Source organism: Choloepus didactylus, chromosome 19 (assembly GCF_015220235.1).
Source record: "Choloepus didactylus isolate mChoDid1 chromosome 19, mChoDid1.pri, whole genome shotgun sequence".
NCBI lineage: Eukaryota > Metazoa > Chordata > Mammalia > Pilosa > Megalonychidae > Choloepus > Choloepus didactylus.
Genome location: NC_051325.1, coordinates 28,931,799 through 29,075,977, shown reverse-complemented (window position 1 = coordinate 29,075,977; position 144,179 = coordinate 28,931,799). Strand labels below are relative to the sequence as shown.

Genomic DNA, 144,179 nt, shown 5'->3' with positions numbered 1-144,179 from the left:
ATAAAGATAGATATATTGACCAATGGAATCAAATTGAGAATTCAGAAAGAAACCCCTACATCTATGGCCAATTGATATTTGACAAGGCTGCCAAGTCCACTCCAAGAAAGTCCCAGAATTGGGATGTGAACTCTCTAACTCCAGAACAGACACCCTCAACCACTAAGATAGTAATTCTAAAGGGTCTTCCACTGGCTGCCTGTATTAGAATCCCATCCTGAAAGTGCAAGTACTGAGGCACTTCTCCAGACCAAGTGAATCAGGCTTTCTAGGGATGGTGCCTGGGAACCTGTATTTTTAAGCCTCTCCCCACTCCATGTGGAGATTTGCTACACAGCTGTATTTTCCATAAATAGCTACATCTACATATTTATCCCATGCCACATGCTCTTCTTATGATGTGACTGATATTCCTTCCCCTAAGAGGTGGGGTCTAGGTTCTCTCCCCTTAAATCTGGATGGGGGCTTGTGATTGCTCCAAGCAATAGAGTGCAGTGGAAGTGATGCTATGCGACTTCCAAGGTTAGATCATCAAAAGGATATGGGGAGAACCTAAGATGGCGGCTAGGTGAGACAGGGCAAAAAAACACCTCCGTGAAAAATACTAGATAAAAACCAGAAGGTGACCCAGAATACTGGTTTCAGTGATGCACCAGCTGGACAAGGTCTGCTAGAACCACAGGGGCCATACACTTGGTGAAACCAGGAGTCTGCATTCTGAAATGAGTGAGTAAGCCGGCTGAAAGACCCGCGGCTGCGCTGTGGTGTGGGGAAGCCACGGGTTGGCATTTGGAGACAGACTGGTTCTTTTGAAAAAAAAAGGCGGGGGTGGGGAACCCAGGAGCAGCTGCGGTTGCGATGTTGGGAACCGTGCAGTGAAGCACGACAGGAACGGGCTGAGCCGGCCGGCCTCTCAGCATCTGGTGTGGAGGATAGCCTACTGCAGATTCCCTCAGGGCCAGGGGAGTGGAGGGGAGAGCCAAAAGGAGAAAGAAACCCCGCTGCTTGCAGCTGGCTCCCTGGCGGGCTAGAGACACTCCTGCCCGGGGCTGTGCCCACAGTCCAGAGCCACGCCACTTGTCCCAGAGCTGGGAAGGAGGAACTGTGCGAGGAGACAGGGGGGTTGAGGCGCCCCATTCAGCCAGCTTTGCATCAGGCTGAGAGTGCCCCTGCACGGCCCGGTGGCCCAGGGCTTTCCTTGAGGGACGGCATGCACTTGTGTTGTAGCACAGCCTTCCCTCAGCAGAGGTCCTGGAAGATCACAGCTGAGAAGGGGGGCCTGCTCAGAAAACCCAGGGACGCTATGTCAATGCCGGTGGTTTGTGGGTCAGCAACAAAGAGGGTCTGGGACAGAACTGAAACGAAGTCTTAGACTCTTGCAGCAGCCTTGAATCTTCGGGAACACTTGGGGGTTTGAATATTAAAACTGCCCTGCCTCCCTAGCCACTTGGACACATGCCCACATTCAGGGTGGATGGCTCCAGCAACACACCCAAGCTGAGTTCACCAACTGAACCCCACAAGAATCATTTCCCCACACACCACAAGGACAAAGTTGAGGAGAACTGACTTGAGGGGTATAGGTGACTCGCAGACACTATCTGCTGGTTAGTTAGAGAAAGTGTATGCCACCAACTTGTATTTCTGAAAAATTAGATAGGTATTTTTTTTTTTTTTACAACTTGAAAGAACCCTATCAAGCAAAGCAAATGCCAAGAGGCCAAAAACAACAGAAAATCTTAATGCTTATGATAAAACCAGATGATATGGAGAACTCAATCCCAAACACCCAAATCAAAATATCAGAAGAGACACAGTACTTGGCACAATTAATCAAAGAACTACAATCAAGGAATGAAAACATGGCAAAGGATATAAAGGACATGAAGAAGACCATGGCACAGGATATAAGAGACATAAAGAAGACCCTAGAAGAGCATAAAGAAGACATTGCAAGAGTAAATTAAAAAAATAGAAGATCTTATGGAAATAAAAGAAACTGTTGGCCAAATTAAAAAGACTCTGGATACTCATAATACAAGATTAGAGGAAGTTGAACAATGATTCAGTGTCCTAGAAGTCCACAGAACAGAAAATGAAAGAACAAAAGAAAGAATGGAGAAAAAAATTGAAATGGTCTCAGGGATATGATAGATAAAATAAAATGTCCAAACTTAAGACTCATTGGTGTCCCAGAAGGGGAAGAGAAGGGTAAAGGTCTAGAAAGAGCATTCAAAGAAATTGTTGGGGAAAACTTCCCAAACCTTCTACACAATATAAATACACAAAGCATAAATGCCCAGCAAACTCCAAATAGAATAAATCCAAATAAACCCACTCCAAGACATATTCTGATCAGACTGTCAAATACTGAAGAGAAGGAGCAAGTTCTGAAAGCAGCAAGAGAAAAGCAATTCACCACATACAAAGGAAACAACATAAGACTAAGTAATGACTACTCAGCAGCCACCATGGAGGCGAGAAGGCAGTGGCATGACATATTTAAAATTCTGAGAGAGAAAAATTTCCAACCAAGAATACTTTATCCAGCAAAACTCTCCTTCAAATTTGAGGGAGAGCTTAAATTTTTCACAGACAAACAAATGCTGAGAGATTTTGCTAATAAAAGACCTGCCCTACTTCAGATGCTAAAGGGAGCCCTACTGACAGAGAAACAAAGAAAGGAGAAAGAGATATAGAGAATTTTAACAGACATATATAGAACCTTACATCCCAAATCACCAGGACACTCATTTTTCTCTAGTGATCACGGATCTTTCTCCAGAATGGACCATATGCTGGGACATAAAACAAGCCTCAATAAATAAAAAAAAAAAAAAAAATTGAATATATTCAAAGCACATTCTCTGACCACAGTGGAATACAAATAGAAATCAATAATTTTTTAATTGTAACCCCACTGTTTACTTCCTACATGATATAAAATACACAAACTCTAATGACAAATCTTGTAAAATATGTAATTTTTGACAAGAACTATATAAAGGTGGGGGAATGGAGGAGTATAGGAACATAGTTTATGTGTCCTATTGAAGTTAAGTTGGTATCAATGAAAAACAAGATTGTTATGGATTTAAGAGGTTAATTTTAAGCCCCACAGTAAACACAAAGAAATTATCAGAGAATATGACCATAGAGATGAAAAGTAGAGTATGGGTTAAGAGAAATGGGGGAAGGGGCAATGGGGAGTTAAGAAATGAGTGTAGGGTTGCTGTTTGAGGTGAAGGGAAATTTCTAGTAATGGATGGTGGGAAAGAGATAGCATTACAACATTCTAAATGTTAGATTAATCCCATTAATGGAATGCTAGGGAGGGGGTGGAATGGGAAGATTTAGGCTGTATATATGTTTCCACAATTGAGGAAAAAAAAAAAAAAGACAGTCTAAATAGATGACAATTGAATGCCAAAGATGATCCTGGCTGGGATCTGAGGATGGAGGACAGGAGACTCAAAGGGACACAGTTGAGACATAAGGAAAAAAAAAAAAAAAAAGGAAATATAGAATGCAAGCTTTTTATCAATGTTGAATCTCTTGCACATCTTAGCTGCATTTAATGGGATTGCATAAAAGAATGTTCTTGTTCATGGGAATTGTATATGTGAATTATAGTGTTTGTTCAAGGATGTGTGCAGCTAGCTCTCATATGTTCAGAAGACAGAGCAATAGATGATGGATGATAGGGAGGGAGGGAGGAAGGGAAGAAATGGTGGTGTGACAGGATGTTAAAGTTGGTGGATTGGGGTATCAGGGGAGGGGGGTCAGGGTATGCTGGAGTTCTGTGTATGGGGTTTGTATTGTTTTTGCAACTGCTCCTATAACTTTGAATTTATTTCAAAATAAAATAAAAAATAAAAAAAAGGAGATGGCTTCTGCCTGGCTCTCTCCGTCTCTTGAGATGTTCACCTTTGGATACCAGCCATCATGTTGTGAGAAGGCCACATGTGAATACTCCAACCAACAGCCCTGGCTATGGTTTCAGCTGACAGCCAGCATCAACCACCAGGCATGTGAGTGAACAAGCCTTCAGATAATCTCAAATCTTATTGAGGCTCCAGACTTTGGAATACAGACAACTGCCACTTCACCTTTCTGGGGCTTGTTTAACTCGTCTGTTAGCTGGGTATAATATGTAAAGATCAAATGAGATAATCCCTGCTAAATCCTTGACACAGGATCTCAGTAAATGAGGCCTTCTCCAGCAAATCTTTGAACTGCTCCCACCTGCAACTCTTCCCAGGTGTCTTAGTTTCTGCCATAACAAAGTACCACAAACAGTGTCTTTAAACAACAGAAATTTATTGTCTTACAGTTCTGGAGGCTGGAAGTCTGAAATTAAGGTGCTGGCAGGGCCCTGCTTCCTCTGAAGTCTGTCAGGAAGAATCTGTTCCCCGTCTCTCTCCTAACTTCTGGTGTTGACTTGATGGCCATCTGTGGCGTTCTCCCCTCTTCTGTCTGTTGCCAAATTTCCTCTTCTTATATCAACACCACTTGTAAGGATTAAGGGTCCACCCTACTCCAGCATGACCCATTCTAACTTGCCTAATTCCATCTGTAATGGCACGATTTCCAAATAAGGTCACATTCTGAGATACTGGGGATTAAAGTATTAACACATCTTTTAGGGGAATACAATTCAATCCATAGCACTAGGCATCTTTGCTGTTCATTTGTGCTCCTTAAACGAAGCCCTTTCCTTTTTCTTTGTAGGTGAATTTACTTTCTAGGGACTAAGACTTTTCTTAATCCCTTATAGCAGGAGTTCAAGAAATATGTTCATCCTGTTGATTCATAAAGTGTTTAAATCATACGTAAGCAAACAGAGGATTCAGAATTGCACCTTTTCGCCTGCTGTCTTGGGAGTGTTGGGGTTGGGCAGGTGGGAAGGACTACAGCAGACTCAGAAGTGGGCAGAAGAGCCAGGGGCACCAGCCATGGCATTCTTTCTGTAAGGAGGCATTTTGAGCATCGTGATTTGGAGAGTTGCTGGACTACGCAGAGCAAGGAGAGAGCTAAGAAGGGAAGGGCTGCAGGGAGGATGAGGCCCAGGGAGGAGGGCCATTCATGAGGTCCCTCTGCCTGGACACCTTTCCCTCCACCCCCTTCAGGAGTCCCATTTGTCTCCCAAAGCTCAGCTCACTTCTCTCTCCCCAGGAGGGCTGCCCTGGTCTCAATGGCCAGCATTCAGTCCCCCTGCTCTGGACTCCTCACCTCTGTGCTCACATCACTGCCCCATCTTTGCCACATTCTGTCTCCTGTCAGAGTCAGTTTCTTTCTTCTGTCTCATCCAATCAACTTAAGAAACAGAATACATACTCCCCTTTGTCTTATTCTCAGTGATTAAATCACAGTGTTGAACACATAGAAAGCCACTCACAGCAGACAAGTTGACTTTTAAATGCCGGGTAGTGAATGGTTTCAGAGGTACAGAAAGGGGGCAAAATGCCCTTGCAGAATGCGCCCCTGGTTGCACTTTTCCAGGATCAGTTCTCGGGAACTTCCCAGGTGGACCCCATTGATGGAGGCAAAGCTCTCCAGGCAGAAGAATTCCACAAACCAGCCATCCTGCTCGCAGTGTTAGCACCGCATTCCTAGAAGTGATGGTGCGATCCCTGAAGGCCGTCGGTGCACAGCCTGGGTTCCCGGGGGTATTCCCCGGGTAAACCGTGTAGGAGACAGGGTCATGCTTTTGCGGACCCTGTCCCAATCCACTATAACCTCTCTGCTAGAATTTACCAAGTTATGGTCTTGCGGCGCCCTGGTGGCCTGGCCTTACGGGACATATGTCCCCTGAGTCCCATTTTCAAAATGACCCTGCGATGAGACTGTTCCTCCTTGCTCTGGGAGGTCCAACTTCTCACCCGGACTGTGGTCCAGCCCCACCACGGCCATCCGGGCTTCAAAGCGCCCTAGTGGCACAAGGCAGGGACGGACTTGCAGAGACCCATCAGCAGGTAAGTCAGAAGGGGAGCCTGGCGGCAGGAGAGTTTTCAAAGAAATCCAAGAGCAGCACCAAAACGAGGAGAGAAACTGGAGGTGGGCGGGCAACTGGAGACCCGAGGTTGGGGCGGAGACCTGGGAGAGGCTGCGGGCTGAGCGGGGGTCCTCGGCAGAGCCGGGTGTCGGGAGACCCCCGCATCTTCGTTCTGCGCCTGCGCCGGGGTCTCCGCTCGCGGCGCAGCCACCTGCAGCCGGCACACCTGGACCCGCGGCGAGAGCGGCAGGTGCGTCCGCGGGGCGGGGACCGGGGGCCGGCGGGCGCCGTCCCTGAGCCGGACGGAGGCGACCGAGAGGGCGGGGAGGCCAGAGCCCAAGTCCTTGTTAGGGGGAGTGGAGGGATCGGGATGAAAGGGGCGGGAGAGCCATCTCTCCACACCCGGTCCGCGTGGGGCTCCGGCCTGGCGAGCAGCCCGACGTGTCCCCTTGCCGCCCTGCGCTCGCTGAGACAATCACAGTGGGACCCTCGTGACTTCACTGCAGCCCCGGCCCCCAATCCTTCCCCTGAAATCTCTCCAGAGCTGTCCCGGCCCCACTCCCTCCCGGTCCCACCATCCAGCGGCAGCCCTTCCTTTCTTCTAACTCCTGCCTCCCAATCAGCCCATCCCACTTCCATCTGTGCAGCGGCAGGATCGGTCCCCAGCTTGCAGGAGAAAAAAAATGGGGGCTCAGAAAGGATGCTGTTCTCACTTCACGCCCTCAGGTCGAAACCCGGCAGGCCCTTGAATCCGGAGCTCTCTGGGAGTCACGCTGCCTTCCGGGCCGGCTGCTTCAGGGGCCTCCGGGCAGCAGGGATGAGCCGGGGGCTGCGGGACCCCGCGGAGGGGAGGTGTTTGGGGGAGGGATGAAGGGCTGGCCCCACCCCCGGGCCCGGCCCTGTTGAAAAGCCTCCCAGCCCCGGACGCCTGGGGTTTCTGGCCGGTCCTGGGCTTCCTGCCACCAAAGGTACAGAAAACCAGCCGCTACTGCCTGGCCCAGGAATGCCATGACCCCATTTGCCCCATATCTAAGTTTGTCATCAAGAGTGGCAGTCCAGAGGTGCGAGAGTGGTGAGCGGGAACGCGGAGAAATGCAGCCGCAGGTGAGGGGCAGGCCTTGGGGAGGGGCGGCCGGGGGGTTGGGCCGAGGACAGGTGTGGCCCTGTGGTCGGTGGCTGTCAGCCTGGCCACCACAGCGGCTGTGGCTCTGGCCTCCAGCTCCTCAGAGAAGCAGACGCCAAGACCAGATTGAACTTGGCAGGGATTGCATTGCACATGGGATACGCCTGTGCAAAAAGAAAACCAGGAGGGAGCTAAGAAAGGCAGGGAGAGCCGTCCAAGCCGTCCAAAGAGGAAAGGTGGGTGTGTCCTAGAGTGCGGTTCAGTCTATGGAAAGCTCGGCAGGGCTTGTAGGGAGACTTTGGAACAAAGGCAGCCGAGGAAGAAGTTGCCGTCTCCCCGCAATAAGGCAGCCTTAGCGCCCCCACCGCGCTCAGTCACTGGAGCTGCAGCCAGGGTTGCATCGCCTGGGCGGGTGCAGTTCAGAGCGCAGTAGCCCGATCTCGGCCAGCTGCTCTCTCTGTAGTAGGGGGTTGGCCACGGGGTCTAGGGGGTTCAGACTGGGGACTAGAAAGGCAGTGCAGCTGAGAGCACAGAGGTTCCTATGTCCCCAGGGCCCAAAGCTAGGGCCAGCAGGGGGAACACATGGGAAGAACTAGAGGACCTTTTTGCTGATGGGGTTGTTCTAGAAAGGAGCAAGGCAGCTGGGGGGTGGGTGGGGGTGGGTTAGGAGTGGTTAGGGGACTGTCTCCCTGGCCCTGGCCCTGTGTGAGCTGAGGCCTGAGCATCCTGCAAAGAATATATGCTTTGAGGCTCGGGGTTGGGTGACAGTCAGGAAAGAGGGTCCTTTTCATTATTTATCTTTTTAAAATCTAAGTTATACATTCACATGGACTGGGTGGTCAGATAGCACTTAGAGGCTTGATTTCAGAATATAGCAAGGCTGTGCCCATTTCTATATTGCCTGCTTCCTAAATCACTTTCTCCTCTTTGAGTGGAGTCACAAAGATCTTCTCTGTTATCTCCCTCCCAAGACATGCTGGTGACCCCTTTATGATCTATGTATGATATGATCGCTGCGTGGGTAGTTTGTTTCAGCAATTTAGTGGTCATAATTTGACACTTAACCCAGTTTTCTATGGATATAGCATCTCATAGCTGATGAACCGAGATTAATTTTCTTAAAATTGATATTCCTAATGCTAAAACTCCAATAAAATAACATCTGGGCCTTTTTGGAAGTTGGAATGGTTGAATAGCTTAATTACTTTATTGAAAAGTACAAAACTCTCCTTCCTTTAGAAAAAAAGAGGGACTCAAACCGTCTTCATGTTTCTACTCTCTGCAAGGTCTGCCCTGTAGCCATGTCACTTCTCTATGTCACTGACTAGACTAGTACTAGAAGGCTTGGGACAATTTTCTCACTTCTCAATATGGGAAAGACCCATGTTGTTTCTGAATAAGTTTTAATTCATTTCATGGCATTTCATTTGTTTAAAATGGAGAAAATACATCCTTTCAATACATAAAAAGCCATTAATAAAATTGCATATAAGTGTACTGAGGTTTGCTCTGAACATACTTTGTAACACTATGAATTTAATTAAAGGGATTGTTTTACACTGAAACCATTATGTTTCAACTCTTAAGCTACGATAGAAAATTGTTACAAGGCCCTATCATTTGTGAATAATTCAGGAACTTTAATCTCAAGGACAGCACAGTAAAGAAGTGCTAAGAGGTCTTCTCTCTTGGATTTCCCTCTAGAAAACACTTGGTTAGGGTTGACTTCTCTCTACAGTTCTCCTTATGGTGGAGAGCATATGCCTGATCCTCAGTGTACATTTGTTGAATGATTTCGGAAATAGATGAACTTGAATTGTGGTCATGTTTTTGATGACATTTTATATTTCCTTCCTTTGTGACATCATCCATCTTTTCTAGTCTCAGATGAAGTAGATTTTTGGTTTTGGTTTTTATAATTACATGTGACTGCTGAGAAATTATTCTCTTTTCCTGACAGTGTGTTACATCTCTCTTGCCTTCTCAGGGTGGTTCTGAGTCCTTAAAGACAAGAACAGAATAACGTTACTCTCTCTTTCCCTCTACCAGCAAGCATGGAGTTTTGCACAAGGTAAGTCCTTGATCAGTATTTGCTGATGGGTAAATGGTAGTTTGTTCTCTTTTGTGTGCATGTTGTTTTTTAAGTGAAAGAAGCCAGTTCTGTTTGTAGAGGGGAAATGTCTTTGCTGGTCCTAGATATCAAGGGAAAGCCTTGCCTATGCCTGAGCTATTGCCGGACCCACACCTCCTAGCACGTGACCTTACAGGTGACAGATACTCAAATATTTACTAACTGAATATGTAACTAAATAAGAGCTAATATTTTAAATAAAAAGCAATAAAAGTGAATAAATGATTACACATATAAATCCTAAATGAAGAAGTCTTGTTACAGTTAATAAAATATTTTGAATGTCATTTTCTCTGCAATCACGAGGGAGCTCTAATTGGGTCAATGCCCCATCTGTCCACCTAAGGCCCCACGGGAGTAGGTGGAGGAGACGGCTCACAGACCATAACTTGGAATGTGCAGGAAGCTCTGGGTTCGTAGACCTCTCCTGGCCTTGTGACCTTCTTGCTTCGTGCCTGTGCCTCCTCCGGACTCTTCAGTCCTCAGGTGTGTCGTCGGGGGTTTCTGGCTCTCCCACACATTGTTGCTGTCAATCATAGTGGTCTTGGGCTCCATCCCTGTTGGTGCTCAACTAGCAGATTCCCGGGTACCTGGCAGCTTGGATCCGGTGCTGAGTTGTGAGCCAGCAGGGGGGGGTGATATGAAGGCCGTAATTCATTGCCCTTTGCCTTAGAATTAAAAAGCTACCTCAGAAAGAGACTTTTTATGGAGCATTGTGCCCGTTATGAATTTATTGCCTGTCTTTCCTCCTTTACTCTTCAGTGCCTGCTGATACAATGCACAGGATTCCTTTAAGCCATTCTCCCTTTCAGTGATCACAATGTTAGATTTGCTAGTAGAGGATGCTGGGAGCACATTGCAGGAGGAAGGGGCTTCTCTGGCTGGTTCTGGTGAAAGCAGAATTGGTGGGTGTTGTGGGCGTGTCTGTCATTGGGTACCATCCCTCAGCGCTAGGCTATAGAGTGTTCTTTGCATCTTATCATTAGCCTTTTATCAAAGTGTGTTGCTTATGTTAATTTTCTCCTCTTTAAATCACTGTGTGATACAAGCTATTTACTATGTGCTTAACCCCTTTGTAAGTATGTTACATTTTATTTGTCCTAACGACTCTATCACGTGGGGGCTCTGTGGGTCCTGTTTTCAGATGAGAAAACTGAGGCACACTGATGTCCAGGAACTTGATGCAGAAGCAGAAAAGTGTGAGCTGTCTTAGAGACAATGAGTAGGTGGTTGGCTGGATAAATCTGAGGATCCGGAGAGTAGTCAGGGCTGGCAATAGGAATCCAGGAGTCACCACTGTGTAGATGGCGTGTAAAACCAACGATCATACGTTCCATCCTCAGAAATCTGTACATTAATCCGCAGTACTTTAATGCCATGTTGAGCAGCCAAGATAGAGGAAACTCCTGCTTCATTTTTCTGATGCTTTTTAAAAAGGTATATGTATCTTCCTAAAGATATTTGGATAAATTTAATATTAACGGGCAAACCTGAGTGCTAGCTGTAAGAGAGGAGTGATTCCTGGATATGCGCTGTGTGACCAAAAACCAAGCTGGTATTTCCTACAGTTTCAATAAGGAAAGGAATGAGAACTGGTTCATAGAACTTTCTTTGCTTACTGACACAATGCCAGTTCCATTTTCAGCACAAGCCCATGGGTAAGAAATGGCATAATGTTCAATGTACAGAGAGCCGGTACAACCACAATGGTGGAAGGGGTTAAGGGCAGAAGGATTCGTGATCAGGTGGAGACTGGGAATCATGATCTGACTAAAATCTTCACTTCAAGCCTTCTCTTTGTCAACATGAGAACTTTAGAGCTGGTTTATACTCTAATAAAGGCACAGGGGCCGCAGATATTGTGTGAGCTGGCAAGGGTACGAGTGGAACCGAGCCTGAGGGCAGGCTGAGTGTGAGGCTGATTTGGAGGTGCTTGGAGGCATGGGGAGGAGGACTGGGCTGCACCCCACTCCCCATCCCCCAGGAATTGGGAGGCCACTGAGGGCAGACCATGGGGTCACTTGCTGCTGGTGCTTTACCAATATTTGCTGATACGTCTTGGATAGAATTGAGTGGGAAAGAATGGGAGACAGGATGGGATTGAACTGGACTGAAAATTCAAGGAAGGAAAGGACTTTTCACATGACTTGGGGCCAGTGGGGGAGCACATGGATGGAGAGAATCGAAGTGTGCAGTTTGGGGATTTTCAGAGGCAGGAAGGACATAGAGTGAATCAAAATCCTCTTCCATCCCCCTATCCACTGAAAAATAGGCAGCCTACAAGCGTAGCTGTCTGTGCCACTTTGTCCTCCCCACTCCCCAGCCCAGATGCCAGTTGAGGGCTCTGACCCATCTACCCACCCATTTTCAAATAATCCAGAATAAAAAGTGAAATGCTGAATCACAAAATAGGTGGAAGGGTGGCCTACACTGAAGAGACAGAGCACAGAAGATGCTCAAGGCTGTAGATTGCAGAAGGTGCCCTCAGGATGCTCTCCTCAAGGAAGAAAGAGGTATCTTGAGTAACAAAACCCAACCCTTCCTTGCAAGGGTGAGGCATGGGGTACACAAATCTGGTGGGAACTTCCCTAGACCTGGCTCCATCCTAACAGGTTGAGAAGGGAGTGAATCCCACTGAGGCTCCATAGGCAAGCCATGTTTGCAGGAAGCAGTTTGTTTGATGGAGGGAAAAGGGGAGAGCTTATTCTTGTGAACAGGCCTGTCACTGTTGGCAAGGTCTTTTACTCTGGAATCGAGGGTTGTATACTGGTTCATTCACTTTGGAAAACAGTTTGATCTTACCAAGTAAAGTTAATTTTGGAACTCTCCTGTGAACCAACAATTCTGCTAGGAATATAAAAGTATCATTCTCAAATTGCTAAAAAAAAACCTTAATTCACATATAAATTCATGACAAGCATATGTCATATTTTTACTTAACTCATCAATGAAGGAAACAGCATAATGACAAAATTCATTGTGTACCTGAGAAGCTAGTAATCTGTGGAAAAAGAAATGCTGAAACAAAATTGCTAACGTTGATACAAAACTGGTTACTTCTGTACAGGGCAATAACACTAACTCTTGGTGTTATCTGCCTTCACTGAAAAATTAAAAAAAAATCAACATATCTAACCAGTTTTCTGCAAGTTAACCTTTAACTTTAGAGAGTTATAAAACATTATGACCCTGATCTACCACAAGCAGTAAATCAAAGTTTCAGTCCCTGAGAGTGAGATGACCAGCAAGCAGATGTAATTAAAAGCACTCTTAGAATATTTAAATGTCACACAATCATTTTTCCTGCTTTGTTCCAAATTTTTAAAAATTATGCTATATAGTTATATAATCTATAGCAATTCTTGCATACCTGCCCCAGGACTCATTTGCAAGGTTATTCAAAGCTGTTTTGTTTTCATTAAGCAAAATCTAGAAACCACTCAAATGTCTATTAAGAGAATGTCGGAAAAACTGAATTGTAGTGTGGTCTTTACAATGAAATACTATACATTGATGAGAAATAAACTGTGGCTACATATTTCAACATGGGACAATTCCACCTTATAATTTTGTGACATTGTAGTAGATTGTGTTAACTCAATTTTTACTCCTCTCTGATAACAGTATTTTATATCCACATCCTTGCCAAGGCCTCACCTACCGTTTGACTTTTGGCTAGGAAACATGACTTGTGTTGGCAAATAGAATGCTAGTGGATATGATGCAAGCTAAAGCTAAAATGTGCTTGTGTGTTTGGTCTTGTTCTTTTGTGCTCCTGCCTTTTGCCACTCAGAGAGCATGCTTCTGGGTGCCGCAGGTTTAAGAGAGGATCAGAGACATGTGGACTGGATCTGGATCCCAGCCCAGATCAGTCAAACCCAACAAACCCACAGTTGCACAACCATGAAATAAATGCTTATTGTGGCATCTCACTGAGTCTTGGGATGGTTTGTTATGTAGCATTGTTGAACCTACATAAGATAGACATACAGAATAAATCATTTATCTGTAATGTTCAAGGGCATGCACAAGTAGTAATGAATTCTGTGACTATACACAAAAAAATGTAGTAAAACTATAAAGAAGCAAGTGATTAATAAGCATACAATTCACAAACCACTATCATGGTTCTTTTATTTCTTAAGTACACTGGTCTTTATCTTATTAGTACTCACTGTGGCTTACATGTGTATTTTATAAATTCTCTCAAATATACCATAAATTTCATTTTCTTTCAGTTGGGTCAAAATAACCACACACAAAAACCCTGAATCAGAATAGATTTGAGCCTGGACATAGCTTTGTAAGCCAGCCCTCACACACTTTGTACAAAACTCAGTACAGGTAAACTCTATGCATTCAAATATGAGTTAACAAAAAAGAATGAGACCTGATCTAACCAAACTACCACCAGAAAAATAAGGTCAGGACTGACTGTAGCTGCCAATCCCATCTGTGAAATACCTCCATAGCTACATCAAGGCCAGTGTTTGACCAAATAACCAGACACCAAGGCCTCGCCAAGTTGATACAAGGTCAACCATCACGATGGCTGTTTCTGAGACATTCAAGTCACCCTGTGAAAATCAAAAAGGGATGCCATCTCCAGAGGTCCTGTTTAAATTGGTCTGGGGTGCAGCCTGGGCTGGGATTTTATGAAGCTCCCCAGAAGACTCTGGGGTGCCACCAAGGTTGAGGACCACCAGCCTCAGGGAAAAAATTAACCTTTCAAACACCTGCTGCATGCCAGGCACCCTACGAGGCACTTTGTGTGCATTAACGCCTTTATTCCTCCCAATTATCCTGTCTGATAAGCTTATCTATCCATATTTTACAGATAAAACTTAGGTTTTAAGGCCTTAATTTGTTCAGGTGGAATTTGATTCCTGGTCCATTTACCTCCAAAGCCTATTCCTTTCCCCCCCAACAGACTCATCAGAGAACCCAGAATGTGGCAAAATCAACACTTGAGCAATGACTCTGGAATCCTGCATTGGAGGATAGCCCATTCATTTATTTATCTGAGTGGGGACCTCTCCTGTTGTGTGTGCAAGAAGGATCAGGAACTATTTAATTAAAGACTTAGGAAGGTGCTGTGGTGGCAGTGCCCAGTCTCCAAAGCACCCGGGTGCCATCTGTCATGACTATCCCCATAATAAAAAACAAGTGTTAATAACTGCTTCCACTTTTACAAGGTGATCTCAAAGCACAACATAATAAAATCACCTGTGTCCTGTCTAAAAAAATAAAATAAGGTCAGGAAAAGAAAAAGAAAAAAAAAAAAAGGTTGCCACAAGGCAAAGAAAAGTAGGACCCAAATTTTCAATCATGTAACAAAAAGTTGTTGAAGCAATTGCCTCTAAAAGCAAGAGGCAGATGTAGAGATACAAGAGAAGAAGGAAGAGATACCAGGGGTAAAGGATGAGATGGAAAGAGAGCTTAAGGAAATTTAAAAAAGGAAAAGGTCAAATTATTAATGATGCTTTTGTCTGAGAGCAGATGGGGGAAGGACGAGGAAATTCTTCTTTGTGAGCCACGTGGAGCTATCTGCCTCTTAAAGGCATGTGAATATGTAACTTGGATTTCGAAAAGTGATAAAAAGCATCTTTTTCTGTCCCTACCCAGTGTTTGAGAGCCTTTTGCACTGGTCCCCATAGGCATGTCTGAGCCTCTGCTCAAAACCGGCCTGGGAGCCTGCACATTTATTTATCCAGACATCTGCTCCTTTCCTGGACAACTTTCTGGCATCTCATCTGCCCCCAGCTGGTCCTAGCTCTGCCCGTTGGGGCCATGAACACATCTGGACTCCCTCGGCCAGGCCTATAACCTTGTTTCCTGGTCTAAGCTCCTTGCTCCCCAAACCTCTGCTCTCTGCTCCATGAGTTTATATCCCTGAACTCAAAGCCTCAGAGCCCCCCCTTCCCATGAAGGTTCCCCAGGCCACTCCTCCCAAGAGCCACCCCCTCTTTGGGGCTCCATTTCCCCTTTGTTCTATTTATTATAGCATGGACTAGGGTGGGAAAGGACATAGCAGTAATAGAAGAGGCAGTAGGTGAGGTTTGTTTACCATCACCATGGAAACCTCATGTCTTATGCACTGGACTGGGATTTGGAGGTGGCAGGATCAGGCAGCCCTACTCAGACCCCTGTTTATCCCAGCTCACTGTTACTCTTGGAAATCTGGAATCCCTGGGAAGCAGCACAGTGTTGTTGAGCCCAGTTTTATGGGCTTACCACACTACTGACTGTAATTTTGTGAAGATCACCCTCTCGGAGCCCCAGTTTCTTTTACCTCTAAAATGTGAGACATTTCCTGATTCCATAGGGAATACCAGGCAGGCAGGAGAGAGTGAGAGACAGGCCAGAGCTGGAGGAAGGCAAGGAATATGTTGGGATTTGTTCCTTCTACAGCATGGAGCTGGAGAACAAGCAGATCAAGGGAGGGGTCCATGGATGAGGGATGAGGGGCAGAGGTCTCCCAGACATCAGATCAGAGTGGGAGCCGGGTACAGTGGCAACAAATGTGACTCTATTGTTGAATCCACCCGGGTGGCCAGGATGTTGGGAGCTCAGATAACCAGGTGGGAATGGCTGGTTCAAGATGAGGAGCTCTGGGGACGGGGTATGTGTCAGCCAGCCTCATTCCAATGCCCAGCCAATCAGGTAGCGACCCCATCGGGGGAGTTCAGGACCCCCTGGCCACTTCTTGGACCTTGGATGACAACTACTTAGTGACACTGCCTAAACAACACAGTGCTGAGAAGAAAGGAATTGAGACATCAGTAAGTGAAATAAATGCTCTCCATTGCTCTTGAGGAAATCGAGAGGGCTGCAGAGAATGAGAAGTCTTCAAATGAAAGTGCCTTAAGAGCGTTTAGACACATTTTGACCCCTTTAGAGCTAAGAGATTCTAGAGCTTCACAGTCACTTAGATGACCTCTTATGCCTCAAAGCTGTAGAAAGAGTGGATGAGATTTGATTGGCTGGGGCTACACTGCCTGAAGATTTAAAACCCAGGCCAGAATTGTTTGAAGGTCAGGGGAGCCTATAATCATTTTTGCTTTGGTACAGAGTTCCATATCAAAGGATTCAAAAATGGAATGAGAAGATGTTAAAAAATATCTCCACAAAAATTCAAAAGTGGGTTAAAATATTATCAGATTCTGGAAAGAGGACAAAATCAGAAACCGTTTGAAAAAATCAGCCAGGCTCCTCCAGAGAAGCAGATTCCAGGGGAAAAAAAGGGGGGTGGGGAGGAATAGTGAGAGGCACTCAGGGAGGTAAAACTCTGGAAGGAAGTAATCCTTTAAGACCCTTTCAACAACAAGTGACTGAGCCCAAAAGACAACTGGAATTGAAGGGAACAGAGAATAAAGGAAACGAAGGTTAGCCACCTCCAGGATGATGTGGTCCTGAAACCCTTCCAGAGAGAGGACCTCCCACCCAACTTCACTCTTTGGGCCAAACACTGAAATTGGCTAATCTCCCTACATCCCCCAGTGAAGTTCCTACCTGAAAACTTTTCCCCCTTTGCAATGGGCAAGGTGGGCTTAGAAACAAAGTTGGGTTTGAAGATGGAACTCCCCTCATCTCCAGACAACTGTAACATGATTGTAACTTTAGGTTAAATGTAATATTTTTACATACGTTTGTGTAATTAAAAAAAAAAACAAACACCAGTAACTACATCAAGTGAGTCTCCCTTGAGGCTTGGACCCGCCGGCCATATTAAATGTCTGTTGAGTTGTAGAGTCTGGAGTGAATTAAAATATGCCGAGCTGGCGGCTCTTGAAGAAAGCACTTGACATCTACGTCATTTGACACTCAGGACAGAGCTAGACGAGGAACACAACGGCTCTGAGAAGTTAGTTATCTTACTCAAAGTCTCAACTGGCAGCAAATTGTAATGGTGAGTAACCCTTGTCGAGCCCAAAATGCCTGCCCTTGGGTCTTTACACAGAGAAACTCATTAGAACTCCCCAACACGTCTGTGGAGTGGGTTCTCTTGTTGCCATTTTAAAAAGAACAAAGGCACAAAGAGGTTAATTAAACTTGCCCCAGATCATATAGCCAGCTTGTGACTCAGCTGCCTTTGAATTCTGGCAGTTGACCCAATACTATCCATAAATTCTGGTTCCTTTTGACTCCTTCCCACCCCCAGCTATCTGCTTAGCTTGCAGGCTCTTCCTCTGCCTCTGCTGAGAATCGAGCCTGGGTTTGAAGGTGATCTCCAGGTGAGCATCTTGAGCATGAAACAGAAGGCTGAGGGCTTTGGGACACTGGCAGGGACTGTGTCAAAATTCCAGGTTTCTCTTTGAGTCCAGGGCCTTTCCTGGTAGGGTCAAGACCGGAGTTGAACAGAGGGGAGCACTGCTGGGCAGAGGTTTCCTGGGAAGCCAGAAGTTTCCATCACAGTCTTTCCAAGAGTTGGCCGAGTCTTTGCCCTGCTCCAGGGCGCTCACAGCCTCACTCAAAGCAGAAGGAACAGGAGAAGCTGAATGTGGCACCAGTCCCCCGGGAGAAGAGTAGCCTGATCAGAGCTGTTGAAGCAGCCACATCCTTCTGCCTCCCTCAGCATCCAAGTAGCATTTCAATATCTGAGAGTTCACTAAGGGAGAGAGTGAAGGACTCTGAGGATTCACATGTAAGAGGCAGGGCAGATCTCACTGCCAGGTGTGCAGGTCCTCCTTTTCCCAGGCAGAGTGGGCCGGTGCAGGCAGCTCTGGCTCGGGCAGGAGCCACATGAGTTCCAGCCTCCAGACACCTTCCCTGCCAGTCCCTCTGCGAGTCTGACCTTGGAGCTCGTGCTGCCTCAGCATAGTAGAGCACTGGGTGGAGGAGAATCAGCAAAAAGATCAAGCAGGACTCAGACAGCTGTCCTTGCAATTAACTTTTTTTCTTAGAATTCCAAGGCTTTTCAAACTTAGGATTATAAAAGAAATAAGATAACCACCAATGGGTTTAACAGAATTATCATTTTGGTTCCATGACTGTTTCTATAAGAGGCAGAAAACAAGTGACCATATCCCCCTTATCTAAAGTGCATGGCCTGAGCTCGGGTGGGCTGGGTGGGAGGCTGTGCTTCCTACGACAGCCTCGAATGGAGGGAATCAGGTATTTTATATGGGAAAGATTGGTCCGTAGAGTGGGAGTGGCTTGTCCATCTGTCCATGGGAAGCCCAGGTGTGTGCTTCGGGCCTTACCTGTCCAATGAAGACCCCCAGAGGAGCACACAGTGGAGGAGGAGGGGCAGGGAAGGTGCTGGGGCACCTGCAGGACTGGCTGAGTTTGGGAGCCTCTGCCGTCCCTGTGACTGGATCATGTCCTTCAGCCCCCCCATTGCTTCCTCTGTGCTCTCACTCCAGATACAGGGGGTATTTCTGGCTTTTCCATGTTGCCAGGGTCATCTTCAGCAGTTGTGGAGCTGGGCCTCCGTCCTTGTCTGAGCTGGCAGGTGTCGGGGGAGGATGCTGGTCCACAGGGGGACGTGTCAGCCGTTCCAGTGGCACTGCTCTTGGACGGGTGGCCGCTGGTGAGGAGGTGGAGGTTAGGACTCAATGCATAAGGAGTCATGGCTCATTGCTAGAGAAAAAGATAAGACATTACCCTTTAACCTGTGCAGCTCAGCTAGGAACTGGCTGTTATTTGTTAGGCACATGTGTGAGGCCCATTCTCAGTACTTGGCATGCGTTTCCTTTTTAATACTGCCCACGGCACTCTGATGGAGGAGGACTGTGAGCCCCGTTTTCAAATGCAAGTCCTCGCTCTCCCTCCCTTGCTCTCTCCTTTCCCCATCTGTGCTCTCAGAGCCCTGTCTCCCAGGTGCATTAGCATCCTAAGTCTTTCCAGGGCATTGGGGAAGATGGCAGGGTGAGGTTGCTGTTACTTGAACTTGAGCTCAGCACAAAGTCATGTTCCCTCCCCATCCAGGCCACGGCTCCCAGGGCTCCTTCACCTGAACCCCCCCCCCCCAGAAGGAATTTGGTAGAACCAAATCGAGGTCAGGGCATGATCTCCAAACATCAACCACAGCAGGTGACAGACTCCTTCTCCAGAGGACAGGCAGCACCTGGCAGCTCAGATCCCAGGATCCTGCACTAACTCCTGTGTCCAGAGCTGCTCCTCCTCTCTCCTCCCAAAGCCCCGGTCTGTTCCCAGCTTTCTCCGAGGTTATAGGTGGGCATCAAGCCCGGGAGAGAGGGTCTGACCCTGTAGGAGGCGCCCATCCTGCACCAATCCTGCTGTGTAGTGTCACCTCTCTGTGACTTCCCCACAAATGGAAGCCCTTCTGCAGACCCACAGGCTGCCAGGTTTTCTACCCTCCTTCCCCGGGACCCACACACTTGCCTCCCTGGGTGGCCTAACCCTCCTCCTGACCATCTGATCACGAGCATCCCACCAACCGCTTTCCTGATTGACCGAGACAGATGACTCTGAGTCCCGACCAACCTTGGAAGAACAAACAGTAGTAAGGGACCGGGAAACTGGACCGTCTGGGTGAGGCTTTGTCAGTTTAACTGCTTCTGTCCCCAACGAACAACTGCCGATGACTGTGATTGGCTGGCAGCGGGGCCAGCGGAATAACCAGCTGCCTGTCTGATGGACAGAACGGAGGAGCCTGGAGGCCTGCGGATGAGCTGTCAGAGACTAGGACAGAGGGCGGGGGCTGGATGGGGTCAGTGCCTGGTGGCTTCGTCCACAGGCTCAGCCACTTCTGCTCCTCCTCCTCCTTTCTTCCTTTAGTAGCAGCCTCACCAAGATAGGATTCATATACCACGCAACTCCCCTATGTAAAATGTACAATTCAGTGGTTTTTAATGTGTTCACAGAGTTGTACAGCATCACCTCAGTCTAATTTTAGAACATTTTCATAAATCCCAAGAAAAATCTCTTCTGTATCCATTAGCAGTCACTTCCATTCTCCACCACCCTTCTAGCCATAGACACTATTATCCTACTTTCTATCCATACGTTTGCCCATCTGGACAGTTCATATAAATGGAATCATACATATAAATGGAATATATGGTCACTGCTCTCCATATCCTTCCTTTAGTATAATATTTTCAAGGTTCATCCATGTAGTAGTCGTCATTCCTTTTTATCGCTAAGTATTACATTGTATGCATATGCCACATTTTATTTATTCATCAATTGACATTTGGGTGGTTTCTACTTTTTGGTTATAATGAATAGAACTGCTATGAAAATTTGTGTAAAATCTTTCTGTGGACCTGTGTTTTCATTTATCTGCCTGTAAACCTAGAGTGGAATTGCTGGGTCACAGGCTAAGTCTGCGCTCACCATTTTGAGGAAGTTCCAAACTGTTTTCCAAAGTGATATTTTACATTTCCATCAGCAATGTAAGACGGTTCCATTTTCTCCCTATCCTCACTATTGTTTGTCTTTTTTATTATAGCCACACTGACGGGTGTGAAGTGGTATCTCGTGCTTTCAATTTGCATTCCCCTAAGAGCTTATGATATTGTGCATATTTTCATTTACTGACTGGCCTTTTGCATAACTGTCTTCTTTGGAGAAAGGTCTTTTCAGATCCTTTGCCCATTTTTAAATTGGGTTACTGTGTTTTTATTGTTGAGTTTTAAGAACTCTTTATGTATTTTTGATACAAGTGCTTTATAAGATATATAACTTGCAAATCATCTCCCATTTTGTAGGTTGTCTCTTCACTTCACTTGTGTTCTTTGAAGCATTAAAGTTTCTAATTTTTATGCAATCAGGTTTATTTATTCTTTTTGTTGCTTGTACTTTGGGTTTCATATCTAAGAACCATCGCCCAATCCATGATCACAAAGATTCACACATGTCTTTTCTTCTAAGAATTTTGTAGTTTTAGCTCTTACATTTAAGTCTTTGATCCATTTTAAATTAATTTTTGTATATGGTGTGAAATAGGGATCCAACATTGTTCTTTTCCTTGTGGATATCCAGTTGTCACAGCACCTTTGTTGAAAGGACTATTCTTTCTCCATAAAAATTGTTTTGTTACCCTTCTCAAAATCAGTTCACTGTAAATCTGAGGGTTTATTTCTGGAGTCTCAGTTGTATTCTATTGATGCATATGTCTATCCATTGGTTCTACCAAACTATCTTCATTACTGTACCTTTACAGTAGGTTTTGAAATGGGGAAGTAAATCCTCCAGCTATTCTTTTTAAAGACTATTTTGGCCATTCTGGGTCCCTTGAATTCCCATATGAATTTTTAAGGTCATCTTGTCAATTTCTCCAAAGAAGCCAGCTGAGCTTCTATTGTAGGGATTGTGTTGGATCTGTAGATCCATTTGGGGAGTATTGCCATCTTAACTCTATTGTCTTCCCATCTATGAGCATGAGATATCTTTCCATTTGTTTAGATCTTCTTTAATTTCTTTTTGTAGTATTCAGAACATGTTTTGTTAAATGTATTCTTAAGTATTTTCTTCTCTTTGATGTTATAAATGGAATTTGTTCTTTCATTTTTGAATTGTTCATTGCAGGTGTATAAAAATACAATTGATTTTTGTATATTGATCTTGAATCCTTCAATCTAGCTGAACTCATTTATTAATTCTAATGGTTTTTTAGTGACTTTCTTAGGATTTTCTATGTAAAATGTCATGTCATCTGTGAAAAGAAATAGTTTTACTTCTTCGTTTCCAATCGGGATGCCTTTTATTTCTTTTGCTTACTAATTGCCTTGGCTAAAATGTTAAGTAGAAGTGGTGAGAGTGGACATCATTGTTTTGTTGTGCTGACCTTAGGGGAAATGTTTTCAGTCTTTCATCAAGTGTGATTTCAACTGTGGGATTTTCATAGCTATCCTTTATCAGATTGAGGAAGTTTCCTTCTATTCCTAGTTTGTTGAGTATTTTTATACGGAGGTGTGTTGGATTTTGTCAGTTGCTCTGTGTATTGAGTTGATCATGTGGTTTTTTACCTTTATTCTATTGATACGGTGTATTTCATTCATTGATTTCTAGATACTAAACCAATCTTGCACACCTGGGATATATTCCACTTGGTCATCTTGCATCAATCCTTTTTATATGTTGTTAGATTCAGTTTACTAGTATTTTGTTGAGGATTTTTGCATCTGTATTCATCAGAGGTACTGGCCTGTAATTTTCCTTTTTTTTTTTTTTTTTTTTTTTTTTTTTGTCTTTGTCTGGTTTGGGTATCAGGCTGAGCCCTTCCTGGGACTTGGGGCCCCATCCACTTCTCTTCCCAGGGCCGTTCAGGCTTTCAAATCAGAGCTGCCTGCAGAAGACTTCTTGATTTGGAGCCCATAGATGAGCTTCAGAAAGACCACCAGGTCCCTGGAAATTTATTCAACATTGTGTGCATGTGATGGCAATGGGCAGTTTTTTGAGTTGAGAACATGTAGCCAATTATCTAGTTCTCAGAGATGACCATCTTGAACCTCAAAGATGTTAGGAAGCACCTCCCAGGAGATCCTCAGAAAGGAAGGTGCCAGAATAAACCAGTGAAATCCTATTTCACTCCTGTTCCCAGAAACCCAAGGAGACATGGAGGCATCTCAAGGGGATGCCAAGGCCTGGGCTGAGGATTAGAGTGTCAAGGAGGAAGGACGGGACATGGGGTGAAGGGCAGGGACAAAAGCTGGGGTCCCTTGCCTGGAGGCAGGACAGACTCTGCCGTACAGTTTGTACTCCACAGCTCCCCAGGACCAGGCTGAGGTGAGACTTCACCTGAACCCACAGGCTCCAAAACCCCTTGCCGTACCCTGTATTGTTTCCCTTGCTCTCCCTACAGGTTTCTCCAGGGAGCGCGCCCTCATTGAGTCAAGTGCTCCTCAATCCCATAGTCAGCCTCTGTTTCTAGGGTCCCAATCCAGACATCTGGGGAAAAGAAACAATTGGGGAAAATGTGATCTGATTCGAGTTGAGGGAATGTGGTACTACTGAGCCCGGGGAGGAGAGGAGCCAAGGAGGATGGGGTGGTCGATACTGGGGCATCCTGCTGAGAGGCGAAGGGTCTGATGAGGCTGGGAGAATGGCGCTCGTGACCTTGGGGACGGGGTGAGATGGCCTTGGATGAGTGTAGGCTCTGAGCTCAGATAGGATTAGGTTAAAACTGGTCAGGATTTGTTGTCATTGTCTCAACTGGAAGAGGGGATGGAAAGTGGATAGAAAGGATGAGAAAATCAGACGATCACAAGAACTGTTCCATGGCAAGAAAGGAGTTCGTGAAACAGCAACCTTAACCCCTGTGGCAGAAAGTGAAATGGAGCCCTTTCTAGGCAACTCTGCAGATTCCTTTTTGGCACTGGGCCTCTGGACAGGTGTTTCAGTAATTTTAAGGTTGTATGTATTTTAGTGTATTTACCTTAATAATTGAGATTTATTTAGTGTTTTTCATTCAGTCAGTCATTTGTAGTATTTGAGTACCTGCTTTGTGCCTGTCACCCTTTGCACCTAGACACTGGGGAACAACTTTGAAAAGGCAGATGAAATGCCTACCTTCTAGAGCTTGCATTCAAGAGGGAAAGAAAGCAGCAGAAAATAAATATATAGAGTGACTTTGGGTGGTAAAAATTGCTATGACTAATAACAGACATTTTGATGGAGGAGGAAGGGAAGGCTTCTTCTGGTGAACAGGCTTCTTGTTCCGTTGGCAGAGTGAAAAGTGGAGGCTTGATATAAATACAAAGATCCAAAGTATTTGCAAGGGCATAGCACAGTGGGAACCCGTTTACACTGGGGTTTGGGGTCTAAATTGGTACAACCACTTAAGAAAAGAGTTTGACTTCTCCAATGAGAGTTGAATGTGGGCATCCCCTATCACCCTGCAATTCCACTGCTAGGGAAAACTTTGCATGTTTGTCCCTCAGGACAGATGAAATCTTGTTCAAAGCGGCAGTCCACATGCACGTTAACAGAAGAATGGGAGAAATAAATCATGGCCTCCTCTGCAGTAGGAACAACCTGCAGGTCACTGCCTAGTGCTCCATCTTGCAAGAAAGTCACTATCCAGGTATGGAGCAATAGAAGGAGATCCAAGAGGATATGGTATAAAAGGACATGCATAATAATCATACTGTCCTAGTCCATGTGAATGTATAAGTTTGATAAAAACAAATAAATAAAAAATAAAAAGAGCCTCTTTCCCGACCATCACCCAATGCCTGAGCTCATACACAGTGAACCCTGCAGGAGGCTCAGGCCTCGACTCACACAGCACCAGAGCCTGGGAATCCCCCCTTGCTGCTGCCTGCTTCATTCTAGAACAACCCACCAGCAAGATCTTCCATAGACAGAGCTCTTGTGAGTCTTCCTTGGGCTGGTGTTAGCACTGGCTGCCAAGGAAGTAGGAACATTGGGTCTCTCAACCAACCTCCACCTGTGCTCTGCAATTTAAACTGCTTAGATCCCTGTCTCCTGCCCTGACGTCCAGGTTCAGAGCCCAGTCCTCCGTGCCTCACCTCTCCTTGTCTAAACCCCCAGACTCTCCCTTCCCAGGGCCTGACCACTCTCTTTGGGGCTCGTTTCTCTGTGTATGTGGGCTGGCAACTCTTGAACACATGGCAGAACTGGAGGTGGGAGGGACACTGCAGGAGTGGCCGACAGGGTGGAGCTGTTTATCTCTGGGGTACCCCAGGCTGAGTGCATTGGTGGGGCTTTAGAGGGGTGGAGTTGATGTTGAGAGGTGGGGTCAAAGGGCTAGGGGTGGGGCCCACGTCCCCAGTTCATCCCACACCCCTTATTTCTGCTTGGCCTTTCACCATTGAGTATGATGTTAACTGTGGGTTTTTTTCATATATGCCCTTTATCATATTGAGGAAGTTTCCTTCTATTCTTACCTTTTGATGTGTTTTTATCAAGAAAGGATGCTGGATTTTGTAAAATGCCTTTTCTGCATCAATTGAGATGATCGTGTGGTTTTTCCCTATTGATTTGTTAGTGTGGTATATTACATTAATTGATTTTCTTGTGTTGAACCACTCTTGCATACCTGGGATAAAACCTCCTTGGTCATGGTGTATAATTGTTTCAGTGTGCTGTTGGATTCGATTTGCAAGTATGTTTTTGAAGATTTTTGCATCTGTGTTCATTAGAGAAATTGGTCTGTAGTTTTCTTTTCTTGTAGTATCTTTATCAGGCTTTGGTATTAGGGTGATTTTGGTTTCATAGAATGAGTTAGGTAGTGTTCCCTCCTCTTCAATATTTTGGAAGAGTTTGAGCAGGATTGGTATTCTTGGAATGAAGGGTAAAATTTACCTGTGAAGCCATCTGTTCCTGGGCTTTTCTTTGTAGAGAGGTTTTGATAACTGATTCAATCTTGTGATTGGTTTGTTAAGGTCTTTTATTCTTCTAGAGTCAGTGTATGTTGTTTGTGTGTTTCTAGGAAGTTGTCCATTTCATCTAAGTTCTAGATTGTTTACATACAGTTTTTCATAGTATCCTCTTATAGTTTTTTTATTTCTTCAATCTGTGGTAATGAGCCACCTCTCATTTCTGATTTTATTTATTTGCATCTTCTCTATTTTTGTCTTTGTTAGTCTAGCAAAGGCTTTGTCAATTTTATTGATATTCTCAAAGAACCAACTTTTGGTTTTATTGATTCTATTATGTTTTTGTTCCCAATTTCATTATTTCCTTTCTTATCTTTGTCATTTCTTTCCTTCTGCTTGCTTTGGGATTAGTTAGCTGCTCTTTCTCTAGTTTTTCTAGGTGTTCAGTTAGGACTTTGGTTTTAGCTCTTTCTTCCTTTTTAATGTAGGCATTTAGGACTATAAATTTCCCTCTCAGCCTTTTCATTTTCATTTGTCTGAAGATATTTACTGATTTCTCTTGCAATTTCTTCTTTGACCCACTGATTGTTTAAGAGTGTGTTGTTTAACCTGCATATATTTGTGAATTTTCCAGTTCTCAAGCTGTTTTTGATTTCCAGCTTCATTCCATTATGATCAGAGAAAGTGTTTTATATAATTGCAGTCTTTTCAAATTTATTGAGACATGTTTTGTGCCCTAGCATATGGTCTATAGTGGAAAATGTTCCATGAGCACTTTCGATGAAGGTACATCCTGCTGTTTTGGGGTGCAGTGTTCCAAATACGGCTGTTAGGTCTAGTTCATTTATCACATGATTTATGTTTGCTGTTTCCTTATTGATCCTCTGTCTAGATATTCTATTGAAGAGAGTGGTGTGTTAAAACCTCCCACATTATTGTAGAGATATCTATTTACTCCCTTCAGTTTTGCCTGTATTTGCCTCATGTACTTTGGCGCTTCATGATTAGGTGCATAGACATTTATGATTGTTATTTCTTCTTGGTGAATTGCCCCTTTTATTAATATATAGTGTCCTTCTTTGTCTCTTATAACATTTTTGCATTTAAAGTCTATTTTGTCTGATGTTGGTATAGCTACCCTAGCTCTTTTTTTGGTTACTGCTTGCATGAAATAATCTTTTTCTATCCTTTCATTTTCAACCTATTTGTATCTTTGGGTCTAAAATGAGTCTTGTAAATAACATATAGATGGATCATATTTTTTTAATCCATTCTGCCAACATGTTTGTTTTGATTGGGGAGTTTAACCTGTTGACTTTCAATTTTATTACTGTAAAAGTATTAGTTACTTCTGAACCATTTTATCCTTTGGCTTTTATTTGTCAGATCTATTTTTTCCCTCTCTTTTTATTGTTTTAGTTACCCTTACTGATAATTTTCATTCCTATACTTTCCTCTAAGCCTCTCTCTCCTTCTCAGCTAGCAGAACTCCCTTTAGTATTTCTTGTAGGGCAGGTCTATTTTTAACGAACCGTCTCAGCTTCTGTTTATTTGTGAATATTTTAAACTCTCCCTCATTTTTGAAGGACGGTTTTGCTGGATAAAGAATTCTTGGGTGGCAATTTTTCTCTTTCACTATCTTAAGTATATTATACCAGTGCCTTCTTGCTTCCATGAGTTGCTTAGTCTTATTTGGCTTCCCAAGTTTGTGGTGAATTGCTTTTCTCTTACTGCCTTCAGAATTCTTTCTCTTTGGCATCTGACAGTGACACACTAGTAGAGATGAATAGTTCAGTATAGAGTTGGGTCAGTCTTGAACTGCAGCTCTAAGGCTTTATGTTTCCCAGGTCTGCTTCCATTTGAAGCACTTGGAAAACACAGCCTAATGGGGCAGCCTCCTGGGCCAGAGTTTTGTGCCCCCTCCATCAATGGGCAGGTGTTTTTTCCTTCTTTGGCAGGGATGTGTCTTGTCATCTGTCTCCTGTGCCTAGAGAACCCGTGAGCAGCTTCATGGGTGAAGTGACCCATGATGTGGAACATGATTTTCTGTGTGGAGCTGTGGGTGCCTATGGAACGGGATATGCAGTCTTACCCAGAAAGGTTAGAATTCGCTGAGTCCACTAATGGCTCCAGAATACATCAGAGACATGGTCCTCAAAACATACCACAAGATGGCAGTATGTGCACACAGCATTTAAAACTCCTTCAGAATGAGGGAATATTGCAATTAGACTGTCTTCCAGTAATAACCCTGCCATCCTTAAAATCTGGTGAAGGATACTATACTTAAGGGTTAATGTTGAAGCATCTTTTAATGATTTTGTTTTTTGTTTTTTGTTTTCCCAGTTCAGTTGCAGTTTGAGATCTATTTCTTAGTATGACACGTGGTTTTCAATCAAATCTTAGACACTGGGTATCGTGTTGTAAGACTCTGGATCTGTGTTTTACTGGGACTCCTTTGCCACTGCTCTGGTGGGTGAGGGGTTATTGCCTCATTGCTGCCAGGGAGCTGGGGGGCCCAGATTCTCCACGTGGCCTCTGTTGACACCAGAGGTGAGAAGGGGCTCCTTGTTAGGGCTTAGAGGGGTTGGGAGTTCAGGCTCCATTAGACCTTCTCTGACACCACCCCAGTGGGAAGGAGGAGAGGGACCTTGTGGCTGCTGTGTAGTGTAAAAGGTCCCAGCCCTCCCCTGGACTTCCTCCAACCCAACCCCAGCGAGGAGAGGGGGCCTCCTGACTGCTGGGGTTGGGGCGGGGAGGGCAAAGAGCCCACCCTCCCCACTCAGCTCCTACTGGTGGGTGGGGATGAGCCACAGGTTTCCCTGTGGTGTTTGGGTGGAGTAGAGTATTCTTGTCTAAAAGTTTTCCGTCTTGCTCACTGGGCTGCCCCAAGGCTCATTTGTTTCTGCTCATTGGTATTTCTGGGTTGCCAGCTTCTCCAGTATCCAGACTGGAATATATAAGGCAAAAAGAAAACAGTTGCATTCTTTGAGTCCTGAGGTCCCTACTCAGTCTATTTTCTTCTCTCCATCTTTCAGTCTTATGCTTTACGTATAATGTTTTATATATAATGGCTGGAGTTTTTAGTTTTACTAGCAGGAGAACTATGGAAAGTATGTCTACTCTGTCTTTCCAGAAGCAGAAGTCAATTTTAAATTATTTTTAAAGTATAAAAAGAAAAAGAAAACTAGCATGGTCCATCATTAAAAATAAAAAATACTATAAATATATATAATATGTCAAATGTTAATGGTAATATTTGGGTAGCAAGGTTCTCAGTAGCATTTACATTTTTTTCATTTACCACCACTTTCCATTTTTTCTATGATGAAAACGTATTGCTTTGGAACAGGAATAAAAGAGTTGTATTTGTTTTCTCGCAAGTTGATTTCTACTAGGGCCTTGCTTATGAAACCTCCAAGGTTATTTTAGTTTTGCTACATGAGTACAGGTTCCAAACTGCTGAGGCCAACTTTTTTTTTGGATCTTTAGTGAGTTCCCCCTTCTCTCCCCATATTTCACTTCCAATGCTCTTTTTATTTTTCTCAGATACAGAATAATGAGAATTTCTTCTATTAAAGTTGTTTATTCATTTAAAAAATTGTTTTTTAAAACTCCCAATATGCTAGTGTTTTCAGACAGATTTATGGCCTGGTCCCTGGAACAGATCCTCTGGGCTCTTTCTTCCCAAGGGAATCAATAGAGCCAGGGAGGAGAAAATCTTGGAGATTAGGTATTCATTCCATCGAAGCAATATCTCATGGTTCCTTATATCCTGGATGCAAGGACAAATAAGTAATGAGGCAAGCAGCTGTCAAGGGTCATCACTACTCTGGGACTTCAAGGAAAGGAAGGGCACTGCTTTGTAGTCTGGGGTGTTCATAGAAGGCTTCAAGGCCATTGAGCTGGTCTTGTGGGAAGGAGGGGGAATAATAGAAAAGTGGTGAGAGTAAAGACACCAAGATAGAGAGCACAAGTGCCTTCTGAGGCAGTGAGCAAAAGAGTGTGACAAGAAAGGAGGGCTCACGTTGAAGGTGAGGGGAGACGAGCCTGGAAGGCAACAAGGGGAAGTAGAACATTCATGAGGATGGGCAGAGCCATCCTAAGCACACTGTTCCTAAGGCAGAAAAGCTGGCTGGTCTCCTAAGACACTGGCTCAGTAACTGAGATACAGGCTACAAGTTGCTAACATCCCTATACAAAGTCAGAATAGAACCTACTTGATTTATCTAATAAGTGCTTCTTATTAATGCTAAGTACATGACATATTTGTAGTGTGAAGAAAATGCAAATTGAACTGTAATTATATTTGAGCACTTACTGCTTGTAGATTCATAGACGATGTCTGAAAGTGTACATATTATGTTTTCTTTGGTGTGAGCAATAGCATCTGCCTCTACGTAATACTTAGAAGAAAAGAATTTTACTAGAAGTATGCGGAGAAATCTCTTGGAATTGAAAGGAAAAGATCTTCCAAGAGCCAGGTCAAGAATCAGATGATTCTATGGGCTTTACAGCAGGAACCACTTACACTGCCTCTGTAATGGAAAGAGAAAAAGTACCTAGACTATTTTCTGGTTACTCTGATTAAGATGCAGTAATCCAGGGGTCCAGTTGGTCTGGCTTTGTTGATGTGCCTAGCCCTTGGCTGGGGGAAGGGAGAGCACTGTGTTTTACAGGCCCCCAAAGAATGCACCCAACAGTGGGGAGAGAATTCAACTGTGGAGAGAGGAGATGCTGCTACCACAAGAAAGGGATGGTTGCTGGGCAGCTGGAGAACAACAAACCTCTAGTACACACACCACATGCTTAATTCTGGTTCTCTTTTGGGAGGAGGAGCCTATGTAACACTCCTCTGGGATGTTGGGGATTTTGTTGTTGCTGAATTTTTTTGTGGTTAACAAATATATAACATAACGTTTGCCATTTTAATCGTTTTTAAGTGTACAATTCAGAGGAATTAATTGCATTTACAATGCTGTGCTACCATCTCCACTGCCTATTACTAAAACTTTTTCATTACCCCAAACAAAAACTGTATACCCATTAAGCAGTAACTAGCCCCTAGCCCCTGGTAACCTCTAATCTACTTTCTGCCTCTACAGATTTGGTTTGTACAGATATTTCATATGGGTGGACTCATACAGTATTTGTCCTTCTGTGTCTGGCTTATTTCACTGAGCATAATGTTTTGAAGGTTCATCCATGTTGTAACATGTATCAGAACCTCATTCCTTTTCATGGCTGAAGAGTATTCCATTTTATGGGTATGCCACATTTCGTTTATCCATTCATCTGACACTTGAGTTGTTTTTACTTTTTGGCTACTGTGAATAATGCTGCTATTAACATTACTGCACAAGTGTCTGAGTCCCTGTTTACAATTCTTTTGGATGTATTCCTAGGAATTCTGGTTAATATGGTAATTCTATGCTTAACTTTTTGAGGAACTGCCAAACTGTTTTTCACAGCAGCTGCACTGCCTTTACCTTCCCACCAGCAATGCTCAAGGGCTCAAATTTCTCCATATTCTCATCAACAATTGTGGGATTTTTAACACAGTACTATAATTAAATGAGTTCACGCCAAAATAACAAAAATTTGCTTTAAACAAACAGGAAAAATGAACAAACTACAAAAAGAAACAAGAGATTAAAATAGAGTATAAAAATCTTTGTCAAGAAATCCTGTCGAATCACCTGGTGACTCTGGGGTGGGGTGCAGTGTCCCCAGTGTTTTTCTGAGCATTAACTACCAGGTGTCATCACATACCTGGCTTCAGATTGGGTTCTCAGAGCTTCTCAGGGAGGCAAGCACAAGTCCACCAGAGAGGTGGGGTGAGGACAGCAGGAGGGAAGGAGGAAAACAAAAACATGATCTTGCATACCAGAATTCCAAAACATATGAGGAAAGATAATGCTAAGAAAGATAACCAATAAAATCAGCAATCTGAAGAGGATTTCAGTCCAGTACAGCCTGAAATGGATTTTAAAATAAAGTAGGTTGAGAATGTTCAAATAGATAAATGATGTATAACTTCCATTAAAGAAGAACTGAAAATTATTTAATAAAAATGAAAAGGAATGAAATAAAATCAGATGGACATGAAAAAGAATCAATTAGAAATCTGGGAAATAAAAATATGGTTATTAATATTTTAAATGCAATAAACTGAGTAAGCCTGGATATAGTAAAACGTCATCATGGAGGAAAAACATGAAATACAAGAAGCAGAATATCTGACAACTGAGCAAATAGGAGACTTTTTAAATCTATTTCTCAGAGGGAAACATTGGGGCCATCCATACCAGAAGAGGTTGTGAAAATGAATCAGAAGTCTTAGAAATTAAAAATCACTGTAAAGGAAGCTAGATGGGCTGAGTAGGCGAGCAGACACAGCTGAAGAACAAATTAGCAACTGGAGTTCTAGATTGAGAGATTCTCCCAGAGGCAATGCAGAACATAGGTAGAAATGCAGGAAAGAAAAATTGAGAGATGTAGAGGATGAATCCAGAAGTTCCAATAACCATTTAACAAAAGTTCCAAAAGGAGAGAACAAAAATGAAGTGTGAGGGAAGTAAATTTCCCAGAGATGAAGATACTAGTTCTCTAGGCTACCAAGTACGAAACAAGATGAATTTTAAAGACTTGCTCTGAAGCACTTTTAAAAAAAAAATTAGAATATCTAGGTGAGTGGTCCTCAGAGTATGGTCAGCAGAACCCTGGGTGTCCTGAAGATTAAGAAGTCTGCAAAGACAAAACTATTAATAATAATACTAAGACATTGTTTTCTGTTTACACTGTAGACATTTGCACTGATGATACAAAAGCGGTGGTGTGTTAAACTATTGCTGTCCCTGCCACCCCACTCCAACAAAGATGCGGTGTAGGGGGTTCTAGAATTCAGTCCATCCTCCAGGGAAGTTAGTAAATAGCCAGGAACTGTCTGAAGCAACTGTTTGGGGGGAGGGGGGGTTCTGTAGGCCAGAACATGGTACACCATCTAGGGATGAGTGGAAGGGACTGGTAAACTGTGAAGAGCTGTGAGTAGGTCTCTCCATGCTATGGAGGCTGGGGCCCATCCCCCACTGGCACAGCAGGCTGCCTTGGGAGCCACTCTCTGACTGGAAATAGAAGCCCTCTCTCCTAGGAATGGGGTGAGATGGTGGGTGGGACACAGCTAGGCACCAACTGCTGCTTCTGATTAGTGAATTTGGACTGCTGGGTAGCAGCTCCAAGTACAGCTAAATTTTTTACAACTCATCCAGGTCGGAGAGAACCTAGCAAGTACTGTTTCAACCCCACTCCCAGCAGGGGAGGAAACAGAAGTGGCTTCTTGGGGAGGTGGAGATCAGTTTGCTGGACAGCTCTTCCCCAAGAACAGGGAGAGTCAGAGCCAGGCACTGACTCTGGCTCGTGATTGGCAAAATTGGGGTGCTGGACTCCAGCTCCAAGAACAGATACATTTTTAAGCGGCCCATTACAGAAAGCAGCTGGCAGCCTGTTTTGGCCCTGCCCCTGTCATGGGCGGAAGTGGGGCTGATTGAGAGACATGGTAACCTCTTGGGGCAGTGGAGAACAAGCTGCTGAAGGGCAGTTTTCCCCCAAGAGGAGGAGGGGGCAAGGCCCAGCACTCTTTAAGGTTCTTGTTTAGAGAATTCAGATTCCAGGATCTGGGATCTAAGCAACAGTTTCAACCCACAATGGCAAAAGCAGCTGGCAGCCTCTGTCTCAACCACATACCTGGCAGGTGCAGAATTGGGGCTGACTGAAAGACACTAACTTCTCAGGGCAGCAGGGAACAAACAGGGTGCAGAAAGGCAGCTCTTCCCCAAGAAAGGGGGGGTGGGGTAGGACAAGGCCCAGTGCAGTTTGTGACTGTTGACTGCAGACTTCAAATTTCCAGGGTCTGGGAGCTGAGCAACAGTTTCAACACAGATGGGCACGCGCGCGCGCGCACACACACACACACACACACACACACACAAAGCGGCTGGCAACTCTGTCTCAACCATGTACCAGGTGGAATCAGCTGAGACTTTAAAGGCAAGGCACACCACCTTAGGGCTCTGGGGAACAGTTGGCTGAAGCAGGACAGGACAGCACAGAATCAAGAGATGTCATAGAGAAGACTGGCATCCTTCCAGTTCTCCTTCCCAGGGCACTTTGGAACTGATCTACCTCCCCAGACCCCTTTTATGCATCCTGGACCTGTTTTGACTGGGAAAAACCGACTTGGATAGGTCATTTCTGGGGTCCCCCCTCCCAGAATTAGCCCTCCAGGTTAAAGTAGAGATAATGAAAGGAGTGTTAAAAACATATAGAGGCAGGAGAACCTAAGATGGCGGCTAGGTGAGACAGGGCAAAAAAACACCTCCATGAAAAATACTAGATAAAAACCAGAAGGTGACCCAGAACACCACTTCCAGCAATGCACCAGCTGGACAAGGGCTGCTAAATCCACAAGGAACGTGCATTTGGTGAAACCAGGAGCCTGCATTCTGAAACGAGTGAGTGAGCCGGCTGAAAGTCCCACGGCTGTGCTGAGGTGTGGGGAAATGGTGGGCTGGCGTTTGGAGCTGGACTAGTTCTTTAAAAAAAAAAAAGCCCCAGAGTGGCTGCAGATATGACAGGGAGAGCCGCACAGTGAAGCATGGTGGGAGTGGGCTGGGCCAACACCTCGGTATCTGGCATGGAGGATACCCCTTCCCACACCCACTGCTGATTGTCTCGAGACCAGAGGAGCAGAGGAGAGCCAAAAGGGGAAAAAAAACCGCATTCCTTGCAGCCCTCTCCCGAGCGGGCGGGGGATGCTCCTGCCCAGGGCCAGACCCACAGCACAGAGCCGCACCAAGAAACCCAGTGTGACGGGGAATCTTCCCCGCAGCACTACACACAAGCCACAATATCGGCCGTGGACAGTGGCCTTTAATACACCCACGGCTGATTGTCCCGGAGCCAGGAGGGCGGAGCTGTGTGAAAAGGGGGAAGTTAACGCGTCCCATTCAACCATCTTTGAAGCAGGCTGAGAGCGCCCCTGCATGGCCCAGCGATCCAGGGCTTCCCTGGTGGGCCGGTGCCCACTAGTGACGTGGTGTGGCCCTCCCTCAGCAGAGGTCCTGGAAGAGCACAGCTGGAAGGGGGGAACCGCTTGGAAATCCCAGGGACCCTCAGCAAATACCAAGGACTTGTGGGTCAGTGGCAGAGACAATCAGTGGAAAGACTGAAATGAAGGCCTAGGCTCCTGCAACAGCCTTAAATCTCCGGGAACACCTGGGAGGTTTCATTATTAAAGCTGTCCTGCCTGCCCAACCACCCAGATACACACCCCACATTCAGGGCGGACAGCACCAGCAACACATCCAAACTTGGTGCACCAATTGGACCCCACAAGAATCAGACCCCCACACACCACAAAGACAAAGTAGGAGAGAACTGACTTGAGGGGAACAGGTAACTCACGGACGCCATCTGTTGGTTAGTTAGAGAAAGTGTATGCCACCAAGCTGCAGTTCTGTCAAATTAGGGATCAAGTAAAGCAAATGCCAAGAGGCCAAAAACAACAGAAAATCTTAAAGCATATGATAAAACCAGACGATATGGAGAACCCAAACCAAAACACCCAAATCAAAAGATCAGAAGACACACAGTACTTGGCACAATTAATCAAAGAATTACAGACAGGCAACAAGAGCATGGCTCAGGATATAAAGGACATGAAGAAGAGCATGGCACAGGATATAAAGGACATAAAGAAGACCCTAGAAGAGCATGAAGAAGAAATTGCAAGAGTAAATAAAAAAATAGAAGATCTTATGGAAATAAAAGAAACTGTTGGCCAAATTAAGAAGACTCTGGATACTCATAATACAAGATTAGAGGAAGCTGAACCACAACTCAGCCTCCTCGAGAACCACAGAATAGAAAATGAAAGAACAAAAGAAAGAATGGGGAAAAAAATTGAAATGGATCTCAGGGATATGATAGATAAAATAAAACATCCAAATTTAAGACTCATTGGTATCCCAGAAGGGGAAGAGAAGGGTAAAGGTCTAGAAAGAGTATTCAAAGAAATTGCTGGGGAAAATTCCCAAACCTTCTGCACAATATAAATACACAAAGCATAAATGCCCAGTGAACTCCAAATAGAGTAAATCCAAATAAACCCACTCCAAGACATATTCTGATCAGACTGTCAAATACTGAAGAAAAGGAGCAAGTTCTGAAAGCAGCAAGAGAAAAGCAATTCACCACATACAAAGGAAACAACATAAGACTAAGTAGCAACTACTCAGCGGCCACCATGGAGGTGAGAAGGCAGCGGCCATGACGTATTTAAAACTCTGAAAGAGAAAAATTTCCAACCAAGAATACTTTATCCAGCAAAACTCTCCTTCAAATTTGAGGGAGAGCTTAAATTTTTCACAGACAAACAAATGCTGAGAGATTTTGCTAATAAAAGACCTACCCTACTTCAAATACTAAGGGGAGCCCTACCGACAGAGAAAAAAGCTGAGGGACTTCACCACCAGTAGGTTGGTCCCATAAGAAATGCTAAAGGGAGTTGAGCAGGCTGAAAGGAAAGGACACTAAACAATTGACTGAAACTACATGAAGAAATAAAGACTTCCAGTAAAGATCACATGGTAAATATAAATACCAATACTACTGTATTTTTGATTTGTAACTCCACTATTTACTTCCTACAGGATATAAAATACATAAATGGTAATGATAAATCAGTGGTTTGGGACTCAATGTAAAATATGTAATTTTTGACAAGAACTACATAAAAGTGGGGGAATGAGGGAGTATAGGAACATAGTTTATGTGTCCTATTGAAGTTAAGTTGGTATCAAAGAAAAACAAGATTGTTATAGATTTAAGATATTAAATTTAAGCCCCACAGTAAACACAAAGAAAGTATCAGAGAATATGACCATAGAGATGAAAAGTAGAGTAGGGGTTCCGAGAAGAGGGGGAAGGGGCAATGGGGAGTTAAGAAATGAGTGTAGGGTTTCTGTTTGAGGTGAAGGGAAACTTCTAGAAAGCGATGGTGGGAAGGTGATAGCATTGCAACATTCTAAATGTGATTAATCTCACTAATGGAATGCTAGGGAGGGAGTGGAATGGGAAGATTTAGGCTGTATGTATGTTTCCACAACTGAAAAAAAAAAAAAAAAAAAAAAAGACTGTCTAAATAGATGAGAATTAAATGCCAAGGATGATCCTGGATGGGATCTGAGGATGGAGGAGAGGAGGCTCAAAGGGACACAGATGGGACATAAGGAAAAAAAAAAAAAAAAGGAAATATAGAATGTAAGCTTTGTATCAAGGTTGAATTTCTTCAACTTAGCTGCGTTTAATGGGATTGCATAAAAGAATGTTCTTGTTCTTGTTCATGGGAAATGTATATGTGAATTATTGTTTTTTCAAGGAAAAAAAAACATATAGAGGCAAATAAAAAACAAACAGAACAGATCAACATTCCTGGAGAAGGAGGAAGGAAAAGGAAGCTTTTTCCCCAGGGGTGAAACAATTTGAGCTATTCTAAAGGTCTAGAATAAGTTGAACCAAGTGTCAAAGAAGAGTTATAGCACAAAGCCATCAACAAGAAAACTCCAGACAAGAGAAACTGACCTCCAGAATAAACTCATCAAGAAAATCAGATGCCTAGACTACAGCAAAAAAAAAATCACAAGCCACACTAAGAAACAGGAAGATAGGGCCTAGTCAAAGGAACAAACTAACATAGACAAGATACAGGAGTTGAAACAACTAATTAATGATGTTCAAAAAATCACCCAAATCTATTTAAGGAGATGAAGGAAATGTGGCAAAAGAGATAAAGGATATAAAGAAGACACTGGGTGAATATAAAGAAGAATTTGAAAGCATGCAAAAAAGAAAGAAAAATATATGGGAATGAAAGCCACAATAGAAGAGATTAAAAAATACAATGGAGACATACAACAGCAGATTTGAAGAGGCAGAAGAAAGATCAGAGAACTAGAGGATAGAACTTCTGAAAATGCATGTCACTAGAAAGAAAGCTAGAGGATGTATCATGGGACTGTATAACATAGTGAAACCTGTTCTGGACTATGACTGTGGTTAATTGTACAAGAAAATTCTTACATGAACTAGAGCAAATGTATGTCACGATTACAAGGTATTATTAATAGGGTAGTATATGGGAAAAGTACAGTTAATGCCAACTAAGGACTATAGTTAACAGTAACACTGTAATATTCTTTCATCAATTGTAACAAAGGTACTATACCAAAGCTAAGCATCAAAAATAGGGAGGTACAAGGGTATGGGGATTTTTTTTTTTTCCCAGCGCAACGAGAATGTTCTCAAATTGTGGTGGTGAATGCACAACTCTGTGATTATACCAAGAGCCAATGACTGTACACTTTGGATGGACTGTGTGGTGTGTGAATAAACTTTTTTAAAAAGAAAACAAAAAAACAACCACTGATATATCAACATGAATCAAGGCAGTGCTGCCAGATTGTACTAGTCACTGTGTTCCTCACCACCACGTACTCACAGTAAAAAAAAAAAAAAGCAAACAAAAAAAGCCACCAGTTTCACTTAAGACTGGCAGTAAAAATTAACTATTAACATTTATATTCATAATAAATTATTATAGTTACATTAACATTAAAATTCTGAAACAGAGACACAGTGTGTTCTGGAGAGAAACACTTTTAAAATGTAAATCCTTCTCACACATTAATCCAACACCAATCAAAATCTTATGAAGACTTTTTCTGGTACTTGATAAGGAGATTATGTTATTAAACAAGAAAAATGTGGATGAAAGAATATTTTTGAAAACAACTGGTCAACTGCCCTCATATATAAAGGTCTAGTAATCACATGGTTTGAATTAAGAGAAAAGTCATGGGAAGCTCCTGGGTGCCACTTACTGGGGGTGAGGTGGGAGCAGATTTGGTGGTAGAGGGAGGAACAACTTTTATTACTTTCTTCTGGCAAAATTACACAGTTTGGCTTTACAAGAAAGTTTCAGAAGTTCACCAGTCTCTTCCACATTTCAGTTTTCCTTCTAAGGAAATAGGTGGTGGTATATTTGCATATATTTAATAGAGGATAGACAGATGAATTCTAGTACTACTACTTTTATTATTCCTATACTAATACCACTTTTACCTTATTTTTAAATACGTGCCTTTCTTGTCATTTCTCTTCTTTAATAACCCTTTATCCCTAACAAGTTTGCAGAAGCCTCTATCTGCATTTATAATATTCAGTTCCATTTTGCTTTTCCAATCTCCTCTCCATTGTCAGGATGGCTCCTTCATTTCCACCGAACATACCACAATACTACAGGTTGTGCCCCGAACTGGCTTCACAGGTACCCTGACCTGTACCCTATTCACAAGGACTTGAAAGCTCTGAAGCCTCTGTTCCATGAGCTCTCCTTCTTAACCCCCACAACACATACTCACATGGTCTTAATCATATGCTCTCTGGCATCAGTAAGCATTTCAAATCTATTTCTCAAACTACATACACCCACTAAAAGGTATTTCTAACTGTGAATACCAAAATAATGCAATATTTCTAAGTGATATGCAAATTTTGCTTTTCATACAAAAAATACCTGGCCCATACCTAAAATACAAAGAGTAAACCAAATGTATCTAAGGACTCCATTATTCAATCTATTGTATCAAACCACTACCAATGTGACTGACAAAATTCAATCAGCTTGAAGAGAAAGAGCCAAGATGAAGGGGCAATGACCGTCCGCAGGATTTAAAGAGGCAGCCTCCCCCACGGGTCATACAACACAAGGCAGCACCTTAGTCACTACCAACTCACTAGCTACAAGACTTAAGCATGTTGCCCAGGAAGGGGCAACCCTTCCTGTGGGAAATCTGTACCACATCATCCTCCTGAATCAATTCACTGTTCTGTAATTCTCATTCAGCAAGCAGTAGAAAATTGATTAGGGTAACCCATTAAATATGTGACCCCAAACAACCAGGATGAGTGACATCTCCATGTACAAACATGTATACACACACATGCACACACTCCAGACAATATGGTCAGGCATGCCATACAAAATTGTATATATATAACATGAAACAATCTGAGTTAGGAAACTAGGATTGTTGCCACCACCATTTATTCATCTAATTCATAACTAAGTATAGAACACTATAGTAGTGCTAGAAATGCAAAGAACTCCCTGCCCCTAAGGGGCTTACAATCTTGTTAGGGAAATTTAACAGGCACATAAAAAGTTGGACTATAAGAAAGCATATGCTAACAAATGCCACAAGAATTTAGAAGGCAGCATAGTTTAAGCACATTGGATTAGGAGTCACAAAACCCAGACTCTAGACCCAACTTGGTAAGTCATTTAACCTCTCTGGGTGGATTTATTAGCCCAGATGCAAAACGCAGAGTTTTCTGCATTTGTTTCCAGCTTAAAATGTCATGATTCTAATCAAAAGCTGAGGAAAGTTTTATGAAGGAGATAGTACCTGAGCTGGACACTGAAGGAAGGCAGAGGAAGGTGTTTCAGCAGAGCAAGGCAGTACTGAGGTAGGCATAAGCACGGAATTTGGAGGGGAGAAAGACAAGTGTCACGTGAAACAATGTGAGTGAGGTAAACAGGGTGGCAGAAAGCCAGCTGTGGTAGCTCTCAGGCACTAATGACACAGGAGTGGGCTGTGGTCCTCACATTTACATCCAGTCAGTTACAGTACACAATTCCAGAAATAGAAAATGTCAGAGAACAATGGTGGCATTTTATCAAACAATTCACTCAATTTCCAGAAAACATAATTTAACACTATACCTCTGCATTTCAAAATTGACATCAATAAGCTGCCCTGTCAAAATGTAAACTGATTCAAAGTTTACATTCTTAGTAAACATAACTAAATCTTTTAATTCAAAAGGACATTTGATACAAGTTACATTATCCCAATCATTCCAACATTTATTTTCTACTATGTCACAGGTACTGTAGAAATAAAAATGAGTAAGACAAGGTCCCTGCCCTTGCAGAGCCCACAGCCTGGTAGGCAAGACAAATATCAACATCTTTCCAGAGTACTATGCTGCAAGGTGTGAACATAATGCTATGAAGTAAAAAGGACTGATTTATCCCTTCTGAAAGAGACTCGGCAAGCGCTCAGAGAGATTGCTAGCTGAAGGAAAATGAATTTGGCAGGTAGAAAGTGTCTGTGGGGAGGAGAGGACTTCTGGCCAGAGGGTGGCATGGATACCGGCAGAGAGTAGTGCAGGAGTATGGCGTGTCCAGGGTCTATCAGCAGGTGCGGTGAGGCTGCAGCAGAGTGTTTAGTGCAATGGCTAGTGATACGGAGCCTGGACTTGTCCTATAAAAATGGCGAGCCACTGCTTGTTGTGTTTTAATCATCTAATAACACTGGCTTTTAAGGTCAGGAAGATTGAGGTTCTGTGAATTGTCAGCAGTTATTGTAAGTACTTCTCAGAAAATGTAAGCTGTCTAGGAGAAGCCACAGCCCTACCAACATCCTTTCCTCATCCTCTCTCTTCTCTTTTTTTCCTTTATGATCTGCCTTCCCTCTGTCCTCAATTCTTTACAATGGAGCTGGAACTGGAAAGGCAGAATGAGGATGAAAGAACAGGACTAGACACATACACATATGGCTAATGAGATTACCATGAGGTAATGGTAATTGAATTGAACAAAGTTCTGCGGATGAGGAAAAACTATTCTCTTTCAAGAGTTTTCTAGAAGTACCTAACTTACAGCACAATGTTGGAAAATGTGGAGAAAAGCAAATAGAACCCTTGCAAAATACTATTTCCTACACTATTTTCCATTAAATATCAATGTTACAAATACCATTGGATTTCAAAGTCTGTCTTCACACAAGTAAGATCTAACCAAAATTGCACTACTTAGCTTAAAAAAACAAAAAGATATAACCTGTAATTTCAAGTCTTAGGTTTTCAGTTACTACCAAAATATGTTGATACATTTAGACATTGGCTAGTGAAAATAATGCAGTAAAAGGTAGATGCAAACAAGCTATTCCTTTAGGGTAGAAACTCAATTTCAATTTTTCATAATAAGATTGTAAAACTGACTATAAAATTAACAACTTCTTGGAATTTCACTTTATAATGAAGAAAATAAATGTGTCATTTTATTTAACATTAATTCTTAAATTACAATTATGTCAAAACAATCTGCTTCTAATGAAAGAAACCTTAGCAATATAATTCTAAAAACATGAACATACATTTAGTAGGAGCTTCTACATTTCTGAATAAATTACATGCATGATATACATTAACCAATAAAGAATACCACTATGAGCATTCAGGACATTTATTTTTCTGCGTGGAGATTAACTACTATACAACACATACACAATACAAACCCTCAAAGCAACGATGTGTAATAGGTAGTGAGAGACACTTACAATAAGCAAATTAAAAATGCCTACAAACAGGCTTTTTTTTTAGGCAACAAAATATTTTCAGTCCTTGACACCTTCTCACACTCACCTAGCACCACAGATGCAAGAACTTTAACAGTAAACATGTACAACCTCATGCTTAAAACCTAAAGCATGCACTGAGTAGAAATTATATGTTGTGATCTATTCTACTTAAATATGCAATACATACATCCTCTTACTGATATTTTATACATTAAACACCCTGCAGCATTTTGAAATTTTAACGTTTATGCAAAACAACTTTTGAAAGACTTATGAATCATGTTGTCAAGGTTTACCTCCAGACTGTTTACACAGGCATTGGTTTGGTTAAGTGGTAAAATGGCAGCAGCCTCAAGATTCATACTGAATGAAAATGGTACATGTGCATGTCAATCTGTGTAAAAATACATATATACACAGATGGCACGAAGATTTGTGCAGTTGGAATCACCAGTGCAAATGCATGCATTTGAGGTACTTATTTTTCCCATGGTCAGGTATAATTATGCATAGTCATTTTCCTCAAGTGCTAAAGATTTCAGACCTGATCAAATGAAAAGCCGCAACAAGTATAAATATGAGAAATTTATATAATATATTTTAATTTCAACATGCTATGCTTTTAATGTACATCTGTTTAACATTATAGGTTTACATATTTAGTTTAAAATATTTACCAAGCAATAAATCTTTTTATTGTAAAGAGACTAACTGGTAATTATACCTGGCCAAGTGATTTAAATAGTATACTTGAAATTCTAGCAAGATGTAGTAAAATACTTCATTATTGCTTCAGTGGACTGAGAAACACAAAAGGCATAGATAAACAATGCTCGGGAATGAAAAGTGAACACCCAAAACAGTGGTGCATGCCCTGAAATGGCCTCACACAATAAAAACTAAGCATTCTCCACGTTATTGATGCCGTTGGCATCCACGTGGATATTGGGCTCCCCACACAAAGATGAGGGACCAAATCGGTTAACAGTGGGACACAAACAGCTCTTAAGCTCTGGCAATTCTTTCTTCAGGCGTTCCAACTGCTCCACTTGGAATATATTTGGCTGTTCTGGCATCCAATCATATATCCTATGATGAAACAAACACAAAACACATAAAATAGTGTAATTTCATGGTTTACTTCAGACTTGCTTGACTTTCAAGAAAATTTATTTATAAGAATGCTTGGAACATCTATATTAGAAAGTCTTTTTTTAAAAGATGCAAGCACTGGTTCTCTCCTCCCCAGTCTTTCCAATACCCCAGAACAACAGCACCACCTTTTGTATTCCTGATGCAAAAGAACTGATGATAAAGTAATTGAATGGGAAAATGAAAAATGTAGCATACTAGTGATTCTTAAAGTGTCCTCTTTCCAAGTCAAAGTCCACAATGCCTTATTTTATATACGGGGAAACTGAGAGGATAGGAATCCTAGAGGTTAAGTAGCCTGCCTCAAGTCATAAAGCTATTAAGAAGCAGGGCTGGAATTCACACCCCATAAGACTTCAAAGTCACTGAAGATCAAGATGGAAAGTGTAATTACCCTAAAGCTGGGGGGTACTGTCAGATGTACCCAGAGCCTAGAGCACAGAAGGAGACTCCCATAGGGCAGCACTGGCACTGTGCATGGCAGAGGAAGGATGGTCTTTCAGACTCAAATGTGAAAGCCAGACAACTTACTGCAGGCACTATGAGAAAACCTGACATCACAGTAGGGAAGAATTTCTTAAGAGTCAATTAAATATTTGACTCCATTAAATATTTGACAATATTAAAGGTTTTTTGTTAATTAAAAACATCTATAAGAGAAAGAAAAGAGCATCTAATTTCACCCTTTCCCTATATCACAATATAAATAAAATAAATAAATCTGTGAATATGAGAAAAACAGAAGACAGACAGTCAACAAATTTTGGAAGCTGGAAAACAGATAGAAAAGTAACAAAGTGTTCCAGTTAGCAGAACTGAAAAATCCAAATTGCAAGCCAGTAGTGGGGAAAACTGGGAAACTATCCTACTCATACAACAAAATTCCCAAAAGACTGAGTAGAAGCAGTATCAAATTCCTCTTTAAACAGGAATGAAGAGGAGAGGGGCTAAAATGAAGATGAGGTGCTGCTTTGAGCAGCATAAGCATTTCCCTTCTTCTGTTCCCTGTTGCTGGGGCAGCCCCTGCTGAACCTGACAGAGGGCTGGAGGTTTATTTCTGTATCAGAATTAAACAGGATGTCTCCTGGAATGGAGGGCAACAGGACCAGGTGAGCATTTGGGCATTTTACAAAAACACTGCTGGTAGCCAGACCCCAAATACCACAGTCTTTGGGGAGAAAGCATTGCCATGATGATGCTTGATTTGAACATTTTCTCAGCTTCAAAACCCATTTATTTAACCCAGAAACAAAACAAAACAAAACAAAACAAAAACACTACACATCTGGTCAGCACCACCAGGGAAACAGACAGATATTATATGCATACAAATGGTAAATAGAAGCACCCCTCACCCCGTCAGCTCTCTTCCCTCATTGACTCCAGCCAGATCTGGATCCTCTAGCTAGAACATATGGATTGTTCTATGAGTTATCTGATCAGTCCAAAAGTAAAGTTCTCCATCTACAAACATCAGAGGTATACCAAACAGCCCACCCAGATCACCCTAGGTCCCAACTCCTTTATCTTAAGAGGCAGCCAAAGATTTCCAGACAACGGAAGAAACTTCTAACATGGAAGATAGTGAGGAAAACAGGAAAACAACAACAACGAAACCCTTAATGCCTTCAGAGAAATAAAAATATTTCCCCCAAATTCAAGGACATGTATTGACAGATTAAAATGGTTACCATGTGCCCAGCACAATGGGTACAACCAGACCCACGACAAGACCCACCTCTATGGAATTTTAGAATACCAGTCCCAAAGAAAAGACTCAGGCTTTCAGAGGAGAAACAAATCACATGTGAGGGACCAGGAATCAAAATGGCTTCAGATTCTCAGCAGCATCACCTTGCAACGTGAAGGCAATGGTAAAATACTTTTAAAATTCTAAGGAAAAATTATTTTCCAACATAGAATTCTATGCCCAGCCAAGACATTTTCAGACAACAGACCTCAAAAACATTTACTTTACATAACCCCTCTTTCTCAAAAAAATACTGGAGGAAGTGTTACTATCATAAAAACGATAGTAAACCAAAAGAGATAAAGATATGGGATTTAGGAAAGAAGAAATCTAACACAGGAAATGGGACAGAGTTGTCATCTGTCAGGACAACAGATGTGCCCAAAGAGGTCAACTAAGAAAATAGTGTTGCCCTATTTTCTTAAATCAGTTTAGTGAAAACGAAGGTGTTGAGGGGCCTTCACTCCAAGAAGGCACTGCCATGCTACTAACTTTGTAACCTAAGGACAGTGCCCTCATGAGTCTGAACTGAAGTCCTAGTTATACTTAGCTTTTCTTTACCAAGTGTTGATGAGGTTGATGCTTTTCCTGGAAGGATTATTACAGTTTGGTTTCTGCCTAAGAAGGAGGAAAGCTACAACAAGCCTAGAACCAGGAAATACAGAATAGCCCACTCCATGTGACCATATCCCTGCTGTATGTCCAATGCCTGATCCACAGGCAGATGCCTGATTGTGCTGCGCCAGAAACCTACTGGATCACAAAATCAGTTAAAACAATTAGCATTAAAAAACACATACACAGAGACATGAGGGGACAGGTGTTATATGATTATATTTATATAAAATAACTTGAACATGCAAATTCACAGAGACGAAAGTAGACTACAGGTTACCTGGGGATGGGAGGCAGGGGGAGGGGAATGGGAAGTTAATGCATAATAGGTGCAGGGTGTCTGTTTGAGGTACTGGGAAACTTCTGGTAATGGATGGTGGTAAGGGTAGCATAAGAGTATGAATGTGATTAATCCCACTGAATTGTATGTTTGGCAGGGGTGGAGATGGGGATTTTTATGCTGTATGTATGTTTCCACAATTGAAAAAAAGAGAGAATAAAGAGACAATAATAGATACAATACATGATCCTGGACTGGGTCTAATAATGGAGGTGAAAAAGCCCATAAGAACATGGGGACATATGTTTAGAAAATAAATACATGAATGGACAGATAGAATGATACAGCAAATGTGGCAAAATATTAAAAGTTGGTGCATCTGGATGTCTGAGTCAGGAAATATGTTAGAGTTCTCTGTACAGGTCTTGTATTTTTGCAACTGTCTTGTCCTGGACATATATTCCAGGAAACACAGTATTACTGTCTTTTATACCAAAACCCTGGCAACTACTCAAATGACCAAATTGTGGTATAGCTATACAATGGGATATTATGCAGCCATGAAAATGAATAAATTATAGCTGTATTCAACAACATAGATAAATCTCAGGAATATAATGACAAGTGAAAAAAAGTACAAATAAAATTCTAAAGCATGTAAAATAAATGGTACTTTGTTTAGGGATATACAAAAAATTTGAAGAAAAAAGAATAATAAGAGATATGTCTGAGGGAGGAAAGAAGAGAATGGGATTCAGGAGGGCACACCAGAGGACTTCAAATCTAAGGCTCTTTACACATGGTGTGCCATTGTATTGTTACCCTATTTTCTTAAATCATTTGAGTGTATATAAGTAATTTTTTTTTTTAATAAAGAGGGAGCATAGTCCAATTTATTCTATGAGGCCAGTATTATCACTGAAACCAACATTAGACAAGAAACACCTGAGAAAGATAAATTAAAGTTTGATCTTACTTATATTATAAATGCAAAAAGTACAAACAAATAATAGCAAATAAAATGTTATGGTTTAAGGTGTTAATATTAGGGTGGTATATGGGAACTCTATTTTATGCATGATTTTTCTGTAAACCTATAACTTTTCTAACAAAAAAGTAATGCTTTATAAAAGAGCTGATATATCACACAACCTGATTAAGTGTGAAATCTGCTGTATTAATGCCTTCATAGGGGAAAAGAATAACATAGTTTTGAAAATCTAAAATACCTATTCACACGACACTCTTCCCCAATCAGAATCACTAATTGAAATTTAAATTCGATAATGAAAAGCTAGCATATTTAGAAATATGGAGTAAATACTTGAAGAAACCTTTTTAAAAATTAGGGAGCAAAGACTCAGCCAGAAGCAATGGGAGGGAGAGGTACAAGGGGACTGCTATTTTTTATAGTAAGCCTTACAGAACTATTTGACTTTTTAAGCTATAGTATGTAAGAAGAAAAAAATCTTAAGGAGTGAAAACCTACCCTCTGACATAATCCACCTTAGCTCTCAGCAGACCCTAACCAGAGCCCAGTGCCAGCCGTCTCAATGTCCTCCACGCCTGCCACACACTGTCCTGCCCGGATTCATGCTCTTACCTCTGCCTAATAGGCAAACCCTGTCAAAGCAGATTTAAACATCCCTAAAAACCGAGCTTAATGCTTCCTCTTTATTCTTACTGACCCCAGGCCAGGAAGATCTCTTTAGCACACATAACACATAATTTCTTCCTTTTCTCCATTCCATGTTAACATTTGGCTCCAACTAAGTCAATTCCTTGAGATGAAGGATCTGTCTGCAATTTTGCACACCACACAAAGCCCAGATAATCACATGGTATATTCGTAATATAGTCTTCTTGACTGAAAATATTTGCCATCATTCCTTCCTTAAGCCAGCATTTCTTTCAAATTATTAATTTAAAATTTCATTTAATTAGTTGGAAATGTCTATTAAAAAGAGCTATATGAATCATGTTGTTTAATGAAAAATTAACCAAATAGATAGGAAGGAGGGAAAGAATGATGAGAGGGAGGGAGAGGGGGGAAAAAGGAGGGGAAAGGGGAAAGGAAGACATGTGGGCTGTAATTTTAAAACCCAACTAAATCAGACAAAATATTGAAAAAAAAGTTTTATTACCAAAACAAAACTTTATAGGATAAACAGTTATATGAACTAAATCTACAAGGAAAGCATCTTTTAAAGCAGGAATGCTGAGAATTTTACTCTAATAAATATGACAATTCAGATCAGTACACTTTTTCTATTAAGGTGCTGAAGTATTTTAGAAAGCCCTTAGCTCTCTCAGCAGAGTAACATCTCTTCTAATCCAAAATTTCTTTATTCTAAGCAACCCTTTTTTTCCTCCCAGATTAGTGGTGTTCAAACTTATATCACAACTCACCTGAGAAGCCTATGAAAAAAATCCAATAAATAGGGGATCAGCAAGAAAAGCAAATAAATAAAATACAATATGCCTATGTTGCATGTCTGATGGTGATAAATGCTATGGAGAAAAATAAAGAAGTAGAAGTTGTTGAGTAGAAGTTGTTAAGTGAAATAAGGTAATCAGGGCAGGACTCACTGAGAAGGTGACATTTCAGCCTTTACTGTAGTCTTTCTCTGAAGAAAAGAAACTGCAAGGCCAGTGTGGAAGTACATGGGGGAAAGGTCAGAGGAGGATGAGGGTTGGGATGGTGGTGATGGGGGAGGTTAAAGGGCGAACGCAGATCAGATCCTGTTGGGCCTTGAAGGCTACTCTAAGGACTTCGGTTTTTACTCTGTGACACAAAAAAGCTTGGGAGAGTTTTAAACAGTAACATGATCTGACTTAGGTTTTAAAAGATCCCTCTGGCTGCTGTGCTGAGAATAGAAAAGATGATGGAGGCAAGGGTGGAGGCAGTGTCAAGTGAGTGGGCTACTTGGATAATCCACATGAGAGATTACGTGGCTTAGTTGTGGGTGACAAGAGTAAACATGATGGACAGATGCAGGATATATTTGAAGGTAAAGTCAACAAGATTTTCTGTCAGATTAAATTTGGGTTGTGAGATAAAGAACCGAGTCATGGAAGATCCCAAGGATTTGGCCTGAGAAACAGTTGTCATGTATAATGAAATCAGGAAAACTGGGAGGAATAGGTGTCAGTAGCTGGATATAAAAGCCTAGAGGTCAGAGGAAAAGTATGAGTTGGAGATACTTAAATTTGTGAATTGTCAGTATAAAAATGTATTAAAAGCCACAGAATTGGATGACATTACCAAGAGAGAGCAGTGCAAATAGAGAAGTCGGGACAGAGAGCCACTCCCATCCCTAAGATGAGAGTACTTCTGGGTTAGGACCCAGTCATCTAATTTGTAACACTTCCCAACTGATTCTGGTATACTCCAAAGTATAGGAAAAAAAAAAAAAAAACACTGACAAACAAATGTCAAGATAAACCTCAGGCTGAACTACAGAATTTTAATCTAACTAAGTTTAATTTTATTTATAATTTTATAAGGTGAAAACTACTTTTTTTCTAATATTTCATGTAAATTTTTGAGGAAAAACAAATACCTATCATAAATTAGACCATTAACTCCAAATTCCTTCAGTTTCCTTCTGTTTTCAGGATCATTGGTGTCATCACCCCAGCAGAATATGACTAGTCCCTTAGCTTTTGCCTCTTGAATATAGGCTGGGTTTCTGAGCAGGTCTTCAGTATGTGCATTTATTCCCTAAAAGAAGAAAAATTAGTTGTTCATGAAAAAGTGACTAATGAACCACAGATGTGCAATGGTCATACTTACATCAGTGCTCACCACCGTAGGGTGGGCAGGAAAAGAAGATGTTAAGAATCTTCCTACTTATTTTATATCATTCTTTAAAACTTTATTTTTAATGTGTATTTCATATATACATATACACATATTTGTATATGTATATTTCATATATACATATAAACATGCAGATATTAGAAGTGTGGGATAAAAAATTTTTACCAATGGAGTGTTCAGTCAAAGAAGTTTACAGTCTAACCATTAGAGATGATTCATAAAATGCATTCGGAAAACAAAACTACAAAACTTAAGCTAGGTCTGAAAGACATGTTTACTTTTGCTCATTTAACCATTTTTCATTCTGAAGATATAACATCTTCCTTTTAAGTAGGTGTACTTGTTACTTAAGAAAATGTAAAATAATATGAAAACCATATTCACTGATGTTCTAAAAGAAACAACTGTATATATATGTGTAATGTTTCAAATATAACTCACCAGTAGATTTTCAAACTGTGCAAAGCTCATTGCAATGGGGGTTGTCCGAGATCTGAGGTCCATAAGTTCAGGGTAAATATCAGATTTTCCTTGAGTCAAAAATAATATAGGATACTTGTTCTGCTTTTGTCGAACCCTAAAAAAGACAATGTAAAAAACACCTTTCACTGTGGGGCTAATTGTAATATATTCTGTTTGGAAATTTTAGAAAATAATGAAAAATATAAAGAAAACCAACCACCAACAACAAAAACATATTCCCATTGCTCAGATATAACCACCATTAACATGTTTCCTTTCAATAAAAAAAATTTTTTTTAAATTATTCTATACAAGAGCTAAGATATTCTAGAAATGGGCAATAAGAAAGCCTTCAAGGGACATGATGTGCCTGTAAAATGAAACTCAGGGCAGAATGTTTTAGGATCCACCCAGTGGGTATGGAATTCATAGGAGTGGAGGGCATCCCAGCAAGTAGTTAGTAGGGATATGAGAATATATATAAGCTGACACAGAGGACAAATCAAGGGTAGTAAAGCCTAGGCAACCTTCCCAGCTACAACCACCATCTTTATACCCTAAGTCCTGCCTACATTCTAAGAGTATAGGAGAAAAATTATAAATTACTCACATTGTGCAAATATCTGCATCAAATGAAGAAAAAACTATTCTCCTTTTTCCAGAATTTTCTAAAACAGTTTTTAAAATTATATCCAAAAACAGGTTCATGTCAAAATATGTTGACAAGTTACCATCCCACATGCCATCCTATGTGGAAAAAATATATTAAAAAAATGAAAGTTACTACACATGCTAGAATCAGTGCTAGAAAAAAAAAGAAGAAAACCTAACAAAACACTATTACCACTCTTATTTTACAGATGAGGAAACCAAAACCTGAAGATTGTCCTTGCCCAACACCACACAGCTATTTAGTGATGGAGCAGGAATCATAATTCAGGTCTAGAGACTCTTTATATACCAAGTAACTAACTAGAGCACTGACAGATTTTTACTTTAAGAAGTATAACAACATAAATACTGAAACTCAAAATTTGGAGTCCACTGAGACTTTAAAATATTTTTATATAAATTTCATAAACTATAGTACAAAAGAACGCCACTTCATTTTTGCTAATTCATTATAGCAAAACCCTATTAAAACAAAGTACTTGAATTACCAGTTTAATAATCTCATTCTTTGGGTATTATGCATATAAAATACTCTCCACAAATAATTAAAATAATTCAATAAGTATAATCCAAGAGTCCTGCTGAAATCCAAATATTTTAAATATTAAAGTCATTAAATTAACACTAGAAGCTCAGAAAACTTAAATCCACTTAGGAAAACCTTGGTTGTCCAATCATGATACTTGAATTAACTACTTCTATCCCAATCTTCCCACCCCAACCAACTCTCCTATCATACCTCCTATTTACACTAATCACCACCTGACAAATTCAGGTTACCTAATTGCTGTTTCCTGCCTTTCTCCCTTGCACTGCAATATAATTTCTAGGAAAGCAGTGCCTTGTGCTGTTTTGTTTACTACTTGCCCCCAGCATCCAGGAAAGAGCCTGGCTTATATAATAAATAAACTTATAATAAATACTTATTTAACAAAGAATGACTCAATCTGGAAGTGATTTAAAACACATCTGCAGAAACTTCTTTTCCTGGGTAGCTACTGGCATCCAACAGAAAACTGCTTAGGAAATTATTTAAAAGATAAGTTTGATAGGGGATAAGGAAACAAAACTAAACCAGGGAGTGCTGACTGTCCACTTGAGGAGTATGTCCAGAAACCATCCACGATATTAATGGGCAAATGAAACACTTGCAAGCTGAAATTTCTAAAATGATATACTCATTAGTTTTAAGAAAGTACTTACATATTAGAAAAGTATATATGTTTTATTAAAAAGGTCCAACAAGCACTGTGTATGCTGGAAGAAGCCACAATAAGATTTCAATTTCACTTATTTCATTGAAACAAAGTAACAGAAATGAAAGAATTAAACAAAAAAAACAGGGAGGGATAAAAGAATGCACTACATGCATAATTACTTACCCTTTGTTGGCAAATCCACTTTATTTCTATGTTAAACCCTACGTCTTCTGGCAAAGATTCTAAAACCTAGAGGTTTGTTTGGTGGTGACAGATTTTTGGAGGGGGGGAGGTACGGTGAACAGTGAATAAAGAAGAGAAAAAAAGGAAAATTGTTTTTTTAGAATAATTCTATCAATAGTCATACATATCTTTAATAAAGATAAAATGTTTGTCTCAAGCATAAACCACTATCCTTTCTCATAACCAAAATGACAACTTGGCGGTTAAGTACCATGTTAAATAAGAAAATTAAGAGGAATTAAACAGCAAAAGCAGTAGCCTCAGCCAATATTTGTGATAACTGATCACCACCACCAAAAAGATCGATCTGTTAATCTGAAATCATGTAAACCATTAATACTGAACATCCAAAGTGAAGTGTAATAAAATAGGCAACCTCAAGAATTCAACAAGACATTTCTCATTTAATTGCATTCAAATATGTCAGCTTTTACTAAGATATGGTTATATGAAAAACCATGATTTTTACCTTGCTGATATCTCCCCTGAAAAGACATTATTCCCAAATGCTAAATAAATAATTAAGTCTCTTATCTATAAAGTAATATGTGGTCAATTTAACTAAAATTATCTAAAAACTTTGCTATCTGGCTATCTGGGCAGTCATAACTACAAAATCTGATTGAAAATATGAAGCATGGTTATTAAGCTATAAAGAGCTTATTTGTCTAGTTTTAAAACAAACATAAAGGCCAGGCAAATACATAAACATGCTAAGGGCAAAATAAATTGGGTATACATGATATTTTTACTTCAATTAATTTCAAAAGTTTAAAAAAATCATTTAACATGTATAATATATATAGTATTTAGAACAGCAAATAAAAGCATACTAACAGAATAATAAAGTAGTAAGAACACAGCCTGGGAGCCTGGTAACCTAGGATCTAGCCCTGGGTTTACATTAACTACCTATATGAAAAGTTCAGTACCTGAAACAGGTTATACTCAATTACATGTGGCTTTTGACTTTCTCCCCCATGTATGTAGCCTTATTTATTTAATGTAGCTGTCACATTTTCAATAGGCTAACACAAAATAAGAATAAGGATAATAGTGTGCTTTAGAGTTACAACTGTTAAGTACAGAATCTGCAGAAAGGCTGTCCTTTTTATTGAGATTTTATTTGGCCTACATTTTTTGGTGTTAAAATGTCTGATTAAATGATGGTGATGATAAAGTGAGTGAGTGAATGGGTGTGAGTTCAACTTATTTGGCTAAGTAAAAGTTGCTAAAACTTTTACAGACATTTTTTTCCTATTCTATGAAATAAAAGTCTGGAAATCTATTTCTGGGAACCAAATGATTTTAGAATTTTGACCTGCAAGGAATGATCTTACATAGCTGGGTTTCATATCTACCTGAAAAATTATACAAATCCTATTTTAAATGCACTATAACAGTGTTCTATGTTAGAGGCTTTCTTGTAGCATCCTTCTTGCAGAATGAATAATCAACCCTTTACCTTTAAGCAGTAGAGGTTTTCTTTAATGATTCAGATCATTTTATGAACTACTTCTCAGGTAATACACAAATATTTTAACAAAATGTCTTTGTTTTATACTGTCACTTCTTTCTAAAGTGTGTGTGTATACACACATACATCATACATAAATGTACATATATACATACATATACAAACATACATACTTTAGGAACCATACAATCCAGTAAATAAAACCCAAGTTAATCATCCTCATTCCCAAAACATACATTTCCATATAATGATAAACTGGAGTTACCTATTTTTGCCTAAGAAATCTACTGTACTTAACATTATCAGAAAAAGACACTGAAGAAGACTAGAAGCTAGGAAAACGGGCTAGTTGGACAAAAGCAGACCCCTATTGCCTAGGAGAGTATCTGATATCTATGTAGGCTTTCTTGATGTTGTCAAAGGCATTTGTGCATGAATTGTGTCTAGATTTTAAATATTCATGCTATTTTTATTTATACTTTTTCAGAGTGAATTCTTGAAACCTATGGCACTGTTTTGAGTAACCAAGGTATGTGGGGGAGGGGGAGGGGCTGGCTTCTTGAATCTCATTTGAACCAAAAGCTAAGGAATAGTTTTGAGTATTGGAAAAACCCCTGTCTCACCATCACATCTCCCTCCCACAACCTTTTCTGTGTCCTCTCCTATCTGCTTATACAAAGAAACACGTGAATTTGCTATTCTTACCAAATTAACATGTTGAGATTGTAACTTTTATTCATTTAAGCAGCTAAATTACTCTTTTAAAAAATTAGCACAGGAACACCACACAAGAATGTATCTTCTCTAAAAAGCACCAACAGTGATAAATTTATATTAAAGTTGTCTTTGACAGTCTTTTTAGTGCCATTTGCTGCCCCAAATAAAATTTTGAGACATAACAGAATTAATGAGATAGCCTCGCCGTAATTTTCCACAAGGAGCTTACCATTTTAAGAGAAGGAAATGGCTGATTTTCAGAGAAGGTATTTTCTTCCTCAATCACAGATTCTGAAATTTTAAATTGTAAAAACTCAGTAAATAAATAATGACATTTTATTATTAAGATCTTTCCTAAATTCTTAACACAAAAAAGATGCTGAATTATGAAATCCTTTCATGTGTAGTATTTTTAAGTCCATTATATTATTTTTTGCCATTCAAAACTCCATTAAGCATCATTTATGAAGATTAGTTTACAACATTTGCTACAAACACCAAAGTTTGTGGTTCCAAGAGCAATTATTTCCTCATAAAACTTTAATAGTACTTTTTAGAAAAGTAGTCACAAGCAGTGATTGTAATTTCTCAATGGAACTAAAATCTGAGTCACCTGAAGATTCCTTTTTGATATATCAAAATCAGCTCAGAAATTAGAAATTAAGAGAATCTATAACTACTACTGTGTATTTGTTACCATTAACATTAAATACAAAATAGATTATTATTTTTCAGAGACATAAGACTTTTTTTCTGAAGAGCAAAAAATTAAAATATCAAGTTTTTCAGAAAAAAACAATTGTGTTTACAACTTCAAAGACTAAAATCATATAAAATTTCCACTTGAATAAATTAAAGGTAAAATTCATTTAAACACTGATTATTATTATTAAGTCATGAAATATCTATAACCCTGCCTTGTTAAAGTAGGACATGTCTGGGATGAATCTTTCGAGTATTTTGAAATTCTTCAGAAAGGCATTCAAACTACTATTATCACAACTGCGGACAAACATCTGTGGAGTACCTACTAGATACAGAGCACTGTAAAAGGTCTCTGGAAATAGAAAAACATTTTCCCTTCCCTTGTGAAGCAAAATTACAAAGGGATATGATATCAGGGCAAGATTTGAGGAAAATGAGGCATAGAGAGGTTGAGTAATCTGTCCAAGGTCACAGCTGATAAAGTGTAGAGGTGGATTCAAACTCCAGGCAGCCCTTGAGCCAGAATCTATACTTGATGTATCCTCTACTTTATAATGACTAAGGATATCTGGAACAATTGGTAGGCATGAAATTTTCAAGAAATTTGATCATCAAGCTAAGTCATAAAAGTAAAAAATTATCAATGTGGGGAGAACTCAAAATGGCAGCTAGGTAAGACAGGGCAAAAAAACACCTCTGTGAAAAATACTAGATAAAAGCCAGAAAGTGACCCAGAAAACCAGTTCCAGCGATGCACAAGCCAGACAAGGTCTGCTAAATCCACAGGGACTGTGCATGTGGTGAAACAGGGAGTCTGCATTCTGAAACGAGTGAGCGAGCCGGCTGAAAGTCCGGCAGCCGCGCTGTGGTGTGGGGAAACCATGTGCTGGCGTTTGGAGATGGACTAGTTCTTTAAAAAAAAAAAACCTAGGACAAACTGCGGGTACAAAAGTGAGAATTGTGTAGTGAAGCATGGCAGGAGCGGGCTCTCCCAACGCCTCGGTGTCTGGCATGAAGGATAGCCCTACCCACACCTGCTGCTGATTGTCTTGGGGCCAGGGGAGCAGAGGGGAGCCAAAAGGAGAAAGAAACCGCGCCCCTTGCAACCATCTCCCCGGCGGGCTGGGGACACTTCCGCCTGGGGCCAGACCCACAGCCCAGAGCTGCCAAGGAACCCAGTGTGACAGGGAGTGATTCCTGCAGTACCGCACACACACCACAATATCAGCCATGGACAGTGGCCTTCAGGGCACCCACAGCTAATTGTCCCGGAGCTGGGAAGGCAGAGCTGTGCGAAGAGGGGGAAATTAACACGCCCCATTCAACCATCTTTACAGCAGGCTGGGAACGCCCCTGCACAGCCCGGCGGCCCAGGGCTTCCCTGGAGGGCCGGCGCACACTTGTGACGTGGCACAGCCTTCCCTCGGCAGGGGTCCTGGAAGAGCATGGCTGAGAAGGGGGCCCGCTCAGAAATCCCAGGGACCCTATGCTAGTGCCAGGGACTTGTGGGTCAGCGGCAGAGACAATCTGTGGCGGGACTGAGGTGAAGGCTTGGACTCTTGCAACAGCCTTAAATCTCTGGGAACACCTGGGAGGTTTGATTATTAAAGCTGCCCTGCCTCCCTAACCACCCAGACATACGCCCCATGTTCAGGGCGGACAGCACCAACAACACACCCAAACTTGGTACACCAATTGAACCCCAAAAGAATCAGACCCCCACACACCACAAAGACAAAGCTGGGGAGAACAGACTTGAGGGGAATAGGTGACTCACGGACACCATCTGCTGGTTAATTAGAGAAAGTGTATGCCACCAAGCTGCAAATCTGACAAATTTGAGATCGGTATTTTTTTATATTCAGAAAGAATCCTATCAAGTAAAGCAAATGCCAAGAGGCCAAAATCTTAAAGCATATGATAAAACCAGACAATATGGAGAACCCAAACCCAAACATCCAAATCAAAAGATCAGAAGAGACACAGTACTTGGCGCAATTAATCAAAGAACTAAAGTCAAACAACAAGAACATGGCACAAGATATAAAGAACATGAAGAAGAGCATGGCACAGGATATAAAGGACATAAAGAATACCCTAAAAGAGTATAAAGAACAAATTTCAAGAGTAAATAGAAGACCTTATGGAAATAAAAGAAACTTAGCCAAATTAAAAAGACTCTGGATACTCATAATACAAGATTAGAGAAGCTGAACAACAACTTGGCATCCTTGAGGACCACAGAACGGAAAATGAAAGAACAAAAGAAAGAATGGGGAAAACATAAAAAAAAATCAAAATGGATCCCAGGGATACAATAAATAAAATAAAACATCCAAATTTGAGACTCATTGGTGTCCCAGAAAGGGAACAGAAGAGTAAAGGTCTACAAAGAGTATTCAAAGAAATTGTTGGGGAAAACTTCCCAAACCTTCTACACAATATAAATACACAAAGCATAAATGCCCAGCAAACTCCAAATAGAATAAATCCAAATAAACCCACTCCAAGACATATTCTGATCAGACTGTCAAATACTGAAGAGAAGGAGCAAGTTCTGAAAGCAGCAGGAGAAAAGCAATTCATATACAAAGAAAACAACATAAGACTAAGTAGAGACTACTCAGCGGCCACCATGGAGGCGAGAAGGCAGTGGCAGAACATATTTAAAATTCTGAGAGAGAAAAATTTCCACCAAGAATATTTTATGCAGCAAAACTCTCCTTCAAATTTGAGGGCGAGCTTAAATTTTTCACAAACAAATGCTGAGAGATTTTGCTAATAAAAAACCTGCCCTACTTCAGATACTAAAGGGAGCCCTACTGACAGAGAAACAAAGAAAGGAGAGAGAGATACAGAGAAATTTAACAGACATACATAGAACATTACATCCCAAATCACCAGGACACACATTCTTCTCTAGTGATCACAGATCCTTCTCCAGAATAGACCATATGCTGGGACATAAAACAAGCCTCAATAAGTTTAAAAAACAAAATTGAATTAATTCAAAGCACATTCTCTGACCACAATGGAATACAAATAGAAGTCAGTAACCATCAGAGACAGAAAATTCACAAACACCTGGAGGGAGGGTAAAAATGAGGCGGAGATGAAAACATTCCCGGATAATTGAAAGCTGAGGGACTTCATCACCAGTACATCAGTCCTATAAGAAATGCTAAAGGGAGTCGAGCAGGCTGAAAGGAAAGGAAACTAAACAGTTGACTGAAACCACATGAAGAAATAAAGACTTCCAGTAAAGATCACATGGTAACTATAAATACCAATACTACCTGTATTTTTGATTTTTAACTCCACTATTTACTTCTTACAGGATCTAAAATACATAAACTGTAATGATAAATTAGTGGTTTTGGACTCAATGTAAAATATGTAATTTCTGACAAGAACTACATAAAGGTGGGGGAATGGAGGAGTATAGGAATGTAGTTTATGTGTCCTATTGAAGTTAAGTTGCTATCAAAGGAAAACAAGATTGTTATAGACTTAAGAGGTTAAATTTAAGCCCCATGGTAAACACAAAGAAAGTATCAGAGAATATGACCATCTAGATGAAAAGTGGAGTATGGGTTCCGAGAAGTGGGGGAAGGGGCAATGGGGAGTTAAGAAATGAGTGTAGGGTTTCCGTTTGGGGTGAAGGGAAATTTCTAGTAATGGATGGTGGGAAGGTGATAGCATTGCAACATTCTAAATGTGATTAATCCCACTAATGGAATGCTAGGGAGGGGTTGGAATGGGAAGATTTAGGCTGTATATATGTTTCCACAAGTGAACAACAACAACAAAAGTCTAAACAGACAATGACAATTAAATGCCAAGGATGATCCTGGATGTGATCTGAGGATGGAGGAGAGGAGGCTCAAAGGGACACAGTTGGGACATAAGAAAAAAAAAAAAAGAAATATAGAATGTAAGCTTTGTATCAATGTTGAATTTCTTGAACTTCTTAGCTGCACTTAATGGGATTGCATAAAAAAAGGTTCTTGTTCATGGGAAATGTATATGTGAATTTTATTGTTTGTTCAAGGATGTGTGCAGCCTGCTCTCATATGTTCAGAAGACAGAGCAAGAGACGATGGATGATAGGGAGGGAGGGAGGGAGGGAAAGAAAGAAATGGTGGTGTGACAGGATGTTCAAGTTGGTGGCTTGGGGTATCAGCGGAGGGGGGTCAGGGTATGCTGGAGTTCTGTGGGGATTTGTATTGTTTTTGCAACTGTTCCTGTAAGTTTGAATTTATTTCAAAATAAAATTTAAAAAAAAAATTATCAGTGACTGCTATACACATGACAATATTCTTTGTGCTTTCCTGTATATATTAGGGGAGTCTGGTTACCTGATTGTTAATTATCAACTCTGTGTGTCTAACTATTTTTGCATAGGTAAGAAACTAAAGTCCACAAATTTTACTAGTTTGATGATGAAATATATGTATTTGAAAATAAATATATGTAAGGCCTTCAATTCTACAAAGTTACATTTAGATATTCCAATCCTATATTCATTAAAAGGGTCAAGGGGATGTTAAAATGGATAAGGAAATAACAAATTAATGCTAACTACAAAATGAAAACAGTGATTTGATTCTGGCACTTACCTTTCCGATCTTTAGATTTTAATGCAGTCACGTGAGCAAGCTAGAAAACACACACACAAAATGGAATCAGACTCTCTCTAGCTAAGCCAACTTGGCAGGTGAAATCACTGCCCTTCCCACTATGTGGGATCTGACACCCACATAGGCAATGTGGAATATGACTCTTGGGGAGGAATCTAGACCCAGCATTGTGGGATGGAGAAGATCTTCTTGACCAAAGAGGGGATGTGAAAGGAAATAAAATAAGCTTCAGTGGCAGAGAAATTCCAAAAGGAGCTGAGAGATCACTCTGGTGGGCACTCTTACGCACAATATAGACAACCCTTTTTAGGTTCTAATGAATTGGAATAGCTAGCAGTAAACACCTGAAGCTATCAAACTACAACCCAGAACCCAGGAATCTTGAAGATGATAGTATAAAAATGTAGCTTATGAGGGGTGACAGTGTGATTGGGAAAGTCATGTGGACCACACTCCCCTTTGTCCAGTGTATGGATGGATGAGTAGAAAAATGGGGGCAAAAAAAAAAAAAAAAAAAAAAAAGCATCCAGTGTTCTTTACTTTTTTTTTCACTTTAATTTTTATTCTTATTATTCGTATGTATGTGGTAATGAAAATGTTCAAAAATTAATTTTGGTGATGAATGCACAACTATATAATGGTACTGTGAACAACTGAATGTACGCTTTGTATGACTGAGTGGTATGTGAATATATCTCAATAAAATTGAATTTTTAAAAAAGTGCAGTCAGAAAAAGAAAAAGCCTAAGTTTGTAAAGATATGTAGAACTGTAACTTGAAAAGCTAGAGAAGACACTAAAGGTAGAAGCATCAGCTTAATAAAAATAAGCACTAACCACTGTGTATGTATTTTGTATACAGGTATACATACATAAAGGTTATTATCAAATACCCAAGTAGGGAAGAAGCACCTAAAAATTCATAAGCTAGCAATCTGTTTGTACTTAATTGACCATGTAAAATTACAGGATGCAAAAAAATATACAAAGATCTTAAATCTATTGTATAACGCTGACTAGAGGCCAACCTAAGATGATGATAAGGCCTGGCCCCCCATGGCATGCAAAAACTTATGGCTTAATCTCATGAATGCAAAATCCAGTGGGGTCTAGAGAATCTGTTAGAGAAGGCAGAGGTTCAGCACAAACCCATTCTCCCTAATGGAACAGAAGACCAAAATGTACACTCTACAGATGTTGAAAATATAGTCATTCCCATGTATAAAGAGACCGTTACCCTAAGTAGGAAAGTATAAGTAGTCCTGAAGCTAAAGGGTAATTCACATTTCAGGCTATTATTACTACCTTTAATAACTGGAGTTGGTCAAATGTCAATTCTTTTACTGGAATTTCAAATAATTCGACTGGATCAGCATCAAATTTCTATAAAGAAAATAAAGAGAAAAATGGAACCCAAAATATTATTGAAAAATTTATACTAAACAGGTTTGAACATCTCAATTTACTAAATGATGGGAGTATCTGGTAGGTGGCAAAGTGGAGCCCTTCTTACCCAACACTACTGCCCAGCTCTTCTATTCTGGCTTTTGTTTTTAAAGGTGGGAGGGCCTAGGAGAAAAGTAGAACTGGGAGGAAGCAGTGGCACGTAAGATACAACTGAGAACACAGCCAGAAGTTAGTTGTTTCCCTTTTCCCTGTCAGGTGGACACATACTCATGGAATATGACTAGGGAATCAACATGCATGTACTATGCAAGGAATAACTTCTGTCAATAAGTTTCTACTTTTTTAAGCCTTTTAAAACTGAAGTTTTGTTAAAATAGCCACAGAAAGCAATTGTCATGAAAAAAAGTGTTTGATAAATTAGGATGTAAAATGGTTATAAGCAATAATATCTAACAAGAATTCAGATCATCAATTTTTTCCCCCACTCCCAAATTTGATAACAACTGCCACACTATTTGGGAATCTTTATCTTCAGGAAATGAGTTAATATACCACTAATAAATCTTAATTCAATAAATACATTATGAGCTATTATATAAATATATGCATATGAATGACTATATATACATTCATTCACATAACATATGATGTGAGTCTGTGTATGCATGAAGTTTTTCTGGAAGGATACACAGAGTTCCTATTTGGAATGATGGAAATATTTTGCTAATGGATGGTAGTGATGGTAGCACAACATTGTGAATGTAATTAATAGCACTGAAATATGTATCTGCAATTAAAAGGGGAAAGGTTAGGATGTATATATGGTACTAGAATTAAAAAAAAAAACATGGAACTTCACAACAGAAACAGTAAACCTAAATTAAACCATGGACTACAGTCAATAATACAGTTATAAAAATGTGCTTTTGCCCCAGGTAAGTGCGTGTCCCTGGAGATGCGGGACATGGATTCTGGAAATAAGCCTGACTCTGGCATTGAGGGGCCTTTTTGACCAAAAAGGGGAAAAGAAAGGCAACAAAATAAGGTTTCACTGGCTAAGAGAATTCAACAGTCGAGACTTTTATGAAGGTTACTCCTATGCAAGCTTCAGCTAGATATGCCAAATAGCCACAGTATAATAAACCCAAGTCAATAGTAGTCCCCAAAACCTTAAGAATACCCAGGTCCCTGTCTGAGATTCTAAAAAAGTTTCAGTCACTAAGTTTATTTTTCACAAACTTAAATCCTCCAGAGAGCTCATATGCCAGCTAAGTCCCAAAACCCAGATGCAGCAGCCTCTTCAAGAACATCAATCAGTTGCATCCCCTTTTCAACATGAACAAGTTAGGGTGGTCACTGCCTAAACATCCTTGAAGATAGGAAAAGTGATTAAAGTAGAGGAAGGGGTAGCAACAGACAGTATAGAATTTAACAAAGGATTATGAATACTGAATTTCTGTATAATTTTCTCTTTCTTAATTGCTAGGGTATTAGAATAGCTAGAAGGAAAGAACTGTAACACACAGCATCCTTTGAAATTTGTTCCATAACTGCTTGTTAAATTGTAATTTGAAAGTTATCACCTTTTTGTATATATGTTATATTTTACAATAAGGAAATAAGTGAAACTGTGGAACTGTAACCCATAACAGTCTTTGAAATTTGCTCTCTACTTGTTAAATTGCACTTGGATAGTTATCACTTCTATGTAAATATTTTATATCCCATAATCTTAAAAAAAATGTGCTTTCATCAAGTGCAACAAGTGTACCACACCAGTGCAAAGTGTTAATAATATGGTGGTATGAGGGAAAAAAAGATACTGCTAAAAAAAAAACAACTAGGACAAGTAAGGGAGTCAGACTAAGGGGAAAAGGGAAAGGAAGGCATTTTTCATTTCATTGCATCTCAACTCTACATATTTTAAATGATGAACATGAACATGAATTGCTTTTTACCAGTGGTTTGATGGGCCAAGTTCTTTATCACGGGACTTGCCCTTATGAAGGTCATCACTGCAAAGGAGAGGCTAAACCTGCTTGTAATTGTGCCTAAGAGTTTCTCCCTGAGTGCCTCTTTGTTGCTCAGATGTGGCCCTCTCTCTCTAGCTAAGCCAACTCAGCAGGTGAACTCACTGCCCTCCCCCCTACGTGGGACCTGACTCCCAGGGGTGGAAATCTCCCTGGCAACACAAGATATGACTCCCAGGGATGAATCTGGACCCAACATCATGGGATTGAGAACATCTTCTTGACCAAAAGGGGGATGTGAAATGAAACGAAATAAAGTATCAGTGGCTGAGAGATTCCAAATGGAGTCGAGAGGTCACTCTGGTAGGCATTCTTATGCACTATATAGATAACCCTTTTTAGGTTTTAATGCATTGGAATAGCTAGAACTAAATACCTGAAACTATCAAACTACAACCCAGTAGCCCTGACTCTTGAAGACGATTGTATAGCAATGTAGCTTACAAGAGGTGACAGTGTGATTGTGAAAGCCTTATGAATCACACTCCCTTTATCCAGTGTATGGATGGATAAGTAGAAAAATGGGGACAAAAATTAAATGAAAAATAGGGTGTGTGTTTTGGGTGGTCTTCTTTACTCTTATTTTTTATTCTTATTTTCACTTTTTCTGATATAAGCAAAATGTTCAAAAAATAGATTGGTTTGATGAATACACAACTATATGATGGTATGTGAACAACTGATTGTACACTTTGGATGACTGTGTGGTATATGAATATATCTCAATGAAACAGAATGAAAAAATGAAAAAAAATCCCATAAGGATGGACATATCCACTAAAAGATTGTTATAAAGGTTAAATGATGCATTTTATGTAACGTGTTTCTCAAAGTATTCAAAACATAATAGGTTCCCAATGAATACTGCCTTTCTTTCATTTCTTGAACTCTTAGTTTAACTGTGCCACATTCCGATATTAAACCAGAATTTTTTCTAGAACTATGACTTACCATATCTTCACTTAAAATTTAATATTTTAAACATGAGCCTTTCATTTCTACCCAAAATAAATTGAATGTCCATCATTATAAAATTTTTCTGATTTAGAATGTATAATCAACAAATTATTTTACTAGCATTTAAGTTACTTTGAAAATACAGAATATATAAACCAGTAAAATCCAATGTATTATTTAAAAACTATGTTAAATAATAATTAAAATAATTATTTTAATTATTCTGTTAAGAAATACTGGGTTTTTTTGTTGTTTACTATTTGGTAGCCACAACCAAATCAATTAAAGGCAAGTGTCAAGTTTTTCTAATCTCCACTTTGGATACAATTAGGTTTAGTTACACTAAATAAATGAGAAGGGGAAGTATAATTTCCTGATCTCAACTTTTGGCACAGACAACCTTTGTTGACCATTCTGTGAAATCTGGTTCTAATAGGCAGGCTAACAGAAAATCTGTGCCAAAGCAACAGCATAGCAGGCAGTAACAATTTGATGTGGAAAAATAAAATCTGTCATCCTTTAGTATTTGTGCTATTCATGTGCATGAAAGGAGTTTGGCTGAAATTTAATTCAAAGGAAAATTATGTCTATATCTGGCACATCATCGTTTAAAGACTGAGATTAAATGTCTGTCAAATATCCTGTATTGCCTGCTTCAGAAAAGTGATACTGACTTGCATACTATTTTCCTCACCACGTCGTTGGTTTCATTTAAAAACATAGGATTAAATTTAAAAAAAAAAACAAAATTTCCTTGTGTGAAAAGGTATCTTTTGACTTGGGAAAAAAACTTAAATTTCAGTGAAAAAGTTTCCCCCACCCCCCCAAAACAAACAAACAAAAAGAAACAAACAAAAAAACCCAAAACAAATCATATTGTCCTATAAATTTGAGAAAAGGATTTAAGCAGAAATAGATGGAGTCTAGAAAACACAAGTAAACACTGTATCTTCCCCTCCTGCCTCAATATAGTCATGGTGGCTGACTGATAAAGAAACCACGTGGAATTTTCCATTGTTATATAAAATAAAGAAGCAAATTCAAATTCACCAAAACAGAGACCTGACTTCAGGAAATTAATATTTCTGTCTCTCCCTCACTTTCTCAATGTTGTAGGACTTTGAGAGAGGAAAGGATTGGCAGAAATTTACCAATTGAAATACTTAAATAGAGAAATGACCACCTATATATATAACAAATAATTTGAAATACATCAAAATTCCTGGTTTTTAACACTTTTACCTGACAATAAGAGTTTAAAATGAAGGGATTTCAACATACCTTTTTCATAGTCAAACAACAGGTAAGATCATGATATACTACAGGCACAAAATCTTTTGAAAGATGTACATCAAATTCAACAAATGCTGCACCCTGAAGAAAGAAAATATTTGAAAAATATTATCTGACCGACATCTAAAACTACAAGGAGATGAGACATTTATAGTTAACCATAAAATTATATACCTGTACATAAAAAATATAAAACTTCCTCAAAAATTATTGAACACTACACTTCATAAAAGCTTTTTCTAAAAAGTGATTTCTTCCCTTAAAACAACTGTAATTGTTCCAGTCAGGCACAGAGGAACAGGAGAAAAAACACCCAGGTTCTTGAATAAATATGCTAAATTGCAGCTGAGTTGAAAAAGCTTAAAAGCTAAAGCACAGATTGTAACCCTTCCTCACTGGATAAAAGAAAGTAGTTAAGAAATTTAACATAATCAAGTTGGTAGGCAGGGTGGAAACTGATACCTTTTAAGTGTTACAAAAAGTTATCATCAGACCTTTCTATAAGTATTGTTTCCAAAGTGGATATCTGAATAAGCACATTATTCAGTTAATGAAAACCAATTCTTATGGGACACATTTTTCTTGCCCCAATCACTCAAAGATATTTTATCTCAAAGACAGGATGCTTATGATTGATCCTATTGTTTTCATTCTAAATTTCTAAATACAAGTGCCAAGAAATGTTTCATCTTCATTTAGAAAACTGTTCAGAAGCAGCATAAATATGCCCCTTTTTAACCTATTAATCCAAACTGGTGGGAACTCCCCAGACCCACTGTTTTTCCTCAACAGTCCAAACTTGTTTAAAGAAACACAAGTTCACTTACATGACTAGCAGCATTTCTTAAAGAAGCAATAGTATTTTCTTGAACTTTAGCAAGCCTGAAATGAAGAAACAATTACCACATACCACAGAAAAGATTAAAAAACAAATGTAATAAAGAAGTCAGCCATATTTTTCAACAATAGTAACAGTATTTTTTCCTTACTGGGAGGCTAATTTGCCAGTCCGAAAATAAGACTGAGGCCATCAATTGACTGGTGTGAACGTTTATTATACCAAGGTAAGCTCTAATGGCTATAGATACTTACAGGCTAAATACAGGCATCCCCTACACCACAACAGGAAGCAGCTACTTCTCCTGCACTAACAATCTGACATTTTTCTCTTAGAGACAAGTGAGTTGTAGTACATGGACCAAACATGGAACACTAACTGTCAGGAAGTAGAGACATAGAATCTTGCTTCTTGCAACAAAGCCTCCAGAAGAGTTAATACTGCTAGACTCTGGTGGAAGAATGGGACAAGAATAATGCACTAAAAAGGTGGATGTATGGAAACTATATTAAGACTAGGAATGGAAAAGAAGAAGCCTTATTGTAAGATGGGGCTCTAAGGTACTTCTTTGCTAATGATAATTTGATTTGTTTTATAGAACTTAAAGGGTCTTAATGAGCCAACTTCTGGGAAGATGGCAGAACAGGGAGTTGCAGGGGTCACTCCTCTTCCAAAAACACCTAATAGACAGGCAGAAACTGTATGAAACAACTGTTCTGGGCTCTGAGACCAAGGGAGCAGTGCACAGCATCCAGAAGAAAAGGAAGAAAAAAGAAGAGACTGAGAAACTGGTGAAAAATTGTGATTAACTCCCTCGCCCAAGCCTCCTGGTCCCTGCCTGGTGGGCTGCTGTGGACTGGGAGGGCCTCCTCCCCAAGAGTATAGGGAGACATGGGCCAGTACTGATCCTGCTAGTGGCCAGTGAATTAAGACCACTGGGTCCCACTACTTTACTCTGTCCCAGCCAGTTGCTGGTCAAGCCATCATTTCAACATGCATCAGAGGCAGAGCTACCAGAGGGCTAAAAATACCCTGCTTTCTTAGGCAGCAGAGAATAGGTTGCTGGTGAGTGCCATCTGCTGGGCAAAGCAGGAAAGTGCACCCTTCGGAAGCTGAAGTAAAGGCTTCTTGGCATCTTTCCTGACCCTCTACCCAGGACCCTTTGGAACTATTTGTGCCCCTAGCGTGGGTCCCTGGCCCAGCTTTGGCTGGGAAATAAGAACCAAGGGACAAAGAAAGGTGTTAACACAAACTCAATAAACAGCAAAATGCTACACAAGAGAAAAAACTTGACCTTCATCAAGATAATCAGATGCCCAGATATCACAAAAAAATTACTAAGAAACAGGAAGATAAGGCCCCATCAAAGCAACAAATTAATAAGTCAGAGGAGATAAAGAATTTGGAACTAATCAAAGATGTTCAAATCTAAGCAAATTCAAGGAGATAAAAGAAAATATGGCTAAAAAAATATTAAGAAGACACTGTGTGAACACAAAGAATTTGAAAATATAAAAAGAAACATAACAGAATGACAGGAATGAAAGACACAATAGAAGAGATTTAAAACACACTAGAGGCATACAACAGAAGATTTGAACAGGCTAAAGAAAGAATCATTGAGTTAGAAGACAGGACAGTTGAAATCTTACAGCCAGAAGATGAGAGAGAGAAAAGAATGGGAAAAATTGAGCAGGGACTCGGGGATTTAAATGATGGCAAAAAGAGCACAAATGTATTTGTCATGGGCCCTGCAAGGAAGAGAGAAGGGAAAAAGGGCAGAAAGAATATTTGAGGAATGGTCGAAAACTTCCAAACTCTTCTGAAGGATATAAATATACATCTTCAAGAAATCCATCGTACTCCAAACAGAATAAATCCTAAGAGATTACTCCAAGACACAGAATGTCAAATGCCAAATATAAGGAGAGAATCTTGAAAGAAGCAAGAGAAAAGCGATTTGTCATATTCAAGGAAAACATAATAAGGCTAAATACTGATTTCTCATCAGAAACCATGGAGGTGAGAAGGCAGTGGTATGATATATTTAAGGTCCTGAAAGAGAAAAACTACCAGCCCCAAATTCTTTATCCAGCAAGACTGTCCTTCAAAAGTGAGGGAGATGGCAACATGGGATATGACTCCTGGGGATGAATCCAGACCCAACATCGTGGGATTGAGAACATCTTCTTGACCAAAAGGGGGATGCAAAATAAAATGAAATAAAGTTTCAATGGCTGAGAGAGTCCAAGTGGAATCCAGAGGTCACTCTGATGGGCATTCTTACATACTATATAGATAACCCTTTTTAGGTTTGAATGCATTGGAATAACTAGAAGCCAATACCTGAAATTATCAACCTGCAACCCAGTAGCCTTGACTCTTGAAGACAATTGTATAGCAATGTAGCTTATCAGGGGTGACAATGTGATTGTGAAAGCCCTGTGGATCACACTCCCTTTATCCAGTGTATGGATGGATGGGTAGAAAAATGGGGACAAGAAACTAAATGAAAAATAGGGTGGGAGGGGGGATGATTTGAGTGTTCTTTTTTACTTTTATTATTATTTTCACTTTTTCTGGTACAAGGAAAATGTTCAAAAATAGATTGGGGTGATGAATGCACAACTATATGATGATACTGTGAACAAATGATTGTACACTTTGGATGACTGTATGGTATGTGAATATATCTCAATAAAAGTGAATTTAAAAAAAATGAGGGAGAGTTTAAAATATTCACAGATAAACAAACTAAGCGAGTTCATCAAGAGACCTGTCCTATAAGAAATACTAAACAGTGTTCTGCAGGGCAAAAGGAAAAGACAGGAGAGAAAGGCTTGGATGAGTGTGTAAAAATGAAGATTATTAGTACAAGTAACTAAAAGGGTAAAAAGACCAAAATAAATAAATAAAGATATGACATATAGAAGCCAGAGAATAAGATGGTTGAAGTAAGTACTGCCTTTATAGTAATAAGTGTCTTCACAGTTAAAACACTGAATGTCAATGGATTAAATTCCTCAAAGGATGGACTGGCAGAATGGATTAAAAAAAAATCTGATCCATCTATATGCTATCTACAAGAGATTCACCTTAGACCCAAGGATACAAAGAGCATGAAAGTGAAAGGATAGAAAAAGATATTCCATGCAAGGAGTAAACAAAAAAGAGCTGAGGTAACTATACTAATATTAGACAAAATAGACTTTAAGTGCAAAAGTGTTATAAGAGACAAAGGACATTATATATGAAAAAAGGGGCAGTCCACCAAGAAGAAATAACAATCTTAAGAATGTATGCACCTAAACAGGGTGCCCCAAAATATATGAGGCAAACACTGGCAAAAATAAAGGGAGTAATAGACGTCTATAGAATAACAGTGGGAGACTTCAATACACCATTTGCATCAATAGATAGAACATCTAGACAGAGGATCAATAAGGAAACAGAGAACTTGAATGACATGATAAATGAACTAGACCTAACAGATATATACAGAACACTGTACCCCAAAACAGCAGGATATACCTTCTTTTCAAGTGCTCATGGATCATTCCCCCGAATAGACCACATGTTGGGCCACAAAACAGGTCTCAATAAATTTAAAAAGACTGAAATTATATAAAGCACCTTCTCTGATCATAATGGAATGTAGCTAGAAATCAGCAACCAGAGGAGAATTGGAAAATTCAAACATATGGAGTTTAAACAACACACTCAATCAGCAGGTCAAAGAAGAAACTGCAAGAGAAATCAATAAATATTGTAAGATAAATGAAAACGAGAACACAACATACCAAACTTATGAGACGCAGTGAAGATAATGCTGAGAGGGAAATTTACAGCCCTAAACACCTACATTAAAAAGGAAGAGCGAGCCAAAATCAGACCTAATGGAACTCCTGAAAGAACAAGAACAGCAAACTAATCCCAAAGAAAACAGAAGGAAAGAAATAACAAAGATTAGAGCAGAAATAAATGAAATTGAGTACAAAAAAAAAAAAAAAAAAAAAAGAACCAAGAAAAGCAAACATTGGTTCTTTGAGAAAATCAATAAAATTGATAAACCCTTAGCTAGACTGACAAAGACAAAAAGAGAGAAGATGCAAATAAATAAAATAAGAAATTAGACGGGGAACATTACTACTGACCCCAAAGAAATAAAAAGGATCATAAAAGGATACTGTGAATAACTTAGATAACTTAGATTAAATGGACAACTTCCTAGAAACACATGAACAACCTATACTGACTCCAGAAGATGTCAATAAACCAATCACAAATAGAGATTGAATCAGTCATCAAAAACCTCCCAATAAAGAAAAGCCCAGGACCAGATGGCTTCACAGGGGAATTCTATCATTCATTCTAAGAAGTATTAATACCAATCCTGCTCAAACTCTTCCAAAAAATGGAAGAGGAGGGAGTGCTACCTAACTCATTTTATGAGTCAACATCACCTTCAAAACAAAGCCAAAGATGCTGCAAGAAAATTATAGACCAATCTCTTTAATTAATACAGATGCAAAAATCCTCAACAAAACACCTGCAAACCAAATCCAACAGCACATTAAAAGAATTACACAGCATGATAAAGTGGGTTTTATTCCAGGTTTGCAAGGGTGGTTCAACACAAGAAAATCAATTAATGTAATACACCACATTAGCAAATCGAAGAGAAAAGTCATATGACCATATCGATTGATGGAGAAAAGGCATTTGACAAAATCCAGCATCCTTTCTGGATGAAAAGATTTTGAAAGGTGGGACTAGAAAGGAAATTCCTCAACATGATAAAGGGCAAATATGAAAAACCCACAGCTAACACCATGCTCATTGGTGAGAGACTGAAAGTATTCCCTAGGATGCCCACTGTCACCACTCTTATTTCACATTGTACTGGAAGTTACAGCCAGAGTAATCAGACAAGAAAGAAATAAAAAGCATTCAAATTGGAAAAGAAGAAGTAAAACTTTCACTATTTGCAGATGATATGATCCTATATTTAGAAAATCTAAAAAAATCTACAACAAAGCTACTAGCGCTAATAAACCACAAGGTGGCAGGATATAAGACTGACACAAAAATTAGCAGCATTTGAATATGCTAGTAACGAACAATGTGAGAAGGAAATCAAGAAAGAAATTCCATTTACAACAGCATCTAAAAGAATCAAATATCTAGGAACAAATTTAACCAAGGATGTAAAGGACCTGTATTCAGAAAAACAATGCTAAAAGAACTAAAGACCACCTAAATAAACGGAAGGACATTCCACATTCATGGATTGAAAGACTGAATGTTGTTAAGATGTCAATTCTACCCAAATTGATTTACAGAATCAACTCAATCCCAAATAAACTTTCAAAGTTGGCCTACTTTGAAGAAACAAAGAAGCCAATTATCAAATTGATTTGGAAGGGTAAAGGGCTCTCAAAAGCCAAAAACATCTTGAAAAAGAAAAATGAAGTGGGAAGACTCATACTTCCTGACTTTGAATCATTTTAAAAAGTGACAGTGGTCAAAACAACACGGTACTGGTATAAAGATAGATATATTGACCAAAGGAATCGAACTGAGAATTCAGAAATAAACCCTCACATCTATGGCCAACTGATATTTAACAATGCTGCCAAGGCCACTCAACTGGGACAGAACAGTCTCAGCAAATGCTGAGTCTCAGCAAATGCTGCTGGGAAAACTGGATATCCATATCCAAAAGAATGAAAGAGGACTCCATCTCACACCTTATACAGAAGTTAACTCAATATGGATCAAAGACCTCAATATAAGTGCCAAGACCATAAAATTCCTAGAAGAAAATGTAGGGAAGCAGCTTCAAGATCCTGTGGTAATATCACAGGATAATATCTCTACAGAGGAATCTAGTAAGGAGGATGCTGACTCCTTCTCTCTATGATGCTCTCATATTTTCTGCTCTAATAGTAAAGAACCAGTTATTCCTTCTGATATAGAAGCATAGTTAACAGAACTTTTACCTAAAAACACTCAAGTACAATTGCCAAATGACAAAAAGTGGAAAGGCCTTACTATAACTGGGACAGATGTTTCATATTCTGCAAGTCTCATATTAGAAAATTATACTGAAGGAGAAGCTAAACAGTTAAAAAAGCTGTGAATATTTTCAAGAAAGCAGAAAGGCTCTCTCAACTTTCTTAGATAAAGGTAACATAATTACCTAGTCCTCTGTGAAAACGGATGGGCTGCAGCTAATCATAGAGAAGTCGTAAATAATGTAGCAAGGTTGAATACAGTCCTAATAAAATGTATGTTTATCAATATGAAGTAATGGCTAAATTAATCAATAGAATTAAATGAAAAAAACTATTAACAAGTTAGAAACAAGTAATAGTAATCTCTTTTCTAATTTTTATACAAGTATGTAACATTGCTCTTACAGAAATCATAGCTTAGTAAAAATATTATCAGTAGAGTTTTATAGGCATTCAAGGGTAAGTCTCTGATAATGTGGATACCTTCCTTTGATCTTGAACCTCTCGCAGGCTCAGATGCTTCGCTTTGTGAGCCTTTCATATTCACGAGGCATCATTTAATGTAAAAAGAGAACATGACTTAAAGTTACTCTAAATCAATTGCTATAAATTTTCTTGTAACTCAAACAAGAGGGAGCTCTCTGATCTCATGTTCAGCTGCATTTGGAGGAGTAGGGGCTCCCAGGCTTGGTAATGTATCAATTAATTTTTACGTTGTAAACTTGTTCCTTTTACCTTAAGTGCTCTTTAAGTAAAATATGTGTTAAAGGTGAATTCTTGTCTTGATTGCTCTTTACTTTTAAACTATTTATTAAGTGGGAGGTTACTTGATGAAGCCCAAACCCACTGAATCACAACCTGATTAGGCCCAGGGTTTTTCTAATGGAGATCACAGGTATGAGATGTAAAGAGACAAACCTATGATAGTAGGCAGTGGTTTCTTACACTTTATACTCAAAACAGAACCAATGAAAGAAGAAAATAGTAAGTGGGACCTCCTCAAAACTGAAGACATTTTTGCTTCAAGGGGCTTTGTCAAAAAGGTTAAAAGGCAGCCTGCTCCTAGGCCTGCCTGTAGTTGTGCCTGAGAGTCTCCTCCTGAGTGCCTCTTTGTTGCTCAGATGTGGCCCTCTCTCTCTAGCTAAGCCAACTTGGCAGGTGAAATCACTGCCCTCCCCCCTATGTGGGATCTGATACCCAGGAGAGTAAATCTCTCTGGCAACATGGAATATAACTCCCAGGGAGGAATCTAGACCCGGCATTGTGGGATGGAGAGCATTTTCTTGACCAAAAGGGGGATGTGAAAGGAAATAAAATAAGCTTCAGTGGCAGAGAGATTCCAAAAGGAGCTGAGAGGTCACTCTGGTGGGCACTCTTACACACAATAGACAATCCTTTTTAGGTTATAATGAATTGGAATAGCTAGCAGTAAATACCTGAAACTATCAAACTACAACCCAGAACCCATGAATCTTGAAAACAACTGTGTAAAAATGTAGCTTATGAGGGGTGACAATGTGATTGGGAAAACCATGTGGACCACACTCTCCTTTGTCCAGTGTATGGAAGGATGAGTAGAAAAATGGGGGCAAAAAAAAAAAAAAAAAAAAAAAGGCACCCAGTGTTCTTTTTTGCTTTAATTGTTCTTTTTCACTTTAATTTTCATTCTTATTATTTTTGTGTGTGTGTGGTAATGAAAATGTTCAAAAATTAATTTTGGTGATGAACAGCCCAACTATATAATGGTATTGTGAACTGAATGTATGCTTTGTATGACTGTGTGGTATGTGAATATATCTCAATAAAATTGAATTTAAAAAAAAAGGCAGCCTGCTCAATGGGAGAAAATATTTGGATAACATAAATCCAATAAGGGTTTAATATCTGGAATATACAAAGAAATCCTACAACTCAACAATATTTGGATAACATATATCCAATAAGGGTTTAATATCTAGAATATATAAAAAAAAATCCTACAACTCAACAATAAAAAAACAACTCAATTTAAAAATGGGCAAAACTTGACTCTTGAAGACGACTATGTAACAATGTAGCTTACAAGTGTGATTGTGAAAACCCTGTGGATCGCACTCCCTTTATCCAGTGTATGGATGGATGAGTAGAAAAATGGGGACAAAACCTAAATGAAAAATAGGGTGGAATGGAGGAGGTGATCTGGGTGTTCTTTTTTTATTTTTTATTCTGATTCTTTCTGGTGTATAGAAAATGTTCAAAAATAGATTGGGGTGATGAATGCACAACTATAAGATGGTACTGTGAACAGCTGATTGTACACTGTGGATGACTGTATAGTATGTGAATACTTCTCAATAAAACTGAATTTAAAAAAAGGGGAGGGGGCAAAAAACTTGAATAGACATTTTTCCAAAGAGGAAATACAAATGGCTACAAAACACATGAAAAGATGCTCAAAATTACTAGCCATTAGGGAAATGCAAATCAAAACCACAATGAGATATAATTTCATGCCTACTAGAATGGCCACTATAAACAAAATAAAACTACAAGTGTTGGAGAGGATGTGGTGGGAATGTAAAATGCTGGTGGGAATGTAAAATGGTGCAGCTGCTGTGGAAGACAGTTTGGTGGTTCCTCAGGAAGCATCAGGAATCACAGAACTGCCATATAATCCAGCAATCCCACTACTAGGTATATGTTCAGAAGAATCCCACTACTAGGTATATGGTCAGGGATGTGAATAGATATTTCCACACCAATGTTCACAGAGACATTATTCACAATTGCCAAAAGATGGAAACAACCCAATTGTCCATCAAATGATGAATGAACAAAATGTGATATATACATACAATGAACTATTATGCATCTGTAAGAAGAAACGAGGTCCTGATGCATGTGACAACATGAATGAACTTTGAGGACACTATGTTGAGTGAAATAAGCCAGACACAAAAGGCAAATATTGTATATGATCTCATTAACATGAACTAAATATAATGAGCAAACTCATGGAGTTAACATCTAGAATATTGGTTACCAGAAGATAGGAAAAAAGGGTACAGAATGGGGAGCTGATGCTTAATTCGTGCAGAATTTGACTGTAAATGTTTAGAAATGGATAGAAGTGATGGTAGCACATTATTGTGAGTATAATTATCAGCACTGAATCATTTGTATGATTGTGAATGAAAGGGGAGGTTAAGGGTCGTGTATGTCACTAGAAGGTAAGCTAGAGAATGAAACGTTGGGCTATATAACAGTGAACCCTGTTGTGGATGATGAAGGAGGTTAATAGTACAAATATAGTTTTCATTTATAATTAATATTTTCCATCTGTTTAAAATATTTATGAATATCATTTATAATACAGCATAATTTGAATGAAACATTATTTACTCCCGTTTTTCTCTGTTATAAATGACATTGTAATTCACATCTTTGTAAATAAAGGTCTTTCTTCCACATTAAAAAAAAATAGTACAAATATAAGAATATTCTTCCATGAACTAGAACAAATGTATGTCACTACTACAAGGTGTTAATAATAAGGTGGTATATGGGGAAAATATACCTAATACAAACTATGGACTGTAGTTAACAGTAATATTATAATATTCTTTCATCAATTGTAACAAAGGTACCAGACCAATGTGGGGAGTGGGGTGGGTAGGATTAAAATTTCAAGCAGAAACTCTGTGGCAATGAGCAGCAGCACTGATAATTAGATAACTGACAAAGATGGAAAGGAAGGACAAGTGTACCAGGATGGAATCTGCTTCTAATGAGTAGAAACAGGAATCTTTCTGTTAAAGGTGTAGGCTGAACTGGTATCATTCACTGAATTTACTTACACTGTCTTAGAATCATGTGTGCCAGTTGAAAGGAACACTAGGAATAATCTTGTCCAAACCCTTCAATTTTATGGATGAGGAAACAGACCCGGAGAGGGCAACATGCTAAAAGTCAGGACCACAACCCAAAGAACTCAGGCCACCAGGACAAGACTCTTCAAGCTTTCTCCCCTGGCTTTCTAGTTTTATTATCTCTGTCTTCATCAACTCGGTAGAATAGTAAAAAGCGTGATTAGAGTCTTAAGAGAAAATAGGTCTCTAATTTGAATTAAGAACCCCAATTACCAAATTATATTTAATTCCCAGGACATACACTTGTAGAATGCATAACTCTAATATGGGGCAAACCAATATAACCTTATCAAACTTACGACCTATCAAATACTAATCCTACTCAAATATTCAACTTACTGGGCAGTTGTTGTAGAGTTCCCTGCACCTCGATGTCCAACATCCAATGGTATTCTTGGTTTCCAATACTTGGAAAATGAAGATTTCATGTCACAATTGTATCCTGGCAATGGCTTAATAATTATATAGTCAACTTTCATAGAAAAAAAGGGGGGAAGGAAAAAGACAATTTAAAAATCCATCATGAGCTCAATTATATTTAAATACCATTTAAGCCCACTTTAGCAATCTCTATCAAATATTTAAAATATTAACAAGTCAAAGCTGGTTCAAAGAAAAGCTTCAAGAAAATTTAACAGACACGCCCCTTAAAACTGAAATTCTATTAGTTAATATTGTGAAAAAGATGCTTGATTTAATCCTTACCCTTCTCAAAAAAACAATTTGAAACTAATTAAAATCCCCACTTAACTTTAGCTTATTTGTAAAGAGCCATGTACTATCACCCTGTTTCTCCAAACTTACCTCTCACTTTGCCTATTGTTTTCCTGGAATTTCTGCTCATGATGGGAAGAGTAAGAATTCCAGCACTCTTCCCACTCTCGGCAATGGTAGATGATAAGAGACATGCTGTTCCCACATGTCCAGGAAAAGCATCGCCCTGAACCACAGGTTCACTGAGGTCTTCCTGGAAAAAATGAGGTTTAGGATAAACTGAAATCTTATACTTTGTTATTTCCAATTTAAATGATTGTGAGGCCATAAACCAGAGAGGCCATAAATTCCTAGATAAGGCAGCTCCCCACCCCCACCCCATAGGTGCACATGCACAGTGCTAAGCACAATAGTCATCTGTACTAAGCTTCTCCTGCTATATCAGTAACTGCAAAGAGACATGTTTACAATCTTGCAAATCTCAACTTAGCTGTGTGCCTTCCTTGTTCTTACCTCATATAACCCCCTGTAATGTCCTGAGCGGTGCCTACCCCAAACATCCTGCAGCCGCCAAGGACTAGCTTCCAGGTCTGTAAATTTCCTAGTAAACTGTTACTATCTTGCTGTGGAGTAGGCTGTTTCATTTTTTGGTCTTAAGAACCCATCGAACTTTGGTGGAATCTATTCTGTAGGTTCAAGCCCAGACAACTGGTGAGCCAGCTAAGAGACTGAAAATGAAACAAGCCAAGGAAAATGGGAATCCACAGATACTATGTTGTTGTTGGCAGGGGCAATCCCAGGGTGGCCAATGTTGGGGGAGGTAGCCCATTTTTTTAGAACAGTTGGGCCCAGTGCATGAGTAGGGGGATGACCCGAAAATACCAGCTGAGTGTTCTTTGTCCTGCAGGAGAACCTGGTGGGGGAAAAGGAGGGTTCAGGGGTAGGGGAGGGGGTGGGTGAGGCAGATGGCAATCACAAAGAAAAGAAGTGACTGCTGCCACCACATGGCCATTGTTATGGGCAGTTAAATATGCTACTGAAGTCCAATTAAAAGCAGCAGCAGAAGTAAGGAGATTAGAAGAGGTTTTAACTTTAGAAAAGGATATTAGGTTAGCATGTGCCAACAATCCTAAACCCAAGAGGGACCATTATAAGTAATGGCATATAAAGTGGCGAAAATGCATAGATGAAAGATGCTGCGGCAGCAGGTCTGAGTGGTTATCCAGAGGGAAGGCTTGTACCCAAAGGTGTGGGATCCCTCAGAGGGTACAGAAGAGGGAAACTGGGAGGAGGAAACTGAAATTGAAGATGAGCTTAAATAGGCAAGGCCCTTAACAACCACAAAAATGAAAGCAACCAGGGATCCCAGGACCCTCAGAAAGAAATCCCTGCTCAGAAGCAAGCAGTAATGAGGGAGTATATCCCCACAGAATTAGCAGAGTATCAGAAATGTTCAAACAAAAGGACCAAATGAGCAAAGCTGCTTAGTTACTAAGACTATGGGACGTAGGGGGAGATGGTATTATGCCTTCAGGAGTGAAAATGGCAAAAATGCCTAACATAACTACAAACCCCTCTCTTCATCAGCATCTTTACCAGGCATGGCAAAGATGACAGAACTCAAAATGTATTAGTATGTTGCATTTCAGTTGCAAAATTGGCCTGGCGTAATGAGCGGGATATACTGTCCATAATAGGCAGATGGTCATTGTGCCATTTCGGAGGTATTATGTCCCCCCAGATGTCATGCTCTTTAATGCAATCTTGTGGGGGCAGACATATTAGTGTTGATTAGGTTGGAATCTTTTGATTGAGTGTTTCCATGGAGATGTGGACCCTGCCCATTCAGTGTGGGTCCTGATTTAATCACTGGAGTCCTATAAAACCTCACAAACAGAAGGAGCTCAGGGCAGTCGAGAGTGACATTTTGGTGAGTAGCTGAGAGAGACATTTTGGAGATGGCCGCTGAAAGCAGACTTCTGCTGACATTTCCAAGATGCAAACACAGTGTTTTCTTCGGAGAAGCTAAGAGAAGACAAAATGCCCCAAGAGCAATATTTTGAAGAATGCACAGAAGCTGAGAGAGATGCTAGAACATAACCTGGGATAAGCAGATGCCAGCCACCCTTCCCAGCTAACAGAGTTTTTCTGGATGCCACTGGCCTTCTTTCGGTGAAGGTATACTTGTTTTGATGCCTTAATTTGGACATTTTCATGGCCTTCAGACTGTAAATTTGTAACCAAATAAACCCCCTTTATAAAAGCCAGTCCATTTCTGGTATTTTGCATAATGGCAGCATTAGCAAACCAGAACACTATCCAAAGCCTTTTCCAGATTCAACACAATCCCAATCAAAATTACAAAAGCCTTCTTTGCAGAAATTTCTGGAAATGTCAATCATCAAATTTATATGGAAGGGTAAAGGACCCTGAATAGTCAAAAACATCTAAGTTTTTGAAAAAGGAGAACTAAGTTGGAGGACTCACACTTCCCAATTTTAAAACATTACAAAACTACAGTAATCAAAACTTCATGATGCTGGCTAGTGTGAGGCCACTGTAAGCCATGCTCCCATGCCAGGCCCTACTGCTGTGGTCCATGCCTGCTCATTTGAGTCCACCGTGGCCAACATTCAGCAGCTGGTAGGAAGATGGTGCCTGGTGGACAGCAAAGGCTTTGATGAATACTTGAAGGAAAGAAGAGAAGGAATGGCCAAGCCAGATTGTGTCATCAGTTCTGATGGCAAATCCCTTACCATAAAAATTAAGAGCACTTTAAAAACAACAGTTTTATTGTAACATGAGAGAAGTCTGAAAAAACTACAGCTGATGACAGAATAACTCAGACTACCTGCAACTTTACAAATGGTGCACTGGTACAACACCAGGAATAGGATGGGAAGGAAGGCATAGTAACAAGAAATGTGAATGATGGGAAATTAGTGGTAGGATACATTATGAACAATGTTACCAGTATTCAGTTCTGTGAAAAAGTAAAGTAAAAACTCTATCTTTACCTTTGTGAAGACATTAGCTATGAGAATAAACAAGCTCAGTTCAATGACCAAATCTCCATACTGTTTTTTTCACTATTGTATTCAATTATCTTTATCATAAACATTTTAATCCAACTATTTCCAAGTGTTGGCTTAATTAGGATCATTTCTTTGGTTAGTAAATAAACCTATCTGTGCTTAAAAAACAAAACAAAACAACAACAACAAAAAAACAGCATGGTACCGGCACAGGGACAGACATATAAACCAATGGAATTGAATTGAGAGTTCAGAAATAAACTCTCACACCTATGGCCAGTTGCTTTTTGACAAGGGGGCAAAGACCACTCAATTGGGAAAGAACAGTCTCTTCAATAAAGGGTGCTAGGAAAACTGGATCTCCATTTGCAAAAGAAAGATGGTCCCCTACCTCACACCACATACACAAATTAACTCAAAATGGATCAAAGACCTAAATATAAGAAACCAACTATGAAATTCCTAGAAGAAAACCAAGGGAAGCATGCTCAGGACCTTATGTTAGACAGTGGTTTCTTAGACTTTACACCCAAAGCACAAACAACAAAAGAAAAAATGGTAAATGGGACTTCATTAAAGTAATTTTTGTGCATCAGAGGACTTCATCATGAAAGTAAAAAGACAATCTACAATAAACTCATTAACTCCCCCCCGCCAAGAGTGACATGACTCCCAAGGGAATGAATCTCCCTGGTGACATGGGACATGATTCCCAGGAGTGAGTCTGGTCCTGGCAGTGAGGGATTGAAAATGCCTACTTGACCAAAAAGGGGAAAAAGAAAGATAACAAGCTGAGATCACAGTGGTTGAGAGATCCCAAATAGAGTTGAGAGGCTATCCTGGAGGTTTCTCTTATGCAAGCTCCAGCTGGACATCCCTAACAGCCACAGTATGCCATGCCCTTACCAGAAAAAGTCCCCAAATACCTAGGTACCTACCTGAGATACTATAAAAGATTCAGTTGCTAAGTTTTATCTCTCAGAAACTTAAATCCAATAGAGTGTTCCTATACCAGACAAGTCCTAAAACCCAGAGGCAATAGCCTCTTTAAGATCAACAATCAGATGCAGCCCCCTTCCCCATTCTGTTGGCACTCCCCCTTTTTTTAAATTCAGTTTTATTGAGATATATTCACATACCATACAATCATCCATGGTGTACAATCAACTGTTCACAGTACCATCTTATAGTTGTACATTCATCACCCCAATCTAATTTTGAACATTTTCCTTACACCAGAAAGAATCAGAATAAAAAATAAAAATAAAAAATGAACACCCAAGTCACCACCCCCATCCCACCCTATTTTTCATTTAGGTTGTGTCCCCATTTTTCTACTCATTCATCCATACACTGGATAAAGGGTTTTCACAATCACATTGTCACCCCTTGTAAGCTACATTGTTATACAATCATCTTCAAGACCCCCTTTTAATATGAACAAGTTAAGGTGGTCACTGCCTAGATACCCCTGAAGATGGAGAAAGAGATTAAGTGAGAGGAAGGGATAGCAACAAACAAGATAAGACTTAAAAAAGGACTATGAATACTGAAACTTTATATATAAATATATTTATATATTTTTAGATGCTGGGGTGTTGAAATAGCTGGAAGGAGGTAAATGACATTGTGGAACTGTAACCTATAACATTCTTTGAAATTTACTCTATAGCTACTCATTGAATTGTACTTTGAAAGTCTTCATCACCTTTCTGTATATATCCTGTATTTCATAATAAGGAAAAAATGGAAACTAGAACTGTAACCCATAAAAATTTTTGAAATTACCTATATAGCTGCTTGTTGAGCTGTACATTGAAAGTTAACACTTTCCTGTATGTATGTTGTATTTTATATTAATGGAAATAGCTAAAGTGGTAGAACTGTGACCCACGACATTCTTTGAAATTTGCTAACTACTTGTTAAATCATACTTCGAAAGTTATCACTGTTACGTATGTATGTTAAAGTTCACAATAAAAAAATGCATTAAAAAAAAAAAAGACAATCTACAGACTGGGAGAAAATATTTGGAGACCACATATCTGATATTGGTTTCATATCCAGAATATATAAAGAACTCCTACAACTCAGCAATAAAAACAAACAACCTAATCTAAAAATGGGGAAAAGACTTGAATAGACATTTCTCCAAGGAGGATATATAAATGGCTAAAAAATAAAAAGCACATGAAAAGATGCTCAACATCATTAGCTATTAGGGAAATGCAAATCAAAACTACAATGAATATCATTTCAAACCTGCTAGAATGGCTACTATTTAAAAACAACAACAACAAAACAAAAACCAGAAAATTACAAGTGACGGAGAGGATGTGGAGAAATAGTTCACTACTGGTGGAAATGTAAAATGGTGCAGCCACTATGGAAAAAGTTTGACAATTCCTCAGAATGCTAAGTATAGAATTATCGTATGGTCTGGCAATCTCACTTACAAGTATAAACCCAGAAGAACTGAAAGCAGAGACTCGAGAGATATTTGCACACCGATGTTCACAGCAGCATTATTCACTATTGCCAAAAGATGGCAGCAACCAAAATGTCCATCACAGATAAATGGATAAACAAAATGTGGTATACACATACAATGCAATATTATGCAGCCAAAAAATGAAACAGTTCTGATACATGAGACAACATGGATGAACCCTGAAGTCATCATTTGAGTGAAATAAGCTAGACACAAAAGGATAAATATTGTATGACCTCACTGATATGAAATAATCAGAACAAGCAAATTCACAGTCAGAAACTAGAATACAGGTTACCAGGGACCAGGGTGGGGGTAGCGAATGAGGAGTTAATGCTTAATTGGTTTAGGGTTTCTGTTGGGGTGATGGAAGAGTTTTTGCAATGGATGGTGGTGATGGTAGCACAACACCATAAATGTAATTAATGCCACTGAATTAAATATCCGAATGTGGTTAAAAGGGGAAATTTTAAGGTGTATATAGTCTAGAATAAAAAGTTTTTAAAAAACCATCAGGCTGTACAACACTAACAGTGAACATTAATGTAAACTATGGAGTTTATAGTATAATTAGAGTACTATTGTTTCATCAGCAGTAACAAAGGTACCACACTAATGTAAAGTGTTAATAATAGGGGAAACTGTGTATGTCAGATGGGGTATATGGGAACTCTATTTTCTAAATGAGTTTTCTGTAAACCTACAACTTCTCTAATTAAAAAAAAATAAATAAAGTTAGTTCCTTTGGCAATAAGAAAAATCTCGACCAAGTCTTACTTTCATAATGAAGTCTCACAGATTTTATCAGAAAAGATTTAAAAAATAATAATCTTAGAGGAAATCCTTCAAACTCCTTATAATGCAAGGCCATAAAACCACTCACAAAGACATCCCCAAACTAAACAATTCAATAATTATAATAATTTTAATTATGAGTAACAAGTTTCACTCAATAGGTTTAATCTGCCCTGAATTCTGCTATCTTTAAAGAGAATGTGGCTAGATGCTACTGCCAGGGAAAGTGTATTCCCTACCCTCAAATATTTAAACTCTAATCATTGAGGATGGGGGTGAAAGTGGCAGGAGATCTAGAGGCAAAGGAAACCAGTATACATGTAACTGCTGTGCCAGGCAAAATGTAATGAGGATATGAGGAGAAGTGCACGGTATTATTTGGGAGTTGGAGCTAAGTCAGCCAGTGAGCTAACAACCTCTAGTGTAAGCATCACAAGTAGCTCTAGAAAGTTGGCAGCACAGATTCTAAACAACCTGACATGATTTTAACAATAAATATTTTACTACATATTTATAAAATCAAGTAAAGTTGCAAAATGAGTCCACTGTTACAATAAATCCACACAATAAAGTACCTCAGTAAATCATAGGCTTCCATCATGAAGAGGTCTCAACAAAAGTTATACAGCCTTCTCTTACCTCTATTTAACTTTGGAGGCTGCTTTTGGATAAAATTTGTTTAACATTTGAATTACTTAATAGATACAGACTTAATAGATACAGAAATCTGACCTTGATTTAAAACATCAACTATGCTGAAATTATCTTAATTATATTCTTAAGAATTCTTAAAAGTCTGTCAACTCCAAGTTTTATCAGCATGCTAAAATGTATACAGGAGCAAACATCTAAAAACTTCTAGTCTGAATGATGACTTTACACAAATTTGAAGATTAAAATAAAAAACACATGCAAAAGTAAGCTCATGCCTGCATTCTTTTTCAACCCCCTCACTGAAATAACTACTTACCTCAAAAAAATCAAAGATTAGTTCCAGGTTATCTGGCTCCATTGTCTGAATGCTGTACTCTGTCCAACGATCAGGCTGTAAGCCATACCCACAGTCAGGCTGGGAATGCCGGCACTTGAACTCATTGTCGCTTATTAAGGCTATCTCCAGGCTATTAGACATTTTGTGAAGAACAGTGGGAGATACACTATCATCATCATCTTCCTCCAGACCCTCTAGTGTCAGCTTTACCCTACATGATAGGAAAAAATAATGGAATGCAAAAATTGGCACTGGAGTAAGTCATATATGTTACTAACTGCTGCATTTCAAACTACTACCCAATTATGCTAAATCTTCAAATAACAAAATAATATATTATACAGAGACTATACATCCTATAGGTTAAGACATAGGGTATGTCTTATGAATACTGATGTTTTTTATCTGCAAATTATTTCCGCAAAGTACTAAAAAGGGATAAATGCCCATTATCCCTACTAAAGTTGTTTTTGTTAATAATTCTTTGGTTAGGTTTTTTGAAAAATTAAACTAAAGAAGTATTTACTATTATCCCATTTATAACTGGTTACCTCTATTCTTAACCTTCAAGTAACAGAAAGACCTCCTTTTGACAGGTTATACAAATGAATATATAGAAAACAAGCACAAAATTAATCCATAAAATGTTAGTGTGAATTAAAAGACTGTTACGTGTTTCTGATTATAAATTAAAGATTTTCCCCTTTCTCTGCCTTACCACAGTGAAAGTCCAGATACTTTGTGAAAAGCATATTACTATAAAAGATGATTATAGGCCTCACAGCAATGGAAACACAAGACCAATTTTACGAAGTACAGAGCCACAAAAACCAGTCTTCTACCAATGAGAAGCAATTACTTATGTAGGATATTTCTAATGTCAAAAAGTCAACTCAATTTTCGAATTATTTCTTGCACCAGGTAAAATGTATATAGGTTAAACAATTTTAATACTATTAATATAGGGAACAATGTTATTACAGAGTTGAGTTACCACAATTTTTCATTTTAGATTTAAATGAGATCTGATAAATAATGGAATTGTACTGATGGACCCTGCTCTACTGCATGACCCCCCCACTGCCAACCAATGCTGAGGCTTATCTTAGAGCCACATAATTCTGAGGTCCACTTGAGGGTGCATTTATACATATTCAATTAGTTAATACTGTTCTGTAATCATATTTTAAACTGTAAAGTAGCATTTCAATAACCCAAAACAAAAATAATTATCTCTTCTCAGAAAACAAACTTAGGAAAGGCTCTTGACAACTATTTCTGTAGTTTTAAGGAGCAAATGTACTTTACCAAGATATATGAAAAGGAACCTCTGAGAGGTCTATAAGAAAAGAGAGGAAAGTAAAAATAGCTAATCTGCCAAGAGCAATGTTTATTAAAAAAAAATCTAGTTTAAAAGAAAGGGTCTTTGAAATAATTTAGTTCATTTTATTTATGTTAAAGGTTTTATTCAAATATCTATACAAACATTTGGTCTTTTATAAATAGATGCTGCTTTCCACTTACTGGTGGAGTCGAGTGAAAAAGGAAATGTGTTTAAAACTTTGTGGTAATGAGATGGAACAGCATGTCCAGTCTTACGTTTAAAATGCATAAGCTGTTACTACGTTTTTAAAGTCTTGATGTCTTTGTAGATAAATTTATGTCCTACCCAACGAAGGCTTAGTTTATCATTAAAATGGATTTGGCAAATGGTCAAAACACATACCAATTTCTAGTAATACACAATTATTTCAATAGAAATAAGGTATTTAATTTGTAGAGCCTAGCTAAGTATGGTTATAAGAAAATATTCCCATCCACTTTGCCTGAGCAACACGATAATATACACAAACACTTACAAAGTGATTTCTATATAAACAGGACTCATGTATGCATTTACATTCCAATCAAATCCTCAACCATTATCTATTAACTCCAACCAAGGAAAAAAGATCCAGGTAAGCCCAACCTACCAAGACTTTATATTTTACTTCTATTCTTCTTCCTAAATCTTATTCAAATAAGGCAATTAATAGCTGTAACAATTTATTTGCTCGTTTAACATGTACATAAAATATTCATTTATGTATGACTAACTAGGTTAGAGAAAATCTGAGGTCAAATGGATCTTGTAGATGAATCATGGTGGTCAGTTTACCTCTGTTTTTCAGAAGCAAAACAGGCTGTGAAAAGTTAAGGCAAAGGGACAGGGTACACTTTTACTTGACAGCAGGGCATAAAACCCTCTACTCACTGCCAGAACAACCAATACAAAGGTCTGAGGCACTTGTCACCCACCCTATCCCTTATCTATCTTATGATGGGCTATGTAAGCAATATGATATTTAAGCAACTAAGGTAAAATAATAATGGATTTACACACTACAATATTATTAGGAATTTTATTATAAAGATAGAAAGTACTGTATTACTCAATTACTGAAAGTGGCCCCACTCTTTCAACCCAGCCCTAAAATGTAGTCAGAAAAGACTGCATTACATATCAATACTTAGAACTCTCAGTCCTAAATGTCACAAAAATTCAATGATAGGGCTGCCTGGTTCCTAAAGAAGCCAACTCACTCAGCAGAATGTACAATGACTTTACAGAAAAATAAAGTTACTTACTTTATTTACCCAGAGTCTGACATCTATTTCTTACATTAATAAAGGCTTAAAAAGAAACGGATATGATAGCTGCTAACCTTTCTTCAAGATTTCTTGTTTTTAAGCCATAGTAAAATTTAGAATGCTGAAGGAAATTTCGAGCCACCATTTTTCTCTATACCATTCTCCCCTCATTTAGCACAAAATCATTTCCATTACTATAAATTATTAAACAAACTAAGAAATTTTAAATGGTAGAAACTACAAAAATATATAAACTTAGAAACCACTTATCTTTATAAAAACAGTTTTTTCTGGTTGCAAATTTAGAGTCTAACACAAGTCTATGTAACTAGCAATCTTAGGGAGGAAAGCAGTTTACTATCACATGTCTCTAGTGATTAGAAAATGTGACATCTTTAAGTGTGGTATTTTCTTAGTTTATAAACTTAAAGGCTAAATCTAAATGGGTCTGAACACTATAGCATTAATGAAAATAAATGACTCAGGTAACAAATACATACGATCATACCTAAATCTAGATTTTTTAAATTTTTTCTTGGTTATTGAGACAGGAGGTTTTTCAGAATAATGCAAACGTAATCTTATTTCAGTCTGACAAGTCAGCCATCCAGTATCCAGAGTTTCAACACCATCTGGCAGAATAAATATGAACAATAATATTATATGTGTTTTTTGAAGCAACCTAAGAAATACAATATGCATTGACAATTCTAGTTCACATTTATATTTTTAAAATGAGGTTCTATTATCACTGGTACTTCTCTCTAAATCATATACAGGTAGTATTAAATTTGCCATTGAAAAATAACTGTTGCATGAAGTGGAGAGGAAAACATTATATGAATATGACAGTTAACCATGCTTTAACAACTTAAGTAAATTAAAATATTCTTATTGAAAACATCATTGAATATATAAAGCTATTTCAGAAAAAACATGTGTTCCAAGATGGCTTTTAACCTGGCAATTGTTCCATTAGGAATCACTCTTACACTTCCAAAGTTTCAAATGAGGTATCCAAGTGAAACTAGTTATGCCTCTAGTACCAGTGGTTTGAGATATGGGAGGTTAAGAACAAAACTGAGTCAATTCTGTATTTTCACATCTATATATTCTGTCATAAATACATTGCAAGATAATAATAACATTATGTTAGCATTGTTTAATTTGAAGTTGGATATGTGAACTCTACTAACATTAGTAATAATTTCATAAATATAAGAGATATTGGACCTGAGCTTTTTCATCAACAGGGCTTAAAAAAATAGAAATTTCTCTCCTTAAGAATAACTTAAGAACATTTAATCATTATCAAAATTTTAAAATAAAGAGAAACCGTTATTATCTCTTAATTTTAAACACTGTTTACAGAAATGGACAAAACTGGAGAAATAGCTTTCCAGCATTAAAGCTAACTGAAGCTGAATTTAGAAGAGCAAACAGGAAACGCCTTGCGTTCATAACCATAAATAATATTTTAATATATAATAGAGGGGCATATGCCATGTATTACAGCTGAAGAAATGAGAAATAAAACTACTACTTCTTTCAGAAACCTTTCTGAAAATGCAGCTTAAATAACATCTTTGTAAATAATAAATGGGACAAAAGTCTAAAACACCAAACAAACACTAAGGTTATTGAAGTATTTTAGACTAGTACTCTGATGTAATATAAAAAGTCCCAAACAAAATCACAGAAAAGAAATTAAATTCCTATCCAAATAATGACACAACATGCACATTTCTAATGTGTATAAACATTATATACACAGTAAAACCACAACCAAAACATTCAGTTCATGTTCTTTCCTGTATTCAACAGGAAAGCAGACTGGTTATCAGCAATTTATCTAAAGGTCAGAGTCAGTTTAAGTACACATTCCACCCACCCCTTCACACCTTTTGACTCCTACAATACAGTACCTAAAATAAGAATGCTGTTTAGCACGATAACCATGATACACTGTGAGAATTCCGGTCACTGAAGAAAACTTGAATTTTCAGGATAAAGTATCTACTGAAGCAGAAAAGTATACTAAAGCATAACATTTTCAACATATTCAGAAGTAAAAGCATTTTCTGCTCTACTATAATTTTTAAAGACTCAAACAGAATTATAGAACATTCTGGTTAGTCTGGATTTCATTATAAATACACACACAAACACAAAATGCAAACTTAGAAGTAATGTTTTACACTTTAAGTGTTTAAACCATCTGTTTTCAAACAATAGTGTTAAGAAGCAGTGGTTTCTTAACAGTTAAGTATAATAACTTTGAATTAATTATATTAGCTCATATACCTAATCACAAAATGAAAATCAACAGAATAAAATATAAAGCACAGGAATCATATCAGAAACTCATTATTTAACAGAATATATTTGCTTCTTGTGTCTAATCAATTTCAGAATCATACTCTGTTGTATTTTCCTGAGTTATATATCACTAATGAAATGTAAGGTAACACCTCAACTACATCAGAAAATATTTCCACAACTCAGTATCACTTACTGTGGATTCCAAATGGTCCATCGTCAATAATAATTTTACTTTCTAGAATTAAAGGAAAATAGGAACCCTAGTTAAAATTCATTATGTATGCAGAATTAACAACTGAGAAATTACCCACTTTAAGGATTTTTTAAAATATTAAATCTCAATTTTAAAAGAAGCCCAAAATAAATAAGCATATTTATTGTAGCCCTCAATAAAAAATTCCCTAATAAGGAGGCTAGCAAACAGTAATAACTGTTACATATTTTGATGGTTATATACAATTTTACAAGAAAAAGAAAGAAAACTCCTCAAAGAGGTACTCTAGAGGCACTGGGACAAATTTCTACACCCCCTAATGTATGAGATTCAACAGGATGCTTGACAACGATAACTCCTTGTTGAGTTTTCAAACCAAAAGTCTTGGCACAATTAAAATGCTTATTCTTATGCAGTACAGTCTCAACTTGCTAAGATGGAATTTTCCTGAAATCCCAACTATTTTCTGTAACCAGCTAAAAGCTTTACCAACTATGGAAACTTACCTGTATATACAGAGCTGTGAGGAACTACCAAAAAAGAATAAGTGCTAGCATATTCCCTTCTCCTAACAGAAATTTCAAGCCCCCTAAATAAAACATTAATTATCTTCCCCGCCTGCTTTGAGGAAAATTTTCTTTTTTAATTTTAAACATAAGTCTAAAATATTTGTGAAACTAAGTGTGAAAGTCTGCAAAAAAGATTCTCCAGTAGATTTCACACAGCTTTTAATTTACAAGCTTTATAGCCCAAATGTATAAAATAATTCCTTTTAAAAAGACCAGATATAAAATCATCCCACTTCTTACAATAAAAATAATATACTGTTTAAATATTAAATACCTAATAATTTCCAGCCTCAGTATGGGACTATTAAAATTCTAAAATATGCTATCATACAAATTCTAAATACACTATCAAAAATTTGTAAAATTTTTATTGTATTAAAATTTGTAAAAAGAAAATCCAATAAAGAGGATGGAATGAAATCTTTGTTTGAACAAGATGTGCCCTTGCTACAGGATAAAACAGAAAATTGCACTGCTTTCAAATCTAAGCTCATAACAAGCCATTTATTATATCTTTACATTCTAACTTTACCTAGAAACTAAAAGATAAAACTCACAGCACTGAATCGATTTCCAGAATGAATATAAGTGGATAATTTAATGTACGTGAAAAGAACTTCAAACTCTAATTTCATTATGGAAAACAAAATTCAAAAATACTTGTATCAAGAAAAATGGCATTTTTAGGCACAAGAAACTGACCAATGTTTAAAAAAAACAGACGATTATCTGAGTATCTCAATTCTAACATTGACAGGAAGGAATTTAAGTAAATTAGGAAAAATATGTCTGCTAGGTTCAACCTAGAAATTTGAGTTCATTCATACAAGTTTATTCAAGTATTAGTTTAAAAAAAGATAATTTCTTCTACTACTCTCCTTATTCAAAGTTAAAACTTTAAGTCTTTATTTTAGATTCTTTCTTCAAACATTCTCTAAACCTGAGCAAGTACTCAGTCGTGTATACTCAGTCTCAAGAATGTTATTTTATAAACTTTGTAACCACTCCAAAAGAAAATAAATATTTCATAATAAATTGTTCTAACCTGACAAAATAAAAATAACTAGGCAAGCATTTCTAATAAAGTTTATAAAGAAAAGCACGTAAGAACTGTTTAGTTTTGAAAGTACGATCTATGAAATGCTACCGTGAAATCTGCAGAATTGATAACGCATTGACTTTAAACTTTAGAACAAAATTGAATCAAATCCCACTAAGCCACTGTGCAGCATTAGTAACTTTATGCATTTGCCTCAAACAGATGCAGTTAATGCCCATACCTAAAGGGGTTATTGATCGTGGTTGTAGATGAGTCTCCCACTTGTGAACTATCACTTGACATGGACCACCGATAGTCTGCAATTTAAAAGTTAAATGTCTGCAATAATTTCTTGTATCTTATTTTCTACCCATGACTCCATTAGATGTTTGTGGCCTAAGTCTTACACTAAATATGAAACCAAGAGATTCAACTTGTTGATTACCAATTTAATTGCCCCAAATCAAAAATGTACCACATCACAAAACATGATGAGTGCTGGAAGAAAATGAGAGTGAGGCAGTAAACAAAGAAAAACGAGATGGAACTGGCACACAAAACCACCTTCAACCCATTCTTAAATCTGCCCACTACAATACTCAATTTGTTAAAGAGATTTTAATTTTTAATATTAATTTTGTCATAAAGTTAATACCAAATATCCTTTATGTTTGCTATGTCAGCAATCAAGTATTACTAGAAAAAGTATTTGTTTCCTGTTCTATTTAAGTAACTCTCCAAGTGTTTTTTGGAAGTCTAAACAATTCAGTTGTAGTAGGAACAAGTATTTTGAGATCAAATATCACAAGTTATTCAAGGAACTAAGGGACATAATAGAGTGCTTTATTATATTTATTTAAGAATAGTACATGTAAAACAGGAAGATCAGATTTCTTATTTCATAGTAACAAGTGTTTCTAAAGAGCACAGGAAACCCTAAAAGAAAGGGCAAATGGATGGGTAAATCTGAAGATGAGTTTGATAAAAGGGTTTAGAAATTCACAAAGTTTGAAAATTCCTAATATTGTCTTCTATTATCAAGTTCCCTTACTAAAAAGAAAATAAAGTTTTATGCGTCATTGGTAATGTTTACAGTAATTTACAAATAAGAATGAACTACACTAAAGATTCGCTGAGTATACCTGGAATGAAATATTAAATGCTTCCTAATTTTCCTTTAATTATTTAAAAAAAAAAGACTAAATAAAATTACATACCAAAATAAAACTCTTAAATATACATTTTATAAGCAAATTTTCAAACTGCAACTATAAGATTTTAATTTTTTTCTTCTCTACATGTTCTTTGTAGAAATTTAATAAAATACAGAGAAGCAAAAAGAAAAAAACAAAAATCATCTAATATCACACCCCTTAAGGGTAACCACTATCAACATCTTCATATATCATCTCTGAGCCTTTTCTAGGCATATATTATATACATTCTTTTTAAGAGTGTATAAGCCTGGAACATACAAGTTTCTCTTTATTTATTGTACATCTTTACATAATATTAAATACCCTCTATAATATTTTATAGGATTTTAATACTGATGATATTTGATAATAAATGTACCAAATGACAACAAATAAATATGTAAAAAATGGGAACATTATTAAATATTAAACACAATATAATTCTACCACTTAAAATGACTAAAGGTTAAAATCTTTTTTAAAATTTGCAAACTTTTCAAATTCGAAAACTAAAATAGCTTTAGATATTCATTCAAATCATTAGTGCTGGGATATGAAAAGGAAATGCTCATTTTCTCTAATTGAATACTGGTAGATTGGATCAATTTTTTAAAATCTAAATGCAAAACTGCTTGTCTTAAAATATGGTGAAATTCATTTCCATTACCCTAAAAAAAAGAGATATATCTCATTGTACATGTTAGGTATTTTTTAATAACTTTTCCTGTCACATCTTGGGAGTTGCTTTTAAATGCAAAATTTTCTTATCCTCAAAACATAACAAAATTTATTTATTTAATATGGGAACAATCTTTCTTAGCAATGGTAAGCAGCCAGGAAAGAATTAATCTAATCCCTTGCCCCCTAAACCCCCACAACCCCCAGACCCAAAACCTCTTCCCTATAAAGATAATTTAGACACATGTTTTAATTAAAGTTGCTATCAAAAGTGGGTTGGATATAATATTAAGTGGAGGCATGGATAAAAAGTGGGTTAAGGACAGAAGAGGGTTTTTGTATTGATTTGATTTGGGTATATGGGGATCTTTACAAAGTGTTCGTTGTTATAGCTATACTTAACTGTGTAAGAATAGACCTGTGGATTAAATATTTGATAGGAAACTATTTTAGTTGCAATTTTAACAACCTCATTCTTATCTATTTTAGTAACAATGGCATCCTTTTTCAAACCAATCCATCAACCCAGCATAAAGGAACCTACACTCCTAAAAAAAAAAAAAAAAGAATTATTTGTGTAGTGCAAAAGGTCCATTTCAACAGCAACTTATAATAGCATCGATCAGCATTCACACTACAAATCCATGTTGGTTGCTACAAAGCATTATAATATTGAAAAAAATGAGTGAAGTTTTAAAACAAATTGAATTTCAAAAATGTGTTAGGACTGTTTTATTAAATTACAGAAGGTACTCTTAAAATTCAACCTTACCGAAATTCTTGAAAAAAAAATTAAGAGCTGAGCATTAGGAAATTTAAAATCTCAGCAATAACTCCAAAATATGCAATCCTTTCAAATATGCTGTATAAATACATCCTTTGAGATCTGCAAAAGGCTGTTTTAAGAAATTTGGAGTCAAGAAGAAAAAGGATCTCTTGGGGGGAAAAGTAGCAATATCAGTCCAAGACAATATTCCACTAACAGTATCAGTAAAGAAAATCAGATAACTGCTGAAATGTTTTCAAACATGCATATTAACAAAAATATTTTAAAAAATCAAATCTTAATGACAGCTTCTTTTATTGATATCACTCAGCTATATCAAACATGGAGAGAAAAAAAATATCCAACATGTAGACTGGGGGTTTGCTTTTGTTTTTTAACAAACCAAGCAAAATGATCTGCTAGTAATGTAACATCACTGCTTTCACATATCATGAAAAATGTAAATGTGAACTTTTAAACTTTTACTGATTGTTTTCTTTCCACAATTTTGGAAAAGAACCTGCAATTTAAAGGTGATCTGAGAAATTTTCACCTCTGATGTCATACAGAGGTCAGGCCTATTTTTAATAAGACCAATAAGAAAAATGGTCACCTAGGAACAAGTTAAGCAAAGAAAGCTGTTAACTGAGAGTATTTAGCATCCATAATTGTATTACATTAAAAATCCAACGTACAAACGACAACTTGGGCTATTCAGAGAATGAACGATTATAAGCCTATCACAGATGACCACTCTATGAAGGTTCTTTAAAGTTAGGGGAGATTAAGAACAAAGTAAAGAGTTTGTGTGAGTTTAATTATGAGTGAAAGTTAGCACCTTTAAAAGTTAGAAACAAAACACAGATATGTTACTGATAAAGACCTATCTCCACTGAAATGAAGAAAAATTTTCAAGGACAATACAATTAAAAAGTAGCTAACATTTCACTATAACCAAACATCCCTAATTCAGGCACATCCAAAGGGGGTGGACATGGATCAGACATTTAAATTATGTATTAAAAAGTATCTTTGGTGAAGATGTGAAATTAACGGACTATCTGCAGACTCACTTCAGTGTTTTGATTCCAGGAATACCCACTACCTTTGTTTGCTATGTTTATATTTTGTAAGATAATATTTTGCTTTGTTACCTGTAAAATTATTTTAAACTACAACACATTAACACTTTATTTTAATTTTTAAAGTGCAAGAGAACATGCAGCTATGAAAAGATAAGAGAAAAAGGATTTCAGGGGTCTTAACTTTTAAGCTAAAAGGAATATGCTAGAAAAAGCAAAGTATGGAAGAGAAAATATGAATGGTAAAATTTTATAATAAAATTTTAACAATGCAAGGGATCTAAGAAATCTGTAACTCAAACCCCTTATTTTAGACAAGAAAGCTAAAGTCAAGTGACTTGTCCAAGATCATAAGATTGTTAACTTAAGATTCTTTCCTCCTGGAACTGAGCAGACTACCTCCTAAAACTTTTGACCCAGTAAAATTAATCTTATCTCACATTTCAGCTTTTTAATGGTTTCATAATTATTTTGCTTTCCTATCACTCCTTATATTCATAAAATATGTATCCCCAAAATTTGCAGTTTCATGAGCTAAGGCTTTGCACAACTGAGAAAAAACTAAGTTTCATAATATTTCTATTAAAAATTATGTTTCATTTAAAAAGCGCCACCAGCTTTTAAAAGAAAAGAAGTTTCACTTTACATGGCATGTGGGGGGAAAACCTCTCACCACACGCATGGGATTTTATGTAGCTATTTACTCTATTCCACGAAAAACATACTTACCATGGCCAGCCCCTGCATCATCACACGGTACATGTGTACACGATACAGAGCACCTACTTAAAGAAACACACTCACCAACATATACTGTAAACTTTTGCAAGTATTACAAGGGAGGACAACTGTTTTTTTTACTGTAAGCAGACTTCTTGCCAATTTTTTCAAAAAGGCATTTTGGACTGATGTGCTGCTTTTGGTTACATGTCAATGAAAAGGAAAAAACATACTGTAGGTTGGCTTGATTTGACCTGTGTTGACACCAGTCTTACTTTAGAAAACTATGCACAAAGGACTCACTATGATTTTTCTTCTCCAAATGCCCCTTTGCAAGTAAAATTTAGTGGATTTTATGTTACAAAGTTAAATTTCACACAACCGAATCCTCAAGCTCCCAATGTCATGAGTGCTATGACCTATGCATCTATACTCAGTTGTTCAATTTATACTGAAGAACTCTGCCACTATATATAACACCTATGCCAAATATATGATGGCATTTTCCTACATCATTAAAGTAAGACTACTGTCAAGATAAGCCAACACAGTGATTAACCATAATGTAATTTAAGTTCAGTTACTGAGTATTTACAATATATTCTTGGAATAAGAAACGTAATAGGTGCAAAAGACAGCTGAAGTGGGTCAGTTTTCTTTTTTTTTTTATAATGGTGGCTAAAAGAATGACGTAATAGTGACTGCTTGCATTTTTCACAAGTAACAAGTGTTCAATGAACCCCCTCCCAAGGAAATTTTTTTCTAAAGTTCTAACTCATGGTTTGCTTCCTTTCAACCCTTTCTAAGCCCCGTCCACAGGCAGCCTGAGTATGCTCAAAGGTAAAAATCTGAAGAAAAAGAATCCTTTCAGCAAATAAGTATCTTTAAAAAAAGAGGAAAAGAACCTTTTTTCTTGTTTAAATACGAAAACAATCCCAAAATAATAAATCACTGTGAGCAAGTAATTTAGCAGTCCGAAAGCATTCAGAAAAGATCTTAGCTTATGAGTACCATCTCTGAAAAAATCTAAGCAGAATCAATTTTGATGAGTTAAAACAATGCAGCCACTAAAAGATGGCTACTGTGAAATAATTTAAAAACAATTTACTCAGTGCTGGCTATAAACTCCTCTAAATGTATGTCCACTGCATAAGGATTTAAAAAAAGAAAAGAAAAACATTTGCAACTGGCTACTAACTAGTTTACCGAAGTTACAAAAGAAAATGTACATTTACAGAGAACATTTATCATTAAACCAATTTCATGATAAGGACATTGCAATACATACTTACTATTAGTCTTTTTAAAACTCCATTGCAGACACTGTCTGCTCCTGAATTGGCTACTCCTTGCTTTTTGGTACTAAAATGTTATTAATCTAGAGTTCTATCTTCCTTATTTGACCAAAACAAACTCAATTTACTTCGAATGCTTTCATTCTTAAGTTAATTGCTTTTGAAAGAAGTCAAGTTGCTAAAGAAACTGGAAACTAGATAAAGAGCACATACCTTTGGTTCTAAAAAGCACCCTTTGAAGTAGCGATACTGAACTGATACTCCTCTAGTGAGTACAATGGCTGCTTTCCATGACATGCTGTGAGGGGAAGTAAAAACAAAAGAAGCAGCATCAACAATACACCAAAATGCATAAAGACATCAAAACTCATAAAACTCCTCAAGTAAGGTCTGTGACCATTATCATTTATTCACTCCTCCACAAAATTTTACTACAGGCCTACTCTGCACCCAGCACTGGGGCCACAGTGCTGAATATGGCAGAAAAAGCTCCATCTTTAAGGAGCTTTCTAACTTGTGTGGGTAGGCAGATAAGCAAGTAACCAAATAAGACACAACTGCAGATCATAGTAAGGGCCTGTGCCAGTTTGAATCTATTATGTCCCCCAAAACGCCATTATCTTTGATGTAATCTTGTGTGGGCAAACGTGTCAGTGTTGATTAGATTGCAATTCTCTGAGTGTTTCTGTGGAGATGAGCCCCACCCAATTGTGGGTGATGACTCTGATTGGATAATTTCCATGGAGGTGTTACCCCACCTATTCAGGGTGGGTCTAAATTAAATCACTGGCACCATATAAATGAACTGACAAACAAAAGGAACTCAGTGCAGCTGAGAGTGACATTCTGAAGAGGAGCTACAGCCAAGAGGGACATTTTGAAGAATGAACAGGAGCTGAGAGAGTAGCTGCAGATGAGAGACAGTTTGAAGACAGACATTGAAAGCAGACTCTTGCTCTGGAGAAGCTAAGAGAGGACAAACACCCTAAAAGCAACTAAGAATGACATTTTTGAGGAACTGCAGCCCAGAGAAGAACATCCTGGGAGAAAGCCATTTTGCAACCAGAACTTTGGAGCAGACACCAGCCATGTGCCTTCCCAGCTAACAGAGATTTTCTGGACACCATTGACCATCCTCCAGTGAAGTACCTGATTGTTGATGACTTACCTTGGACGCTTTATGGCCTTAAGACTGTAACTATGTAACCAAATAAACCCCCTTTATAAAAGCCGATCCATTTCTGGGGTTTTGTATTCCAGCAGTGTTAACAAACTAGAACAGGGCTTATCTGACCTTTTTTGATAATGACAGGAAGATTTGGAAGAGAGGTCTCACTAAGGAAGAACTGTCTGAGCTGAGAGCTAAAGAATGAGAAGGAGCCAGAAAGTCCAAGCAGAAAAACCAGGTAGTGCAATGTGGAAGCCAAAGTCAAAATCTTCTCTTATTTCCCATTAGCTGTAGTTAGGGATGTTTCATGGCAGGGGCTTTGCGGTCAAGACCTTTGTGTCACAAGTAAGAGGTGAATGTTGGCAAGTTACATTCATGTTCCTGATTGTCCCTTGTTCTTCTGATCAGCTTTGCCCAGCCTTCTGGCCATTCACCCAGCCAAGCAATCAGCATCTGTATCTTACTTGCTCAATGTCTTCCTCTAAACTATGCTATTCTAACAGTAACTAAAGCTTTGATTGATCAGCTGCCTCAAGGTGAAAGAATTCACTACAATTCATGACCATGATAGATTTTTAAATCAGCTTCAAATCAGAGGCCAATGGTAACCAAAGTGTGATCCCAGGACCATCAACAATACCTGGCTGCTTGTTAGAAACGCAAATTCTTGGGCTCCACCCCAGACCTACTAAATCAAAAACTCTGGGATTGGGCCCAGGAATCTGAGTTTTAACAACCCTTCTAGTTTGACAGCCACTGTCATACATCAGTATCCAAACATTAATTCAGCCTAAGTAGTTCAGTGAATACAAAGCAGCTAAAAACACATTCTTCCACGATTCCAGGTTGCTAGCACTGCACCTATCCTGGCTTCACTGGGATGACAACCTTCAGTTATTATCCTCACTCTGGTCCCTAACAAAAATATCCACCACCAGCTTTCACCCATGGTCCTAGCTTCAACAGTCAGATGAATCTAGTAATAATAAAATACATATGTCCAGGCTCAACCTGGGAGATTCTGATTTCATACATCTGGGGAGGAATCTGGCCATGTTCAATAAAACTTCACAGGGCATTTAGATATTCAAGGTTAGTTGACAACTGCCAATTTAAAGCAAGGCTAGCAAATACTTGGCATGTGTGCCCCTACTACTCTTTCCTGAATAAGCCTCAGAATCCTTCTTAACCCAAGGCTCCAGACAGACTCTACCAAGTCAGAGTTGAAATTTATTTACCACAAAAAGATGGCAAATTTCCGTACTATTTCACCCACAAAACAGTCAACCAGAGTATGCAAAACTATCCCCAACTGTGCACAAGAGAATTAGTGGGAAGCTTTGAAAAATACACTGGGGCTCTTTTCCCATCACTTTCTCAATCCCCAAGAATACGGTTTAGGTATGTGTGTTTTCAAAAAAGCACACCCCTCCCCCCAGTGATTCTAATGTGCACCCCCAGTTAAGAACCACTAAACAATGAAGTGATGGAACAAGTAAAGCAGTGAGTATTTTTACCCCCATATCTCTCTAAACAAATATAGCACAAGTTAAAAATGTACCAGTGTTCAGCTACTTCAAGACTGAACATAACCTGATGAAATTCAAGAAAAATCAGTTAAGAAAGACAATGTGAGGATGTTTAGTACAATTCTGAATTGCCCTCATATCCTGCCAAAAAGTGCCATAAAATCTACAAGGAGATAAAACCACAGGTGACCCATACCTTCAGCAATACTATGCAACAATACCATGACCTTCAGTTTACCTGTAAATAGAAACAAATACCAGCAGAGCTTTTGTCAGACTGGCAAGCCAATAAGGGGAAGATTAAAAGACTCCATGGGAAAGAGGGACACAGAGGACCTAGATGCAGAGTACATCGAAATTCCAAAGAAACAGAATTCTAAGAGTCAAGAATGTTGTCCAAGGGCAAACAGTCTCTTATATCTAGTCCCTTTCTCCTTGTACAGCCCTGTTTATCATGTGTATCCATTATATTTCAGTGTGCATCAGCAATACATCAATGTCTATATCCTAAAGTTAAGTAGGTGAGTGTTACCTCATTCTGTGAGCATCGCTTTGGCCACACTGGCTAAAACTGACTTAAAACAGGTGACAGGGCAGTTCAAGAGTACAGAGAAGTGTGTAATAGGGAGAAGTACAGAAAGACAAGGAGTTTCACTTTAGATGAAACTGGCTGATCTGAAAATCAAAAAAGAAACAACCACTTGAAGGGAATAAATATCTTGTACCTCACCTCTATGAAAGCCAAGTAGGTTGATATGCCAATATCAATTATCAAAAAAACTTTACTTATAAAAACTGCTGAGAATTGGCTGAGAAAATGTGTCTCACTAATGACAGATCAGAAAAGTGATGTTCAAGGTGTTTGTTTTCTTTCCCTTAGCTTATATTGTGGAATTGTTTTACTTTCCTTTGTTCTTTTCCTTTGCTCTGCCCAGCATGCCTCAAACTCTCTGCAGGGGAGAACCAGTTTTTGTTTGCTTGTTTGCTTTACCCAATCTGTCCTGTGCCCAATATTTCTGGTCTACACACTCAGTTCAGAGAGTGAGTTCACTGATGGTATGCATGGATGTCCCAACAACACCAAATTACTATAAACATTTATAAATGCTTGTTCCCAAGTTTTGCAATTCTCATATTATGGAATGATTAAAAAAACAGTTCTTGGACTAGCACTAGTCCAAAGCCATATTCTGAGTAGCACTACTTTACAAGAAAATAGAATTTGAGCTTAAAAAGCCTTAATCACCCAATCTAGTCTTTCTCCATAGGGGAAACTACATGTATTTGTAGGCTACTTGGGATTTCCTCCCCTCCACCTCCCACACATACACTTGGACAACCCATACCATTTCCAAATACCCCTAACTGGGGTAAATACCACCTTCGTTAACATCCACAAATTCTAACTCAACTTCTTTGCTGTATAGGTGAGTAACTGAGCTCTAGAGACATTAGATCTGCCCAAGATCACAGTTAATTGAAGAATTGAGACTGACACCCAGGTCCCCCTTCACCAACATATACCATGCAAAATTTAGTAGTGAATTAATTTCATTACACTAGCCAAGATATCTAGGCATGTGCTCTGCTTTCTACTTTTAATTAATACCATATATGTGTTGTTTTGAAACTGCTTTGTACCCCAGGAAAGGCTATGTTCTTTTAATCCATTCCTGTGGGGGGCAGATCTATTGTGGGTGGGCCCTTTTGATTAGGTTGTTTCTATAGAGATGTGACCCACCCAATTCAAGGTGGGTCTTAATCCTTTACTGGAGTTCTTTATGAGGATAAAAGACAGGAAAAGCCAAGAGCTTAGAGAGAGAAACACCCAGAGAAGCTTAGAGAAAAGCCCCAGGAGGAGCGGAGAGAGCCACTGAAACCAGAAGCTGAGAGCAAGGAGACCCAGGAGGGAAGGAGCAGCAGACGCCGGCCATGTGCCTTGCTTCCTGACAGGGTAACCCCGGATGCCAGCAGCCTGTCTTCAGAGTCCAGGTATCAAACTACTGATGCCTTAATTGGGAGATTTTCATGGCTTGAGAACTGTAAATCTATAAACTAATAAATCCCCATTGTAAAAGTCAACCCATTTCTGGTGTATTGCATTCTGGCAGCTTTAGCAAACCGAAACAATATACTTCTCAAGAAAATAATTTTACAGGTAAGACAAAAATTAATTAGATTTTTCAGCAAGAATATGCACTAAGAAGCCAAAAGACAATACATAATTTTTAAAAAATAAGAAATAGCAATATAAATCTATTATTTAGAAATATGATGGTAAATACCAGATGAACCAACCAAGAGTTGAAAACCTGTTTTTTCACAACTAGCTTTGTGAAACTAGTTCTCTTAAACTATGTGCATGTAATAATTCTGATAAAAATTAAAACCATTATATATATATATATATATATATATATACACACACACACACACACATTCCCTAAGGTACTTTAGATGCCTCCAAGTTCATAATCGGAACATCACAATTATTCTGTGACCTGGCAAGTCCATACTTACCTCTCACCTGTCTCATTGTCTGGAAGAAGAGCCATAGCATTTTGAGGATTCCAGTTTCCCAAAGCATCGCAACTTCCACATATTGCAAAAACTTCTCCTAAAGAAACAGAACAACCAGTTATAGTGACATGAGTAGGAAAGTTTTAAGGAAGCAAAAAAAAAAAGAGCAGTCAATTGCATTAGTTCAACCAAAGGGCAATTTCCTCTTCCAGAGAAGAACTAGCCTCACTGGAGACATGCTGGGTGTGCCCAGGTACCCCTGCAGTCCTACGTATTAACCCTCCTCTACAGAAGCAAAGCCAGAGAAAAGGGGGAAGGTGTAGGGATAAACTTTTCTTTATTTGTTCAACTAATTTTATTGAGCCATTAACAAGCATATATTGTTGGGCACCAAGAATATGAGGTGATCAAACCAGTCTCTGCTTTCAAGGTGGCTTCCAACTTAAAAGGGACAAACACTAAATACATATAAGTCTTCTAACGAAATATTAACCAAAATTTCCCAGAAACTCAAACAGTAGCCATTAACAATGTAAAGATCAAGAGAATCAGCAATGAGACAGCAGCAGTGTAATGAAAAAAACTCAAAACGACTTACACAGTGAAAAATTTAGTTTCTCTTACTAAAATAATAACTATCATTTCATCTGAACACTTTTCATCAGAAGATCAACATACAGCCAAATTAAATCTGTATATATTTGGGAGAAGTCTACAACTTCTTGGATAAAAATATGCAGAAGTCTTTGACTTAAAATGACACATTCTGAAAAGAATTAAAGTTCATTAAAAAAATATAATTGAGGCCAAATGCAAAAGTTTAAGACAAACTCCTCCACATTCTAAGAGCAGCCTGGCTTCCAAGTCTTAGGCAATGCTTTAGTAAGATCAGAATTGTACTCAGCTTTAGCCATCTACATGAGCAATCTGTAAGCTTGAATTGTCTAAACCTTAATTCAAATTCCAAGTATAGTAGTCATTCAGGATTTTTCAAGGTTTTAAAGGCATGTGTGTTAAACAGGGTGGGGAAGTACAGAAATTTCCTGTCAAATTATTCACCAATCCATTAAAAGGACCAATTTTTATTGCAATAACTTACATATTACTACCTTTCCTGATTTAAAAAGGGTAAGCAATTTAGCTAAATAAAAGACATAAATATTCATTCCCAAGATCACATATATTACTACGTGATAGTCTTAAGCATCTAGCTCCAAAAGCATAGATCACCATAAAATCACTCATTTGGGCCCATTATACTTCCTTCCCAAAGAAGAGTCCTGAAACTTTTTCATGGAGTCAGTTCTTTCTCCCCCGCCCCCCACAAAACAGCAAGCTACTCTTTGCTCTTGAAAGGACATGAAAAAGTGAAACCTATAGGTAAATCCTACACTTTACCAATTCCCGACTGCAATGTTACTTTTTCTTTCTGATTCCTTTGGAATGTGGGTTCTGTGAGTGGGAAAAGAGGAACCTTTTTACTCTCTCCACTTTGAGCCGAGATCACTGCCTCCTACTTTAGTAATGAAACCAAGGTGATGGGGAAGAAAAGAGGGAGTCTTCCCCAATGTCCTGTCCATGTCCCTCTACCTCCTCCTTCCCACCAACAGATTCATCTACAGTCTCATCCACCATTATCTCCTCCTTTCTAGTCTCTGAGAACAAGTGTCCCCTTTCTGTGGCCAATTCTGTGGCCAGTTCATTTGCCTAAGAAGATCAGCTCCTTTAAGCTTAAATTGCATACCTACAACTCCCTAAAAGGGCATGATATAGTTGTGCAGTCTTTTCTCTCAAGAAAAGTTCATACACTGGATTGGAGGTGAGTACTTGACCTAAGGGAGCCAATCTACCAGTTGACTAGCAATTGCTAATCTACAGAAACTTGCTCAGAAATGAAGCTGTACTAGATCATCTTGGCTAAGAATATGAATACTTACACTTACACACACACACACACACACACACAGAGCCAATTGCTGAGACAGGTGTTAGAACAAAGACATTAGATAAGGGTCAGTCACTCATTCATTTTTTTTGAACACAAATTTACTGAGCCCCTACTCTGAGCCAGGCATTGGGCTGGGTGTGCGAATCCAGCATGAACAAGACAAGTCCTATTCTCATAGAGCTTACGATGTGTCCAAAACCAAAATTACCTGAATAATTCCATAAAAACTGTAAGAGGTGCTACACAGTAGTGCCATGTCCCTGAATTTCACAGGGATAAAATCCTAGTGGAAAATGGGAGGTGGAGTAGAGAGAGTTAAGGGGGGAGGCACAGATACAGGCAGAGGAAATGGAATTTGATAAGGCCTTAAAGGAGGAAGCAAGAGATGTGAGGAACTGAAAAATACCTTTGTGGAGGTATTTTTTTTCCCTCAGGTTTACTGTGCTCTGAGGGCATTTCTGATATTTGGAAAAGCCTAAGATATTTTTATCTAAAAATTAGGGCCACTCTAATAACATACTTGAGGTATTCCAGAAAGGAAAAAAAAAATGCTAATTTAAGTTAAAAAGTAAAACTTGACAATACCTGGTAAAAGAGTTCCTCTTATTTCGAACGTAACCTGAGAAGGTGTCATTCTGATGGACCTATTTGTAGTGCTAGGAAAAGAAAGAGAAACTGTCATTTATAGCATATGGAAATATTAGCTACAGATAGCTACTATCAAGAAAAGAAAAAAAAATGATTATCAAGTGTGAGCAAGATTGATTTCAAAGTCCTTATACATAAACTGACTGAATTACTTGGGAAGTAGCTAGCAAGTTTTAGGGCTTGAAGTTACAAACTTATTTTTAACCTATTCTGTATATATGGGCCCGAAATACTTCAAAATAAAACATGTCTAAACTTTTTATTTTTAAGGAGTCAAGATGCTCTTGCTACATACTTTTTCTTCAGATAAGTGGCTGTTCTGCATCCAACCTATCTGACCTGACCAAGTTCTGTTATAGTGAAGAGAAAAAACTCACAATTATAGATAGGAAAAAAAACTTGACTCGAGAGTTATTTCTACTTTAATTACAAGGTATCAGTTGTAACAACTAAACAACCTAAGTACTGCCCACTGAAAAAAACTATGTTCTGCAACAAGTTTGAAAATCTCCTTCTAAGATATAGTGTAACTAATCACTAAAAAATAAAAAAATAAAAAAAAAAACTCCTCCCAGGCGAATCACCCTTTTCAGATTTTCAACACTACAATCTATTACCAAACCTTGGTTTTATATAATTGATCTTACATTCAAATCTTTCTTTCTTTCTTAAGTTATCAACTCATCCAAAATCAAAAGTCTCCTGGCTGTATTTTGGCTCTAAATCTCTTCCCAATAATACAATTTTATATCAATTAGAGTATTCTTCCTCACGTCCCTGGCTTGGATTAACTTTGATTACTTATAGAAATCTAAACCCCTAAATGTTTGAGATCCTTTACTCACTATTTCTTTCTAGCTAGCTTTCCATTTCTTCCATCTTTCTTAGTCAAACTAACCTACTTACCACCTCTAATTTAAGTATCAGAGGCAGGCAGGAAATGGATAAAATAAATTCAGTGCTTATTGTCACTATTCGAATACTGCAAATAGTGAAATAGTGAAAGAACACACTCCATACAAGGACATATCATAGTCTACATAACTTCTCCAACCCCTCCCCAAAATAAAAACTTTGCCATCCCAAGCCACCAGTGTTCCTAAGAGAATTCTGATCTTATTTTTATTCATATCTAGAAACTTATGCTGGTTTAAATTGTTTATTTACATTTATACATTACTTTATAAAAAATCCTAAAGTAACTTTCTAGCTATTCATTCTTCTAGTTCCCCTTTGTTCTCTCCCCCTCTACCTGAACACATGTATAACTCTGCAAGAGCCATTTAATAAACACTGCCACCCACAGTTAGCCACACTTGTGAGTCAAGGTAGATAGATCTATATCAGTGGCTCTTAACTGGAAGAGATTTTGCCACCCAGGGGATATTTGGTAATACATGGAGACATTTTTGGTTATCATGACTGGGGGGATGGTGAGGGAACAGTACCTGATACCCAGTGACAGGGATGCTGCTAAAAATCCTGCATGCACAAGACAACCCTGCAGAACAAATAATTTTATCAGACCCCAAATGCCAGTAGTGCTGAGGTTGAGAAACCCGGATCTGTAGTACCTAACCCACAGCAGGCTATTGTGAGGGTGAAGAAAAATTAACCTGGCACAGTGCCAGGTAGAGCTGGAGCCCAATGTTAGCTATGAATTATGGATCATCACATTTACATCAACAATAAAATGTAAAAGTTGAATATACGTATTAAATAAGACCACCAGTCAACATTGTTTTGAGTTACTTGGATAAAGAATTCCCTATTTGGCAACTCAAACATTTCAGTTAGAAAATTCAAGACTCTGCACTGGAAAGAAACCTGTTCTTGATCAAAATAATACTTAAGGATTGTTGTATGGTATGTGAATATATTTCAATCGAAAAAAAAGTAAATGGAGGGGAGGGGTATGGAATGCTTTGAGTGTTCTCTTTTACTTTTTTTATTTTATTTTTTGGAGTGATGAAAATGTTCAAAAATTGATTGTGATGTTGACTGCACAACCATATGATGAAACTGTGAACAACTGTTGTACACATTGGATGACTGTATGGTATGTGAATATATTTCAATAAAATTACATTAAAAATAATATTTAAGATTCCTTAATCTACTTCTGTGTCTAAGAGTAAACATGATCTATTGAAAGCACATACATCCAGTTCTAGGCTCTCAAAAGAATGGTCAAAATCTAAAAATAGCTCTAGATTTTTGGTGCGCCTCTCATTAATCTGTAGTTATCTGAATACCTTATAGGTCTCTTTTAACACGACATCTGGTAACAAATCTGTGTATAACCCTATGAGTATGATTTTTTCCTTATAATTTTTCATAGAAAATTGGAATCTTACATTTAATTTTAAAAATCTATACCATAATAGGAAGAAATCTTAAGGCTAGTAAGAAAGCTTGGCTTTGAAGTTACTGATTTAACTTTAAGAGACAGCAAAAGCATCACCATCTGGCAAAACCACTGAATAACCAACCTCAATCTATACATAGAACTTGTATTTCAACCTCGAGTTAACTACCACAGTTCTCAACTAAGGACAGGCTCATCCAAATAATTACACAGTAGGTTCTTAAATATTTGGTGGTCAACTTTTTTAAAGCTTTAACCAGTTTTTAGGAAAATCAGACTTAATTCTTCTGATGTATTCAAATCAACAGCTGATACAAAATCATCTCTAGATTTCTATTAGACAAATGGGAAACCTACCTGAATTTAACTTAATAAAAAGAAAATTAACTGGTTATTAAAACTGAGCCTTTTGTTCTTAAGGCTGTTTATAATAGTAGCAAAAGATAACTTGGCTATAAACATCCACAGTGAACCTACTATACAAACCTTTATACGCAAGCACAAAAACATCCAAAACACCTCACTAAAATTCAAAAAAGTGTTATCTTACACCTGAATTGCCAAAAGCTAAGTAATCTAGTTTGATTTCCACCCCCCCAAAACGAACACCATACCAAATAAAAGCCTGGGGAGCTGCTTCTAAGGCAGTTTACTCAGTCGTGGACCGTGGCCAAAATTCTGGTGCAGGATTGAAGCATACAATTTTGGCACCCAGCTACCATCAAAACAGTAGTGACAAAGTAAAATCCTGTTCTGTTTTGTAACACAAAATCTACACACCCTACCACACTTCCCCCTCTTCCAAACTAGCAAAAAAACATCCCAACTTGGAGGAGGGGAGACCCGCCAGATAAAAGTAAATGAGAATAGTATGAAAAATGCTAGTCATTAATGCACATGAGCTGCCAACAGGTAATTTAACCAACTCACCTACACTTCCTGAGACAGGTTTTTGTTGTTGTTTTACTATAACTTCCACTTTGTGCCTCTTGAAGATAAATATTAAACAGATTCTTCTCTGAGATTCTGAGTATTTGTTAACACTTTTTAAAGACTCAAGCAATTAGCAAAAATATGACATTTAAAAAGTATTTCAGAGTTCACACAACCCGGGCAAAATAATTTGTATACTATTCTTTTGGTCAAAGAAACTTGCCCAACACATGATGTGATTAGTTTACCAGCTTGGGAAACAAAAGGGAAATTTAAGCAAACCAAGGTACAGGAATACTTAAGAGAAGAGTTAAACTGAAGTCACAGATATTTTTAGTTAAAGGGTGTTTTTCTGGCCTAAGAGAACATCTCTCACCATTTTCCTTCAATTTATTTCAAAGAAAAAAGCTGTCTCCAATTCTCTTTGCTCTTTCTCAGACAAACCCCAGCAACTTTGATCATCATAACTAGCTGTAATGAAGGAATATAGGAAATGCCTATGTTTCCTCAAGTTAATTTTCTGTTCATCCTGTTCATCCCAACCTTCTAACCCCAATATACTCAGAGCAAATATGTTATCAAACATATGCAGACATTAATGAATTTTTATTAAGAAAGCTTCTCTGGAGCCAATTTCATCAGGCCAACTTAATTCCTTGGTCAACTTTCTAAATAATGCAGTAAAATTGCTTCCAAATGTTTTCCATTTCATTTTATTATTTTCACAGGGGATCAGTTTTTTTCCTGTTTAAGTTATACACAAAGATTTACCAACCTATGTTTTGTACATATAAAACGTTATTGACTGCCACAGTGAGATTTCTTTTGAAGTAATTGGGGCTACAGGTTTCACACTGCTAGGTCAAATTTGCAAATTTAAATTTAGTCTAGCATATTGGTTCTCCCATTGGTTCTTAAATCAAGAACCGATTTGGCCCCCTGCAGTTTTACCTCCGTTGGCTTTGTTATTTTTATCAAGAAGGTTATGAGTTGAAAAAGACTAGTAGCTTGTGCTTAATCTTAGGTAAGTCACAGCTGTCAGAAATGTAGCCAGATGGAGAAAACATGAAGGGTAGACTAGCGAGTAGGAGCCGGGGAGAAATGGGAAGGAGTGGAGAGAAAAATGCTTGAACAGAACATCATCAGGTCCAAACATCCTGCTGGGTTGGGATCAGTTCCTCTGGTGCTACATCAGACTCAGAGAGCTGCCTCAAGGTGAAAGAATTCCCTACAATTCATCACTGTGACGGATTTCCTAGCAATTGGGTAGTGGGCTAAGAGAAGGGGGCTGATGGAGCACCTGAGGTTTCCTCCCAGGGGTCTTGAAAGCAGTGTGAAGAGCTTTGAAAAAAGTAGAGCTTTGGAGAGTAGGGGGCAGCTGTCTGAAAACTGTACTGAGGGCACAATCGAGATGTCTATTCCTGGAACCTTTTCCTAGGAGAGTACGCCAATTTGGTTTCTTGGAATAACTGACATACCAGCATGCCGTAGACTGCGTGGCGAAGCAATTTCAGGAAATAAGCAGTTGTCAAAACACTGAATGACTTAGGGACAGATCAAGACAGTGGTAGAGGGTGAGGGGAATGCTGGGGAGGAAGAGGTACAGAAAACTGCATTTTTTTTGTTTGTTTGTTTCTTTGTTTCTTAACTTGCTACTGATACTGCGTACACCCCTGGTGGTCCAATTTTCTATGCATTTTGGTGTGTCTAAAACATTTCACATACTGGAGAAGGGAACTAAGCACTAGGCAGTCCAGCGGAATCGTGGCAACCAACAATGAAAGTCCAATACCTGTAACCCAAGGACTTACCGGAGCGAACGTCAAGGCCGCTAGTCTTCGCCGGCAGCGTCCGACCCGGCCCCAGCCCGCGTCGCCCTGACAGCTCCGCCCGCCACGTGAGCAGTCGTGGCGGCCGCCCGGCTCACCTGCCCGGTCCGCGGATCCACGAATCCGCGCCGCCACTGCCGCCGCCGCGCCCCACAATGAGGGCCGCGGGTCCAGGTGCCCGACGCCGGCTGTCCGCGCCTCTCCGGAACTCCCGCAGGCGGCCCGCGGCGGCGCGGAGGGCAGGAAGCAGCTCCGCTCAAACCGGTTTCAGCTGCTCCAGACCAAACCGCCAAGCCATCCGGCGGGGCGGGACTGACGGGGCGGGGGGCGGGGTATGACGTCACGCCCGTCATCGCCCCGACCAATCGCCGGGCGCGCGTGGGAGGCGGGCGCGCGCGTTTCTGGCAAAGGCTCGCGTCCGCTGCTGACGCGTGGCGGGGCATCCGGGGCATCCCCGCGGTCCCTTGCTAGGCCAGCGGGCTCCCCCGCACGGAGGAGACTTGGCCTGGGGTCGTAGAAGCGCACCTGGGTCCCCAGAGTTGCCTTAGGAACGACTCTAAGCGGAGGCTGGAGTTGCAATTTTTGATTGCAGTTTTTAGTTTTTTTCCATTTGGAAATGAGGAAAATTAACCGGCCTGATTTTTTTTTCAGGAAACTTCGATTACAAAACCACCAAGCACACTTAGATCAAATCATTAAAGTTGAAAACGAGAATTAGGTGACCAAGGATGATTGACAGGTTCTGACTTTACTACTCAAAGTACGTACGTTCAGCAGGCCAGCACAGCACCCGGGAACTAGTTAGAAATGCGGTGTCGGTTCCATCCCAGACCGGCTGAATCAAAGTTGCATTTAATGAGATCCCCAGGTGATTTCTATTCAAATTAAAGTTTGAAGAACCTGGTTTAAAGCGAAATGACCTTTCCAGCAGAAGTGAAAGTCCTTTATTTTCTAAAAGGTTTGCCCTATGTACCCCTTACCCCCAGAAAAAGTTTATACACTCTTTTGATGGCCCCAGAAAAATTAACCAACATTCACCACTTACCTGGCTTAAATTATTACCTTCCCAGCATCTGGGTATTTTGGGTTAATCTCTTAATGTTATCAGAAAGACTTCATTTAAATAAAGTGAGATACTGAATATTTAAAGAACCAAGTTTTTAGGGGATGAAGGACTCACAATAACTCGAGTTGCAAGTTGGTAGGAACGGGCCTACTGAAAACACGTTTGGACTGGATGAGCTTCTAGTCTTATAAATTGGATTGTTCATGACATTTGACATTTATGCTTGGATTTGATCCTAGGGTATTCCTGACAATGTCATTCATTCTCTTAATAAATAATTATTAAGTGCTAGGCAAAGGATGCACTGTTTCCTTTTTTTTCATGGTACTCATTTTAATCCCAAATTTCTTTAAGAATTAAGATTTCCTGCTAATTCTGTACCATTGTCTGTTAAAGTTTGCCGTCGTTTTTTCCTTAGAGCTTAGAGTTGATTTGATTTCTATGTTGTTAGTCACACTTGAATGATAAATTTTCTTTCGTAAGAGTTTGCTTCCTTTAAATGTTTATATAATAGATATTTATTTTCCTGTAATTACCACTTGGTCAAGCTATGATTTGCCTCATGTTTGTAGTTCAAACTGATGGACTAATCTGTCCCCTTCCCTGATTCCTATTGAAATGACAGAAAAATTATACATGCTCAAAAGGTGCCATCAATGGGCTAGAAACTAAAGAATTTCTAGAAGATCTGAAACAAGCCAGTAGCCTTAGATGGTTGGGAAAATAACGAAAGAAGAGAAACCTGTTCCCACACAGGATTAGGTGCTGCTCCTGGAGATACCATCTTACACTGCCTTGCTTAAAACTCTTTGATAATGCAACATATTATGAGTTACACAGTTCTGATTGGGCAGTTGAAGGAGAATAGAGACAATATGTTCTGTCCTCCTGCCACTTCTGTGGAATGTTATAACTTCAACAGTATAGTCAGTGAGATTAATTTAGGTCTTTACCTCATTAGTCCCTGAAGGTCTCCAAATTTAGTGAATTTTACAAAATATTTAACATTCATTATCTTATTAGATAATGAAATATGTTATCTTTTGTTTGAAATCACCGCCTCCAGTTTGAATTTTATGCATTCATTTTTTTAGAAATAGTAACAGTATTAATGGAAAAAGTACTAGACTTAGGAGCCAGACCTGGACTCAAACTCTACTGTGCACTATCTGTGCAGTTTTGAATATAATTCTTTGGTTAAAAATGTTATTGCTATTGATGATTTTTATTGAGATTTTATTTTCTGAAGGAAACGCCATTGAACCAAATTAATTTCTTAATCAATATTTCCAGATGGTGCAGTCAAGCTATTGCTAATTTGTTCCATTTTTATTTTACTGAGAGTATCTTTATTAGAATCAATTTTTTCAAATGCATGTTACGGGAAAGAATTGTTTTATGTTGATATCAATTTTTTAAATGAAATATAACTTCTATCATTGTGAATTTCCTTTTGTGGCTATCATTTTACCAAGTCAAATTTTGCAAATCTGTATTTTGTCACAGAATTGATTCTGCCAAGAATTTTTAGTTGATAGCACTTTTTACCATGGCAGTTTTAACAAATATCAGCTTTTGTTTTGTGGTGACTCTTCTCCCATAAATATTCATTATGACTTGGATAAAAGACTTAACTGAGAAATAACAAATTAAGCTGCAAGGCAATAAAAGTGTTTCTTGGGGATCTTAGAATTGCAATTTGCAGAGCACAGATTCAGGTAGCAACCCAAATCGTGTCCCATCTTGGCATTTTCAGCCAAGGGTTTTTAAAGGAAAAGAAGATTAGACAAGTTGTTTGACGTTAATGGATTTTGGGGTTCTCTGATTGTCCTTTATTTTGTCGTTTATGGTGTCCAGATGTTCTTAGGGTTTTCAGGAACCTTGTTGGTTGAGGCTTTGCATACTGTGGCCGTTTGTGATATCTGGGTGAGCCCTGCCTAAGAGTAACCTCCAGAATGGTGTCCTGACTCCAGTTGAAATCTCTTAGCCATAGAAACTCTATTTGGTTTTATTTCTTTTAACAGATGGATCATCTGTACTTGTTTCATGAACAATCCATGAAAATGGGAGTATTCTCCTCAGATATTCCATAATTTCTCTGTCAGAATTTTTATCAGACTCAAAACCCATCAGTTTTGTAGATTTATTCACATCAATGACTGTTCTCCTCAAAGGTACTACCCGTGCCTTTCCTTTCCTTTGCATGAGTCCATCGACAATTTTCCACATTACAGTCTGCACTATTTGTATTTTTTCATGTAGTTGATGATGTATGGCTCCAACAACTTTGTAATAGTTTAGTCTTAGCATTTGGTTATTCTTTCATAGAAAAATCAAACCTGTATAGAGGAAACCAGGGAAATTGCTGATTTCCAAAGCAGTTTGGGTGCCTCAAATATGTATCTTTAAGCCAGTTTCAAATTGAATGCAGCTTTTTGGTTTATTGCCTTCCAACCTCTTAAATGCAATATAGGATCAAAACATCTGGAGCAGGAGAGGTTCAAATGGTAAGGTAAAATGTCTTCTGTGACCTCTGTCTTCATCAATGAAATGGGAATTTAAGCACCACAGGATATTTTGGATGATGTTTGAGAAGGCTCCCAGCACCGAGCTCGGTGCTTACTGCTCCCTATTGCGGCTTCTCTCCCCAGCCTTCTCTAAACCTCCTGGAACTACCAATTTCATCAAATCTAATAAGGAACCATGAATTTCATCAAATCTAATAAGGAACTACAGATTTCATCAAATCTAAGAAGTTGACTGTAAGACAATACTAAGAATAAAAAACAAAAGCTGCCCTTTAAACCATAGTTCCTTACGATTTAGAATTTTTAGTTTTACTTATTGAGAGTGCTCTTTTAGACCTATTTAGATATAAATTTTATCATATGTCATTGTTTTGCCCATATCAAAGGGAAGATAAAGGTGAAATAAATGGTTTAGATATTCCTAAACTTCTTTACATTTAGAGTCCAACTTTGAACGACTTTGCAACGTCCTTGTTTCTCCAAACAATATTATCCAATAACATTAGCAATGCAGCATTTTGTTTTAAAAAGTACAAAATATTACCTCTGGGATTTTCTTCAACCCAACGATTCCTGTTGGGCAAGTTTTGGTGTGTTGCTTTTTGTGTGTGTGCTTGGACAAGATGCCTCCAAAGATCTACAGATAACAGACAGAAAACAGGGGGTTACAGCCCTTGGTCAGGTACCAGGAAAAACAACCATGTTGAAATGTGCCCAGGGGTTGACGACTAAGTCAGACTGCTGCCTGCCTGGTTATTGGTAATTTCAGAGAGAGTAAAAGTTTTAAAGAGGAACCTTAGAATGAATGAAATAAGGTAATACCCACCCTGCCTAACTCAACAGAATTGCAGGAATTAAACTAATTGTAAAATTGTATGTACATAAATCTAGGATATATTTGCCCATTAGATTTCCTTACTTATGATTCAAATCAATTTGATTAAAAAGAGAGAGATTTGAAAACTTTTTTTAATTTTAATGGAAGAATAATCTAGAGAGATTTGTCAATTACAAAATATAGTCTCTTTCCCCACAAAAAGTGACCAGGGAATCACCAGGTTTTCACAACTGGTTGAGGAAATCTTCCATTAAATGTATTTCATGTATTTACATTTTTAAAATTTTTTATTGTGTTAAAATAAATAATATAAAAATCATTTTAACCATTTTTAAAGGTACAATTCTGTGACAATAAGTACATTGACAATGTTGTATAACCTTCACCACTATCTATAACCAGAATATTTTCATCATCCAAAACAGAAACTTGTACCAATCTATTAAATTTTAGCCAAAGTATCTTTTTCATTTATAAATAAATCATTTGTGGACTACTGGCCCCAATAAGTATTAGTTCAAATGTTTATGTTTCATTGTACAGCATTCTACAGAAACATACCTGAGTAGGGAGCAACCATTTATAAATAGTATATTGGTGAATAGGGATATAAAGAAGCAGTCACTAAAGAAAAATTACCATGTATAACATAATTACAACTCTGGAAGCTATATGTTCTACAGACTCTTTAGGAGTCAAAACCTTCTAAGATTAAAAAACAAAAATTATATCAGAAAATACTGGACAGAGTCATTTTGTTTCCAGCCTGTTCCATTATCATCCTCCTCCTCCTCCTCCTCATCATCATTATTATATCTTTCCAAATGTCAAATGCTTCTCAGTCTTGGCTTTCTGCATTAAAATGGATTCCCCAAGGGAATTCCCTTTACTGCTCAAATTCTTCAACAATTGACTGGCTACTATTTTAGTGAAAATATTGATGATTATCCACAGAATGTGTAGCTGTTTTCAGAGCAGATCCTTACTTACTCTGAACAAAAGAACTCTAACATCTCACCTACCACACACCCAGGCTAAAACACCAGCTACTAACTCCAGGCTGGCAGCCTGCCAAAGTGAGCTGGGCCTGGAATCAGGAAGGCCAGGGGTTCTTGGCAATGGTGGCATATTTATCATGTGAGTGGTTTAGACCAGGCGATTAGAGACAGTGATTCTGTTCTCCGTTCTACTCCCAACTTGCTGGCTTGGGAGTTATTTTAGCTTTAAAATGAAAATCAGCGGCGGGGCAAAATGGCAGACTGGTGAGCTGTATGTTTTAGTTACTCCTCCAGGAAAGTAGGTAAAAAGCCAGGAACTGCGTGGACTGGACACCACAGAGCAATCTGTCTTTGGGCATACTTCATACAACACTCATGAAAACGTGGAACTGCTGAGATCAGCGAAATCTGTAAGTTTTTGCGGCCAGGGGACCCGCGCCCCTCCCTGCCAGGCTCAGTCCCGGGGGAGGAGGGGCTGTCAGCTCCAGGAAGGAGAAGGGAGAATTGCAGTGGCTGCTCTCATCGGAAACTCATTCTACTGATTCAAACTCCAACCATAGATAGACTGAGGCCAGACACCAGAGACTCTGAGAGCAGCCAGCCCAGCAGAGAGGAGACGGGCATAGAAGGAAAACAACACGAGAAGCTCCAAAGTAAAAGCAGAGGATTTTTGGAGTTCTGGTGAACACAGAAAGGGGAAGGGCGGAGATCAGGCCTGGAGGCGCATATGCAAATCCCGAAGCAAGGCTGATCTCTCTGCCCAGGGCACCTTTCCTTAATGGCCCTGGTTGCTTTGTCTATTAGCATTTCAATAACCCATTAGATCTCTGAGGAGGGCCGTTTTTTTTTTTTTTTTTTTTTTTTTTTTTTTTTTTTTTTAAATCCTTTTTGCTTTTTCTAAAACAATTACTCTAAGAAGCTCAATACAGAAAGCTTCAAAGAATTGAAATTTGGGCACGTCAAGTCAAGAGCAGAACTAAGAGAGCTCTGAGACAAAAGGCAATAATCCAGTGGCTGAGAAAATTCACTAAACAACACAACTTCCCAAGAAAAGGGGGGTGTCCGCTCACAGCCACCATCCTGGTGGACAGGAAACACTCCTGCCCATCGCCAGCCCCATAGCCCAGAGCTGCCCCAGACAACCCAGTGTGACGGAAGTGCTTCAAATAACAGGCACACACCACAAAACTGGGCGTGGACATTAGCCTTCCCTGCAACCTCAGCTGAATGTCCCAGAGCTGGGAAGGGGGAGCAGTGTGAATTAACAGAGCCCCATTCAGCCATCATGTGAGCAGACTGGGAGCCTCCCAACACAGCCCAGCAGCCCAGAACTGCCCTGGGGGGACGGCACTCACCTGTGACATAGCACAGTCATCCCTCAACAGAGGACCCGGGGTGCACAGCCTGGAAGAGGGGCCCACTTGCAAGTCTCAGGAGCCATACGCCAATACCAAAGACTTGTGGGTCAGTGGCAGAGACAAACTGTGGCAGGACTGAACTGAAGGATTAGACTATTGCAGTAGCTTTAAAACTCTAGGATCATCAGGGAGATTTGATTGTTAGGGCCACCCCCCCTCCCCGACTGCCCAGAAACACGCCCCACATACAGGGCAGGCAACACCAACTACACACGCAAGCTTGGGACACCAATTGGGCCCCACAAGACTCACTCCCCCACTCACCAAAAAGGCTAAGCAGGGGAGATCTGGCTTGTGGAGAACAGGTGGCTCGTGGACGCCACCTGCTGGTTAGTTAGAGAAAGTGTACTCCACGAAGCTGTAGATCTGATAAATTAGAGATAAGGACTTCAACTGGTCTACAAACCCTAAAAGAACCCTATCAAGGACAGCAAATGCCACGAGGCCAAAAACAACAGAAAATTATAAAGCATATGAAAAAACCAGACGATATGGATAACCCAAGCCCAAGCACCCAAATCAAAAGACCAGAAGAGACACACCTAGAGCAGCTACTCAAAGAACTAAAGATGAACAATGAGACCCTAGTACGGGATATGAAGGAAATCAAGAAGACCCTAGAAGAGCATAAAGAAGACATTGCAAGACTAAATAAAAAAATGGATGATCTTATGGAAATTAAAGAAACTGTTGACCAAATTAAAAAGATTCTGGACACTCATAGTACAAGACTAGAGGAAGTTGAACAACGAATCAGTGACCTGGAAGATGACAGAATGGAAAATGAAAGCATAAAAGAAAGAATGGGGAAAAAAATTGAAAAACTCGAAATGGACCTCAGGGATATGATAGATAATATGAAGCGTCCGAATATAAGACTCATTGGTGTCCCAGAAGGGGAAGAAAAGGGTAAAGGTCTAGGAAGAGTATTCAAAGAAATTGTTGGGGAAAACTTCCCAAATCTTCTAAACAACATAAATACACAAATCATAAATGCTCAGCGAACTCCAAATAGAATAAATCCAAAAAAACCCACTCCGAGACATATACTGATCACACTGTCAAACATAGAAGAGAAGGAGCAAGTTCTGAAAGCAGCAAGAGAAAAGCAATTCACCACATACAAAGGAAACAGCATAAGACTAAGTAGTGACTACTCAGCAGCCACCATGGAGGCGAGAAGGCAATGGCACGATATATTTAAAATTATGAGAGAGAGGAATTTCCAGCCAAGAATACTTTATCCAGCAAAGCTCTCCTTCAAATTTGAGGGAGAGCTTAAATTTTTCACAGACAAAGAAATGCTGAGAGAATTTGCTAACAAGAGACCTGCCCTACTGGAGATACTAAAGGGAGCCCTACAGACAGAGAAACAAAGACAGGACAGAGAGACTTGGAGAAAGGTTCAGTACTAAAGAGATTCGGTATGGGTACAATAAAGGATATTAATAGAGAGAGGGAAAAATATGGCAAACATAATCCAAAGGATAAGATGGCCGATTCAAGAAATGCCTTCACGGTTTTAACGTTGAATGTAAATGGATTAAACTCCCCCATTAAAAGATATAGATTCGCAGAATGGATCAAAAAAAATGAACCATCAATATGTTGCATACAAGAGACTCATCTTAGACACAGGGACACAAAGAAATTGAAAGTGAAAGGATGGAAAAAAATATTTCATGCAAGCTACAGCCAAAAGAAAGCAGGTGTAGCAATATTAATCTCAGATAAAATAGACTTCAAATGCAGGGATGTTTTGAGAGACAAAGAAGGCCACTACATACTAATAAAAGGGGCAATTCAGCAAGAAGAAATAACAATCGTAAATGTCTATGCACCCAATCAAGGTGCCACAAAATACATGAGAGAAACATTGGCAAAACTAAAGGAAGCAATTGATGTTTCCACAATAATTGTGGGAGACTTCAACACATCACTCTCTCCTATAGATAGATCAACCAGACAGAAGACCAATAAGGAAACTGAAAACCTAAACAATCTGATAAATGAATTAGATTTAACAGACATCTACAGGACATTACATCCCAAATCACCAGGATACACATACTTTTCTAGTGCTCACGGAACTTTCTCCAGAATAGATCATATGCTGGGACATAAAACAAGCCTCAATAAATTTAAAAAGATTGAAATCATTCAAAGCACATTCTCTGACCACAATGGAATACAATTAGAAGTCAATAACCATCAGAGACTTAGAAAATTCACAAATACCTGGAGGTTAAACAACACACTCCTAAACAATCAGTGGGTTAAAGAAGAAATAGCAAGAGAAATTGCTAAATATATAGAGACGAATGAAAATGAGAACACAACATACCAAAACCTATGGGATGCAGCAAAAGCAGTGCTAAGGGGGAAATTTATAGCACTAAACGCATATATTAAAAAGGAAGAAAGAGCCAAAATCAAAGAACTAATGGATCAACTGAAGAAGCTAGAAAATGAACAGCAAACCAATCCTAAACCAAGTAGAAGAAAAGAAATAACAAGGATTAAAGCAGAAATAAATGACATAGAGAACAAAAAAACAATAGAAAGGATAAATATCACCAAAAGATGGTTCTTTGAGAAGATCAACAAGATTGACAAGCCCCTAGCTAGACTGACAAAATCAAAAAGAGAGAAGACCCATATAAACAAAATAATGAATGAAAAAGGTGACATAACTGCAGATCCTGAAGAAATTAAAAAAATTATAAGAGGATATTATGAACAACTGTATGGCAACAAACTGGATAATGTAGAAGAAATGGACAATTTCCTGGAAACATATGAACAACCTAGACTGACCAGAGAAGAAATAGAAGACCTCAACCAACCCATCACAAGCAAAGAGATCCAATCAGTCATCAAAAATCTTCCCACAAATAAATGCCCAGGGCCAGATGGCTTCACAGGGGAATTCTACCAAACTTTCCAGAAAGAACTGACACCAATCTTACTCAAACTCTTTCAAAACATTGAAAAAAATGGAACACTACCTAACTCATTTTATGAAGCTAACATCAATCTAATACCAAAACCAGGCAAAGATGCTACAAAAAAGGAAAACTACCGGCCAATCTCCCTAATGAATATAGATGCAAAAATCCTCAACAAAATACTTGCAAATCGAATCCAAAGACACATTAAAAAAATCATACACCATGACCAAGTGGGGTTCATTCCAGGCATGCAAGGATGGTTCAACATCAGAAAAACAATCAATGTATTACAACACATTAAAAACTCGAAAGGGAAAAATCAATTGATCATCTCAATAGATGCTGAAAAAGCATTTGACAAAATCCAACATCCCTTTTTGATAAAAACACTTCAAAAGGTAGGAATTGAAGGAAACTTCCTCAACATGATAAAGAGCATATATGAAAAACCCACAGCCAGCATAGTACTCAATGGTGAGAGACTGAAAGCCTTCCCTCTAAGATCAGGAACAAGACAAGGATGCCCGCTGTCACCACTGTTATTCAACATTGTGCTGGAAGTGCTAGCCAGGGCAATCCGGCAAGACAAAGAAATAAAAGGCATCCAAATTGGAAAAGAAGAAGTAAAACTGTCATTGTTTGCAGATGATATGATCTTATATCTAGAAAACCCTGAGAAATCAACGATACACCTACTAGAGCTAATAAACAAATTTAGCAAAGTAGCGGGATACAAGATTAATGCACATAAGTCAGTAATGTTTCTATATGCTAGAAATGAACAAACTGAAGAGACACTCAAGAAAAAGATACCATTTTCAATAGCAACTAAAAAAATCAAGTACCTAGGAATCAACTTAACCAAAGATGTAAAAGACCTATACAAAGAAAACTACATAACTCTACTAAAAGAAATAGAAGGGGACCTTAAAAGATGGAAAAATATTCCATGTTCATGGATAGGAAGGCTAAATGTCATTAAGATGTCAATTCTACCCAAACTCATCTACAGATTCAATGCAATCCCAATCAAAATTCCAACAACCTACTTTGCAGACTTGGAAAAGCTAGTTATCAAATTCATTTGGAAAGGGAAGATGCCTCGAATTGCTAAAGACACTCTAAAAAAGAAAAACGAAGTGGGAGGACTTACACTCCCTGACTTTGAAGCTTATTATAAAGCCACAGTTGCCAAGACAGCATGGTACTGGCACAAAGATAGACATATAGATCAATGGAATCGAATTGAGAATTCAGAGATAGACCCTCAGATCTATGGCCGACTGATCTTTGATAAGGCCCCCAAAGTCACCGAACTGAGCCATAATGGTCTTTTCAACAAATGGGGCTGGGAGAGTTGGATATCCATATCCAAAAGAATGAAAGAGGACCCCTACCTCACCCCCTACACAAAAATTAACTCAAAATGGACCAAAGATCTCAATATAAAAGAAAGTACCATAAAACTCCTAGAAGATAATGTAGGAAAACATCTTCAAGACCTTGTATTAGGAGGCCACTTCCTAGACTTTACACCCAAAGCACAAGCAACAAAAGAGAAAATAGATAAATGGGAACTCCTCAAGCTTAGAAGTTTCTGCACCTCAAAGGAATTTCTCAAAAAGGTAAAGAGGCAGCCAACTCAATGGGAAAAAATTTTTGGAAACCATGTATCTGACAAAAGACTGATATCTTGCATATACAAAGAAATCCTACAACTCAATGACAATAGTACAGACAGCCCAATTATAAAATGGGCAAAAGATATGAAAAGACAGTTCTCTGAAGAGGAAATACAAATGACCAAGAAACACATGAAAAAATGTTCAGCTTCACTAGCTATTAGAGAGATGCAAATTAAGACCACAATGAGATACCATCTAACACCGGTTAGAATGGCTGCCATTAAACAAACAGGAAACTACAAATGCTGGAGGGGATGTGGAGAAATTGGAACTCTTATTCATTGTTGGTGGGACTGTATAATGGTTCAGCCACTCTGGAAGTCAGTCTGGCAGTTCCTTAGAAAACTAGATATAGAGCTACCATTCGATCCAGCGATTGCACTCCTCGGTATATACCCGGAAGATCGGAAAGCAGTGACACGAACAGATATCTGCACGCCAATGTTCATAGCAGCATTATTCACAATTGCCAAGAGATGGAAACAACCCAAATGTCCTTCAACAGATGAGTGGATAAATAAAATGTGGTATATACACACGATGGAATACTACGCGGCAGTAAGAAGGAACGATCTGGTGAAACATATGACAACATGGATGAACCTTGAAGACATAATGCTGAGCGAAATAAGCCAGGCACAAAAAGAGAAATATTATATGCTACCACTAATGTGAACTTTGAAAAATGTAAAACAAATGGTTTATAATGTAGAATGTAGGGGAACTAGCAGTAGAGAGCAATTAAGGAAGGGGGAACAATAATCCAGGAAGAACAGATAAGCTATTTAACGTTCTGGGGATGCCCAGAAATGACTATGGTCTGTTAATTTCTGATGGTTGTAGTAGGAACAAGTTCACTGAAATGTTGCTATATTATGTAACTTTCTTGGGGTAAAGTAGGAACATGTTGGAAGTTAAGCAGTTATCTTAGGTTAGTTGTCTTTTTCTTACTCCCTTGCTATGGTCTCTTTGAAATGCTCTTTTATTGTATGTTTGTTTTCTTTTTAACTTTTTTTTTCATACAGGTGATTTGAAAAAAGAAGGGAAAGTTAAAAAAAAAAAAAAAAAGAAAAAAGAAAAAAGACAAACAAGGGGAAAAAAAAAAAAAAAAAAGATGTAGTGCCCCCTTGAGGAGCCTGTGGAGAATGCAGGGGTATTCGCCTACCCCACCTCCATGGTTGCTAACATGACCACAGACATAGGGGACTGGTGGTTTGATGGGTTGAGCCCTCTACCATAAGTTTTACCCTTGGGAAGACGGTTGCTGCAAAGGAGAGGCTAGGCCTCCCTGTATTTGTGCCTAAGAGTCTCCTCCTGAATGCCTCTTTGTTGCTCAGATGTGGCCCTCTCTCTCTGGCTAAGCCAACTTGAAAGGTGAAATCACTGCCCTCCCCCCTACGTGGGATCAGACACCCAGGGAAGTGAATCTCCCTGGCAACGTGGAATATGACTCCCAGGGAGGAATGTAGACCTGGCACCGTGGGACGGAGAACATCTTCTTGACCAAAAGGGGGATGTGAAAGGAAATGAAATAAGCTTCAGTGGCAGAGAGATTCCAAAAGGAGCCGAGAGGTCACTCTGGTGGGCACTCTTATGCACACTTTAGACAACCCTTTTTAGGTTCTAAAGAATTGGGGTAGCTGGTGGTGGATACCTGAAACTATCAAACTACAACCCAGAACCCATGAATCTCGAAGACAGTTGTATAAAAATGTAGCTTATGAGGGGTGACAATGGGATTGGGAAAGCCATAAGGACCAAACACCACTTTGTCTAGTTTATGGATGGATGTGTAGAAAAGTAGGGGAAGGAAACAAACAGACAAAGGTACCCAGTGTTCTTTTTTACTTCAATTGCTCTTTTTCACTCTAATTATTATTCTTGTTATTTTTGTGTGTGTGCTAATGAAGGTGTCAGGGATTGATTTAGGTGATGAATGTACAACTATGTAATGGTACTGTAAACAATCGAAAGTACAATTTGTTTTGTATGACTGCGTGGTATGTGAATATATCTCAATAAAATGATGATTTAAAAAAAAAAAAAAAAAAAAAAAAATGAAAATCAGAGTTTTCTTAGGCCACTTATCCAACATGAGGTGAGAACTAAACACTTGGTTGCTTTTAGTTGTTATATCTCTCTTTCCCCTTCCTATAATCAGGCCCTCCAGGGCAGAGACAATGCTTTATCGATCTCCGTACCCTAGAAAGCACTGAAAATTGCAGGAGAAAGTTCTAAGGGAACAAGTCAACTCTAGAAGCCAATATTTTGTTTATTATTAATAAAGCAACACTGCATGGACCCACAGGGAATCAGCAGCTGTCGTTTTCGTGGCTGTGGACACCCTTTTCACCCACACCACTTTGCTCTGAGGAAGTACTGCTCTGGTTGTCAACAATGGCATCTCGTAAGGTGTCATATCTGACCCACAGCGGTGGACATATGGCCACACTGTCATCGTTTTCTTTGAGTCTGATTTTGAATGCACATCCCAGGCCAACACAAAAGCCCACCAGTCCCCTATTACCCTCCTGTCCTGGGTGAACATGTCATGCTTCCTGTCGAGCCCAGGTAGGCCTCTGAGTTTGGATTGCAGGACAGCAGACTTAGTCCTGCTGGGTTAAAGGGAACCTTTTCCTCTTTTCGTGAAAATTGGTGGGCACCATGGCTCTGTTCCTTACTACATTTTCCTGCAAATGCAAATCCCAATCCCAACCTAAGAGGGGAGGGGGGACATTCAAACCACTTGGGATTTATCCACATTACCCTACAGTCAATGAGACTGTATATAAAAATGCTAAAAAAATAAAAAATAATCAAAATATTTTCCTAAGGAAAAGGAAGAAAATCCCAAGGACTTATGAAAGTGACAGCAGTGAAATTCTAAGACTATGTTTTTTTTTTTTCCTCCAGATTTAACTAAGTACTAAGCACTTTCTTGAAGTCAGGATAAATGGTCTTCATTTATTGAATACAAACATTATACCTATGATTCATGGTTAGAGAACTAAATTATAGTGTGCTTAGTCAACCAAAACCCACCAGGAATGCAAATTGTGTCCCAGTTGGTTTTAGAGACATTTATTTTACTGGGTTTGGGGAGAGAAGTTCCAGGTAGGGAGTTTATTACAGAAAGATACTATAAGAAAATGAAATCATCATCTGATGAAACTTATCATTATAATCAGTGATTATTTCCTTAGGTCCCAGATTGCATTCCAGAGAGAAGCCATTGTCAAGTCGCCAATTCATGATTCAAATCATAGAATTGTGGCCAAAGCAGGGACCCACTGCATAAGGCAAACAGCCAAAATTCCTTTTGTACAAGATCAAAATTCATCTTGGAAATTTTAAGGAATTTGGAGACCTAAGAATCCTGTAAAACCCAGATATTTTTTTGTCTTCAAATAAGTGCTGATTCAGCAGTATACTAGGCTCAGCCAAAGATTCTCTCACAGTTCCCTCTCTTCACTGCTCTTTTTAAGGACTATTGGTGTATGTTGTCTGTGTTCTATAGTCCAAGTTCATGTCATGAACTATGTTATCAATATGTATTTTCAGAATGCTTCCCCTTTGCTTGATACAAATAATTCTCCACTTTTATGACTTAAATGCAAAGTGATTATAATAATAATAGTAATAGTAATAATAATAATAGAATAATAATAGGCATAGGTAGGAGATTTATTCTCCAGTCTGTCTCTGATTAGATTCCACTTCTCCCTCATTTAATTGCTTCTCTTTTTGTATCCTGATGGCTCTCCAAACTTTGGGTAAATATTTCTTAGCTAGCTTCCATCAAGCTTTATCTCCATGAACTTGGACTATAGAACACAGACAACATACACCAATAGTTCTTAAAAAGAGCAGTGAAGAGAGGCAACTGTGAGAGAATCTTTGGCTGCTTTCCTCAGCCAAGAACTTCACTACTCAAGGAGTGGTTCCTGGACCAGCAGCATTGGCATCCCCTGGGGGCTTGTTGAAATGCATAACCTCAGGCCCCACCCCAGATTTACCAATCATGATTTGCATTTTAAGAAGACCCCTAGGGGATCATATACATACACACAAATTTGAGAAGCTTTGCTCTACAAGACCTTTCTCCACCTCAACCCACCTGAACCACAGAAAGATTTAGCTCCTCAAAGCAACTCATCTTGAAAGCATTTCCTTACAAACATCCTCGTGCCTTCTCTCTAGCTCCTCCTTTGTGTGTATCACAAAAATTTGTTTGGGCAAATTTGGATGGGCAATCTTCCAGGCAGCTGGGTTAAACTTGATTGAAGGTATTGATTTCTGGTTTTCAATCTCCTCTCTCCCCACCACTAGATTGTAAATTCCATGAATGCATGAACTTTATCTTACTTCTGTTTTGAAGTCCAAGTGTCTAGAACAATGCCCAGGAAAAGGATTTGATAACTTCTGTTGCCTGAGGAAATAAAGGATTGACTTCCAAATCCATCCTCTTATAATTAGACTCAGCCAGTGGAAGGATCATCTAATCTTTAGTGGAACTTGAAGGGATTTCAGAATAGCAAATCATTAATCTCAGGTGATTATTTAAATTTGGCACAGGGCTGAGCAACAAACTAGGGTTAGAGATACCTTCCCCCTATCCTGTTTCCAATACAAAGTATGGTGCCCTGGGCCAAAATGAAGGGGTCTGCCATCTTGCTATGCCACTCTACTACCACCACAGGCTAACGCTGAGGGTTCTCCTTTGGTTTGTGGGGTCTGATGGCAAGCATGAGTTTTTTCTGCTCAGACCTCAAAATGATCCCCTTTGTCTCCAGGTCCAAAGACTCTCCTGGTAGCCAACAGAACAGTCAGCTCCACTATATCTCTGATTCTGAGGTCATCTGCCTCCTGAATTTCTAGTCTAAGATTCCTTAACAATTAGAAAATCACAGAACCTTACTAAATGATAAAAAGACAGATTTGTAACATCCAGCTTTGGAAGGATGTGAAGAAATGGGCTATCTAGCACACCATTCCTGGAGGTGTTCATTGAACAACTTATTTGGAGAATAATTGGATCATAGCTATGAAAAATTTAATTATGCATAGCTTTCAACCCAAAAATTATACTTCTGAGATTGTGTATTTACAGAAATACTAATGCACATAAAGCACTAATGCACGGGAACATATAAAGACATAAAGAACCAGAATATTCATGTAACATAGGTTGAAATAGCCAAAAAATTTGAACAAAATTAAAAATTAGAAACAACATAAACACCCCTCCACAGGTACTGGTTACACAAATGATGCTCATTTATTTACACAAGAAATACACTGCAGTCACAAAAGGAATGTGATCACTCTTTATGAATGCACTTTAAAAGAAATTCAACAGTCTATTGTTAAATTAAGGAAAAAAAAGCCACAGTGTATGGTATGATCCCGTTTTATTAAAAAAAGTATTTATTGATATATGTACATTTTTATAAAGATATGTTGGTATAGCATTTTTTAGAGACTAAAAGAATGCACAAAAAGTAGTGGAAATTGTTGCTTTTGGGGTTTTCCTCAATTTTTCAAATATTCTTTGTGGATATGTGTTAATGTTTTAATCACGCAAGAAAGAGAGGATTTTTCATATGCAAGCAACTAAACTGCAAGCTCATCTTCTCAGTGCTGAAGTATGGTAACACAGGAAAGAAAATAAAACAAGAGAATGTGAAATTTATTAAACAAAAGGAAAGTATCACTTCTTATTTGCACTGAAAATCCCCAGTCAAATCAGGTAGAGAATGGCCATCTACGGAAAATGGCATGCATTTGGCATGCAAAACACTGCAGGCCTGTGGAACACACAGCCCTCGTTCCTGCTGCACCCACCTAGAGGAGAAGTCCCAATGTACTTCTGATAAACTGCTCCAGGGAGCACCTACCAGCAAATTGAACTTGGAAGAAACTCATATGCTCTCCCTGTCCAGCTGTGAATTTGCTGGGCTCAGGTCTCACCCTGTGCCTCCTGCTGCACTCATTGTGGAAATGTGTCAAGATACCACATGTCCCCATGGATGTCCTATTCACAGTGATTAAATACCTGCAGTCTTCACCGCATTTCCTCTCTTCCATCTCCCACTCCAGAGAGCACATCACGGCACACATGAGGGACAATGAGACTATTATTCCTGCTCTAATTTGTTTTTTTAAATTAACTTGCATGCTTCAATATACAACCTAGTCTTCCATTATGATCTAAAGAGAACTGCATTCAATCATTGCTCAAATGCATTTTGGATGCTGGGACTGCCCTTCATAAACCATTTCAAGTCCGAACCAAAAGCTCTGCACACAGATTGTTAGCAATTAGAAGAATTTTATATTTTCTTCTTTTTTACATACTGGTATTTTCTAATGTTCTACAATGAGCGTTTATTGTATTTGAAATAAACAATAATGGCTTGTCAGGCAACGTGCTATGAGTTTTATACGCATTATCTTATTAAAGTTATCTGTTACAGGAAAAGAAACAAAGGCTACAGTGGTTAAATAACTTACCTGGCTCAGTTCAACTGCCTGACTTTATACAAACCACTAGTTGTTAGGCCCTCAGTTTTATGGCCTTAAAATCGAGATAGTATCTGCTTCATGAAGTGTAAGGATTAAAAAAGAATGCCAATGGTGAAGAAGTTCTTAAGTAAACTCCTGGCCTAGAGAAAACATTCAATACATTATTTTTAAAGTTCTTTGCAGATGTCAAGTTCTACTATTAAAATAGAGCTTCTCAGCTCGCAGTTGGTTGTGAACATCTCCTCACTTCAAGTTCAAGTTTAGTGTCCTCAGGTTAGTGACTTGAAATCACCCACGGTGGGAATATTTATACCACTGAAGTTAGAAACTGGCAAAAACTTCAAATTAGGGCCTTTCCCCTTGTAAATCTGGTTGTAAAACATTTACTAGCCCACTGCTTCTTCTAGATTGAAAGATACAGACTTAGTGATCCATCTCAGTGGCAGGTTTTATTTATTTATTTGGGCAAAATGAATCATAACTTGGCTCTGTACATTATGAAGTCTATTTTCCAAGCTGCAATGTTAAGGAATTCCAAGAATGGCAGAAAAGCCCCAGAAAAAAGATTTTTCCCATTTCAGCTGTTTCATTCTGATTAGGGAAACACAATACAGCACACACAACTTTGGGTGTTGATGTGGGCTTTTCTTTTTCTTTCTGTTAATTTCTGCCCTTCCTGCTGCTGCCACAAAGGGTCAGATTAATATTTTATGAATAGCCCATTTTGTTTGGCACATATATGACTTGGAATAGCTACTTCATTGATCAAATAGTATTTCTTCTTCTGTGGACTTGTATCTTGTAGTAAATGGCTGGCATAGAGAAATTAATATATTTTATCAAAGTTAGGCAGTCTTTGTCAGCATTATTTCAGTGGTTGTTATATTACTATGGGAAGTTTCTCTATCCTCCGTGATAAAATGGAAGGCTTCGCTCATTATGGCTGAAGAAATGGGAAACTTTCTGTTGGGGTTCATTGCGCCCTTCAGAAACTCAAGCTTCAACCCAATGGGGACAGGACTTCAGGGTCCTGCTTCTCCCTCTAGGTCTCCAAGCCACTGATCATGGTCACTGGCCGCTCTCCAGTGGGGACTAACCTGACAGCTTTCCTTTTGTGTTAGCCATGTAGGTCAGATCGCCCTACTCAGTTAGCTGGGCTGAGGAACAAAGCTAGGCTGGGATCTGATGGAACCAGCCTGGATACCTGACCAGGAAGAAGCCACTCAGCATCTCTCAGCAACTTCAGCTAGGATGTCAAGAAGGAAGTCCTCAGAAAATGCTAGATATTTGGGTCAGTCCAAATTAGTCAACAGAGGAAGCCAAAGGGAAGAGGGAGAAGCAGGCAGAACAGGGGTACAGAGGGAAGCAGAGAGAGAACAGTCTCTGAAAGATGGGGAGCATGGCCTCCCCAATGCCCCTTCCCATTAACCTATCTACTCCCTTCTTTATTTTTGTTTCCCTGAGTGGCTTTCTCTTTCTACAACATCAAACCATTAGAACCCCAACCAGAGAGTGGTTTCCCCAAAATTCGTGTGGAATGAGGGATGATTCCTGAAGTCACATTCACCAGACAGAAGAAAAATGGTAAATACAAAGGAGTATGTAATGAGTTCTCCATGAAGCCAAATTTATCCCATGAAAAGATATCCTTTGATAAATGTCACTTACTCCTACTTCTTAAAGGTCAAACTATCCACTAAATTTGTAATGATAAAAATTTGTTTTGATTTATAACGTCCTATTTGGCAAAATTAAAAGCTGCCAATTCCATGTCCAGACCTGGCATGTTCAGATGTTTACATGATTGGATCACGATTTCTAAAAGCTTGAGAATCGTTGAAGTTGAGCACTCTAAAGTTTGTGAGGTTCACACACATAACACTCACAAACTTTGCTGAGCAGGAGATTCAATTCCTTTCTCTCCTGGATTCCATATCAGATATCTTCCTTCCAGAAGTCTCCTCTAAGATAATTTTTCACCAGACTGAGGTTCCTTCATGCCTCGCTTGTTGTGATTACAGGGCTCAAAACAATTCTCCGTTGTTTGGTAACTGCCACTGCTCTATGGGGGATGCTCAGAGGTCAGCTATGGGCTAAGAGGTCCAACCTCCTCGGCAATAACTCGTTGACCCAGAGGTGGACACCAGTGTCAGCGTGGATCAATCCGTTTCTTTCTCCTGGTGTTTTAGTTTGTGTTTCCCTAAAAGCAGATTCTGAGGCAAATACTTTGGTGCAAATAGTTTCTTTGGGAGTTAATCTCAGGAAGTATTGTCAGGTTGCAGGCAGGAAGGACACGGACCTGAGAAAGGCCAATGAAGGGTGTGTTAAGTCAGTGGAGTGCTGGGAAATGCTTAACAACTGGCTCTACAGAAAAGAGGAGTTGTAAGTTCACAGAAAAATCCTGCTGAATACCCCCCATTATTAACACCGTGCATCAGTGTCATACATTTGTTACAACTGATGAAAGAATATTACTATAATTGTACCAGTAACTACAGTCCTACGTTAGGGTTCACTATACCGTACCGTCCTATGCTGTTGTTTTTTTAAATTGTTTTTCTAGTAACATAAATACAACCTAAAATTTCCCCTTTTATCCACATTCAAATAAATAATTCAGTGTTGTTAATTACATTCCCAACATTGGTAGAAATGGTAGCACAACATAGTGCTTCTTAACTTTAACATGGAGATGAATCACCGGGAGAGCCTGTTAAAATGAAGGCTCTGATTTGGTAGCTCCAAGGAAGGAAATTTCTGACAACCTCCCATGTGATGATGATGCTCTTGGTTCAGGGACCACACTTTGAGTAGTGAGGGTCTAGTATATTCCAATATATTCTCTTTCTTACAAGCTGAGGAGAGTCAGCTTTCTGTTACTTGTAACCCAAAGAACATTAACTTATCCTAGGACCCAGGCTTCCAGAGGGATCCTCATACTCCCTTCCCCAAGGCACTTGCCAAGAAGTGGCTGCCCTAACAGGGGCTTGCTGAGTCATGTCTGCTCAGATCCTGGCCCCATACATTTTTCAAATTTCCCAAGTCCACCTGAAGCACAAACTATTTTCACTATTGCACAGAGCTTTTTGGCTCTTTCAACCCTAGGTGTCAACATATTTTAGCCTACAGCGCAAGGAGAGTTGGGAGTGAACATCTGAAATTTTTATACTTAGTTAGGCTCAAACCTCTCATAACATTTCTTGCATGAACCTTCTAAAACTCACTGATTGTTGCTAAAAGCAAAGGCAGAAGATTGCAACAGCAAGTGGCATTTCCCAGCCAAGAATGTGTAATCTGAATCTAATCTTAAGAAAACATAACCCAAATTGAAACTGTACAAAATGACTGGCCAATACACTTCAGAAATGTCACCCCATTTTTCTTTGTCTTTGAAAGACAAAGACAAGCTGAGGGAATGTCCCAAATTATGGGAGACTAAAGAGAAATGATAATTAAATGTAATGTGTGCTCCTTGCCTGGATCACGTACCAGAAAAAAAATTGCTATGAAGGACATCGTTGAGATGACTGATTAAATTGGAATATGAACTGTAGATTAGACAATAGTATTGTTATCAATGTTAAATTTCTTGTGTTTGATAACTGTACTGTGACTATATAAGAGAATATCCTTGTTCTTAGGAATATAGACTGAAGAATTAAGGAATAAGGGACATGAATGCAACCTACTTTCAGATGGTTCAGAAAATTAATAACTTGTATATATTTGTATGTGTGTGTATACATATATATGTATGTATGTATACACACACACAGAGGTGTCATGGGTCATTTGGATAATTTTCAGAAATCAAATGTAATTATGGGATGACTTATTATCTACAGCCTAGATCAGTGCTTCTCAAACCTTAATGTGCACATGAATCCCCTGGGGATGTTAAAGGCAGGTTATGAGCCAGCAGGTCAGGGTGGGGTCCTGAGATTCTGCATTTCCACCAGGCTCCCACTGGATGTGATGCTACCAGTCCTCACCTCGTTTTGAGTAGCAAGGCTTGCCACAGGCTAGCCATAGTGAAATATGCACTGATGCTCAAGAAATACCTCATTTGGTAGTCCTTTTGCATCTGTGATCCGTCACCTGATGTTCTTGGGACGCATAATATATTTGCAGAGGCTCAAGATGGTGGGACACTAACCATACTTCAAGGCACCAATACAACTCACTGAAAATTACAAGAGTATCTAATATCATAGGGACATCTTTTACACAAGAGCATTAGTCACTGTGGATTACTTGCTACTGCAAGCCTAGATTTAATTTGTGCACAGGTGTAGGGTAGCTGACAAACCACACCCTGCAACTGTGCAGTCACTTTTATATAATGACTCATGAAAACAAACCCCAAGTAGGAAAGATGTTTGCATAGAAGATAAATATTAAATGTCAAAACTGTAATCAACTTCCTTGGTTCCAATTTCATTTACTTATTCCTACATCTCATTTGTGGTGGCCTTGGTTAAATCACTTAACCTCGTATGTTATATCTACAGCTTGTGAGCAGAGAAAATAATATTTACAGACTGTCAAAGATGTGAAAAAGTGGGTTTGTAAAAGCTGGATGCAAATACAGAGATAAATTCTACAAATTACCCAAATCAAGTAGGTGTTAGAATGACCTGAATTATAACATGTCCATTTTCACCTATGCAAATCTTTCTTTTGAACTTGTAGATCCTGTACAACTTGATCTTTTGGGAGAAATGTCTTCCCATCTCCAGTCTCAGTTGCTAAAAGGATAAGTGATTTGTCTTTAAATATATACTGCATAATTATAGTTTAGAATTTAAACAATTGCAATGTGATGTATTAAAATTTTTATCAATTAAAGATAATTAGAGGTTGAAAGCTTATTTGAACAGCCAGATCACAACTTTTTTTTAAATTAGAGAAGTTGTAGGTTTATAGAAAAACCATGCAGAAGATAGAGTTCTCATATAACTGCATCCATTTTCACATTTTGCATTCCTGTAGTAACTTTTTTGCAATTGATAAGAGAATATTATTGTAATTTCATTAACTACAGTCCATAGTTTACAATAGGGTTCACTGTTTGTGTTGTACAGTTCTATGGTTGTTTTTTTCATCTCTTATACAAATAACATATATGCACTTAACATTTCCCCTTTTAACCACATTCAGTGTATAATTCAGTGGTGTTAATCATATTCACAATGTTGTGCTACCATCACCACAATCTATTACCAAAATTCTTCTCCCACTCCAAGTAGAAATTCTGTACTGATTAAGAATTAATTCCCCATTCCCTACCCCCACCTTGGCCCCTGGTATCCTGTATTCTAGTTTCTGACTCCATGAATTTGATTAGTTTAATTATTTCATATCAGTGAGGTCATACAATATTTGTCCTTTTGTGTCTGGCTTATTTCACTCAACATGATGTCTTCAGGGTTCATCCATGTGGTCACAGGTATCAGAACTTCATTCCTTTTCACAGTTGAATAATATTTCATTGTACGTGTATAACATATTTTGTTTATCCATTCATCTATTAACAGACATTTGGGTTGTTGCCCATCCTTTGGAAATTGTGAATAATGCTGCTATGAACATTGATGTGCAACTATCTGTTCATGTCTTTGCTTTCAGTTCTTTCGGGTATACACCTAGAAGTGAGATTACCAGGCCATATAGCAGTTCTATACTTAGCCTTCTGAGTTACCACCAAGTTGTCTTCCACAGTGCCTGCACCATTTCATATTCCCACCAACAATGAATGAGTGTTCCTATTTCTCCACATTCTCTCCAGCACTTGCAATTTTCTGTTTTTTTTTTTTTTTCAGTAGTATCCATTCTAGTTGGTGTGAAATGGTATCTCACTGTGGTTTTGATTTGTATTTCCCTAATAACTAATGATGTTGAGCATCTTTTCATGTGCATTTTAGCCATTTGTATATCCTCCTTGGAGAAATGTCTATTCAAATCTTTTGCCCATTTTAATTGAGTTGTTTGTATTTTTACTGTTGATTTGTAGGATTTCTTTTTTCTGGATATTAAACCCTTATAAGATACGTAATCTCCAAATATTTTCTTCCATTATGTAGGTTGTCTTTTTACTTTCATGATGAAGTCCTCTGATGCACAAGTTTTTAATTTTGATGAAGTCTCACTTATGTATATTTTCTTTTGTTGCTTGGGCTTTGAGTGTAAAGTCTAAGAAACCATTCCCTAATATAAGATTCTGAAGATGCTTCCCTATGTTTTCTTCTAGGAGTTTTGTAGTTTTGGTTCTTATATTTAGGTCTTTGAATCCATTTTCAGTTAATTTTTATATATGGTGTGAGATAGAGGTCACACTTCATTCTTTTGTGTATGGATATCCAGTTTTCCCAGCATCATTTTTTGAAAAGACCGATCTTTCCCAATTGAGTAGACTTGGCACCCTTGTCAAAAATCAGTTGGTCATAGATGTGAATGTCTATTTCTGAACCTTAATTTGATACCATCAGTCTGTAAGTCTGTCTTTGTGCCAGTACCATACTATTTTGACCACTGTAGCTGTGCAAGAAGTTTTAAAATTTGGAAGTGTAGATGACAACTTTTTTAATTCATTCTACTTTAATAAGAATTCTTGTCTTTCAGTTATTCTTGTCTACATTGTGCTTAATACCATAAAAATCTACACATTTAATATCATGATGCCACTTTCTCAATAATAAAAGGATTAAAAGCTACTAATAAATAGTAGATGGAAAAGACATATTTAATCCCTCTTTAAAGTGTTCTTTAAAGGGCAGATAACTGAAGGAGCTGGGGACTGGTTGGGCATCTCTTTTTTCTCAAAGGACCTCTCCATAAGGCTACTTTGGGCTTTCTCATGGCAGGGTGATCTAAGGAGAGTCAGACATGGTAGCTGGCTTCCCCGGGGGCACTCCAAGAAATCCAGGAAGAACGTGAAGTTTTCTTATGATCCCTAGCCACAGAATCATGCAGCATCACTTCTGTTGATATTCAAGGGGATGAGATATCCAGAAGGCATGCTTCACCAGGAAGCTATCTTTGGAAACTACCTATCTTTTCTACTTACTCCAAAAGCTAATTGCGAATCTTCATTTTCCTCAAAACTCTTGAATACCTACCACACCCACTTATCTTACTCTGAGGACTTAATGTTCTACTTCTTAAAGACAATAGAGACCTTTAGGTGGGAAGCTTTTATCTTCTTGCTATCAGAGCTGCTTAAATCAGTCCCTTTCTTAATTGACTTGTCCTCCTGCTGGGATATAGGCCCCCTCCACTCTTTTATTCAAGCCCTAGCCTCCACACACAGCAGGTAGCTTGGATACCAACCTCTCCTGACTTCTGTGCCACCCTCACACTGCCAGCTATCCCTTCTCTGCTCTCTTCCTTCCTTTAAGTATCCATCCAAATATGCTCAAGTTTTGCCATCTTCAAAAACAAACAAAAAACACAAAAGGAGAGGAAGCACAGTTCTTTTAATTGCCATTTCCCTCCAGCTAGCTGTCCAACCTTCTCCTTTCCTTTATTGACTCCTGTCTCTGTCAGACTGTGAGATGGGAAATTTGTGTGCAGGATATTTGAGGGAGTTCTCTTGGGATCATGCCTATAAAGAGTGAGGGAAACAGGATTAAGCAGAAAGATACATTCAATTATGATGCAGTTGAAACAGAGCCCCAAGGGGAGATCTGAAGCTGGGATGGGACTTCAGAGGAGCTACTAAATGAGGCAAGGTATTGCCTCAGTTTTTGTGCTGCCTGCATAGACTAGTCATTGGATGTAGGCTTCAACTGGAGAAGCGATGTATCCTTGGGCAAGAGAAACTCTTGGCAGTCAACACTCCCAGCAGCAAGGGGAGTGTCTTAGGAGGGTGTTTGTTCAGTGCACCACAGCATCCACTACAATCTACAGGAACCATCCGTATACACTGTCACTGTTTCCTCAAGACTTCCCTTCACAAAGGTACTCATTTGAGGTTTCCCTTCTACCCCCCCGACTGTTGCTTCTCTATCACCTTTGTAGGACTTCTCCTCTTTCTGTTAAATAGTGAAGGTCCTCATGACTCAGGCCCAGGCCCTCCTCTCTTCTCACTCAATTCTCTCCCCTCAGCTGACTCATCCAGGCCCACAGCATCAGTTACCCACCACAAAACTCCCACATTGAAAACTCTAGCCCAGATCCCTCCTCTGAGGTCTACACTATAAATCTAGTGGTCTACTCATTATCTCCACTTAGATGTCCCAAAGTTACCTCAAACTCAACACTGTGTCCAAAACAGAATTTGGGATATTCTCCCCTATAAGCCTGTTCCTCTGTCAGCACTCGCTATCTCAGGGTCTGAGACAACCATCCCTCATTCTAAGCCTTCTCTCCCACGCCTTCTACTCCAGTGCACCCAAGCCTTCCAGTCCTGTTGTTTTTACCTCTTAAATAACGCTTCAATGTATCAACTTTGCTCCATTTCCATCACCACTCAAGTCGGAAGCCATGATCTTCTCTCACCTGGACCCCTTATCAGCTTCCCTGCGTCCACATAGCCAGCCCCATCTAACCCACTCTCCACCCTGCACCTGCAATGATCTTTTCAAATGCAAATCTGTCCATGTCTCACTTCCCTCCTTTTTCCCCTTATCTTAAACTGAATGTATCAGTGGTTTCCCAATGATCTGAGTGTAAAGACAAACCCCTTTCCTGTAGCCCATAGATCCTGCAAGATCTGGTCCTTGCCCACCTCATCTTCTATTGGTCTCTGCCTTGCTAGTCATGCTCTAGCCACACTGGCCTTCTCTCTGCACCTTTAATGAGTTTTGCCCTTCTTATGCCACTGGCCTTTGCACATGCTGTTTCTTCTGCCTATAACACTCCCTTATCTTATCCCACATCTCCTCTGCTTAGCTAGCTCCTACTTATCTTTCAAATGTCTGCTCAAGCCTCCTTCCTTTAGGGAAGTCTTCTCTGCTCTCATAGACCTGTTTTTATTCCCTTGAAACTAACCCTTTAATTCACATTGAGGTGTTAATGTGAGGGCAGAGGTCAAAGCTAAATAAGATGTTCGTCTCAGGCATGGGCATACAAAATAGATGGTTCTCTAAAGGCAGAACTTCAAAAAGTATGGCAAGTTAACAATGGTCCAACCGACCAAGGCATAAAGCTGGGCCTCTGTCTGGGACAATGTAAAGGTAGTACTGTAGCATTTTTGAGAAACGTGCTTCCTTCCTTCCTCTTCTGGTTTAAATACTCACCATCGTGAACAAACAGGAAGCCAAAATCTCAGTGAAAACAGTATTTCAAACTGAGAGAAACTAAAACTGCCTTGACAACTGGTCAACTCTATTAAAAGGAACATCCTATTAATAGAGTTAAAATAGGAACATCTTTTAATAGGAATCCTGTTCCCTGTGGCTTGGAATGGAAATGAGAAGAGGCATAAATAAAATCATTCTGGTTTGGGTTGGTGCATTAGTTAAAAAGGAACTATCCTTTTTTAAAAATTATTTTTAAATTTCAAGCCATTCTGCACTGAGTTGTCTCATTGTTCTTCTATTCCTCAAGAGGACACACTGGTTCAATATGTACAAAGTACTAACACTTAAAACACATCTATCCTATTAGAAGTCAGGAGAGTAGTTATCATCAGGGGGATTGGAAGGGAACTCCTGAGCTTTGGTGCTCAGGGAAGGACCTCACTGCAATCCCTCAGCAACCCAAGTCCTTGCTAGCCATGGGACACTGCTTGGAATCTGCTTTTTTTTTCTCTCCTGGCCAGTCCTGGGTTGGATCCTGTGAAGAGGGGCCACCCTCACCACCTCAGAGGCAGGGCCCTCAGGTAGGGCCCAGAGGAGCAGGTGACCATCACAGGAGGCAGGAGGGGGTCAGAGGGAGGCTCCACCCCAGTCACTGATGCTCAGGGGAAATTGTTTGCTCCTTGGAGGTGCTGGAGAGGAAAACAGAGACATCAGTTCAGAAGGACTGGGGTCCTGGGCACAGAAATGCATGAGGGAGGGCAGGTCACAAGTCCTGGAGCTGGGGACCACAGCAGGACTCATAAAGAGGAGACAAGCTATAGTTGGAGGAACCAGAATATAGTTGTGTTCACCCAATGAGGAGAGTCAGAATGTTCCTGCAGTGTCATTGATAAGAAACAAAAATTGGAAACAATCCAAATGCCCAACCACCATTGAACAGCAAACTAAAATGTGGTATATTTGTAAAATGGAAAGTGACATAGCAATGAGAAATTACCATGTGCAGCTATCCAGAATGATACAGGCGGATTTCACAGACAACCAGGCACAAGAGGACACATTGTCTGGTTCCATATATATAAAGTACAAACACTTAAAATACATCTATCCTATTAGAAGTCAGGATAGTAGTTATCGTCAGGGGGACTGGAAGGGAACGTGAAGAAGTCTTCTAGGGGAAGTGAACAGACAGGTGGGTTTAGTTTCTGAAAATTCATGGTAAACACTTGTTCTAGTTTGCTAATGCTGCTGGAATGCAAAAACACCAGAAATGGATTGGCTTTTATAAAAGGGGGTTTATCTGGTTACACAGTTACAGTCTTAAGGCCATAAAGTGTCCAAGGTGACACATCAGCAATCGGGTACCTTCACTGGAGGATGGCCAATGATGTCCGGAAAACCTCTGTTGGCTGGGACGGCATGTGGCTGGCGTCTGCTCCAATGTTCTGGTTTCAAAATGGCTTTCTCCCAGGACATTCCTCTCTAGACTGCAGTTCCTCAAAAATGTCACTCTTAGTTGCACTTGGGGTATTTGTCCTCTCTTAGCTTCTCCGGAGCAAGAGTCTGCTTTCAATGGCCATCTTCAAACTGTCTCTCATCTGCACCTCCTGTGCTTTCTTCAAAGTGTCTCTCTTGGCTGTAGCTCTTCTTCAAAACATCACTCATGGCTGCACTGAGTTCCTTTGGTTTGTCAGCTCATTTATATGGCTCTGCTGATCAAGGCCCACCCTGAATGGGTGGGGCCATGCCTCGTGGAAATAGCTCATCAGAGTTATCACTTACAGTTGGGTGGGGCACATTTCCATGCAAATCTAATCAGCACCAAAATGTCTGCCCCACAAGACTGCATCAAAGAATATGGCTTTTTCTGGGGGACATAACACATTCAAATCGGCCCAACACTGTTTTAGTTAGCAGAAGCTGCTGAAATGGAGATAAGCCAGAAATGGGCTAGCTTTAACAGTGGGGATTAATTAGTTACAAGCTTACAGTTCAGAGGTCATGAAAATGTCCGAATCTAGGCATCATCAAGGTGATACATTTTACCTGAAGACAGGCTGCCGGCGATCCTGGACTCCTCTGTCACATGACAAAGCACGTGGTGGCGTCTGCTTGTCCCTCCCTCCTCTTCCATGTTTCATTGCTTCCAACTTCTGGCTTAAGTGGCATCCTCTCTATTTCTGTGGCTTTCTCTCTCAGCTTCTGTCTTTCTCTCTGTATTTCATACTCTTATAAAGGACTCCAGTAAGAGGTTTAAGACCCACCTGGGACACACCTCAACTGAAATAACCTAATCACAGGTCCCACTCACAATAGATCTACACCCACAGAAATGGATTAGCTTTAAAAACATGATCTTCTGGGGTCCACAAAGCCTCCAAACCATCACAGACCCATTTTTCTATGAGTATTTCTCTATCAGTTATCTTTTGCTGTGTAACAAACTACCCAAGACTTACTGGCTTAACCTCACAATCTATTCTTTCTTGTGATTCTGTGGGTTGGCCAAGCAATTCCCTGCTGGTTTCTCCTGGGCTCAGCCATTCGTCTATGTTCATCAGGGGCCCTGGAGGGGCTGGTTGGTCCTAGGTGGCCTCCCTCCTGTGTCTGGCAGTTGGTGCTGCTGTCAGCAGAGGTATCTCAGTTCACCTCTGCTTGGCCTCTTACCCTGGTCTGGCATCTTTCCGTGGAAGTCTCAGGCTAGCGTTCCAGAAGGGAGAAGGCAGAAGCTGCAAGGCCTACTGATGTCCAGGCCGTGTGTCTCACAGAGCATCTCTCTGCTACATTCTATAGGCCAAAGTAGGTCGTGGGACCCATCCATGTGCAAGGGGATGGAAATAAATTTCACCTGTCGATGGGAGAGGCTGTAAAGAGTTTGTGATCATTCTTGATCTAACACAATAATCTACAATTAAAATCAGCAATAAAAGTTTGTTGTTAAAGTGGAGGGAGGAAAGAAGCTCTGACAAGGACAGGCTTAGGAGGGGTTTTATCTGAAGGCAGACTCTCAGGACCTCCTTGATCATGTGTTAGTGTCTTCTGCCCTCTCCTACTACCCAAAACATTCATATGTATAGAAAAACTGTCTCCTCTGCCTTGAATCCTACCCCCCTGCCCTGAATCTGTCATTCCACTTTTTCTATTTTCTGAAATGTATCAATTACAGATCTGAGTTTAAAACAATCTTCCTTTTTAAAAACAATGTTCTGGGATATTGTGGAGCTGCTTCTAGTAATTCAGTCTCAGTGATGTATTAGTTACCTATTGCTGTGTAACAAGTTACTCCAAACTTAGTGGCTTAAAACAATAAACATTTAATATCGTGGTTTCTGTGGGTCAGGAATTCAGAAGTAGCCAATTGGGGTGGTTCTGGCTCGGGGTCTCTCAGAGGCTGCAGTCAAGATGTCGGCTGGAGTTGCAGGGATCTGAAAGCTTGTCTGGGTCTGTAGGGTCCGTTCCCAAGATGGCACGATCACAAAATGCTTGTTGTTGGCAGGAAGCTCTGGTTCCTCTCCATGAGGACCTCTCCATGGGTTGGTTGAGTGTCCTCATGACATAGTGGCCATCTTTCTTCCAAGAGTAAGTGATCCAACAGAGAGCAAGGTGGAATCCCGATATCTTTTGTGACCTAGCCTTAGGAGTCACCCTGTCATTTCTGTAGTATCCTATTGGTCACACAGGATAGCCCAATTCAGTGAATTCAGTGAGGAAGGGGACTACACAAGAGTGTGACTACCAGGAGGTGGGAATCATTGGGAGCCATCTTGGAGACTAAGCTAAATTATGCCAAAGAGAAGATAATGTTAAGAGGAGAAAAGAAGGCTTGTAATTTTGGAGCCAGGAGAATTTTAAGGAAAAGACAAGCCCTAATTTGGGTCCTGGAGCTGGGGATGGGGTGGAGGATCTTGAGAGCTTGAGGTCTGTGGCACATCTTGCAGAATATGAGAGGTTAGATGGAAGTGAAAACAGCCACAAACCCATTTCTCCTCTTTCACAGTTATCCCTGCAGAAGACCCTGATGTCTAATTAGGTACTTTCAGTTTTATGCAAGAGAATACACAGTCCCTTCTTATGCAAAGTCTCCATGATTTTTATCATATGACCCCATAGCTCTGGCCACAGGGGATTGAACTCAGGATTGGGGCTTGCATCAAGGTAGCCACCTGAAGGTGATGGCCACAGGGGCTTGACAGGACCATCTTACCCAACAGGGGTCTTGATGCTGGAGAGGACTGGAAAACAAACCAGATCTTCTTCCTCAGGGAACATGAGACATAAAGGGGGGTGGAGGGTGGGGGGACAGTAGAAGACCTAGGAGCTGAGAGACACCCTCAGAGAAGGCAGTAAGCAGATATTAGCTGGAGGAGTAGAGTCTGTGAGGAGGCAGAAGTTTGAGTCAGACAGAAGTCAGAGAGAGCAGTAGTCCTACACAGGGCAGGAGCAGCAGAGACAGGGAGCTGCTGAGAGAATGGAGCAAAGGATGCCTGCTCTCCAAGTTGGGTTGGAGGTCTGCGATCCATCCTGAACTGCATATAGTTTCCGAGAAAATCTGTGAGGCTGAAGGTGTATTCTGTAAGACATGCCAGCTGTTGTAGCCTGGCTTTGCAAGAGGTTGAGGCCTTTCTCCAGTGTTGGTTTAGTCAAGGAAGACATCCTGGAGTGGCCCCTAAGTGGAAACCTGAAGAATAAACTAAGTTGAAGTATGCCTTTGGATTTGGAATAGAATCAGCTTTCTGGATCAGGTGTATCCCAACTGACAACTCTAATCAAGAATATGGCAACAAGAGTGGGCCAATGAGGTAAGCAGAAATCCCAAAAGAACATTGCCATCACAATCTTTATTCTTAGCTCGGTGTGCTACGTGCTGCCTACATGTCCAAAAAGTTTGATTAATAAGATTTTAAAATGCATTGATGCATCTGTCTCATGCATGTCTCTTCCTTATTCAAAGCCGACCCAGCAAATGTCGCATGGGTTACAACTCTCTTAGTGGTGGGCAGAATAATGCCTCCCAAAGATGTTCACACCCAAGTCCCTAGAATCTCTGAATATATTACTTTACGTGACAAGAGAGACTTTGCAGTTGGAATAGAGGGATAGGGAGATTATCCTGGATTATCTGGGTGGGTCCAATGTAATGGAGAGACCCTTTCCCAGCCATGTCAGAGAGATGAGATAGAGAAAAGTAGAGATTCACAGTGAGAGGAACTTGACCCACCGTTGCTGGCTTTAAAGATGGAGGAAAGGGACCATGAGCCAAGAAACGTGGTGGCCTCTAAAAGCTGGGGATGGCCCTAAACTGACAGCCAGAAAGAAAGTGAGGACCTCAGCCCTATAATCACAAGGAACTGAATTCTGCCAGCAACTCAAGTGACCTAGGAAAAAGACCCTTACCAAGAGTTTCCTCAAGGGAATGCAGCCCAGCTGACACCTTGATTTTAGCTCAGTGAGACCCATGCCAGATTTATGACCCATGGAACTGTAAGGTAATGAATTTGTGTTGTTTTCAACCACTAAATTTTTGATAATTTTTTGTAAGAATTCTGGGAAACTAAGGGAAGAATCAGTTAGGATTAAGTTCACCTGTGGGAGACAGAAAGTTAACAATAACAGGAGCTTAAACAAGGAAGAAATTTATTTCCCTCTTATGTAAATGAATACTGGAGGTAGGAGGAGTCTGGAGATGGTACAATGGCTCCATTTTTATCACGGATCCAGGCTCCATCCATGTTCATGCTCTACCATCTTTATGTGTCAGCTCATGGTCCAAGGTGGCTGCTCAAGCTCCAGCCATCAAATTCATAATCTAGTCTGTAGGAAGAAGGGGAGAAAAAGGGTATGTCCCTTTTCTTTAAGGACATTTCCTATAAGTTACTCACAAAACCTTTCACATCTTATTTGCTAGAACTCAATCATGTGGCCACAACTAGCTGCAGGGGAGACTGGGGAAGGTAGTTTTATTTCAATTTTCCAGCTAAAACTGGATATTAGTGTTAAAAGTGGTAGTTTCCACTTTACTATTAACAATCTTCACTGTTAAGATCGTCCATGGTAGGGGATAGGTGTGAAAGAAAGAGTTAAATCATGGCCACAAACCAAGAGGGGCCATGGGGCACTAACAATAGAAGACAGTTTGCCCATGCCAGTGAAAGGCCTTTTTTAATTTCTTGGCTGAACTACAAGGGGAATATTTCTCCTCAATAGTTAATTGGTTTTATGAGATGGAAAGATATTTTCAGCTTCAAACAAGAAATCAGGGTCGGCCGAATGGTATCTTTATTCAACAAGGACACAGTCTTTCCGGAAGTTTATTTATGCCAACATAATTGGTAGTTATTTTGCAGGACAATAACATCCAGGTTCCATGCTGGGATGAAAGGAGGTGATTTTCCGGTTAGCGCTAATTGAAAATCGAAGCAAAAAGAACTTTGCCATCAAAACAGGAAGGGAGTGTAAGGGAACGATACAGAGAAGATTAGCACAAGGGCAACGTGCAAATTCATGATGCGTTCCATATTTTTCAAAGTGATGGGAACATCCTTTCCTTCCCCCATCACAGAAAACAACTTTGTAGATTTAACAGAAGGTTTGGAAGAACCTGAAAAGACTGATTTTGCTGAATGTGGCCCTGATGGAATTTGAAGCTAACTGGACTTTTATTAAATATAAAATACATATTTTTCTCATTGTTAACTTGGAAATATTTTTCAGAGGATATTACATATTTGTAAACTGTATTTTTAATTAAACTTTGGAACAATTAATTTTAATATTCCAGAGATTGGACTTCTATTAAGTAATAAAACTGAACTTGGGACTCTGGAAAAAAAACAAAACAGGAATGGAAAAGCAGACTGCAGTATGACAATAACCGTGGTGCTTTGTTCTTTCACAGCATGTGGGGAAGCAAAGAGCTTTTTAACTAGTTTCATCAGAGCCAAATTTCTTGGAAGAATGCCGTCTACAAGCAGCCTCCACTTCCTCACCTCCCACTACCTCGTCTGGCTTCTGCCCTTAAGACTTCACTGAATCTACTTTCAGCAGGGTTAACAACGACCTCTGTGTTGCCCAATCCAATGGACATTTTTTCTGTTTTTGTATTTATTGGTCTCTAAGCAATATTGACCCAGTTGACCACTCGCCATTTCTGGAAATACTTTCCTCTAGGTTTTTTGAGATACTGTTTTCTCCTTGTTTGCCGTCTCCTTGGCCATCTATGTGAGCTCTTCCTCTACTAGCCAACCTCCAAATGCTGGGGATGCTGGTCATTTGGCCTC

General features: G+C 39.1%; 1 protein-coding gene and 1 pseudogene across 7 annotated transcripts; one reads left to right on the top strand and one right to left on the bottom strand.

Annotated features, from left to right (window-relative positions):
* Positions 1-39,631: 39,631 nt before the first annotated feature.
* GPCPD1 (glycerophosphocholine phosphodiesterase 1) lies at positions 39,632-109,946 on the bottom strand. 7 transcript variants are annotated; one of them, XM_037812318.1, is made up of 20 exons: positions 109,634-109,946; positions 104,459-104,529; positions 101,926-102,022; positions 96,922-97,006; positions 91,213-91,288; positions 89,343-89,384; positions 87,336-87,459; positions 84,176-84,407; positions 76,975-77,137; positions 76,510-76,642; positions 66,235-66,289; positions 65,396-65,488; positions 61,026-61,103; positions 59,701-59,740; positions 54,606-54,667; positions 52,123-52,188; positions 50,679-50,815; positions 50,048-50,183; positions 49,347-49,507; positions 39,632-43,075 (listed from the first exon to the last, which is right to left on the bottom strand). In XM_037812318.1, exons 2-20 carry the CDS (start codon positions 104,505-104,507, stop codon positions 42,886-42,888), a joined length of 2,019 nt encoding a protein of 672 aa, XP_037668246.1. In that variant the 5' UTR covers positions 104,508-104,529; positions 109,634-109,946; the 3' UTR covers positions 39,632-42,885. The 7 variants fall into 7 exon arrangements, with proteins under 7 accessions (XP_037668246.1, XP_037668247.1, XP_037668248.1 ...); XM_037812319.1 differs by having other exon boundaries at positions 109,750-109,946; XM_037812320.1 differs by lacking the exons at positions 104,459-104,529; positions 109,634-109,946 and having other exon boundaries at positions 101,933-102,022.
* LOC119515944 lies at positions 79,459-79,886 on the top strand (annotated as a pseudogene).
* Positions 109,947-144,179: the final 34,233 nt, after the last annotated feature.

Bases quoted from the DNA above. Each gene is read 5' to 3' on its own strand.
- GPCPD1 (XM_037812318.1), bottom strand. From the start codon at position 104,507: ATGACACCTTCTCAGGTTACGTTCGAAATAAGAGGAACTCTTTTACCA. The intron at 89,385-91,212 runs GTATGGGCATTA...CTTTAATTCTAG, and splicing joins ACGATCAATAACCCCTTTAG to AAAGTAAAATTATTATTGAC. The intron at 87,460-89,342 runs GTAAGTGATACT...TTATTCTGCCAG, and splicing joins TGGACCATTTGGAATCCACA to ATGGTGTTGAAACTCTGGAT.